Below are 124,895 nucleotides of genomic sequence, written 5' to 3'. Positions count from 1 at the left end.
TTTGCAGTACATGGGCCTCTCACTGTTGTGGCCTCTCCCGTTGCGGAGCACAGGCTCCGGATGCGCAGGCTCAGCGGCCATGGCTCACGGGCGCAGCCGCTCCGCGGCATGTGGGATCTTCCCTGACCGGGGCACGAACCCGTGTCCCCTGCATCGGCAGGCGGACTCTCAACCATTGCGCCACCAGGGAAGCCCCATATATTTTTAAAGTACGTTGTCTTCGGGAAATTTTTACACATATTCATCGAGGTTTTACAGGTTCTCTTGTGAACTACATCAAAGAGCAGGTGGTAGACAATACTGAGCTGTCAGTAAACATGCAGGTGACTGTGTACCTGAAGGGGCCCTGAAGACCCTCAAGATTTTGTTTCACGTGGAAGAAATGAGAGAATCTGAGATCTAGCCAAGGATAGTACTGCAATTCCATCAAGGACTGGAGATAATTCGCATTTTCCCAGAGTTCTCTTCCCTTAATTTTTTTCTACCACAGTTGCAGGTGGAGGATGTGAAAAGAATGTGTCTAGTCTATGACTCAACATGTCTCTATTTTTTAAAATAATATTTTAGTGACTTTTCTTTTTATAAAGAAAAACTATAGAGAAAAACCAGCATCTGTATTACATGCCAAACAGAATTAAACTATTAATATTTTGTGATTTTTCTTTTTTTTAATACCAAAGGCATAGAATAAAATGCAAAATCTTATATCGTCTGCTTAGTCCTATATCCCATACCTTCTTTTTCCTGGATTGTATAGTTCATTTTTTCCATTATATATCATCGTGTATATATAGTTTTGAAGCTGTCTTTTTTCATTCTGGCCTTTTTTTTTTTTTCACTTAAAAAAATTATCTATCTGGGCTTCCCTGGTGGCGCAGTGGTTGAGAGTCCGCCTGCTGATGCAGGGGACATGGGTTCGTGCCCTGGTCCGGGAAGATCCCACATGCCGCGGAGCGGCTGGGCCCGTGAGCCATGGCCGCTGAGCCTGTGCGTGCGGAGCCTGTGCTCCGCAACGGGAGAGGCCGCAACAATGAGAGGCCCGCGTACTGCAAAAAAAAAAAAAAAAAAAAAAAAATTATCTATCCATGTTGACACATATAGATCTAGTTCACTATTACTGTAATAATACTAAAATATTTTATCCATTTCCCTACTGATGCACATATAGGTTTCTTCAGATTCTAACTATTAATAATAATAATGGAATTGAACACTCTTGTATTTTCTCCTTGTATATATAGGCAAGCATTTCTCTCAGATATATAGTAGTATATATCCAGAATTTTGAACTCTCCTGGATACGTCAAATTGCTCTCGCAAGTGATTTAAGTAACACGCATTCAGCGGTGTGAGTTCCTAATTGCCCCCCCTAAACAGCAGTGTATGAGAATTCCTAGTTCCCCAAAATATTTGGACTTAGCTCTCCCTCCCTTCCTCCCTCCCTCCCTCCTTTTCTCTCTCTCTCTCCTTCTTTCTTTCTGCCTTAATTTTTCCTAACACCTTAATTTTCCAGGGAAGCATATGACAGTGGTTTTACCTAAGGCGAACATTTATTTTCCAAGAACAGTCCTACTGATGTTTCTCGCGTTATGTTGTCTCCTTGACAGGGTTGATACTATGGAACACACGTTTCCTCTTCATCTCTCAGTGACACAATGAAAGTCATAGAACTCCTTAGGAGTCGCCTCTCAGTGCTCCGTCTTCAATGACAAATGTGATATTAATATTTGGCAAAGAGAAAAAAAGGCTAATGGAACATGACTAATTTCACCTCCAATGTAGGTGCAGCCAAAGCTGGCGGTACTGACTCTCTTTTCAGGAGACACTTGGAGCTCGTGCAGAAAGAGCCCCATGTTTGCAGGAAGTGATCTTTGAGCATCCAGCAGACACACTTGTTCTGTTACCATGACTGTTCATACTTCTCACCATGCCTCCCAAATGAGGAACCACTCTTCTCAGGAAAACATCCAAACTACCACACTGAGCTCTTAGGTATGTTTTTTTTTTTTTTTTTTTTTCCCTCAAAATAATGGAACCAATGACAAATTAATTTCAAAAGTAAAAAACAAAACAAAACATAAAAGCCTTTATGTTGACCTGCTTATCTGGATCCAAGAGCATTAAGGAGCAGATTGGACGGATTGACCAGAACATTCCTTAGAGATAAATCGTTTACATCTTTGATATTAAAAAAAAGTATTTTGCAAGTCACATCAATTAAAAACACAACAAATACCAACATTAAAAAAAACCAAACCACACAAATATATTGATAGTAAGATATTTCTGGATGGCTGTCTTATGTGGTTACAGATTCTGAAAATAACATTTTAAAGAATTATCAGGGCTTCCCTGGTGGCGCAGTGGTTGGGAGTCCGCCTGCCGATGCAGGGGACACGGGTTCGTGCCCCGGTCCGGGAAGATCCCACATGCTGCAGAGCGGCTGGACCCGTGAGCCATGGCCGCTGAGCCTGTGCATCCGGAGCCTGTGCTCTGCAACGGGAGAGGCCACAACAGTGAGAAGCCCGCGTACCGCAAAAAAAAAAAAAAAAAAAAAAGAATTATCAAACACCCGAAATGTGTGCCCTTTGTTTATCAAGGTCCTCTTTCCTCCAAGCTACTAGTTTCAATGAGTCCAGCTTTAGCACTTCTTCCTTACCTGGTAAATCCACATCCAGTTACATTTTGTAACATCCCACTTGGGGCTTTGCCTATACTTCTGCCCTTCCTGAAACTCTGTGCACTCTTCATTGTTCAGTTGAGGCAGTTTCTCTATTTACTTTGGTAATCAACATGCTTCATTCTTTCCCTGAGGGAAAAGAGTTCCGCTACAGCAAACTCCTAACATGACTTACTGTATTCACTGAGTATCACCTGACTTCTGTTAAAAGATTGTTATCCAAAGGTGAAATGTCACTCTCATACAAATATAAAATGAGCATGTGACAAAGTTTTTATTTAACTCATCTATTAATGAAGGGATGGTAAGACGTTAAAGCTCATTCAAAGACAAATCTTAAGAGCAGACATTGGTGCAGGCAAACCAGGAATGCTAAACCGAATTGGCTCATAGATGCAAAACTGACTCATAGCCTCTAGAGCATTAAGATGCCATGTTTGGGGTAGTCATTTCTACAGTGTAAAAATCAACGGTATCTCTACTGGAGAAAGGTAATTTGTGTTTCTATGGACAAGAATCATCTGCATTTCTATCAGTTTCTACATCTTTCAGAATTATAAAATAGCCAAAAGAATCAAAGGTATCGACCTCTATAGACTCAGTGCCTCACAGAGGGTCTGCAGACGATACTCGACGTCCTGTTGACAGGGCCCCCAGTCATCTTTTTGCACTTTAACGTCTTTCACTATGTTTCTCGACTATTCCATCTTCAGTGGAAGTAATGCCTATTAAGTAGGAACAAAATTGAGACTCTGTGAAGAACATTTAAACCGTTGGTTTAAGGAATATCTTTGCTTTACTATAGATCTCTGCATATACTAAATTACAATTAACTGCACAAAACTAGATATTCAGAATAACGGACTTTTACCTTATCTTTATAGATGTTAGATTATGCATCTCCACTACTACAGCTTGTGCTCCAATCCGACAGCCTCAGCTGAGGCCTCTCAGCTAAACACAGCTCTTATACCTACATGAAGTGACCCTTTGGTTCATAGGAACTATGACAAATGACCAGAATACACGAATACAGGCTCGGAAATTCTAGCAGGAACATTGTCACAAAGTATTTACAACCGTGAAAAGAAAACTAATTTGGTGACTTACAAAATGTTTCCAAATCCAAGCAAAACACAGAAGCTAATTTCTGTGTCCTCACAGCAGCTCTGTGGCACAACCCTCGACCCGCTTCTGCATTTTGGGTTTTAGAACACACCAGCTTGATTTATCAGGGAGCACAGGAAAGGCACTGGGGAGTCATGGAGGGAACAAGGAGTTTCTAGATGCTTCTAGATGAAACGGTGACCTGGAGAGTCACCCCCCTCCATCCCTCTACCCCACAGTTTCCCAGCCTTTGCTGGACCCTGTGTTTCTTCTCACCTCTCCATATTTACCTGTCTTCCCTTCCCTCCTCCTACATTCCCCCCTCCTCTTTCCTTTCCTCTCTCCCATTTGACATCCCCCCACCCCCTTCTCACCTCCAACCATTTCCCATTTTCCTTCACCCTTCCTTTTAACTTCAGTCCTCCATCCTCTTGGCATGTCCAGAGCTTCAGTTTCTGAATAGAGGTCATTTTCTACTCATAATACAGTCCCTGTAAGAACAGGGACGGACAGCACATGACAAACTGTGGTGCTTTAATAATAGCCCTGCCGTATTGCCTGTGAAATCGCTCCACTTTTTCTGCCAGAGTTTAAACTGTAAAACCATAACAACAATCTTATGTTTTCCTCTGAGTCATATGTTTTCCCTTTTTCAAAAAGTGGAGAGCTGTAATTAACAGTGCCTTTCCTGCTAATGCTCACCTTACACAAATAACGCCCTCGTGGGTCCTAGGTCTAGGGGTGTAATGCTGAACTAGACGCCGTCCATGACTTTATGGAATTTATAGCCCAGCAGGAGGCATGGACAAGTAACAGACCTTCACCACTTCCAGTTATGCGTGTTCCGGGAGAGATAAGCATGGTTGGCTACGGAAGAACACAGAAGGGGCCCAGGAATCAGAAAAGGACTTTCTAGAAGACGTGAGATTCAAAGGATTAGGGGTTCGTAGAGGGCATCCTTCAGAGAGCAATTTCCAGGAGAGGATAGAGGTGGAGATGGAGAGAAGGAAAAGGGGGGTGAAGAGAGAGAGGGGGAGGTGGGCTTTGAGGTCAGGTGCAAGAGGACAGCCAGTTCTGGTCCTGAAGGGGCTGTGAGCCATGCGCAAGCATTTGGCCTTTACCCTTAGGCTACTGGAAGAGTTTAAGCATGTGATAATTTCATGAAGACAGCAATTGAGAGGTTGCTCTGACTTCGGGGAAGAGAATGGATGGGTGTGAGGGTTGGACCCAAAAGCACTGAGGAGACCACTGGTGGGATTTTAACCCAGGGATGTGTTTGTGGCCTGTGCCCGCTTACAACCACAACCCAGCTTTCCCCCCGCTTTGTACCAGCTTCTGAGTACATTGCTCTTCAAAGGCTGACTGTCACCCCTCAGAACAAGGTGGCAATAGTCCAGGCCTCTTGATAACACAGCTTGTTAAAACCAACACGGCCACAGTTCCAGCCTTCTTCCTACTGGAACCCAGCAGAGCCCTATGGGGCCATCCCAGGGCGGACCCCTCCCCCATGTCCTCTGCTTTAGCTCCTCTCCGAAGTACCCAGATAATGGTATTTCATGCATATTTCCTGAGTTTTTCAGATGCTAAAAATAACCACCAGATGGAAGAAATTAACTACTTGATGGTCATGAGCATGTAGCCCCCAGGACCTTCTGGCACCTAAGGATTGATAATGTTCACTCCGTGCCACCAGCCCATCAGAGAATAGTGCACAAGCTAATCGTATACCCTGGGACCCCCCCACCACCCGGCCTCATCTGGCCTTTAAAAATGCTTTGCTGAAACCCTTCGGCAATGTGGGGTTTTGGGAACATAAGCCCCTCGTTCTTCTCGCATGGCCCTGCAAAAAAACCTTTCTCTTCTCCAAACTCCGATGTTTCGGTTTGTTTGGCCTCACTGTGCATCGGGCACACAACTTGCGTTCGGTGACACGTTGGCAGGATGGGCTTCACAGATGTACCACCTACATAAGCTGCAAACAGCCCTGTGCTCAGAAGGGCCCGCACTGGGTTTAAGGATCTGCTGTCATCTAGAAATCCTTAATTTCTGGAGGAGTGACCTCACATTTTCATTCTGCACTGAGCCCCATCAATTATGTAGCGGGGAGTCCTGCTTCTAGCAATCTACAGACGTTTGCCTGCAGAGAATTCTTTAAACCCTAGGGTAAAATGGCCTGAGGACTTGAGGAAGTGTTCCAGAATTAGACACAGACTGTCATCAGCGTTTCCAGAGACAGAGCTGAGAGAGTCTTTGCCTCCGCTGGCAAGCAGACCCTTCTCAGGCCGGTTCTGGCCTGCCTCTGACCAACAGCTCTGCAGCACTGCATCTGGAGTGTGGCCAGAAAATTCTTCAGCTCGGTGGAAGAGGATGAGGACATGCTTGACTTTTGCAGAGTTGAACACTTGGAGAAACTTCAGGAAGAAAGCACTTAGTACAAGGTAAAGCTAGCTGGCCCATCAGCCCCCTGCCTGCTGCCCTGCTAATTCTCATTTCCACGATTCTTAGCATGTTTATTCTCTTCTTGCCAGTGGCCAAAGGACACATTTAAATGTCTTACTTCCTCTGGGGAGCCTGGAGAGAGGCAACAGGCACCTACCACAGGAAATCATGTGGAGAGGATCTCTTATTTAATACGGTTCCCAGATTACTTCCCTTCCCCCAGCCTCCAACCCCCACCTCCAGCCACACCGAGTCACCCAGTTTCTTCCTGCAGCAGAGACTAGAAGGCAGTTCACCTCTGCTCCCTGAGGTCCCCGTGAGCCAACGAGCTGAAGTCTGGTCTTCGGCAACCCCACCCTCTCCGCAGCTGTGATTGAAGGGGAGGCCCTTCAGTTTCACCTCCCCAAAGAGGTTCTTGGGAAGCTCTCCAGCACAGGGTTAAACTTCAGGAGGCTGCAAAGCACAGACGAGAAAGGTAGGTTCCTGCACTCTTTTCTTTTGCCTTGTACTGTGAACCAAGCTGTTCTGAAGTGTGTGTCCATATGGCTCTTCCAGTTGGCTGCGTGTTTTCAACCTCTGTGTCTGGTTGAGGTTTACTCATTTACAGGATGTGGGGAAAAAGTGAGAGGGGAGATGACTCTTGGGGGTTTTGCTTTTGGACATCTTTGGGTACAGAATGCCACCCAGAATAGTACCTAGAACGCGAAGCTGATTCTTCTTTTCTTTGGAGGGAAATCCCATTAGAAGCTGCATTTGGGGGCTTCAGTATATGAGAAAAATGTTTACCCCCTGCCTTTCCTTTTCAACAATGTAGACCCTTCCCTTGATTTTTTTTTTTTTTTTTTTACTCCTTTCTGAGTTTTTCCTTTCAGTTAAAGATGGCTTAGAGCGGATAGGGTATTTTCTGACAGCAATATAAATAGGTGTTTCTAATTTCGGGTACCTGTGAGTTATAAGAAATGAACAAGCACTGTGTTCAAGATCAGGTGGACTGCCATGTTATTTTCAAGAATTTGCTATGAAACAATTGTTCTTCCTGCAGCTTCCTGAAACTAGATGCAAGTGTCTCTCAAGTGATGGCTGAGAAGGCTGATTTTATTTGCTCTGTTGTGATAACTGTCTGCAGGGATGCTGCGCCCCTTAGCTGCTTGCTTTTTCAGTCATTACTGGGGCTGGAGATGACGTGTCCACTGAGACCCAGAGGGGGGTCTAGACTTATTCAAATAACACTATGTGCCTCTTTGACTTTTTTTTTTGCCTCTTATGCTTTCATTGTTTCATCTTCATCCTCACAAGCAACCTTTCCTCTGGGAGAAATATTTTACAGCGACTTCATAGAATACCAGTCTGCACCTGTTTATTTGAACATTGACTGTTCTTTCCTAACTTTATTTAGTTCAGATGCTCAAAATTTCTTGCCACTTCTGTATTTTACCCCAGCAGAGTCTCCCTCCATTCCGTCCTCCATACCCTGCCACAGGGTTCTTGGGAAAATGCAATTCTCTTAATGTCACTCTCTTCAGTGAAATATTTCCATTGCATCCCATTGCTTACAGCCTTGCTTCCTAAAGGGTAGTCCAGGGACCAGCTGCATCAGGCATCATTGGGCAGCTTGTTAGAGATGCAGGTTCTCTATCTGCTCCCCAGATTTACTGAATCTGCATTTTAACCAGGTCCCTGGGTGATTCACATGCATTAAAGTTTGTGAAGCCCCAACTTAAGGAAGGTAGACAAGACCTTCAACGTATGGTCCTTATCATACAGCCAGCCTTACCTCTCACCCTCTGACTTTCCAGCTGTACCCAATACCTTCCATTTCCCCAATATGAAAGAGCTCTAATGCCTACCTATGTCTGTGTGTGCTGTTCTCTCTGTCCCCATAACTTCATTCATCTTCTCCACCCAACTACCCACTGCAGCCTGATTGTTCCTGCCCCCTCCCCCCATCCAGTCCACCTTAAACTAAATGCCCATCAAGTCTGGTATTTTATGGCAGCTTAGTGAAGTGCTTCTGCCATAGCCCTTAGTACATTAAATGCTCGTTGCTAGCTTTACTATTTTCATCCTTGAGGAGTTACTGGAGATTAACTTCTGAATCCGTAGCAGTTGAACCAATGCCAGGTACATAGCCTGTGCTCAGTGTTTTTGAATTCATGAATGAATGAATGGATGGACAAATGAATGGATACATTGTTTGAAGAGGCCCAAATCATCCCCCGATTGAGGTCTGTAGTTTGAAGTCTTCCAAGGAGATTGCCACTCTCTATAATATTTTTCCACACTCTCCTTTATGAGACTTGGCTGGATTCATTGTTTTCACCAAATATTTTGAGTACCTACCCTATGCCATACCTTTTCGAACCTATTTCTTTACGTCGCTGTGAATAGTCTCTCCCAGAAGGTGTTTCTCTATCAGTGCCCCTCATTCGCCACCACTCCAAGTCAGAGACTTACTCCTCTTTCAGCAAATAGGTACTGAGTACCTTCCCCATACCAGTTGCTGTGCTCCCTGCTACAAATACGATGACCGACGACACAAATGCGAGCCCTGCCTCCATGCAGCTCCCCATAGACAAGATGCGCCTTTTGTCATCCTCTGTCTTGCTTTTCCTTAGAAAGTCTGAAGGAAAACTGAAAGCCTCATCTTTAACCAAAGCTGGCGCATCCTAGTGAAGACAGCAGGAGCTTGAAGGCAGAGTGATTTAGTGGAAAGGAAGCTGGGCTGCGTTTCTGCACCTTGGTTTAGCCCAGCACCTGCAATTCCCTAGCCAGGTGACCCTGGGTGGGTCCATTGCATTTGCTGGACCTGGATTTTCTCAAGTGGTGAACAAGATGGAGAATTAGAAGGAAAAGAGGCTCCTGCCTTCACGAGTGTACAGAGAAGATAATATCCAGGGAACCTCTGCACTCACTTCTGTCATGTTACGTGATGATGTGAAGGGCAGGGCTCTGTCGTTCTCTGGGTCAAACTGGCAAAGAGGAGATCTTAAGGGAGACATTTCATGACTATGCTCGGCTGTGACATGGCCGCTGAGCCTGCGCATCCGGAACCTGTGCTCCGAGCACAGGTGTGACATTAATGCTGTCCTTTGGCACCTTCCATCAAACACGATGTGGCAGTGGCTTCCAGGGAGCAGCGCCCTGCAGCTTAGAGGAATCCACTTGGTATTCATTGTTGGGTGGAGAGCTGGTTTGAAGTAGGGCAGCTGAGGAGAAAGGCAGTGTCATCCTCAGGCAGTCTCTGCTTTTGGAAAGCAGTCAGGAGAAGGGAAGGAAGTGGCTCCACCAAGTCATGCAGGAAAAATCTGGAAACTTGTAGACACAGAGCGAAGAAGGGATCCCTGACCCCCACTGCGGCATGGCTGTAAGGACTCCCTTTCTGATTCCACTTGGGTTCTTTCTAATTTGTGTTCATTTCACCTAGAATCAGAGGTTGGGGGCCGGGCGTAGTATCCTTTGTCCCCGAGCTTTGCACCCCCGTGGGGTGCATGCACAGCTGGGAGGAAACAAATACTTTCTATTTGTTCTCCAGATACAACCACCAGGCCGAGGCTGCAGCAAACTCTTCAGGCACTCGCCAGGGTTCACCCTTTGCCTGTCTGAGCCTTCTCTTCCTGCTTCATCATGTGTGCAGCTTCCAAACGAAACGCCTTCCAAACCTTCTGAGTTCCTTCTTGCTTCCTGTTCCTCGTGTATCTCTTTGCCTCCAAATTTCCTGCACACCCACCTTGTGTATAGTTGCCTCCCAGCAGGCAGTGTTTTCTGATGGTCATTTCCTAACTCCTCAAGTTAACATCAATCTCTATCAGTAAGCACACCTTGTAGCAACAAAAAAAAGAGGCTCACCTGCATGGGAGGTTTCTAAGGACCTACTGCAGATCTCAGGATGTATCTGAGATCAACCTTGCCTGTACCTGACCAACATTTGTTTTTTCATCAGAGGCATGGAGTGGGCTAGAAAGAGGTAGACCCACTTCTGAATCCTCTATCTGCCATCTCCTTCAATAAGTGGTTGTACCTCATCAAGTCTTAGATTTGTTTCTGAAAATGCAGATAATATTTACCAAGCAAGGTTGTAGAGAAGATTAATTAGCTTAAGTACCTAGTATGTTGCCTCAAAAAATACATCAGATCTGAAAAAAGGAGGTTGACCAAGATGGTGAAAATGAGAAAATTGTCATGTGCAGAATAGTTAAAAGAACCAGAGGACATTTGAAGTAAGAAGTAAGTCTTGCAGCCCATGAAGGTTGCCTTCAAATATTTAAAGATTGCTCAAGGTGGGAAAAGGGGTCAACAGAGGGTGGATCAGTGGCAATTATAGGGTAACAGGTCCTAGCTCAACGTACAGAAGGATTTACCCACCATTTGAATTGTCTAAAACTGGGTGAGCTGCCTTGTGGCAGGGTGAACACCCTGTCCTGGGCAGTGTTCCAGCACCTTGGAAGACCATGGCCAGGGTGTTCCCAAAGGGAAGCCCGCACTGGGTGGAGCCTGGGTGATGACCTCGAGGTCCTTCCCACTCAAAGCTACCAAGAGTCTCGTGATGTCAGGGTTCCAGCCCAAGCCACAAAATAAAAGTCTGCAAAAAAACCCCATCAGACTACAGAGTGATTGGGGCTGCCTTTTGACTAGCTAGCCCTACACATCAGCTGAGATGCTTTTTAAATAGGGTCTTTGCAGCAACAGTCAAAAGGTTGGATTTCCAGGAAAAAGCAAAGAAGAAACGAGAACAATGAGATGGGAAAAGTTCACTCCAAACCGCTCTTCTTGGGTTACGCTTTAACTAGATCGTGGGTTACTTCTTGTGCTGCAATCACATTCCTATTTGATGGAAAACTGCCACATTTTGGTACATTTTCACCCAAACTGGATCAAGCAAGTTAACAGCAAGACTCCAAGTTTTGTCCCTGATTTTTGCTCTATGTATAAAATGAAAACACGACGATATGTCTATGTATTCTTTGCCATCTCGAAATCTAATTTTAAAAAGTGCAAAATAGGGCTTCCCTGGTGGCGCAGTGGTTGAGAGTCCGCCTGCCGATGCAGGGGACACGGGTTCGTGCCCTGGTCCGGGAAGATCCCACATGCCGCGGAGCGGCTGGGCCCGTGAGCCATGGCCGCTGAGCCTGCGCTCCGGAGCCTGTGCTCCACAACGGGAGAGGCCACAACAGTGAGAGGCCCGCGTACCGCAAAAAAAAAAAAAAAGTGCAAAATAAATGGTTCTACCATCCTCTAAATTACGGGGACTGTGAATGTGGAATTTGACTTTTGCGGGGAGAGGAGAGCTGGCTGCCGCTGGCTGCCTGCTCTGAGTCTAGTTCATCAGCCATTGTTTTCCACCCACCTTTCCTTTTCTGCTAAATGAGCCACATGATAACAGCCTCTCTGCCAGCTAAGGACCTGGAGGCTTTTACAAAAGGGATAATTTAGCTTATGGGGAGAGGGGCCTGCACACATCACTCACTGCTCCAGGTCCCCTCGGAGGCTTTGCTAATACTTCATCCTTCCAGGACTCATAAGAACTTTCTGGTCTTGCAGTTTTGGACCCTCACATCTTTTCTGCAGTTGCTTGGGCAGCATCTCCACGTGCTTTCCATTTCTTCCATCTTTGTTCTGAAATCTCAGGGAAAAGAAGCTGTGGTTCTTTCAGTAGAAGTGGATGTCAGCAAACGCTGCATTTTGTCAAATTGAAACAAAACTACAATATATTTTATTCTCCAGGTTTACCCAGGCTCACTTTATTGAAAACGAAATTTTTAAAAATCCCTTGAAATATAATCAGCTATGCAGGACAAAATCACAGAAACCCGTGCAGACCCGCGTGTTTATTTTTAGATGCCGGCCCAGCATGGCAAAGCAGCGGTCTAATGTCCAAACTAAGGCCCTGGGAATTTCCTCTAACAAGCCTGTGCTTCCGCTCATTGTCACAGTACAAAGGGCAGCGGGAGGCTTGAGTGCGAGGCTCCGGGTAACCCTGCCCCCATGATATCTGGAACTTATCGTTCCTTCGGTCTACATGGTCCTCAGTGCTGGGGTCACCATGCAGGTCGTCCGGCAGCTCTGGGCACATGCAAATGAGTAGACGTGTATGATTATCTCATCTAAAAATATCCCAGAGATCAGCAATGGCATTTCGGAAATAAAGTTTCAGCTTTCTGTTTGTAGTTGAGGATCTACTCAACCCTCACCCTTGTCGTGAGGTGGATTCAGGTCTAGCCCAGAAACGGGGTTGTCATGCTAAGATCCTGGGTTAGATTGCAATTAATAAAGGGGTTTTAAAGCATATTATAGTTTTTAAAAAGCATAGATGCATGTACACACAGCGCCAACACACACACACAGAGGAGAAAAGACTCCTGAGTCACCTAGATCTTTCCTATTATCCTAGACCAGTTTCTGATCCTTGGTTTATTTGTCTACAAAATGGATGCAATAAACCTCACATCCTATTAGTTTTGGGAGAAATAAGGTGCAAAATTACAAATAAACTGACCCAAACTAGACTTTTGCTCAAAGTTTTGCATTTTGGTCTTAATATGCTTTGAGCTCCTTCCAAGAAATTTTTGTAGGAATATTTACCATCAAGTCTCCAGGGGGTTTTGTTGTTGTTTGGGGGGTTTGCTATTTTGTTTTGGTTTCGGTTAGGTTTGTTTTTTCTTCCTCCTTGCAGAGGAGGAAGCCTAATTTGTTACTTAATGGACACACTTTATTAGGAGAGGTTTCATGCCTTTGTCAAGCTCCCCACTCCTGGGAAGGTCACTGCACAGAGTCAAGGTTGCAATGCTCAGGCTTGCCGTCTGGGGGTTACGACGGAGGAGGAAAGGTGGGTCTCAGGTCTGCACACAGTGGTCCATACCCACCCTGTGCGGGGTCTACCATCTGCATCCCAGCAGCCTGCTGTGAAGATGGGGCCCCTGCACAATCAGAGGCCCCAGGGGCCAGGGGACCTGCACATAGAAACGCCAGCCCTGAGCCTGGACAAGATGGTTGGGCTTTGCCAGCAGGTGGATGACCAGGCCCCCTCTGGGGTCTGCAGATGCAGGAAAAGCTGTTCTAGCCCTTTGGTGAAAAATGTGCAAATGTTAGTAAAAAAACACCTTTATGGATTGTTTTGTTTGCAAGTGTTTATTATCAGACACCCCTCAGGGGTTCACAGGGCAGGTCACGTGGGGCCTGGGAATTTCCTTCCACAAAGGCTGTGCTTCCTCTCTTTGTTACTCCTCAAAGGACAAGTGGAAGCATTGCTCCAGATCCTTATTAACCCTTTCTCCCTGCCTGCCACATTGCAGACAAATCCTGCTGCCAGCCTTTGAAGGTGCAGAAAGATTTCAGACTTGGGTTGTGTGTGGGCACCCACAAGTGCATATGCAGAACAGGCTGTGTGTGTGTGTGTGTGTGTGTGTTGGTGGAGGAGATAGGCAATAAAGCATAAAACTTACTTTTTTTTTTTTTTTTAAAGCTCTCATTCAGTATCACAGCATACACCCAGTCATTGTTCAGACCAGGTAAAATTTCTGCTTTATTTACCATAATAAGACTTTTGTACTAAAAATGCTGACGCAATTTCAGTTCCCTGTCCCCAGGGCGGGATCCCTCTAGAATGATAGCTCTTGCCCTTTGGAGTCAAGCTAAAGTAGGGGCACGATGAGTGGAAAGATCTTTCATGAACCAAGTTCTTTATGGAGCACATGCTACGTACCTGAGCTCCACCAGGAACCCAGGGAAAGTAGAAGTTCTGCCGGCAAGAAAGTGTAAGCACATCTGAATTTTTATACCTAAATCCAGACACACTCATGCGTTGTACGGGAGAGCACAAAGCAGCCAGGGAACAGTGTGATCTAAGTCCAGAAATATCAGAAGAGGCATCTGAGCCCTCGTGCTGCTGGAGACGCTAATGATTCCCAGATACATTTCCCCACCCACGCATGGGGGACACACACACACGTACGCACGTGCGCACACACCTCACTCTCGGGAGACAGCTTTGCCATCTCAGAGGAAATCGCTTCTCACCACCAACTCCACGAAAGTATCTCCTCCCACACCCATCTCTTCCTCCTCCTTTCCTGCCTCAAGGGAAGAGACGGCCCTTCCCTGCATTCAAAGCTGGCTCTCACCCCCTCCCACCCTCCCCATCACTACACTTCCCTCTGATTGGCTCTTTCCAGTGTCATTTAAATCTGCTTCAGACCTCCTCATGGCAAAACAACCTTTGCCGACCATGCAGCAACTCTTCCATCTTCCTTTCCTCCCCATCAGGAAGTGCATGAAAGAACTGTTGATGACATCCTCGTGTCATCGTCAGCCATTCACCCAGGAAACCATTCTGTTCTATCTCCATCTGCCCGACCCACGGGGGCACCTTAGCTGCACCTCGGCACTTTAGTCTTGTCAGGACTCTCACTTCATTGTCTACAGCATGTGACCTCATGGACCACCACCTTCTCTGCTCTTGTCCTGCTTCCTGGCTTCCCAACTACTACTCAGTTTTCTTTGCAGGTTCCTTTCCCTCTGCTGTTCCCTCCACTTCCTGATGGCCGTGATCTGGACCACCTTCCCTTCTCCATGTACATCACCACCCAGCTGCAATTCACGTCTCTGTCCAGAGTCCTCTCTTCTCCCTTGTCTGTTAAGTAATCTATTGATCATCCAAAGCCTATTTTATTTTATTTTTTTATACAGCAGGTTCTTATTCAAGCTTATTTTAAATGCCACCAGATTACTTTCTTTTTATTTTAAATGCCACCAGATTACTTCCTTTTTACAAGTCTCTCCATCCACGTGCAGATCTGACCTCTCTTCTCGGAGCCCTCACATTCCTTCGTTGTAGTGCTTTTTGTATTTGTATTCTCAGTAATTGTTCCCATGCACTTCTTTCCTAGGACATAGAGACGCCATCTTATTGATCTTTTTATTCCTAGCCCCCAGCACAACACCTGGCACATTGGGTTTTCGATAAATGTTTGATAAAGAGTTGGGAACATCAAAGTGTAATTTAACAAACAGACATTTTGGTGAACTTATCCCTGAGCTTAAATAACATCTTTACTGTTTGAGGGTAAAAGTACTAGTAAGTTTTTATTCAAATACATAATTAAATTAAAAATATAAAAATTATATTTAAATATAATCTTTAAAGTTAAATTACTCACATTTAGACTACTAACAATATTTCACTTTTCCTTAAAATCAAAATCACAGTTCCGAGCACTTCCTATCTGAGTGTTCAATCTCTGTTTAGAAGCCGAAAGGAACGACAACCTGATTTCATGTTAAATTTAAATTTCCCCTCAGGGAAAATGTCTGAATGCGTCATGAATGACACCGTATTTTCGTGCACCTGAAGTGGGGTTGCCAGGTGGAACAGAGCTAATATTTTGTCAAGGTTTTGCCACTTCACCGTGCAGCTGGCATTATGTAAACTTTCCACAGCTGCACCTGCAGGTCCGTTGAAGCCACAGAGATTGATTTGCCGAGTTGTTTGAAGGAGAACCAGGGGGACCCCAGGAGAATCAGCCTGATCACTGAGTCAGGGCTGAATCCACCCAAGGTCCTGTCTCCCGGGAGCACGTAGGGCAGGGATGGGTCTCAGAAGGCAGGGCAGAGAGGCTCACCCAACCCTGGGCGGTGACAGTATTCTGCATCCTCCCTGGGGCTATGAGGAGAAAATAGGAGAATCGCTATTTATGTTGAAAAAGGTCATCCCTTTAAAATCTCTATGTTAGGTTTTCGTAATAATGCTTATAAAATATTAGCACAAAACAACAGAAAATGGCTATATGAGAGATACAAAGCATCGTTTGTTCAAGTGTGGTCTAGAGATCACCAAGAGGTGAATGGACTGGGGCACTGGTCATGATGCAAATTGCCACGCTCTACCTGGATCTATTAAATCAAGCCTGTAAGGGGAAGTGAGGCTGGGGGTGGGAAGGACGTTGTATTACCATCAGTAACGATATTTAGGAAATGCCTGCCAGCTTCTGTTTAGAAAAGTGTCTACAGTCGGCCTCCTGACCCTCGGTGCATCCCACTGGGTAGGTTAATGAGTTTGCCCTCTGGGCTCATCTTTGCCGCGACACCCTTCCTGCTGAATTTGTAGCCCTTCTCTGGGCCACAAGTTTGGAAGAGAATCCTATACCGCTTTGTACCATCCTTCGCACCATCACGTGTTTAACTCTGTGTATTTAAATCTTGGCAGCTCGTCTCAGAGCACGAGATAGTAGAGAGGCAAGAGCTGGGTTTGGAGTTTGGATTCTGCCTCAAATTCTTCCATGTGACCTCCAATCTACGCTGTTTTTTAAATGGGACTTGGCAAGTTGAGTAACCTCTCCAAGCCTCCCTCCCTTGAGTGGGAAGAGCTAACCAGTTCCCAGATTGTTGTGAAAATTAAATGACATCATGCACACACAATTTTTTTGAAAGGCACTCAGCACAGACCCTGGGCCAGAGTAGTTTCTCAGCAAGAGAGAGCAATTAAAAATAACAACAGATAAACAACAAGCTCCCACTGTATAGCACAGAGGACTATATTCAATAACCTATAATAAACCATAATGGAAAAGAATAGAAAAAAAGAATGTATATATAAATGTATAACTGAATCACTTTGCTGTACAGCAGAAATGAACACATTATAAATCAACTATACTTCAATAAAAAAATAACAACAAAAGTTTCATCAACAACAACCACGGAGGAACAGAGATGAAGTAATTTGTCCAAACTTACATAGTTAGTAAATGGTAGAGCTAGGACGTGAACCCAAGTAGTCTGGTGCTAAAGCCCATGCTCTTAACATTTTATAGCACCTCTAATAATGTGCCACCTGGGGAGTCATTCCTAACAAACAGTGATGGAGCACCGGCCTACACTGTTAGATGCTAAGCACACAGCAGTAGACAAACAAGGCCTCGCCTTGGCCGTGAAGGCGGGCTCTAGGAGAATCATAGGATAGAGGAGGAGCTCACAGATAAGCCTTTCTAATGTAGTTCAGGAAACGCCTTGATGGAGGGAAGTGATGGGCAGAGATGTACACACAACTAGACGGAGTCAAAGCAGATTCTTGCCTGGAATGACCTTGACTGGGGCCTTGAAAGACAATGGGTATTAGACCAATGAATGTGGGGCAAGGTGGCAGTTCTAGGCAGAGGCTGGAGGACACAGTGCTTGCAGGGCACTGAGGGGCTACAGAGAGGGGAGAGTAGGAAGAGAAGAAAGTGATGGAGAGAAGTGAAGATGGGTGTGTAGGCAGAAGCTATAATTATTCAGGGTTTTAGCTGAAGATAGTTGTATGTCATTTTAGAGAGAGGAGAGAATTTCCACAAACGAATCCAGCAGCTGTCTATCTGCCAGTGTTTCTCTAAATGTAGGCAGAGCTTCTGATTCTACTGGCCTGGACCTGGAGACGAGGCATCAGTACTTTTGCAAAGTGAGAACCACCATGGTAAAAATAATCGTGCTATATCTCACTGATTAGTAAGGTTTTGTGTGCATCAGAATCACCCCTGAGAATTTGTTTAAACACGGCTGACTGGATCCTACCCTCAGAGTTTTAGATTCTGGAGGTCTGGAGTGGGCTCAAGAATTTGCATTTCTAGGGAATTCCCTGGTGGTCCAGTGGTTAGGACTCCATGATTTCACTGCCAAGGGCCCGGGTTCAATTCCTGGTCAAGCAATTAAAATCTCACAAGCCGAGCGGTGCAGCCTAAGAAAAATAAAGAGTTTGTATTTCTAGCAAGTTCCCAGGTGGTGCTAAGGCTGCTGGTCTTTGGCACTTTACAGAGCAGAATCTCAGAGTGTGAAGCCAGGAAGCCAGGAACTTAGGCCATAGTATTTGGGTGATTCTTAAGCTGCACTAAAATCTGAAAATTCCTGGGAGGAAGAGTGATTGAAATCTCTTACCTTCTTTGCTGTAATGCTCCTTTAACTTTTTTTGCGGGCCTCTCACCGTTGTGGCCTCTTCCATTGAGGAGCACAGGCTCCGGACGCGCAGGCTCAGCGGCCACGGCTCACGGGCCCAGCTGCTCCGCGGCATGTGGGATCTTCTCGGACCGGGGCACGAACCCGTGTCCCCTGCATCGGCAGGCAGACTCTCAACCCCTGCGCCACCAGGGAAGCCCCTCCTTTAACTTTTAAATATTTCTGTAGCTTAAGAAAATCGAACCCCAATATTCCTGATATTCTGGTTCATTTTGCTCTGTAAATGGTCAAAAAATGGTGACATGTAGGGTTCTTTGGAATTTTAAACATCAGCCCTTTGAAACGTTTGTTTGCAAAGCAGGAAGTCACTTGCTACCCAGGGCAGACACTCAGGTGGAGGGTTTGTCCCTTTGCAGGCTTTAGCTCTGCAGCTTTTGATCAAGTTTCTTTATGTTGTTTTTTGTTTTTTCCGTGTGCGTGTGTGTGTGTGTGTGTGTGTGTGTGTGTGTGTATACATATATATATATATACATGCATCTATTACCTATCATCTATCTGTCTATAGCGAGAGACCAAAAGTGTACTGTATAAATGAATACTAGTAATGCCTGCTGCTCTTAAAATATGAAATATTTAGTGATCTGAACTTGATATCTTGGAACAGCAAGCCACCGTGCGTGTGCTGCACCTGGCCACCAGTGACCCAGCCATTAGGTACGTTCTTGAGGCAGAGACAGCACTTGCATTACAGTAAACAAAACAAATAAACAAACAATAAAATCACTACACTCCAAAATTTTTATTGATTCCCTGGATAGTTACTTCCTTAAGTTAGCAATAATCTTAATTAATTTATTAGATTTTATTTATAAATAAGTGAGGAAAAGTAATCCTTAAAGTTCTTGTGATGTTTAACTTTTTTTAATTTTTGAATTTTATTTATTTTTTTATACAGCAGGTTCTTATTAGTCATCAATTTTATGCACATCAGTGTGTACATGTCAATCCCAATCTCCCAATTCATCACACCACCATCACCACTGGCCCATTGCCTTCCCCCTTGGTGTCTACGTTTGTTCTCTATATCTGTGTCTCAACTTCTGCCCTGCAAACCGGTTCATCTGTACCATTTTTCTAGGTTCCATATATATGCGTTAATATACGATATTTGTTTTTCTCTTTCTGACTTACTTCACTCTGTATGACAGTCTCTAGATCCTTTTATGTCTCAACAAATGACCCAATTTCGTTCTTTTTTATGACTGAGTAATATTCCATTGTATATATGTACCACCTCCATTTGTCTGTCGATGGGCATTTAGGTTGCTTCCATGACCTGGCTATTGTAAATAGTGCTGCACTTAACATTGGGGTGAATCTGTCTTTTTTTTTTTTCAGTACATGGGCCTCTCACTGTTGTGGCCTCTCCCGTTGCGGAGCACAGGCTCCAGACGCGCAGGCTCAGCGGCCATGGCTCACGGGCCCAGCCGCTCTGTGGCATGTGAGATCTTCCTGGACTGGGGCACGAACCCGTGTCCCCTGCATCGGCAGGCAGACTCTTAACCCCTGTGCCACCAGGGAAGCCCGCATGTGTCTTTTTGAATTATGTTTTTCTCTGGGTGTATGCCCAGTAGTGGGATTGCTGAATCATATGGTAATTCTATTTTTAGTTTTCTAAGGAACCTCCATACTGTTCTCTATAGTGACTATACCAATTTACATTCCCACCAACATACAAGAGGGTTCCCTTTTCTCCACACCCTGTCCAGCATTTGTTGTTTGTAGATTTTCTGATGGTGCCCATTCTAACTGGTGTGAGATGATACCTCATTGTACTTTTGATTTGCATTTCTCTAATAATTAGTGATGTTGAGCAGCTTTTCATGTGCCTCTTGGCCATCTGTATGTCTTCTTTGGAGAAATGTCTATTTAGGTCTTCTACCCATTTTTGGATTGGGTTGTTTGTTTTTTAATATTGAGCTGCACGAGCTGTTTATATATTTTGGAGATTAATCCTTTGTCCGTTGATTCGTTTGCAAATATTTTCTCCCATTCTGAGGGTGGTTTTTTGTCTTGTTTATGGTTTCCTTTGCTGTGCAGAAGCGTTTAAGTTTATTTAGCTCCCATTTGTTTATTTTTGTTTTTATTTCCATTACTCTAGGAGGTGGATCAAAAAGGATCTTGCTGTGATTTATGTCAAAGAGTGTTCTTCCTATGTTTTCCTCTAAGAGTTTTATAGTGTCCGGTCTTACATTTAGGTCTCTAATCCATTTTGAGTTTATTTTTGTGTATGGTGTTAGGGATTGTTCTAATTTCATTCTTTTACATGTACCTGTGCGGTTTTCCCAGCACCACTTATTGAAGAGTCTGTCTTTCCTCCATTGTATATCCTTGCCTCCTTTGTCATAGATTAGTTGACCATAGGTGTGTGGGTTTATCTCTGGGCTTTCCATCTTGTTCCATTGATCTATGTTTCTGTTTTTGTGCCATTGTCTTGATTACTGTAGCTTTGTAGTATAGTCTGAAGTCAGGGAGTCTGATTCCTCCAGCTCCTTTTTTTCCCCTCAAGACTGCTTTAGCTATTCGGGGTCTTTTGTGTCTCCATACAAATTTTAAGATTTTTTGTTTTAGTTCCATAAAAAATGCCAGTGGTAATTTGATAGGGATTGCATTGAATCTGTAGATTGCTTTGAGTAGTATAGTCATTTTCACAATATTGATTCTTCCAATTGAAGAACATGGTATATCTCTCCATCTATTTGTATCATCTTTAATTTCTTTCATCAGTGTCGTATAGTTGTCTGCATACAGGTCTTTTGTCTCCCTAGGTAGATTTATTCCTAGATATTTTATTCTTTTTGTTGCAATGGTAAATGGGAGTGTTTCCTTAATTCCTCTTTCAGATTTTTCATCATCAGTGTATAGGAATGCAAGAGATTTCTGTGCATTGATTTTGTATCCTGCAACTTTATCAAATTCATTGGTTAGCACTAGTAGTTTTCTGGTGGCATCTTTAGGATTCTCTACGTGTACTATCATGTCATCTGCAAACAGTGACAGATTTACTTCTTCTTTTCCAATTTGTATTCCTTTTATTTCTTTTTCTCCTCTGATTGCTGTGGCTAGGACTTACAAAACTATGTGGAATAATAGTGGTGAGAGTGGACATCCTTGTCCTGTATCTGATGTTAGAGGAAATGCTTTCAGTTTTTCACCATTGAGAATGATGTTTGCTGTGGGTTTGTCCTATGTGACCTTTATTATGTTGAGGTAGGTTCCCTCTATGCCCACTTTCTGGAGAGTTTTTATCATAAATGGGTGTTGAATTTTGTCAAAAGCTTTTTCTGCATCTATTGAGATGATAATATGGTTTCTTCTTTAATTTGTTACTATGCTGTGTCACATTGATTGTTTTGCATATATTGAAGAATCCTTGCATCCCTGGGATAAATCCCTCTTGATCATGGTGTATGATCCTTTTAATGTGTTGTTGGATTCTGTTTGCTAGTATTCTGTTGAGGATTTTTGCATCTATATTCATCAGTGATATTGGTCTGTAATTTTCTTTTTTTGTAGTATCTTTGTCTGGTTTTGGTATCAGGGTGATGGTGGCCTCATAGAATTAGTTTTGGAGTGTTCTTTCCTCCACAAGTTTTTGGAAGGGTTTGAGAAGGATGGGTGTTAGCTCTTCTCTAAATGTTTGATAAAATTCACTTGTGAAGCCCTCTAGTCCTGGACTTTTGTTTGTTTGAAGATTTTTAATCACAGTTTCAATTTCATTACTCGTGATTGGTCTGTTTATATTTTCTATTTCTTCCTGGTCCCGTCTTGGAAGGTTATACCTTTCTAAGAATTTGTCCATTTCTTCCAGGTTGTCCATTTTATTGGCATAGAGTTGCTTGTAGTAGTCTCTTAGGATGCTTTGTATTTCTGCAGTGTCCCTTGTAACTTCCCCTTTTTCATTTCTAATTTTATTGATTTGAGTTCTCTCTCTCTTTTTCTTGATGAATCTGACTAATGGTTTATCAATTTTGTTTATCTTCTCAAAGAACCAGCTTTTAGTTTTATTGATCTTTGCTATTGTTTTCTTTGTTTCTATTTCATTTGTTTCTGCTCTGATCTTTATGATTTCTTTCCTTCTGCTAACTTTGGGTTTTGTTTGTTCCTTTTTCTCTAGTTCCTTTAGGTGTATGGTTAGATTGTTTATTTGAGGTTTTTCTTGTTTCTTGAGGTAGGCTTGTATTGCTATAAACTTCCCTCTTAGAACTGCTTTTGCTGCATCCCATAGGTTTTGGATTGTCGTGTTTTTATTGTCATTTGTCTTTAGGTATTTTTTGATTTCCTCTTTGATGTCTTCCATGATCTCTTGGTTATTCAGCAACGTATTTTTTACCCTCCATGTGTTTGTCTTTTTTACGTTTTTTCCCCTGTAATTCATTTCTAATCTCATAGCAGTGTGGTCAGAAAAGATGCTTGATATGATTTCAATTTTCTTAAATTTACTGAGGCTTGATTTGTGAACCAGGATGTGATCTATCCTGGAGAATGATCCATGCGCACTTGAGAAGAAAGTGTAATCTGCTGTTTTTGGATGGAATGTCCTATAAATATCAATTAAATCTATCTGGTCTATTGTGTCATTTAAAGCTTCTGTTTCCTTATTTGTTTTCATTTTAGATGATCTGTCCATTGGTGTAAGTTAGGTGTTAAAGTCCCCCACTATTATTGTGTTACTGTAGATTTCCTCTTTTATAGGTGTTAGCAGTTGCCTTATGTATTGAGATGCTCCTATGTTGGGTGCATATATATTTATAATTGTTATATCTTCTTCTTGGATTGAGCCCTTGATCATTATGTAGTGTCCTTCCTTGTCTCTTGTAACATTCTGTATTTTAAAGTCTATTTTATCTGATATGAGTATTGCTACTCCAGCTTTCTTTTGATTTCCATTTGCATGGAATATCTTTTTCCATCCCCTCACTCTGTCTGTATGTGTCCCTAGGTCTGAAGTGGGTCTCTTGTAGACAGCATATATATGGGTCTTGTTTTTGTATCCATTCAGCAAGCCTGCGTCTTTTGGTTGGAGAATTTAATCCATTCACGTTTAAGGTATTTATCGATATGTATGTTCCTATTACCGTTTTCTTAATATGTTTTGGGTTTGTTTTTGTAGGTCCTTTTCTTCTCTTTTGTTTCCCACTTTGAGAAGTTCCTTTAGCATTTTTTGTAGAACTGGTTTGGTGGTGCTGAATTCTCTTAGCTTTTGTTTGTCTGTAAAACTTTTGATTTCTCCATCGAATCTGAATGAGATCCTTGACGGCCAGACTAATTTTGGTTGTAGGTTCTTCCCTTTCATCATTTTAAGTATAACATGCCACTCCCTTCTGGCTTGTAGAGAAATCAGCTGTTAACGTTATGGGAGTTTCCTTGTATGTTATTTGTCATTTTTCCCTTGCTGCTTTCAATAATTTTTCTTTGTCTTTAATTTTTGCCAATTTGAGTACTATGTGTCTCAGCATGTTTCTCCTTGGGTTTATCCTGTATGGGACTCCCTGTGCTTCCTGGGCTTGGGTGGCTATTTCCTTTCCCATGTTAGGGAAGTTTTCGACTATAATCTCTTCAAATATTTTCTCGGGTCCTTTCTCTCTCTCTTCTACTTCTGGGACCCCTATAGCGAACGTTGTTGAGTTTAATGTTGTCCCAGAGGTCTCTTAGGCTGTCTTCATTTGTTTTCATTCTTTTTCTTTATTCTGCTCCACAGCAGTGAATTCCACCATTCTGTCTTCCAGGTCACTTATCTGTTCTTCTGCCTCAGTTATTCTGCTAGTGATTCCTTCCAGGGTTTTTTTCATTTCAGTTATTGTATTGTTCATCTCTGTTTGTTTGTTCTTTAATTCTTCTAGGTCTTTGTTAAACATTTCTTGCATCTTCTCGATCTTCGCCTCCATTCTTTTTCCAAGGTCCTGGATCATCTTCACTATCATTATTCTGAATTCTTTTTCTGGAAGGTTGCCTATCTCCACTTCATTTAGTTGTTTTTCTGGGGTTTTATTCTTGTTCCTTCATCTGGTACATAGCCCTCTGCCTTTACATCTTGTCTATCTTTCTGTGAATGTGGTTTTTGTGCCACAGGCTGCAGGATTGTAGTTCTTCTTGCTTCTGCTGTCTGTCCTCTGGTGGATGAGTCTATCTAAGAGGCTTGTGCAAGTTTCCTGATGGGAGGGACTGGTCTCTCTATGTTTTTAGAACAACTTGAATCTGGGTTTTGATGAAATGGGCTGTAAATGTAGAAACGTGAGATGTGGAATGTAGAAATGTGAGTGTCTTTGAGGGTAGCCATGGCTAAGGCCAACATGTGTCCCAAGGGTTGTTATTTCTTCCTTCATAGATAAGGCAGGAAGAGGCTGGGAAACCCAAAGTCACCTTGAACAAGAAAGGAGGGGGCTTCCCTGGTGGCGCAGTGGTTGAGAGTCCGCCTGTCGATGCAGGGGACACGGGTTCGTGCCCCGGTCCGGAAGATCCCACATGCCGCGGAGCGGCTGGGCCCATGAGCCATGGCTGCTGAGCCTGTGCGTCCGGAGCCTGTGCTCCGCAACGGGAGAGGCTGCAACAGTGAGAAGTCCGCATACCACAAAAAAAAAAAAAGAAAGAAAGGAGGGAAAGGATAGATGGGGGAAAAGAATCCTGGATGTTTAATGTTTCCCTTTTGCCTATAAAAAACAGAACCCCACAAAACTACCATTTTTTTAAATGTCATGGTCACAAACTAAATTTCTCACACCAAAGATTTAGAAGAAAATATTCATGTGACCAAATTAACAGTCTTTAGTACAAGTGAGTGGTGAATCAAAGCAAGGCTCCCTGGAACAGAAATAACTACAAATCATAAAAATCCAAGTTCCTCTGAGGGTTTTATTACCAGTCTGGTATCTTAAACTCCTCTATGTGGAGTACTGAAATGCAAATGCCATGCTGAATATCTGGAAACATCTCTTTCATCCAAAGTAGGATCAATTCTATTAACTATCTCTGTTTCAAAAAGAAGAAAAGGGCTAAATATATGCTTTAAGACTTCTCAGTACTGCACAGTGTTTCGCCTTCATTTACCAGGAAAATTAATTAGTGGAGTTCCACATTCTATATCCTTACAATAAAATTCAACCTTTACTGAAAGTCACTTAGGAGTTTTGAAACAATGAGGTCAAAGGGAAGTTACTAAAAATAATCGGAATGAACTGTGATTGTATGAAAAGGAAATAAGCAGAAAACTACTGTCATTGAGTCCAAGAAACAAACTTTTATTAACTTGCTCTTTCCCCTCATTTGTTTAATTTTCACCTAGGGATTTTAGTGGAAGTCCCCCAAATACACCAGTCTGGTTGTCTAGTTACCCTGTGCCTCCCCAAGCCCACGGGTGCCCAGTGCTCTCACGTTTCCTGACGTCTCCCCCACACCTTTGAACTCACCTGGGTTCCAGCCCCAGCTTAGCCCTGTCCGCTTGTGTTCAATCTAAATGCCTGGAGCTTGGCCACTCGGCCGACCATGTTATGGCACGATTCCTACACATAGAAAAAATCCCTAGTTAAAGGAGGGAAGAGTGAGTCTCTTTTGCTTTGCAGTCATCTGAAAAATGGGGGAAGAAAAGGAAAAATAAGGTGAATTGGGGGGAGAGGTAAAGGCCCCTGCAAAGCCCTTTGTGGTGGAACAGGGTGGGTGGTCTCTAGGACAGTACTTCTCAGAGTTTAGTTTGCACAGGAGTCACCCAGAGAGCTTGTTCATAATGATTCTGGACCCCACCCTGAGATTCTGTTGAGAAGGTTGCAGGCAGGACCAGGAAGTCCCGGTCAGTGGACCACGTAGGCTTATTAAGTGCTGAACGGTACCCACCAAGAGGTTCCCTCGTATGGTGGGAAGAGCAGTGGGCCCCAAGCTCTCACCCATGGATCTGAGGTGCAGGGGAGGAGAACAACAAAAAAATAGAGAAATAGTTGAGCGTGACTTGGCAGTCAACAGGTGGTGGAGTCTGAGTCCAGCAGAAAGGCAGGGCAGGAGAGGAAGATACTTTGAAAGCACCCTGAGCATTGTCCTTTTCTAGCAAATAGTTTCCAGAACAAGTACTGGAATTTGTTCTGCGGGCTTTCCATGGTTGAAGAGTGTACAGGCTCCCCAAACACAGAAAATTAAACTATAAGTCGACTCACAAACTACATGTCATAAAAAACATTTCTGGTTGTCGATAATTCGTACTATCACCTCGGAACTAGGATGGTGACCGGTGGAGGGCACTTTGCTTGGGAAATTGGGATACACATTTGAAGGCTGGCGCTGTCATAGGCTGACCTGCTCTGGTTAATACAGATAAGAAAAATTGAGGACCCAGTGGAAAACCCAATAACGTGGGATTTGAGCTAGTGAGGCTGGGGACGGATGTGGCGAGGGTTGGAAAGGGGATTTCCAGTAACTTGTTAGAAAGAGGGGCGTGATGCCACCTCCACCAACACACGTGAATACACACACATACTCCTTACTGCCTTTATGTTTCTATATAGCATTTTCGCTCATCTGGTACATAACTTATTTGTTTGTTTATTGTCAATATTACTGTATCAGTCAAGGCCACACCAGGAAGGAAATCACTCTCAAAGGTTAACTGAAAAGGTGAAGGCATTTTGTCAACAAGCCACTAGCAGTACCAGGAAGCCCTTGATCACCTCCCGTAGGGCAGGAAGGGGCCAGATGTTTTGGGTGGGGTGTCAGAGGAGCCTGGCAAGACCTGTGGATGTGGGAGAGGGGGTCCCCCAGAATCCATGGCTGAGGGTGGAGCAACACAATAAGGCCATTGCCAAACTGTAGCCCCAAAAGGAGCGGGGGGAGTACATCCCGGGCTCCCCTTTCCTCCCATCCTACGATCTCCTGCTGGCATCTCCTGCTCTCCCAGAAACAAGGCACTGCAGGGTGTGGGGTGGGTCCCCCGGGGCACAGAGCACGGCAGAGAAGGGTGGAAATGAACCGAGAGGCCAGCCAGCATGTTCCTCCAGCTGGAATGAAACTCCTCGGGGACAGTTGTGTTAGTTACTGCTTATCTCCAAGGTCTCCATTAATGTCTGGTGCACAGGTTTTCAACAACATTTGGTGAAGGAATGAATGATGCATGACTTGGAAGAAGAGGCATATTGAAAGAATTCCACAGAATGTGTGATGCAAACCCCCCACACCGTCCCTATTATGAAACTTAACTCAATTCATCCTTGCTCACAATGTTTTCATGCGAAGGGATATTTTGAGGGGCAGGTACAGCAGGAAGACCTGGATGTAAGAGTGAGAAGATGCCCAGCATCTGATTATACACATATTATACTAATAAGTTATCAAGAAATTCACTTTGCCCATTTCTTTTTTTTTATGTTTAAAAAAAATTTTATATTAGAGTATAGTTGGTTTACAATGTTGTGTTAGTTTCATGCCCACTTCTCAGTCTTGTTCTGTGGGCAGCCAGACTTGAGTCACGGTAATAGATGGGCCCCAATGCTGTACATCCCACAGCACAACGGCAGGTTGTGAAGGTTCATGCTCTGGTTTCTACAGATGCTAGAGGCATGGGAGGGTTCACCCCCAGCCAACCCTACCCCAGGCAGGACAGATAGGCCTAGGACATGAGCTGCTCTGGTTGTGTCTTTGCCAACTCAGAGGCTCTGAGGCTGAGCTTTACAGACTTTCTGTGAAATGGGGATGGCAATCGTGCCCCCCTTTCAGAGATGTGAGGCCCAGCTGGATACTGACCACTGCCTGGCAGTATGTAAACACTTAGTAGTAGCCTTAAGGATTGTTTCTTGTCTCTGCTCCTGGGAGAGGCGTGGGACATGCTGCAGAGGCTCTGTTTTCTGCACTGGATCCTTGATCAGGGAGAGGGTCAGGAGGGAACAAGATAGCCCGTCCTGGAGGAAGCTTTGCCCAATCCCCGAAGCAGGGCTTCCTGCTTCCTTCCTTCAGGATTAAGTGGAGCAGAAGCTGGTTTCCCTTCTGACCCCCAGTCAGTACCACACACACACTTTTTTTTTTTTTCCAGGTGGCCTAGGGTGGCTTAGAAGTGCACTGAGAAAGAGACTGTGCAGTTCTTCCTTCCTCAGGGTCAGGGAGATGTTCCCAGAGGGAACTGAAATGAGGAGCAGGTGGGGGACTCTGGGAAGATGAGCTTCCCTTGGAGAAGATGGGCAATGCCTTTAGGGTCTGGGGGTTCACGTGGTCTTCCTTTGCCAAGGGCTCTCCACCACTTACATTTGCTGGTGGCAAGTCCTTCCTCCACGCTCTTCGGGTCTGTATCGCTAAAATGACTGCTCCACGCTGTTACAGTGGAGGATTACTGGACTGAATGTCAATATTATGACATAGAAAAAAATATATATATATGTGTGTCATCTTGGGCATGTTACTTAACTTCTTGTTTTATATGTAAAATGGGATAGTAGGAGTAGTGTTGGGAAATTATGTGAGATAGTATATGTAATGTAGAGCACTTAGAATGGTATGTGGTTCAACCAAAGACTATATATGTGTTTGCTCTCTTCATGGTATTTTATTGTGTATATGCAATATAATTAATTTAGCTAGTTTCCCATTGAAAAAAAAATGACTGCTCCAAGTTAAAACAGAGGAGGCTGATAAAGAGAAAACAAGCTACCCTTTGACACCAAGGTCTCCTGTGGTTGCATGACAAGCTTACAAGGAACACTCTGGAATCCGGGGCACGAGGGTTGGTGGTGGGGAAATGTCACCCCGGCTGCAGGCAATAAGGTGGTACATGTCTGGAGAGAACTTAAAATCAATAATAAAACCAACTAAAAGTCTTTTTTTTTTTTTTTAATGATCACCATGCAGTGGCAATTCCAAACAATGTCAGTGGCAAAATACTCTTCCAGAAAAAAATTTTTGTTGGTCTAAGTTCTAAACAATTGCTGTCATCACGGGTGAGTTTCAGTAATAGAATCTAAGCTGCTAGTTACCATATTTGTATTACTTATTTTTTATTCATTTTTATCAGAGTATAGTTGCTTTACAATGTTGTGTTAATTTCTGCTGTACAGCAAAGTGAATCAGCTATACGTATACCTATATCCCCTCTTCTTTGGATTTCCTTCCCATTCAGGTCACCACAGAGCAATGAGTAAAGTTCCCTGTGCTATACAGTAAGTTCTCACTAGTTATCTATACGTAGTAGCGTTATATATGTCAATCCCAGTCTCCCAACTCATCCCACCCCCGTTCCCCGCGCCCCCCGTATCCATATGTCTGTTCTCTACATTTGTGTCTCTATTTCTGCTTTGCAAATAAGTTCATCTGTATCATTTTCCTAGATTCCACATATATTTAATAAAGATTGTGTTCTACCTAGAGGTTGATTCAGAAAACTCAGTCATATACTGGCTCCTGGCACAGAGGGACTCCACTACATGTTCGTGTTCCAAGAATAAGTTCCTAATGGTTTGGAACTGTCTGAGGTTGCTTGAAGTGACTCTATCTCCTGGGGCATGACATATCCCTGCATTTGAACAGCAGGCTAAAAATAAGTAACATTAGCACAGTAATTGTAGAGACAAATAAACGGAACAAGAGTTGCTTCAATTCTGTCATTCTATGGGACTTCATAGAGTTTTGATTTGTGTTTAAAATTGAAAACAGTGAAGGAGAGTACTACCCGCATGGTGTACTCTTTATTTGACAACTACACGTTTTAGCTCACACCTCAATGTTTTACCGAAAATTAATATTTAAGTGAAAATTTTTTCTCTTTTTTAACTGTTTTAAATCTAAAGAATTAATCAAGAAAATAAGGACTATTACTGAAAATAATGTTCTCATATAAAAGAGGGTAGAGTTAATTAAAAAATCTGGTCCAGATGTCAAATATACTAGATGCTTCCATGGTCCAGAATTATGAGTGCAGGCTGTTGCCTTCTTCAATTGGATTTTACAATGCAGAGAAGTGAGTGTGAGAGAGAGAGAGAGAGAGAAAGACAGACAGAGAGAGACAGAGAGAGGGAGGTGAACACGTGCATGCGTATGCCCGTGTGCATGTGTGTATTCATGGGTGTAGGGAACCAGTTTCCACTCTTTGTCGTTATGTGATTCCTGGGAAATTTTATGATGTCAACCATAGAAGTTTACTTAAATATCGCTCCTGTTAGTATATATAAATATCCCTGATCAGGCATTTGTTGTATAAGGTGATTCTGGCACTTAAGAAGGGAAGATATGGGACCATTTCTGATGTAGACCAGTAGGTGATCCAAGGGCTGGAACTCATTCATAAGAGTGCCCTTGTTTAGTGAGGGTCCAGCCGGTTCAAATAAAGAGTCCTAGGAAGAGGGATGTGTGTGAATATCCCACTGGGTAAAGCACAAAGTCCAGATCTCACTGACTCTAAGTAAAATGGAAAATGGAACATTTGAGGAATTCAGGAAAAGACTAAAAATATCAATATATGTTGTTTTCCCTATCTTAATGTTCCAGGTCAGACAAGGTAAACCGAAGGGGTGTGGTCCTGGAATCACCATGTAATTGTTAATAGGTAGCTATGTTTTGTGTACTATGCACCAGGTCTAAAAATAGTTCAGTGGTCCCAAGAGGCCAGCTTTGAATTATAGGTGGTGATGTAGTTAGGAACAGTCTTGAACTTGGAAACCTGGACTCATTGTTCTGGGACAGGTCGTGGAGCTGTGGGGAGCTGGGCAACTTCCATGCAGCGCAGTGACAGTTTGCACAGCGCTGGGCCATTGCCAAGGGCTGTAGCAGCCACTGTGAACACCTTTCCCTTCATCTCTTAACTCCGTCTGTCCCTGAAACACTCAAAAAGTACAGGCTAGAACGCAGGGCAACTAAACTTTGGGTTTACCAACTTGATCACCAAGCACACTGGAAGGTCAGACAGGGTCTCAAGAGTTTGCCATCATGGTATGAAATGGAACAGACCAGTGAATAAAGGAGTTTCCAAAGAGATGGCTTATGCACAACTTAGATTTGGGGAGATAGAATTTCATAAACCTATGGGTAGGGCACTCGAAGTGAACAACTAATGCTTTTCCTAATATTAAAACAAGCAAGTTGTTTTGAACAGGAGCTAGTTTACTGAGTAATATGTGTAATATCTGGAAAGTGTGTGCCTTTCCATTTTCTTTAAAAGATTCACTTCAGGTAAAATAAAAAGTGGTCTAACAAGGTCTTGCTAATGATGGAATAGCTTGTTTCTCCAGGGCTCAATCACAAGCCATCTGGTTTTCCAGCATCCCACATCTCTAGGCTTTTAAAAGCACATTTTTCCTGCTCCCCAAGTAGCTGAACTTCAGAAATGTTGATTAATTTCCATTTGTGCTTCATTTTCCATTCTCACCACTGTTCTCCCAACTTTATGCTTCTCCTCAGCGAGCTTATTTTAGGCCCTTCTTGGGGCTGGAGTTCAGAACCATTGTTGCTCACGGACACAGGCATCAGCCCAACCTTTTCCGAGTTCTTTCTCAAACAAATGTTGTCATTGTGCCTGACATAGTATGTATTCTTGAAAGAGCATTTTAAAAAGAATACATCATGGCTCTGAAGAACTGAGGGAAGTGGTGGTGGAGGGACCCCACTCTTAAGACGTGAAGCAGGAGCCACGGAGCAGGGACTCAGGAGGGAGGTGGGATGTGCCCCTGGGGGACGGGGAGTGGCCATCTTTAGCACAGGGATGGCCTTCGCTGGTTGACCAGAAGGTGATACTGACCTAGTAGTGTTACCTTTGTATTGTAGGTCTTGGGAAATTTATTGAGCACCTCTTATGTGTTGGGGATTTCTAGCTCTACCTTAGAAGTTATTTTCACTCTTTGGCTAAGATGGTGGAATACCTCCCCATCTATGTAGGGGGACTCCTGCAACCCTACTGGGGGGCCTTGGTGGGCATGGTGTGTTAGCAGCCATAACCACGCCGTGACTGTGCCCTTGAAAGCGCTGGATTCTCCTGACGGTATAGACATCCTAGCGCCTGAAAACGGGATGAGCCGTAAAACAAAACCTCCCCTTGATTCAGTCATTAAAAATGTATTCGTTGAATACCTACGATGTTCCTTGTCACAGCTACTTAGTATTTTCATATTTTCTATTATAATCTCACCTCCAAATTAGTCATTTTTAACTAATAATTTAAAAAACTAATAGTTAAAAAACAGATTTTAAGTGATCAGTTCTTGAGTGTCCATTTTTCTTTCTTAACTACATTATCTTAAGTTCATGGACGTCACATGAATAAAATTTGGCGGTGGGTCCACAAACTTGAATGGGAAAAATATATCTTTATTTTTACTAACCTCTAACTGCAGTTTAGGATTTCCTTTGATTAGGAGCCTAGGTAACAAGCCACAGCAGTATTAGCAGTACCTATGACTTTGTCACCAATAGAAATCGCAGATATTTTGGTATCACATTACTATATTGCAGACTCTCAAAAATCTAGCTTATTCCCATCACCACATGAAATGTGTGATAGTCATTAAAGCTGCCTCATTAAATTTTTTAATTGAATAAGTTAAGAAAGAAGTAAATATATTACTAAATCACATTGTTTTACTATTTTGATAACTATATTTCAATATAATTATTTTCTCTTGTAATACTATGTATTTTGTTCTATACATTTAAAAGCATTATTCAGAGAAGGAATCATAGTCTTTACCAGATGGCCAAAAGGGTCCATGCCCCCAAATCATTTTTTTTTTTTTATCCTACAGTCCTTTCATCCAGGGCCAGGGAGATACAAACTCTTTCAGTCTTTGTATGTCTAGAAATATCTTTACTTTGCCCTCATCCATGAATGTTTTTTCAAGTGTGGAACCAGGTGAGGGCACCCTGGAAGAAAGTACAAGTGGAAAAGGATGGTGGGACCATGGACAAGGCTTGGGGCAGGCTAAATTTAGAGTGCAGGTAGAGAAAGAAAGGGCGCCAAGGGGATTGAGAGGTGGGAGGAACCCGTGGGGTAGGAGGAACATCAGAAGACTGGATGCCAATGGGATTTCAAGGAGGCAGGAGCAGCCAGCGCTGTCACATGGTGCTGCAGAGTCAAGGAGGATGAGAGCAGCAAATGGACCATTGACCATGGTGATGTGGAAACCATGGTGACGGTCATGAGAGTCGCTAGTGCAGAGCTAGGGAAGGAAGATGGATTTGACTGACTTGGGAGCCAAAGAAGAGGGGTGAAGAAGTGGAGACAAAGTCAATGTGTTCAGCTCTTTGGTCAAGAGTTGCTGTAAAGGGGAGCAGAAAAATATTGCAGCCAATGAGGAAAGAGACAGATGTCAAAGGCTTTTCAAGAGAGATTCTAGAACATGTTGGTGTGCTACTGGGACTGATCCAGTGCTGAAGATGAAAGAGGAAATGGCACCCAGAGCCCAGTGGAGGAAGAGGCAGGTCGTCGGCAGGAGCAGGGCTGAGTCATCCTCTCAAACCAGAGGGCAGTTCAGGTGCAAGAGCGTGGGAAGTTTGCACATAGGAAGATGAGCGTTCGATTGATTCTGTTTTCTCAATGAAGTAGGAGGCAAGACTACAGCCAAGAGTGAGGAGAAAAGAGAAAATGTGAAATGGTGATTTGGAGGAGTGAGAAAACGAACATAAATAAGAGGATTGTTGGGCCACGTGATTGTAGCAATTCCACCAACAATTAGCAGGATAATTTGAATAAATAAGCTGTCTGTCTGCTCTCAGACACAGATAAGAACTGCTCTCTGAAATACTCCCCCCTTTCCACTATCCCCCACTTCTCTCTAACCCCATTGCCCTCTTTTTAAAAAAAATTTTATTGGAGTGTAGTTGATTTACAATGTTGTGTTAGTTGCAGGTGTACAGCGAAGTGAATCTGTTATACATATACACGTATCCACTCTTTTTTAGATTCTTTTGCCATATAGGTCACTACAGAGTTTTGAGCAGAGTTCCCTGTGCTCTGCAGTTGATCCTTATTTGTTATTTATTTTATATATTGTAGTGTGTATATTGTCAATCCCAGCCTCTCAGTTTATCCCTCCCCCCTTACCCAATTGCCTTCTTGTTATTAAAGCCTCTTTGATGACTTAAACTAATTCATGCTTACATGCAACTCATTGGAAATGGATAATATATCCACCTTTCAAAGGCATCTGAGTCAGAGCAGAGGTTGTTCCTTCGCTTAAAGCAATTTGTCTCTAAAGGTGTAAGTTTAGGAATTAGAGGCAGGTGGACATAGGTTTATCTATTGCTTCTCAAATCCTCCCACAGAGGTGACAGTCTACACTGCTTATGTTACCTGGCGCCAAAATTTTCAGACCACTATGGTGCCCTTCACTACACTTTCAGTTCAGCTGTATCCTAATACAATAGAAAGAATCATTTAACCTTCTTTCTTGAAAGGATATAGGCTTTGGCATAATTTACTTAGAGCATCATTTCTGGCACTAATTAAATTGTGGGCCAAGCGTCATAAAGAAAAGACTTCAGGTCTAACACAAGCTTAATACTGTCTCTCTCTACTCAGGAATCATCACTGTATCTTAGGCATTAGGGATAGGGATCAACCCCTTACCTGTACCTGGGGAATTGTCTTAATTTGAGGTAAGAAGAAAGGGTATCTGAGTATCCAGAGGGGGCTGGGGCAGGCGCCAAGGCACCATGCTAAGAGTCCTGCCTGGGAAGACAGGAGATATCAAGTCTAATTCTGGTTCTGACACTAATGGGTGTTGTGGCCTTGGTGAAGCCTCTCAGCTCCCTCTAGCATGGTCGCTGGAATGAATGATCACCCGGTCCCCTTGACTCTCAGATCCTGTGATTCTGACTTTTCTCTTGGCATGTGTGACTCTTCAGCTCTCATTTGTCTGGTGCTTTTAGCATCATGGCTATTCACTCATTGGCTTGATAAATTCTGAGGAAATCACCTCTCCGATCAAAGGCAAAAATGGGGGAACCTTTGTTTTGGTGGCAGAGGAAGTGTTGAGGCCCTGAATCGGGATGGAAAGTGCCCTTATGGGGACTAGGGATGTTAGCAGATGCCCTCACTGCTGCCTGAGGCATATGATACCTGCATCAGAGCACCTGCACCCAGGACACACAGTGAAGGAGCAGAAGTTCGAAGAGGAGCCACCACCCATGTTCACGTACAAAGGAACTTGCACACTTGAGACCAGATTCAGCTTCCTTCAAAAGAGCTTCCTTCCCAGACCAAGACAAGAAGGAATGCCCATGTCCTCAAATACCTAGCTCTTCTCCATGTTGCTGAAAGAGAGGGTAGTGGGGATGGGGGCGGGGATAAAGGAGGAGGAGTCAGTGATACATTTGGTCCATCAATAACTCTGACATCCGTGCACACCAAGGCTGCAGCGTGTGGCTGACATATGGGCAACAGTTTGCACTTCCTGCTGCATGGATGGGCTAGTGGGTCACCTGTAAGAGCCAAAGGTGGAATCCAAAGGCTAGGGATGATTGCCAGGCCACTGACGGTCAACCCTGCATAAGAAAAGGTCAACAAAGGCCAAGAGAAGGCTGTTGATGTCACCTCTACAGATCTGTCTCCATTTTCTGCATTTTCTGCATTTCATCTGCATCTGTCTCCATTTTCCCATATGCTGTCTCTCCCTCTTCCAAGAAAAGGCAGGGAAGGTAGTCTTGGCTGTGGTCCAAAATAGGACTTCACTTGGAGGGTGCTTTGGATTTCTGACCGAAGCTAGGACCATCACGGGAGACATAAGAAGGTGGGTGGAATATGGCAGTCAACTGTATCCAGTTGGTCCAAAAGATGGAAAGCTTTGGGATCTACCACAGCAAAATAATGTAAGTATCTGAAAGATACTTATGCCAAGAAGGCATAATAAATCTGTCTATCGCTGGAATGGATCCAGTAACAGCAAATGCAAATAAAACCTGAGAGGCCGCAGCTGAGTACAAATATGATCAACTCCAATTAGCAGAGACTCTGCCAAGATACACACACAAGATAAGAAGAAGACCATTTGTATACTATAAAACCGCCCAATTTTCTGTCGGTTTCTTCCTTGCATAAGGACAGGTCAGTGCCAGAGGGGAATTTTCCTGGGCTCGTTATAGAAATAACAAAGGAGAGCTGACCCTGAGTCACACTGGGTCAAAAGTGTTACCAACATCTGGTTGTGGATTAAAAAAAGACAAATAGGGCGTACCCTGCCACGACGTGGAAGTGTGAGCGTTTTACAAGTAGAATAATTATGAACTTTGGTGTATACCTCTGCTGTGTATATACTAACATCGTGGCATTCTTACCTCTGCTTTCATGTTACACTTTCAAATATGCTTCTTTAGTGAACCAAATAGGCATCTCTCCCCTCAGGGAGCTTACACCCTAGTGGAGGGCTAGAAGGTGGAGACAGCCAATAAAATAAATAAGTACATTATAGTGTATTAGAGGTGATATGTGATATGGAAAAAATTCCTCAGGGAAGGGTGTTGGGAGGACTGAAGTGTGACGTATGGTGGTCAGGGAAGGCATCACTAAGGAAGCAATGTTTGGGCAAAGGTGGGAATGAGGTGAGGGAGTGAGACCCGAGGGTATCTGGGCTAAAAGCATCGAGGCAGAGAGAATGGCCAGTGCCAAGATTCTGGGATGGCACAACCTGGCTCACAGGAAAGCCGGCATGGCTGGAGCAACGTGGAAAGAAGGAGAGGAATTAAGGGGGGATATGGTGGGAGGAGCAAAGCTGCCAATGGTGTAGGCCTTACAGGCCACTGAAAAGACTTTCAGCTTGACTGTGTGAGATGAGCGCATGGCTGAGCGCAGGTGGACATTACATAGCTTAGATCTTATGAAGACCATTTTAACTGCAGTCTTACACAGAGACCAATTAGAGGTAAAGATGATCATCCAGGCAAGAGGTGATGATGGTTTGATAAGAGTGATAGCAGTGGAAGGGGTAAGAAATACCCAGCCACGTGTGTATTTTGGAGGTAGACAGGATTTGTTGACAAATTAAAGTGTGCAAGGGAGGACTCGAGGATGAATCTTGGAGTTTTGGTCTGGCTAACCTGGAAGGATGGAGACGCCCTTCACTGAGATGGGAGAGACGGTTGGAAAAGCTAGCTTGGGAGGGAAGACCAGTTTTGTTTTCGGACATGTTACGTTTGAGAGCCTATTGAAGATACAAGTGGATTTATCAAGTGAGAAGTTGGATGTACTGGTCAGAAGTGCAGGAGTGAGGTCTGTGATTGAGGTAGATGTTTGGAAGTCACCAGCACAAAGATTTAAACCACAAAACTGGTGGAGATCACCTGGGGAATAAGTGTCAACAGAGAAGAGTTCCAAAGACTGAGCCATGGGACATGCCAGTGTTAAGAGGAGAACCCAGCCATGGAATGAGATGAAGCAGTTTCCTTATGTTTGCCTTTTTAAAAAAATTTTATTGGGGTATAGTTGAGTTAGCTTCAGGTGTACAGCAAAGTGATTCAGTTGTACATATATTCAGTCTTTTTCAGATTCTTTTCCCATATAGGTTATTACAGAATATTGAGTAGAGTTCCCTGTGCTATGCAGTAGGTCCTTGTTGTTTATCTGTCTTATATATAGTAGTGCGCATATGTTAATCCCAAGCTCCTAATTTATCCCTCCCTCCCCACATTTCCCCTTTGGTAACCATAAGTTTGTTTTTGAAATCTGTGAGTCTGTTTCTGTTTTTGTAAATAAGTTCATTTTGTATCATTTTTAAATTAGATTCCACATATGAGTGATATCGTATAATATTTGTCTTTCTTTGACTTACTTCACTTAGTATGATAACCTCTAGGTCCATCCATATTGCTGCAAATGGCATCATTTCATTTTTTTTTTTATGGCTGAGTAATATTCCATTGTATCTATGTACCACATCTTCTTTATTCGTTCCTCTGTCACTGGACATTTAGGTTGCTTCCATGGCTTGGCTATTGTAAATAGTGCTGCAGTGAACATTGGGGTGCATGTATCTTTTCAAATTATGGTTGTCTCCAGATATACGCCCAGGAGTGGGATTGCTGGACCATATGGTAGTCCTTTTGTTTGCTTTTATGGATCAGCTAGGACATGCCAGCACCAAGTGAGGAGCTGGGCATATGATAAATAAGATGGGGCCCGGCCCTCAAGGCACTTACAGTCAATGCATTAAGCATTAAAATGATCATTTGAGCGCAGTCTGGTACCTGCAGAAAGACACATACCTGATAGTTTGGGGTCAGGGAGAGGAAACACATGGCCCAGCCGGGGAGAGCTAGGAGGGTCCTTGGAAGAAATAACATCTGCAATTTAACTGGACATTAAAAGTTAGCCAGATGAAGAAGGGGGAAGGGCAGAGGCGTGACACAGCCTGGTGCATGCTGGGAAAGACACATTTATTTGGTGCTGACATTTCTGCCTGAGCAAATAGCTCTGTCTCCAATGAGGTTATCCCCTCAAGCCCTAAGAGGTGCCTCGTACAAACGCAAACATAGATTAACACGACTAGTGAATTAGTTACTCAGGCTGCACCATCGCAGTCTGGTTGAAGTCTGGGTTCAATTTGCCACCAACTACAACATCTTAGAACTCAGGAGAGGGGCTCTGTCCCAGCCAACGGCAGGGCAGCTGTAGCTGCGACAGGGCAAGGTCTTCCCATCAGCAGTGAATTCTGGGTTGCAGCTGAGACCATATGGTGGTCCCGTTTTCTGTTTGTCTTTGTTTTCATTGTAAAGTGAGTGCCACGAGCACAGAGTGTTCCTAGCAACAAACAGGACTATGGATGAGAGAGGAATTGCTCTTCAGTGAGGCAAAGGGACAGCCACCTTGACAGCGCCCTGTCCCATGTCAGAGTTGATGGCATCCCACAAACCAACGCAAATAGGGAAAAGACAGCACTTTCAAAGAAGCGTTAACCCAGGAGCTGACTGACAGCAGGGTGTTTTTTAAGACAAGATGCATCTGAGTCAAGGTCCCCCACGTTGTCACTCTTTTTTGAAGTATCAAGGTCTGCAAGCTTTCCTCTCCCGGAGTGGGCGAACTCTGCCACCAGACATTCAGTTCTCTCTTACAGTTACTTTCCAAAGCCGCCAGCCTGCAAAGTTCTGTTAGTGTCCTTTACCCCCATGATAATGTACAGGCTTCTCCTACGTTTTCTTCATTCCTTCCAACACAGCTGGTGTCATTCATCTACATCTATACTAATCCACTCAAGATACCCCCAAAGGAACCACATCTCATGACAAACACAAGAAGGTATATTTTAGAGGTATCTTCAAAGTGCCCGCCTGTACGGAACCAGAGGCAAAGCCAGCAGAAAACAAAGGCAAAGACAGTACCAAATCCCTACATGATATTACAACAAAAACCTCTTTTCTGCAGAAATAGCAATAGCTAACACACATGCTCACTAAATGCCAGGCACTGTTATAAGCCTTTATACATGTACGGAACTCATTTAATCTTCCCAACAACCCTGAGGTAGGTCTTATTATTAACCTGAATTTACAGAAGAGGAAACTGAGGCACAGAAAGATGAAATAACCTGTTAAGTTTCTGAGGAGCTACTAGTGGGCAGATCTGGTGTCCACACGCTTAACCCCAGGCTACTTTGCATTCTCAAGACTCAAGACTCAAGACTCTACTACTTAAATTTAATATTATAGGTTTTTAGTATAAAAAAGAATCTGGAATGTCTTTGTCCATTTCGTATAGAAAAAGTCAATACCACAAATATTTAGTGTAAGAAATTTGGAATACATTTGACCCTTGAACAACGGTAGGGGTTAAGGGCACTCCCCCCACCCCCGCACTCGAAAATCTGTGTATAACTTTACAATCAGCGCTCCGTATCCTGGTTCCACATACAAGGAGTCAACCAGCTAACTGTGGATCGTGTCATACAGTCGTGTGTAGTTAGTGAAAAAAATCGGCGTGTAAGTAGACCCAAGCACTTCAAACACACATTGTTCAAGGATCAACTGTATTCTAAGACATGATTTAAGCTGTTCGCCTCTGTGTGTATGTGTCTTAATATTCTTCTTATTTATTTATGTACTTATTGGTCAAGGGTAGCATTTTATTTATTTTTTATAGAATTATTTTTTAAATTGAAGTATAGTTGATTACTATGTTTTTTAAAAATGTATTTAAATTTATTTTGAAATAGGAATTCACAGTTCTCGTTTGTGGGTAAGATTAGGCCATGTTTTCTTATCTGTAGGGATGTTATTTTGCTCCTTCTTTTTTAAAAAATTTTTTATTGGAGTATAGTTGCTTTGCAATGTTGTGTTAGTTTCTGCTGTACAGCAAAGTGAATCAGCTATATGTATACATATATCCCCTCTTTTTTGGATTTCCTTCCCGTTTAGGTCACCACAGAGCATTGAGTAGAGTTCCCTGTGCTATGCAGTAGGTTCTCACTGACTATCTATTTTATACATAGTGATTCTAATTCATTTTAAACCCAACCACCTGACTGCAGCCTGCCAACCTGCCCTTTTCCAGGTATCTCCTTATCTTTAAACATTAGTATTATTGAGATGATATTTTAAGTGTTACAGAATTTGTAGTTAGATGCACAAATATTCATAGAGTTTCCCTGGAAATCTGGGAGAACTGGATGCCCCTGAATGTGACATATTTGAAGTGCAACCCTCCCTTAAGCCCAGGGCTAGGACTAAACAACCTCACTAGGTCTTCTCGTATTCAAGACTTTTTTAATCTCTGATTTCTTGGTGCCACTAGAAAGGAAACTCATTGATAATTGTAATTTCCTTTCTGAAAACGCAATCTCATTTAGTGGACATCTTTCAAAGGTTTAAACCAGGCATCCTACACCGTCCATGAGCTCTAACACATTTGGGGTTCTCTCTGGTTTCATTTTCTGAACTTTTTCTTGGAGAAAGGAAAACAAAAACTAGGGCATTGGCCAAACAAGTCTGGCCACTCAGTGAATAGGTTTCCAGATAAGAATGACCTGAAGGACTTCCCATGGGCGTGAGGGAAATCGCATGCGCCATCCAGGGAAGAGGACCAGAAATCACTTCTTGCTTTCAAACAGCGGCTAGCCATCGGGGATGGCCCTGTGAGGCTCGGAGGACCACAGCAGGAAGGCACTGGTCAGCAGCGAGACTAAGCTCGGCTTGGAGCTGCCGGACCTGCCTGAGCCCTCCCGACGAGTCCTGCTTGACTCTCCCTTCACCGAGCATGAGGCTGTGGGGTGAATGGCCTCGTAGTGGAGACCTGGAAGTTTGTTAGACGTCTGATCAGAGCAGGAGCCGGCCTGGGACAACGGTGCTGGGAAGGTAACAGGCATTTCTCCTAATGGGGCTCTGTCTCCCTTTGTAGCAAGATCTCAGGGGCAGCTAGGTCACTCTGACACTGCTTTAAGTCATCTTTCAGTTACGACCCTCTGCCTGATTTTCTTTTCTGTAGCTGTGACGTGTGTGTTGGGAGCACAGAGCATGTCTGGTCAAGGGCATTTTGCATGCAGGCTGTTGGTTAAGTTGGTGACACTGCGTTTAGGGAGACTGAGTGTCAGGCAGTGAGCTGGGATGCTTTTAGGATTTCCTCTAAAATAAAAAAAAGCTTTTCTTTTCTTTTTCTTTCTTTTTAATGAGTTTTCCCATCCCTGAGCCAGAAAATACCGTAAAGACCAGAGCATTTTTGAATTGCTATGTGAGTGTTTGCATGCCAGGCAGCAGAGGAGGCTACCCCGAGTGTAGCAGGAGGGGCATGGGTATCCTCAGGTCCCAGGCAGTCCTGGGAATGTGAAATGAAAGATGCTGCCCCACCCAGACTGAGGGGAAAGGGGTTTGCAGGTCAGCGCTGGGAAGGATGTCAAGGAAAAGTGCTGGGATCAAGAGCAGGCAGGCTTGTCTCGAGTGTTCTAGAAGGAAGGAAATGCCCTATGATGTGTGGTTTGCTTAAACCATTTTTTTTTAACATCTTTATTAGAGTATAATTGCTTTACAATGTTGTGTTAGTTTCTGCCGTACAACAGAGTGAATCAGCTATACATGCACATATATCCCCATATCTCCTTCCTCTGTGTCTCCCTCCCACCCTCCCTATCCCACCCCTCTAGGTGGACACAAAGCACCGAGCTGATCTCCCTGTGCTATGTGGCTGCTTCCCACTAGCTACCTATTTTACACTCATGCCACTCTCTCACTTCGGCTTACCCTTCCCCCTCCCTGTGTCCTCAAATTCATTCTCTATGTCTGCGTCTTTATTCCTGCCCTGCCCCTAGGTTCTTCAGAACCTTTTTTTTTTTTTAGATTCCATATATATGTGTTAGCATACGGTATTTGTTTTTCTGTTTCTGACATTTCACTCTGTATGACAGACTCTAGGTCCATCCACCTCACTCAAATAACTCAATTTCGTTTCTTTATATGGCTGAGTAATATTCCATTGTATATATGTGCCACATCTTCTTTATCCATTCATCTGTCGATGGACACTTAGGTTGCTTCCATGTCCTGCCTATTGTAAATAGAGCTGCAATGAACATTTTTGTATATGACTCTTTTTGAATTATGCTTTTCTCAGGGTATATGCCCAGTAGTGGGATTGCTGGGCTATATGGTAGTTTTATTTTTAGTTTTTTAAGGAACCTCCATACTGTTCTCCACAGTGGCTGTATCAATTTACATTCCCACCAACAGTGCAAGAGGGTTCCCTTTTCTCCACACCCTCTCCAGCATTTGTTGTTTGTAGATTTTCTAATGATGCCCATTCTAACTGGTGTGAGGTGAAACCTCATTGTAGTTTTGATTTGCATTTCTCTAATGATTAGTGATGTTGAGCAGCTTTTCATGTGCTTCTTGGCCATCTGTATGTCTTCTTTGGAGAAATGTCTATTTAGGTCTTCTGTCCATTTTTGGATTGGGTTTAAACCATGTTTTCTTGTACTTTGTAGAAAGCCAGGCCACACCACTTCACTGCAGCTCAGTTTTTCCCTTCATAAAGGGCTAATGTTTGGGGCCTTTCATTTTTGAATTACACAAGTAATGCATGGCTATATTCGTACTATAATAGACTATGCCTAACAATTTTTCAAGTCCCGCACACCCGACATGCATTAGTTTTTTTACCTCCCCAAAGTTATCCCATCAGTTGTTTGCTGTGTATGTTACCAGTTAAATGACTTGTTTTTCTGTCTTCCCAGCTCTTAGGACAAGTCAGGGCACATAGGAGTACAAGAAATTCGCATTGTCAGATCCACGTATTGTTCTTTAACAATACCTTCCTTCGCTGGAAAGAAAAACTAATACATGGGGAATGTGAACAGCTCTTTTAATATTTAGAAAAGTTTGGAAGAGTTTTATTCATTTTCAGCATTATTATTTTTGTGTTGGTTTTGGCAACTAATAGTATTCATAACAGTTTCCCAGGGATTAAATTCTAGATTTTTCAACTAGTAGTTCGGGCCTCTCTCCTGAAGGCCATCAAAGGCATTCTGTTCTGGAAAAGAAAAGAAAAGAAAATTAACTGGATAGATAGATGGATGGATGGATGGATGGATAGATAGATGATAGCTAGCCAGCTAGATTAAGTGGTTGGCTCTGGGAAAATGGGGAGAATGTGGGAGAGATTCCCTTTTCATTTAGTGGATAATAGTTGGGTTTAACAGATGGGTTCATTTTCTATTTCTTTTAGCTTTCTGTAAAAAGGTGGCCTTTTTTTTTTTCCTTCCATACATTATTATGAGACAAGTGAATAAGAAGAAAGCAAGCACTGTGAACTAGTCGGTATGGGTCATGGAGAGAGGATCTGGAATGAAGTTGCATGAGCAACGTCAAGTCCAAGAATAATCACAAAATACTTTCAGTTGCTACTTGGCATCTTCTTGCCCTTCCCAAGGGCCTGTTGGCCCTGCTGATTTTGGACATTCTCTGGTGCTTTCTTGACCATCCTGTTAAATTTGCCTGCCTTGACTCTTTCTCAGGGTAATTCAGTTAATCATTTCACCCTACTGCGCAGTGCTAGCCCCTGATAGAGACCGCCTCATCCTTCACCATGTCATAGGTAAAGCAGGTAACTTGTTCCCATTTTATGGAATACAAAAATGAGAGGCTCAGAGGTTTCGTCGTTTGCTCAGCATCTCACAATTAATCTTTTGGGGGTACTGAAATAAGAAGCCCAGATGTCTGCCTTTCCAACATAAGGATAAAAGTCATGTGGAATAGAGAATGAATGTGATTGGCTAGATTCTATCAACTTGGTAGCAACATGGATTCCCAGTTGTGCTGGAAGTCTGTAGACAGATTAAGCTATTGCCTGGTCCAGATTTTAGCAGATTCTAATGCCTGCTGTCCATTGGTATCACCCCCAGAAACTTAACAAAAAGAAAACGATGCCCAGACACTTCCCTGGAACAACTGAGTCAGAATCTCTGGGGAAACGGCTCGGGCATGGTTTTTTTGTGTGGTTCGTTTGTTTTTAAACCTCCAAAGTGATTCTGTTATGCAGTGAGGGTTGAGAACCACTGAGTCCAAACTGTAAGAGATAAAGTCTAAATTGAGAAGCAGAAGTGATAACCGCTTCATGGAGCCGAGAAGTTGGGGGCAGGAGTCCCAGCAGCTGTGAACATCATGGATTAGGATTCTGGCGGCCCTATTTATGAGAGGAACAGTCCCGTCTCACGTCTGCAGGTGAGAATGAAGAGGCATCTCTACTCCCCAGACAATGGCACTGCCTTTCAAGTTTAAATCAGAACAACCCCACTGGCTTCCCTGCAGATTCACGGGCTCCCTGTTACTTGCAGAGTTTACAAAATCAGATGAAATGTTCTAGGTAAACAGGACGTGCTCTTCTGCCGCCAAATGACTACGGGGGTGGGGGTCATCTATTCTACTCAGTGTCATTTTAACATGTGTCTCAGTTCCCAGAAAAAGAAATACTAATTATCCTTTGCATGATCTGCCACTTTCTGGATTGATCTATATAGATGGATAGACAATAATTCAGAGCTGTTTGGGTTTTTTTAATAGATTTTATTTATTTACTTATTTATTTTTGGCTGTGTTGGGTCTTCGTTACTGCACGCGGGCTTTTCTGTAGTTGTGGCGAGCAGGTGTTACTCTTCGTGGCGGTGCCTGGGCTTCTCATTGCAGTGGCTTCTCTTGTTGCAGAGCATGGGCTCTAGGTGCGTGGGCTTCAGTAGTTGTGGCACGTGGGCTCAGCAGTTGTGGCTCACGGGGTTAGTTGCTCCGCGGCATGTGGGATCTTCCTGGACCAGGGCTCGAACCTGTGTCCCCTGCATTGGCAGGTGGATTCTTAACCACTGCGCCATCAGGGAATCCCCAGAGCTGTTTTTTAATCAGAAGATGTGTCCCTAGAAACTTCCTCGCTGACATTTCTCAGTAAAATCCAAATTAGTATCACTCATCGCTGTAATCTTTGTCTCCTTTATAAGGAGCACTGGGTGGGTGGGGGGGCTCTCAGCCTCAGTTTCCCCAGGTCCTGGGAGTTTCAACACAGAGTAGGTGCTGCAGGAAGGCTTGTTGGGTTAAATATCTGTGTTGAGGCGCTATGAATTCACACGTTATTTACCAGCTCAGCATTTCAACTCACGTTGTCTGATTCTAGTGATGATGGTTAAAATAACTGGCGTCTTGCCTGTTTCCTAAAAGATAATCACAAAGGTGAAACCTTTAAAGTCACAGCTTAGTGGAAGCATTTACGGTGATAGGTGTGCAAAAAGCTGTGGAATTACAAAGACAGAGAATCCTTTCCTTTAATCAGTTTATACTCAGAATGGGAGGCAAGGCACAGGCCTTGGGAATTTTAATAATAACAGGTAATATTTACTGAGTACTTATTATGTGCCAGGCACTGTGTTCAGTGCTTTACAAAGACTGTTTAGTCATATAGTTATTCCAATAATCCAGTACCTCAGGTACTATTATAATACGTACTTTATAGACAAAAGGACACAGAATTTTAAGTAAGTTGCCCGAGGCACACAAAGCTGGCAAGTAGGGAGATTGGGATTCCAGCTCAGGCAGCCTGACTTACCGGTCCAGAGGCCTAATTACTACGCTGTGCTCCAAAAACCACAACAGTGCTGCAAAAAATCCAAATGCCAGGGCCAGCAGAGCAGCGGAGGAGAGAAATGCAGAGTAGTCCAAAGAATGATGTATCGCTCGAAATGACAAGAAAAGAGGCATGTGCTATAAAGGGTAAGAGCTCAGATTCGGCAACAGAGTTGGCTACATACTGTGTGACTTGGGGGGTGTGATTTAATCTACCGAAGTCTCAGTTTCTCCATCAGTAAAATGGGGATATTGCTATTTCAAACAATATAGGATTTAAGGATTAAATGAGCCTAGTACATGCAGAGCGCTTAGTCTAATGCCAGCATATAGCGAGGGCTTGATAAATGATAACAATTGTTGTTACTCAGGGAATAAGCAAGACCTGAAATAATGAGTAAATCTCAGAAGGGAGGAATGGGTCATTTCAGCTACCAAGAATAGTGTGAGAAGAAGCTAAGAGCTAGCAATCCATTCAACCAATATTTGTTGTTAATATTTAGGACACATTTTGCAAAAAAAGGTACAATAAGAGCTTGTGAGTAGGTCAGCCTGTTCTGTATCCAAGTGTCATGGAAGAAAAATGTAGCAGGGCTGGGTTTTCCTTAGGTTGCGGTGACCATGCTTGCCAGGTGAATTAGTCCAAATATTCTCTGGGCATTTGAGAATGTTCAGAGTACTTGAACGTGGTACAGTAGCAATCTATGAAAAATAGTGTTCTAGGCAAAAGAATCAGCTGATGGTATTGGATATTGGACAGGGAGGAAAGGAGGGAGGGTTCAGGAGATTGCTGCAGTCATCCTGGTGATAGTGATAATGATGAGATGGTAATGTCCACACCAATATGGAGGCCGAGGAAAAGAAAACATGGCAGTGGAGGTATTTACAGGACTTAGCGAATGGTTGAATTGCTCCCCCGACTCCTGCCCTCGATTCTTGTAACCAGGAATACCTGTGGGGTTTGTGAGTCTGTGAAACTGAAGAATGAAGCCAGCAGCTGGCAAACCTGGGAAGAGGTGGGTTAGGAGAGAAGAGACACATTAGTTCTGGCTGAGCTGAATTTACACCCAGGTGGAAATAGTCCAGTTGGAAAGATGCTCCTAATATTTAGGAAAGAGATCAAGGTGGAAATAAAGTTAAACTGATAATTAAAACTACAGATGTGGGCTTCCCTGGTGGCGCAGTGGTTGAGAGTCCGCCTGCCGATGCAGGGGACACAGGTTCGTGCCCCGGTCCGGGAAGATCCCACATGCCGCGGACCGGCTGGGCCCGTGAGCCATGGCCGCTGAGCCTGCGCGTCTGGAGCCTGCGCGTCTGGAGCCCGTGCTCCGCAACGGGAGAGGCCACAACAGTGAGAGGCCCGCGTACCACAAAAAAAAAAAAAAAAAAAAAAAAGGAAATACTTTTTTTTTTTAGAACATCTTTATTAGAGTATAATTGCTTTACAATGGTGTGTTAGTTTCTGCTTTATAACAAAGTGAATCAGTTATACATATACATATGTTCCCATATCTCTTCCGCTTGCGTCTCCCTCCCTCCCACCCTCCCTATCCCACCCCTCTAGGTGGTCACAAAGCACCGAGCTGATCTCCCTGTGCTATGCGGCTGCTTCCCACTAGCTATCTATGTTTGGTAGTGTATCTATGTCCATGCCTCTCTCTCACTTCGTCCCAGCTTACCCTTTAGAAAATACCTTTCATAATAAGATGAGGACTAAAGTCAGACCAACCAGATTAAGGAAGTTTTGGAATGGCCATGACTTCTCAGGGTACTGTATTTGGGGGGAAAAATAATACTTTTTTCATTTTAAGTAGCACACATACAGACATTATTCTTAAAGTCTAACAAAATGGAAATTTAAGAGAAGTGAAGTCACTGGCTAAGGACACCAATGCCTGATGTCAGAGATATGGAGTGAATGGGGGCTGGGAAAGGAGGGAACACAGAAGGCTAAGATGGCGCTGACAAATATTAAAATGTTGGAATAATTGAAACCACAAAGTAGATAAATAACTGCTGTCCCGGGGCCCCTGGATTGTCCGAAGTGCCCCCTCCCCGCTCTGCCTCGGTCACCGGGTTGCTTGCCTTGGACCCTTGCACAGACCTCCCCACTAACTGGCAATGAGGGCCCTGAGGCCTCTGCTCTTGCAGTGACCAGGGACTGCTCTGATTGGGCCACTATTGTTGTTATTAGAATACTCTGTTATTTTGAATCTCACCTCGTAAAGAGTAGAACCACAGAACTGTAAAGGTTTGGACCAACACCCAAGTCCCCTGAGGCTCTATACAGCCTGGCAGCCAACCCCATATGGCAGTCGAAATGCATTGTCTTGCCAGGGCTTAGGGAAACCCCTCCATGTGGTAAATGAAAGTAGCAAGATGGTTGAGATAAGAGCAGAGTTAGGAACTTAATGTTTTCGTGGAGATGGCAATCTCTTGCTCAAAGGTTAAAATCCTCCAGTGATTTACAACAAGGAAAGAAGGATAAAAGGTTATCAATGCCACACACATGTGCAGTGTGTTTTAGAAAGCTTGACCCCATTGTGTACAAACAAATGTTCCTCTGTAATCTGATAGGACTGAGCGACCCTGACACAATGCTACTGCAGGACTTTATTTTAAGGCAAAGGAAAATTAAATAGAAAAAAAAAATTTCAAGGCAGTTCTTTCATTGGTATTGTGTTTCGTGTTTGTGTTAAATAAATATTTAGCTTATAGTTCTGCATGTGTGACGGATGAATCATCTCATTAGATAAGGTCAGCAAAGGTAAGTTTTATCACTTCTGTGTTTGAAAATACAGATTTGTGAAGGCAGGCTCTTAAAGGAGTCCTTGAGGACTTTTAATCTGCACTTCTGCAATTCAGGAGGGAGGTTATTGATGACATCCTGTCTTAATTGCAACCCTGAGCAAGGAATAATAATCTCAGTCAAATTTGCAATGGAAGTCCTGAAATTTCATACTACCATTCATCACCTGCCATCAGGAGGAACTCTGCTTTGAATTCTTCTCTAGTAGTAGCATAATATAGATATATGTGCCCAGAACATAGGGAACGGGGCATAGGAAGATATACCATTGGCTTTTTCAAAGGATACAATACCTGTCTAGTTAGTCACACACAGGCCAAGGATTAGTAAGATGCATGGCTTTCCCCCGTTAGTGTCCTAGCATGCAATGCAATTCTTCCTTTCTTAAAAAGAAAGCCATGCATATAACATCACCTTCTGTGCATGACACAGAAACCAAGCAGTTTACCTATGGGAAGAATCGCTACTCTCTCCTCCACTTTTTAACCAAATACCTTGAGTTTTATGTGCCCACCACATTTACAAGTCCTGACCTCCCATTTATAGCTGAACAGAGCAGGGAATCTCCAACCAGGAGGCAGTCGTCTGCCTGAGCATTAAAGGGTGGATAGAATTTAAATATGTGGTGATTATGTTGAGGCAAAGGGACAGGAAAAAAAGGGAGATCAAGAAACCAAGTAAATGATGACAGGATTACTTTGGTTTTGCCAAACACTGAAAAATAGTTTGACCATAATAACTACCCTTCTCCACTCCCAGGATTACGTCTCAAAGATTAATGTTCATATTATTACTTTTGCATGAACACTGGGAAATCTCTTGCACTATTTTAAATTATGAAAAAGCAACCAGCTACAGTAGTGAAAATATGATAGGTGCTTATTAAATAAGCCAGCTCCAGGTCACGAGGCCTTCAGCATCAGCAAAAGCCATTGCCTTTGTTCCGAAGGCAGCTGGGAGCTGAACAGAGGTAACACATGAGAAGAGCACTTCCAGAAGGTCAATCTTGCATCTACATAGGTGATGCACAGAGAGGAAAAGAATCCAGCCATCGCAGTGGTGCATGTGAGGGGCAGTGAAGGCCTGGACTTGTGTAGTCAACCAGAGATGCGAGAGATAAGTGCAAGAGATAGTTACGATTAGGCTCAGAAGCCTAAGTGAGGTTACAATGGATTTGAAATAATTGTGAGAAATTTTGGCACCTTCAGAGGACAATTCCTCTACCCCAAATTTGAAATCACCAGGAGCCATCAGCTCCCTGGCTTTGCTGAAAAGAAAACTGAGACTCAGAGAGGTGAAGTGACTTGCCCCAGTTCACGAACCAATCAGTGTCAAAGTGAGGCTAGAATTCAGTTGCCTGGTCTAAGGTCCATATAGAGAAAGTATTTCATTTATTCTTATTGATATCCCACTGAGAAGATCTCATAGGCCAAATGGTACCTTTTCCCAATGGAATAGATTGCAAAATTTATAATTTTGTCACTACCACATATCAACTGTGCAATCTTGGTGAGCTACTCATCCTTCTAACCTTCCATTTCCATTTTTGAATATGGAATAATTAGGGATAATTTAGTGGTATCATAGGATCATTGAGAGGGTTAAATGACATAATCCTTGGAGAGAGCTTAGCACCATTCCTGAAACAGATCCAGTAAGTGACAGGGATCTGTCACCATCAGCATCACCATCAGCATCACCATCATCACCATCATCATCACCATCAGCATAATCATCACCATCAGCATCATCACCATCAGCATCACCATCGTCACCATCAGCATCACCATCAGCATCATCACCATCTTCATTGCTGATAATTATTCTCCACCATCCTATCACAAACAACTTGTCTGACTGTAGGACAACATTATTGTCTATTGATAGAATTTTAAGAATCCTTGGTTGAGTTCTTCAATCCTGACTGACTCAACCCCTAGCTGCCTTTGAGACACATAGCCCTTGCCAGGCCCTAGTTTTCTCATCTAAAAAACTAAGAGGTGTGTGTGTGTGCATGTGTGTGTTAGTGTGTGTGTGTGTGTGTTTGTAGAGGGCTGGCAAGAGTGCTTGAACTAGACATGAATTCTCATTTGTCTTTCAGTTTTAAACTGTGTATGTTTTATGCTCTATTCAGACACACCAATAATCCATTTTTCAATTTTCATAAAAACATTCCCAGAGTAAATAGTAAATACTGGGCAGCAGACCAGAGGGCCACACTCACACTTTTTGAGTGATAAAAAATAAAAAGAGATATCATTTTTATTGAATTCTATATTAGTTTGCTAGGAACACTGTAATAAAGTCCTGCAGATTGGGTAGCTTAAACAACAGAAATTTATTTTCTCACAGTTCTGGAGCTTGGAGGTCTGAAATCAAGGTGTCGGCAGAATTGGTTTCTTCAGAAGCCTCTCTCCTTGGCTTGTAGATGCTGTCTTCCTCTGGTGTCTTCATGGGGTCATTCCTCTGCGTGGGTCTGTGTCCTAATCTCCTCTTATATGGTCACTGGATATATTGGATTAGGGCCCCACCCATATGACCTCATTTTGATGCAATGACCTCTTTAAAGACCCTGTCTCCAAATAAGGTCACATTCTGAGCTGCTGGGCTGTTGGAATTCAACACATTAATTTTGGAGAACACAACTCAGCCCTTAAGAAATTCAGCTGTGACCAGGCTTTCTTGTGCTTCGTGGGCACAATCTCTAATCTTTACAACAATGCTGCAAAGCGGGTACTGTGATCCCCATTATTCACATCAGGAAACTGAGGCTCCATGGGGTTAAGTGTCTCACCAACAGTTACTAAGTGATGGAGCTGGAATCAGAACATAGGCCTGTTTTGCATCAAAGCTAGTGCTCTTTCCACTACAGTCTGTTATAGGAAGGAGAGAATCACTGGACCCCTAATGTCCTTACATTCATTTTCTTTCCAAGTCAGAGCAAACAATAGCTCTGCCTTCTCTGTTGATGGTGATCGCTCAGGAGAGCAATGCACACCCAGGGACCGTGGCTGAGCCTTCGTCACAGTGGTTGGACAAGCTGACCAAGGCAACGTCCACAAGGAATTCAAGGGACAGCTAAACATCGCCCCTTGGGCTGCTTTGTTCCCTTTAAACAGAGACAAGGGCCTCTGCTTAGGCTCTCCTCCTTTGCCTGGGATTCTCTTTTCTTTTCCCGTTTTACATTAAAACGTTACCCATCCTTCAGGGTCTGGCTGGCAACCTCGGTCACTCCCAAACTCACCCAACTTCCCCCTGTCCAACTTCCTCCAGTCATCTCATCCCTTCACACTGCAGCTCACTTTGGAGACAGGCCAAGTTGGGGGCGATTCTCACTCTGTTACTTACTAGCTGGGCGGCCTGGGTCAGTACGGTAACCTCTCTGAGACCCTTCACGTTCTCATCTATGAATTAGGATTAAAACACCTACCTCACAGGCTTATTGTGAGAGGCAAATTAAGTGAATGAACATATTAATGGCACTGAGGGCTGTGCCTGGTACCTAGCAGGCGATTAGTAAATAGCATCTTTTAAACTTACATTTTTTCTTCCAGTCTCTGTTGCATGCCTTCCCGATGAGATTGAGAACTTCTTAGGAACAAGGACCATGACTCATGTTGATCCATGAATGCATGGCACGAATTTAGGCCTACAGAAAGTTCTCAGTGTTTGTTGGTTCGTAATTGTGCACCATGATTGATTCTATGTGAGATGTATAATACAACCTCAAGTAACAGACTTGGCTGCTTAATTGCATCAAAAACTATTGGTAGATCACATTTGAGTCCATAATCCCATGAAACCATTCATTCATCCACCATTGATTGACTGCCTCCTAAATGCATCCCCCTTAAGATTCTGTTTCTATGTAGTTTCTTTAGTAGACAGAGGACCATAGGCTGGTGATGGAAAGTGACAGGAGTGTGGATAGAGCAATGGGATGCTGAAAATGTGGACCTGCAGACCTCAAACCTCCCTCTGCATCAGAAACAGCTGGGACAGATACAGATGCTCAGTTCCCTACCCTGCCAGAAATGCTAATTTAATTGGTCTGGCATGATATTAAAACAACAAATAAACAAATGAAAAGAGAAAAAAAAAAAAAGAGAAATTCCCCAGGTGCTTGTTCTGACGTGGAGGCAGGGATAAGAACCATTTAAGCAGATGATGTTCAAATACTCCAGGGAACTTCCTTCCAGGGTGGTGGTACCCAGGCAATGTTAAGGGGAGGGGCTGTGCTCAGGGACCAAGCCAGGAGCGGAGCCCTGGGCTGGAGGAAGGACGAGGCACCTGGGCAGAGGCTGATCAAATGTGGGCTTGCTTTCACCTCTTGCCTTCCTTCTCCCCAGGGGGAGCCAAGGAGAGTATCCAGGCTGGGGTCCCCAGGGGAGAGGGGCCGAGAACACCAGAGAGCACAGGAGGGCAGAGTTGTGTAGAGCTCAGGAAATCATTCCCAGAACGAGTCTCACGATTGCCCTATTTATACGGAGCTTGGAATCATAAATTGATGATGACATTGGGTCATCAGACCACACAGAAGTGGTCATTTCAAGAACAGGCTTCTAAACTTGCAAGGTGTACAAGCCTCTTCACTCCTGCTCCCACCCCCTCCATCAAATCGCCGGCAGCTCAGGGCTGATGAAGGGTTTCCTGGAGACCAGCTGATCTGAAGCACTGTTTGTTTAGAAGATTTGGGAGAACCGTTCCCTGATGTGTTTCAGGTCAGTTTCACAATGAATGTTTCTGGTGCACATCCCTCCAAAAGAGAATGCTGTTAAAGACTGCTCCAAGGAACCCAGGCCCTCGTCCTCCAAGTGCAGCGATGCTGAGAGTCCTGGCGACTTCTTCCTGCCATAGGAGGCTTATGATGTCAGGGTGCTTGATTTCCCTCCCCCTCTCTTCTAACTTCACAGACAGGAAGACAGAGTCTGAGGAACCAGGAAGTTGCTCATCTCCCCAGGGTTACTCCTGAGCATGAGGTCATATCTCCCAGCTTTTTCTAAGACACAGCAGGCTCATATAGGTTGGTGAGTTTTAGTAGACAGTGTCCAGAATTTATAATGTAAAAGGAGAAGGAAATTGGAAATGACATCAGATATGTTTCTTTCCCTTTCTGCCTCTGCTTGTCTCTGAGTTTCTTAGTTGTGCTCTGCCATTTACTCCGGGAATTTGGAATAAATATAAACTTCTCAGGGCTTTACCATTAAAGGGGCCCTACTGAAGATACATTGCCTTGACGTGGGCTGCTACTCTGGGCTTTTCGTTGGATTCTCTTCCCTGTTAGCCAAGTTAAACAGCCTCCACTGGATTCCTCACTGATGAGAACAGCTGGACGGTTACTGAGACCTTATTGATATAGGTGAGAATAGTGTGTCTTCAGAAGGCTCTCCCCAAACATAGCAGGAACCCTAAAAACTGAATTGATCTTCAGTTGGTATCGCTGTTCAGACTGGCCAGGCTCGCGCCATATTGGTTGTCAAATATTTTTAATATTACCTCTCCCTCGAAACGATGGCCTTCTTCCTTCAAGTGGAGGACCCGCCCTTCACCCTTACCGTGTAACTGATGACTGTATGTAGCTGTTTCCTTTCTTCTGTATCCAGAGAACATCCCCTCCCCACAGTGCAGTCCTTCCTGTATCCGTATTTCTACTGAATTGTGATTTTGTGGCTACAAAATAGGCCAACAGAGAAAAGGATGTCAGTTTCATCCAGAGCTATGTCCAGGGAGGCTGGGGGAAGATGGGGACAGTGGGCAGTATTGGCCAGTGGCTATTATACAAAAGGGCCAGACGTGACCGTTTAGGTTGTGACCATTTATTTGGTCATTATCATGACCAAGATAATCCTCGCTAACTCTGACAAAGGCCAACATTGGGACCAGAGAAAGACGTGGAGGCAGCTTGAATTCCTTTAATGCCCGAGTCCCTCCATGGCTGTCACGTACTAAGGGAGGCTCATTAACTATTCAGTTACTATTCGTCTCCTTGATTAACTGCCTCAGAATGGAACCAGCCAGTCCAGTGCACTAAGTCAATGCCTAAAAAGATTAAATTCCCTCCAAAATACCCGATTCATCCCCAAAACAGTTGTTATCCCCAGGCTAAATCAGCCTGCTCCACACTCACAAAAGCCGCCTCCCTTCAACAAGGAATGAGTGGTTATGCTTTCCCTGCAGTAGATGCATCTGGCCTTAAATATCTATTCCTGTAACCTAAATTGCAAAGCGTTTTCCAAAAGCCGTTGAGTTGTAGAATTTTAAAAATGTATTTGATTGCCAGATCTGCAAATTGGCTCAGTTTTCCAGGGCCTTATTCTTCCTTCTTTTCCACTGGGGAAGAGGAAAAGGAGACAGCGACAGCTGGTGATTGAAACACAGTCTTTCCTGGCATGTAAGTCTTGGCTGTCTCTCCGTGTGTTATCCTGGCCAGGTCCCCTGGTGCCCCTGGCAACGCCTGGACCAAGGGCTGTCCTTGATGGCGGCTCTTTGGATTCCACTAAGGTCAGGGTGAAACCATTGCAGCCGGCATCCCTGGAGCTCTGCATGGCTTTTAGTCACATCTGAGCCTCAGAGAAGTCTGTGAGAGAATTAGAGGAGGTCTGAGTATCCCCATTTCATAGATGAGCAAACTGGATGCAGAGAAGTGTCAAGGATGCAATTAGTTTGTAGTCATCCTGGATCCTAACCCATATCTCCTTAGTCAAGTATTCTTTTCACAAAAACACATGGACATAAAAATGTCAGTAAGGAAAGGAATCTACACAAAGTAGTTTGTCGTGGTCCTCAGACCCATGAGAGGTGGGATTATTCCACGTGATACTCGAACTTTCAAATGCAACAATGATTCATCTGGTCGCCGAAAAAGTTTGTTTTCATTACTAGCATTGTAAAGAGATAGCTATAAAAAATCAATATATTGAGATATATGTCAATGTTCCATATTATACACTCTAAAAATCTCTAAAATACAACTTGTATTTTTATGACTGAGTCCAGAATTTTTCATACTAATGGGTCATAGCCCATTAATGTGGGTCATAAAGTCAATGGAATGGTTTACTGCCAGAATTCAAAGAAAAAAATAGTGTAAGATAATAGAATAGAATTGAAAATATCAGACTGTGTCGCACATAGCAAAGGAAAGTACTGTTCTCTGAATCCTTTTTTTCATATGCTATGTACTGAACCACAAGGTTAAAAGTACTTTGTACTGAGTAGTCTCTCCCTTTTTCTTGCTTTCCCTCTCTTTCCTCTTTCTCCTTTCTCTTTCCTTCCCTCTCTCCTTCTCTATGTCTCTAGGAAAGGTACCCAGACATCTGCCATCTTTGTGCTGTTTGCAGGTACCATCCCCAGCCCTCCCAACCCCCATCCTTCCTAACGCCATCCTTCACTCACCCGCGGTCTGGAGCAGACACTGTTGTCTACATTTGATGTATTTATGCTTTTTCCTTTCTCCCCTTCACTGAAAAGGTCCTTTTGTAGTGCAAACTTTGAGACAGGGTTTGCTAGTTCTTTCTGTGTTTGATAAATGAATTACTGTATCTCTAAACCATCCTATTTCCATTTCAGGCAAGGCAACTCAAACTTGAAGACATGAAATCCCCAAGGAGAACCACTTTGTGCTTCATGATTATTGTGATTTTTTCTTCCCAAGCTACACTGAACTTGAATTTAGAGTCTATTGTTTATCCTTCGGTGAGTAAATCCGTGTCTGCTGTATTTTCCCTGTCACATTTTTCTGATTTCCTGGGAATGTCACAGACGGAAATTGCTTTAAACAAATGTTTAAGGTCTTTGAGAAAATGTCACAAATGGTGGGAGGGGGTGGTGAACATAAATGGATGTTAAGGTATCTACTGGGCTGCACCTTGCCACACTCTGAAATCAGTGGTAGTGTCAAGGGAACATCCTCCTGGCTTCCCTCCTTAAAAATTTGCCACGTCTAGGCCTGAAGCCCCACCCTGTGAAACTGACAACTGCATCTATAAAGCAGATTCTGAGGACTGAGCAGGACCTATGCTCTCAAAGTATTCACTTGAACTCCAGCATCAGACTAGAACACATTTCAAAAGGTGTTCATTTGTGTCTGTGTTATAATCACAGACTGATATAGTTGAAAGGGCCATAGATATCATCCAGGCTTTTTGCTAACAAATAAGCCAGGTCGTTTACCTTTGGGAAGTTAATGGGAGTTTAGCTCAACTCAAGAGGGTGATAAGTACCCCCTTGTTCCTTGTGGGAATCCTTGGGATCTTCTTTCCTTAGGCTACTCCATGCACCAGAGACAGGGCGTGTTACTGGTTATGAAATCTCACCAGACTGATGTGATTCTGTGTCTCAGTTTTCTCATCTGTAAAATGATGAAAATAAGAGTATTTATTTACTGATCTCTATGAGAATTAAATTAGTTAATATTTATAAGATGCCTTAGAACTGTGTCTGATACATTTTTTTCACATCCTTATTGGAGTATAATTGCTTTACAATATTGTGTTAGTTTCTGCCGTACAACAAAGTGAATCAGCTATACGTGCATATATGCCCCCATATCCCCTCCCTCTTGCGTCTCCCTCCCACCCTCCCTATACCACCCCTCTAGGTGGTCACAAAGCAACGAGCTGATCTCCCTGTGCTATGAGGCTGCTTCCCACTCGCTATCTATTTTACATTCATGCCACTCTCTCACTTCATCCCAGCTTACGCTTCCCCCTCCCCGTGTCCTCAAGTCCATTCTCTATGTCTGCATCTTTATTCCTGTCCTGCCCCAGTTTCTTCAGAACCATTTATTTTTAAATTCCATATATATGTGTTAGCATATGGTATTTGTTTTACTCTTTCTGACTTACTTCACTCTGTATGACAGACTCTAGGTCCATCCACCTTACTACAAATAACTCAATTTTGTTTCTTTTTATGGCTGAGTAATAGTCCATTGTATACATGTGCCACATCTTCTTTATCCATTTATCTGTCGATGGACACTTAGGTTGTTTCCATCTCCGGGCTATTGTAAATAGAGCTGCAACGAACATTGTGGTACATGACTCTTTTTGAATTATGGTTTTCTCAGGGTATATGCCCAGTAGTGGGGTTGCTGGGTCATATGGTAGTTCTATTTTTAGTTTTTTAAGGAACCTCCATACTGTTCTCCATAGTGGCTATATCAATTTACATTCCCGTCAGCAGTGCAAGAGGGTTCTCTTTTCTCCACACTCTCTACAGCATTTATTGTTTGTAGATTTTTTTTTTGGTAGATTTTTTGATGATGGCCATTCTGACGAGTGTGAGGTGATACCTCATTGTAGTTTTGATTTGCATTTCTCTAATGATTAGTGATGTTGAGCATCCTTTCATGTGTTTGTTGGCAGTCTGTATATCTTCTTTGGAGAAATGTCTATTTAGGTCTTCTGCCCATTTTTGGATTGGGTTGTTTGTTTTTTTGATATTGAGCTGCATGAGCTGCTTGTATATTTTGGAGACTAACCCTTTGTCAGTTGCTTCATTTGCAAATGTTTTCTCCCATTCTGAGGGTTGTCTTTTCGTCTGGTTTATGGTTTCCTTTGCTGTGCAAAAGCTTTTAAGTTTCATTAAGTCCCATTTGTTTATTTTTGTTTTTATTTCTATTTCTCTAGGAGGTGGATCAAAAAGGATCTTGCTGTGATTTATGTCATAGAGTGTTCTGCCTATGTTTTCCTCTAAGAGTTTGATAGTGTCTGGCCTTATATTTAGGTCTTTAATCCATTTTGAGTTTATTTTTGTGCATGGTGTTAGGAAGTGTTCTAATTTCATTCTTTTACATGTAGCTGTCCAGTTTTCCCAACACCACTTATTGAACAGGCTGTCTTTTCTCCATTGTATATTCTTGTCTCCTTTATCAAAGATAAGGTGACCGTATGTACGTGGGTTTATCGCTGGGCTTTCTATCCTGTTCCATTGATCTATATTTCTGTTTTTGTGCCAGTACCATACTGTCGTGATTACTGTAGCTTTGTAGTATAGTCTGAACTCAGGGAGCCTGATTCCACCAGCTCCGTTTTTCTTTCTCAAGATTGCTTTGGCTATTCAGGGTCTTTTGGGTTTCCATACAAATTGTGAAATGTTTTGCTCTAGTTCTGTGAAAAATGCCATTAGTAGTTTGATAGGGATTGCATTGAACCTGTAGATTTCTTGGGTAATATAGTCATTTTCACAATGTTGATTCTTCCAATCCAAGAACATGGTATATCTCTCCATCTGTCTCTATCATCTTTATTTATTTATTTTTATAAATTTATTTATTTTTGGGTGTGTTGGGTCTTCGTTGCAGTGCGTGGGCTTCTCATTGCTGTGGCTTCTCTTGTTGCAGAGCATGGGCTCTAGGCATGTGGGCTTCAGTAGTTGTGGCTCGCAGGCTCTAGAGCACAGGCTCAGTAGCTGTGGCGCATGGGCTTAGTTGCTATGCGGCATGTGGGATCTTCCCGGACCAGGGATTGAACCCATCTCCCCTGCATTGGCAGGCGGATTCTTAACCACTGCCCCACCAGGGAAGCCCTCTATCATCTTTAATTTCTTTCATTAGTGTCTTATAGTTTTCTGCATACAGGTCTTTTGTCTCCTTAGGTACATTTATTCCTAGGTATTTTATTGTTGTTGTTGCAATATTAAATGGACGTGTTTACTTAATTACTCTTTCAGATTTTTCATTACTAGTGTATAGGAATGCAAGAGATTTCTGTGCATTAATTTTGTATCCTGCTACTTTACCAGATTCATCAATTAGCTCTAGTAGTTTTCTGGTAACATCTTTAGAATTCTCTATGTATAGTATCATGTCATCTGCAAACAGTGACAGTTTTACTTCTTCTTTTCCAATTTGTATTCCTTTTACTTCTTTTTGTTCTCTGATTGCTGGGGCTAAAACTTCCAAAAGTATGTTGAATAATAGTGGTGAGAGTGGGCAACCTTGTCTTGTTCCTGATCTTAGTGGAAATGATTTCAGTTTTTCACCATTGAAAATAATGTTGGCTGTGTATTTGTCATATATGGCCTTTATTATGTTAAGGTACGTTCCCTCTATGCCTACTTTCCGGAGAGTTTTTATCATAAATGGGTGTTGAATTTTGTCGAAAGCTTTTTCTGCATCTATTGAGATGATCATATGGTTTTTCTCCTTCAGTTTGTTAATATGGTGTATCACATTGATTGATTTGCATATATTGAAGAATCCCTGCATTCCTGGGATAAACCCGACTTGATCATGGTGTATGATCCTTTTTATGTGCTGTTGGATTCTGTTTGCCAGTATTTTGTTGAGGATTTTTGCATCTATTTTCATCAGTGATATTGGCCTGTAGTTTTCTTCTTTTGTGACATCTTTGTCTGGTTTTGGTATCAGGGTGATGGTGGCCTCGTAGAATGAGTTTGGGAGTGTTCCTCCCTCTGCTATATTTTGGAAGAGTTTGAAAAGGATAGGTGTTAGCTCTTTTCTAAATGTTAGATAGAATTCCCCTGTGAAGCCATCTGGTTCTGGACTTTTGTTTGCTGGAAGATTTTTAATCACAGCCTCAATTTCATTCTTTGTGATTGGTCTGTTTATATTTTCTGTTTCTTCCTGGTTCAGTCTTGGAAGGTTGTGCTTTTCTAAGAATTTGTCCATTTCTTCCAGGTTGTCCATTTTTTTGGCATATAGTTACTTGCAGTAATCTCTCATGATCCTTTGTATTTCTGCAGTGTCAGTTGTTAGTTCTCCTTTTTTATTTCTAATTCTGTTGATGTGAGTCCTCCCTTTTTTTCTTGATGAGTCTGGCTAATGTTTTATCAATTTTGTTTATCTTCTCAAAGAACCAGCTTTTAGTTTTATTGATCTCTGCTATAGTTTCCTTCATTTCTTTTTCATTTATTTCTGATCTGATCTTTATGATTTCTTTCCTTCTGCTAACTTTGGGTTTTTTTTTTTTGTTGTTGTTTTTTTTTCTCTGATTGCTTTAGTTGTAATGTTAGGTTGTTTATTTGAGATGTTTCTTGTTTCTTAAGGTAGAATTGTAATACTATAAACTTCCTTCTTAGAACTGCTTTTGCTGCATCCCATAGGTTTTGGGTCATTGTGTTTTCATTGTCATTTGTTTCTAGGTACTTTTTGGTTTCCTCTTTGATCTCTTCATTGATCTCTTGGTTATTTCACAATGTATTGTTTAGTCTCCATGGGTTTGTATTTTGTTACAGTTTTTTTTCCTGTAATTAATATCTAGTCTCATAGCGTTGTGGTCAGAAAAGATACTTGATATGATTTCAATTTTCTTATATTTACCAATGCTTGATTTGTGACCCAAGGTATGATCTATCCTGGAGAGTGTTCCATGAACACTTGAGAAGAAAGTGTATTCTGTTGTTTTTGGATGGAATGTCCTATAAATATCAATTAAGTCCATCTTGTTTAATGTGTCATTTAAAGCTTGTGTTTCCTTATTTATTTTTATTTTGGATGATCTGTCCATTGGTGAAAGTGGAGTGTTAAAGTCCCCTACTATTATTGTGTTTCTGTCCATTTCCCCTTTTATGGCTGTTAGTGTTTGCCTTCTGTATTGAGGTGCTCCAATGTTGGGTGCATAAATATTTACAATTGTTATATCTTCTTCTTGGATTGATCCCTTGATTATTATGTAGTGTCCTTCTTGTCTTTCATAATAGTCTTTATTTTAAAGTCTATTTTGTCTGATATGAGAAATGCTACTCCAGCTTTCTTTTGATTTCCATTTGCATGGAATCTCTTTTTCCGTCCCCTCGCTTTCAGTCTGTATGCGTCCCTAGGTCTGAAGTGGGTGTCTTATAGACAGCATATATGCGGGTTTTGTTTTTGTGTCCATTCAGCCAGTCTATGTCTTTTGGTTGGAGCATTTAATCCATTTACATTTAAGGTAATTATCGTATGTAAGTTCCTATTATCATTTTCTTAATTGTTTTGTTTTTGTTATTGTAGGTCTTTTCCTCCTCTTGTATTTCCTGCCTACAGAAGTTCCTGTAGCAGTTGTTGTAAAGCTGGTTTGGTGGTGCTGAACTCTCTTAGCTTTTGCTTGTCTGTAAAGGTTTTAATTTATCCATCAAATCTGAATGAGATCCTTGCTGGGTAGAGTAATCTTGGTTGTAGGTTCTTCCCTTTTATTACTTTAAATATGTCCTGCCAGTCCCTCCTGGCTTGCAGAGTTTCTGCTGAAAGATCAGCTGTTAACCTTATGGGGCTTCTCTTGTATGTTATTTGTTGCTTTTCCCTTGCTGCTTTTAATATTTTTCCTTGTATTTAATTTTTGATAGTTTGATTAATATGTGTCTTGGAGTGTTTCCCCTTGGATTTATCCTGTATGGGACTCTCTGCGCTTCCTGGACTTATTTCCTTTCCCATATTAGAGAAGTTTTCAACTATAATCTCTTCAAATATTTTCTCAGTCCCTTTCTTTTTCTCTTCTTCTTCTGAGACTCCTATAATTTGAATGTTCGTGCGTTTAATGTTGTCCCAGGGGTCTCTGAGACTGTCCTCAATTCTTTTCATTCTTTTTTCTTTATTCTGCTCTGTGGTAGTTATTTCCACTATTTTATCTTCCAGGTCACTTGTCCGTTCATCTGCCTCAGTTATTCTGCTATTGATCCCTTCTAGTGAATTTTTCATTTCATTTACTGTGTTTTTCATCATTGTTTGTTTGCTCTTTAGTTCTTCTAGATCCTTGTTAAACGTTTCTTGTATTTTCTCTATTCTATTTCCAAGATTTTGGATCATCTTTACTGTCATTACTCTGAATTCTTTTTCAGGTAGACTGCCTATTTCCTCTTCATTTGTTTGGTCTGGTGGGTTTTTACCTTGCTCCTTCATCTGCTCTATGTTTCTCTGTCTTCTCATTTTGCTTAACTTACTGTGTTTGGGGTCTCCTTTTCACAGGCTGCAAGTTCGTAGTTCCCGTTGTTTTTGGTGTCTGTCCCCAGTGGCTAAGGTTGGTTTAGTGGGTTGTGTAGGCCTCTTGGTGGAGGGGACTGGTGCCTGTGTTCTGGTGGATGAGGCTGGATCTTGTCTTTCGGGTGGGCAGGACCACATCTGGTGGTGTGTTTTGGGTGTCTGTGAACTTACTATGATTTTAGGCAGCCTCTCTGCTAATGGGTGGGGTTGTGTTCCTGTTTGCTAGTTGTTTGGCATGGGGAGTCCAGCACTAGAGCTTGCTGGTCGTTGATTGGAGCTGGGTCTTAACATTGAGATGGAGATCTCTCGGAGAGCTCTCAACAATTGATATTATGTGGGGCCGGGAGGTCCCTGGTGGACCAATGTCCTGAACTTGGCTCTCCCACATCAGAGGCTCAGGCCTGACACCTGGCCAGAGCACCAAGACCCTGTCAGCCTCACAGTTTTTAATTCTTCTGATTTCCACAGCTCTACTTCCCATCTGTGTTTCAGCTAGTCGCACAGCTGCTAGTGTTGAAGGGTCTCCTGCTGAGGCGGGGGGTGGCTGTGGCTCACTGCGGGGACAAGACACTGGCAGCAGAAGTTCTGGGAAGTACTCTTTGGTTCGAACCTTCCCGTAGTCCCGATAATATAGTTTTTATTTTTGCAATAAATCTTTTCAGTAGCAGTGAGCAGAGCCAGGAATATGCTTGGTCAACAAAATAATGCTGAGCACAGTCCTCTTAAAATCTGACTGCAGCATCAATAAAAGTAAAATCATAATGATGGAGCAGAAAAGGAAATATAAAACAGAATTTTGGAGACAAGAAGACAAATAGTCAACTGGCAATCAAACTGGAAAACTCAAGAAAGCTGAATCTCAAGCCAACAGTGGAGAAAGCTAACTTAATATTCATCAAAATGTTCAAGAATTGATGAAACCCTCTGAAAGTGGGGCATGAAGAGAATGCTGATACAAGGAGACTGGTTGAAGGATGTGTGAAAAGTGGTTGGGTCCCTATATCCCCTCTCCCATGCCATGAACTTGGGCAAGCTGTCCTTCCTCCACCCTGGCAGAAGTCTGGAAGTTTATTCTCCGGAGAGGGTGAAATGCAGCGTCTCTTTATCTGATACACTCGAATATAGTCACAGATGTGTTCTTCCAGAAGCAGAAACACTCACGACTGACTCACACAGGTTACATGAGATTTTTCTCCAACAGGCGTTTGGAAAAAAAAAAAAGAAGTATGAGTCCTGACTGCCCTCCATCTCCTGACCCAGTAAACTCCCTGTGCCTGATAATTTTTAAAAAGGCTCTATCAGTGTTTGCTATTATGATTTCTCTTCTTGTAATAGCATTTTTTCTACTGACTTTTTAAAAAGATACTTAGTGCTACTTTATCCAGTCTGTCACTATTGTTAGAGCTTCACTGGTAGATTTTACCATGATAAAATGTCTCTTTTTGCCCTGCTTGGTACTTTTCAATTTTAATTCTTTGTCTTATATTCCAATGGTCAGTTCTGTTTTTTATTTGTGTTTGCCTGATCTTTGTTCTTTACTTTTTTTTAGCTTTCAGTATATTCCTTTGTTCCACTGGTTCTCTTATAAACAAGGAATGTTTGAGGTTCTTTTTTTTTCATCTGACTGTGATTTGGGGAGTATAATTTATTCACATTTGATGTCATATTTAAAATGCTTGCTCTTACTTTCAGGATGTTTTTTTATGAGTTTATGCATTTCCTTCCTCGCTTCTGTTTTTGTGTCTTTCTTTGTTTGGACCTAGGTTTTATCTTTTTTATTTCTCTCATGACTTGGGAGGTATACTTTGTATGTCTTCTTCCAAACTCCGCTATGCGAGATGCAGCCCATGCAATCATGCAGCAGGTTGCTCTCATAAATAGAGGAGGGAAACATTACTCTTCCTGTGAGTTTGCACGGTCAGTACAGAGCTCTATTTTCCCCAAGCATGTGGAGAGAAAGCCGGAGCCTGAAGTGATCTCAGCAATGGGGTCAGCCTTACCTCTGTTCCAGAGTTTCCCAGTGTTCCTAGCTGCAGCAGTGCCCTCCCACTGTGCCAGCTCGGCCCTCATCACAGCATCCTTAACAAAGTCACTCCCTCTGCCTCATGGCCCAGGCTGATCAGGGGATAGGCCTCCCAGGACTGCTGGTGGAACTTTAAATTTGTCTTCCTGAAAGCTCCCACCACCATGCCAAAAGGCCCCAATTGTCCCCCCTAGATCTGCCTTCAAGATATAATATCTTCATCCAGCCTAGAGGCTGGAGACCTGCATTGGAGAGGTGCCCTTGAACCTGCCTTATCAGCTCAGCCTAAGCTGCCACTCAGCTCCCACTTCTACCATTTTAAAAGCAACATGGGGTGATGAGCTTTTAAAAAAACTGTGGTAAATACAAAATGTACCATCTTCACCATTTTTAAGTGTATAGTTTAGTAGTGTTAAATATATTCACATTTTCGTGCAGCCAATCTCCAGAACCATCTCGCAAAACTGAAACTCTGTATACAGTAAACAATACCTCCCTAGCTCTGCACCTCCTAGTTCCTGGAACTCACTGTTCTACTTTCTGTCGCCATGATTTTGGCTACTCCAAGTACCTCATACAAGTGGAATCATATAGTATTTGTCTTTTCATGACTGCCTTATTTCACTTAGAATAATGTCCTAAAAATGTATCTATGTTGTAGTCTGCATCAGAATTTCCTTCCTTTCTTAAGTCTGAACATGGACCCATTGTATGTATATCCTACTTTGTTGATCCATTTATCCATCAAATGGATCGTATGGTAGTTTTTTTTTAATTAATTCATTTATGTATTTATTTTTGGCCGTGTTGGGTCTTCGTTGCTGCTCGCGGGCTTTCTCTAGCCGTGGCAAGTGGGGGCTACTCTTCGTTGCGTTGCGCGGGCTTCTTATTGTGGAGCACAGACTCTAGGCGAGCGGGCTTCAGTCGTTGTAGCACGTGGGCTCAGTAGTTGTGGCGCATGGGCTTCGTTGTTCCGTGGCATGTGGGATCTTCCTGGAGCAGGGCTCGAACCTGTGTCCCCTGCACCAACAGGTGGATTCTTAACCACTGCGCCACCAGGGAAGCCCCTAAAAAAGCAGTTTTCTTCACCCGATTCTAGACCTGCTGAATCGGATTAGGGGAGGGAGGGAGGTGATCCTTATGCCCACAGAGATTTGAAATGCTCTGCATGAGAGGATTGAAATGTTCCTTGATTTTAACCGACAACTGCCGGCAGCAAGTCCTTAATTTTTTAGCTCCCCTGGAAAATGGGAGAAATGAAATCTCAGCTTGGGAGAGCTTCCGAAAAGTGACCACCAGTAGTCACCTTCTCCTGGGCTGAGTTCCCCAGCAGCGAGCCATGGAGAGTGGACAGAGAAAGCTTCCTGGTGGCTCCCCTTCCCCAACCCCAAGCCCCAGGGAGGATGGAGACAGCAAGGCAGAGGAAGAACTCTTCCTTCTGCCCAGGCACGGAGCCAGGGAAGCCTCCAGGGCAAGCCGCACAGGAGCCAGCCCTGCACATTGACTTTGTTATTTCTTGCTCTCTGCACATGGCGGTAGACCTGAGATAATCTCACTGCAAACGAAGCAGCACCCTGGGCTCTGGAAATTCTAATCATCAGCCATCATTCCTCTGTTCATTTCTTCAAGAACATTTGTGAACTCTCAGGTCCCGCCACAGTTCCTGTGGACGTGAATACTAGCCATTGAAAAGGAGGAGGGGGTGGTGGAGACAACAGAGAAAGAAAGAGAAAAGACACTAGTTAAGAGATACTGGGTCACCGAGGGGAGCCCAGTTCCCCCACAGTTTCCGGGGTACCTCCTGATAAGACGGTGCCGTACCTATGTGGATAAGCGCAAACTTAGGATGCAGGCTAGCTGGGTTTGAGTCCTGATTCTGCCATTTCAAGGCTGTGTGACCTTAGGCAAGTTATTTGACCTCTCTGCACCTGTGTATTCTCATCCGTGAAATGGAGATAATAACGGTATCTACGCCTCAGATTGTCATGAGGATTAAATAAATAAGCACACACCAAGTACTTAACAGTGCCTGGCACAGGGTGTTGAAGAAGTCTTAGGAATTATTGTTTTTGTTGTCATTATGAGGTGAGATAACTAGGAAAAAATGGTGGAGACCACGGGTGGCAGAGCTCTCTCTCTCTCGAGGGGTGTTCGTTGGTGCATGGGGTTCGTGGTAAAGCACACACCCTGGAGGGCAGGGGTTATCTGGCTCTTCTACTGAGACTTAAGGAAGTTTGGATTGGGAAACACATCATAGGAAAATTCACTTGGAGGCAGGGATGAGCTAGGAGCCCCATATCAGGTCGAGGTAAGGTTATAAGCTACGGAGCTGGCAGTGAACTCAGCAGCAAAGCCAATCAATGTCAGGTCTTAAACAAAGAAGCCACCTGATGACAGTAGATGAGCTTTATGGAGATGAAGCAAGTGGCAGTATGCAAATGGGGGGGGGTCCATGTGAATGGTGCCCCCAGGACAGCGTGATGCCCTGTCCCAGAATAGCACTTACTCTGTCATCAAAACTATTCTAGTGTTTTTCATTGATTACTCATTTGATCCTCACAGCAACCTCATAAGGTAAGCTATTTTTATCGCTCTACTTTAGGTGAGTACTGAGGCACTGAGAGGTTAAGTAACTTGCCCAAGGTCACACAGCCATTTTATGGCAGAGTTAGGATTTGAATTCAATTTCTGCAGAGTCCTTATGCTTAATTATTGTACTATATGATCTAACTAACATTTATTAAGAGCCTACTATGTTCCACGTTGCGGTTGGCTTATTTTTCGTAACAATTCTATGAGGTCAGCACTATTATTATTCCATTTTACAGAAAAGAAAACTGAGGCTCAGAGAGGACGAGTAACTTCCTCAAGGTCGCGTAGCTAGTAAGGGCCTGTACCCAGGCATTCTGGCTCTAGAGCTGGCTCTCAAAGCCCCCGCCTCAGAAGGCAACCATCGAACCATCTAGGAGAAAAAGGGCCAGAGGAGGAGAAAATAATTTCTAAGCATGCACAATCTAAACAGCCCTAATGCTGCAGAAATATTAGGGTGGGGACAGGCCGAGTGTGGAGGGGAGGTCGTGAGACTCGTCTAAAAGGTCATGCGAATGACTCAGGGTTCAAGTGTCAGTACAGTGGAGGACAGCGTCATTTATATTTCTCGACAGGCCTCAAGCTGCAGGAACTCTGAGAAACTCAGATAGGCTGATTTCTTCCGCTCCTGCATCTAGAGACTGGTCTATAAAAAGTCGATGCCCAGATCATACCACAGAGATGAATCCATTTCATTTCCCCGACCCTTCAATCACTGGTTGCCCGCCATCCCCGGGGCACAAGGTGCTGACCCAGCATCTGCAGCCCTACCCTCAGCTTGAACATCCCGGGGCATGTGAACAGAGAACCATTGTGAAAAGACGTCTCTAACACTCACTGACTATTTTCTAAAATGTTCTTTCAGCTTCTCCATGAACATGAACTAGCAGGGGAGGACCCAATAAGGCAAAAACGAGCCGGTATGTAACCCTTTGCTTGGCCATTTTTCTAGTAAATCCCAACAAATGACATTTGTTGTAACTTTCTGAAACACTGGGATCCACATAATACAGGCTCTGAGCACCTCAGTGTTCAGTTTCTAGAAGTAACTGCAAAGGAACTCCATTCTCTATCCAATGACATTAAAGGGGTCTCATCAGCACATTCAGGGCTCGTGTCCTCTCCCATCACCTCTCCTCAGAGCCTGAAGATTTCCCCGAGGCCCCTTCCTTCAGCTGCCCTCTGCCACCACCAAAAAGCCTGCTTCTCTCTTCTCAGCCCAGCAGCCTTGCCTTTTTTCTTTTTCCTTTTTTCTTTTAACCTCGTCTCCTCTCACTCAGCACTTTATTTTGTGAATCAGTTGAATCGCTAGACCCAAGTCCTTTTCTGCCTGCCACTCCAGTTGCCCACTGAATTCCCAAGAAGCTGTCTGGAAAACACAGGGCTCTGCCCTTTGGAGGGTTGGGGGCAGGTGAGAGCTGTGAACACCTGCATGGTGACGGTCAGTGTCTCCTCCCTTATGTGGGACCCTGAGCAGGTGGGTACATCTGGAGGCTGCATTTTCCAAGGACCAGCTCCTCCCACCACAGCAACCTTGCAAAAGCATCAACCTGATTTTCTCATTTCCCTGCAGAAAATCCTTCAAGGGCTGCCAATTGCTTTGGAGATAAAATCTGATTATCCGCTCACTGGACCCTAAGTGCTTTGCCCACTCACTCTCCTTCTGCTGCTTTTCGCAGAGTCAGTATCCCACTCACCACACCCCTTTGCTTGTCTGGGGGACTCAATTCACATAGGCTCCTGCCCTGGAAGGTCTTCCATCAATTCCCCAGACAGGGAGGGGCTGTGTTCCTGGGTTCCCCTTACCCACAATACATCCTCGTAGCCCAACATTTATCCCAATGCATTGTAATTCTTTTGCTTCCTGTTTGCCACTCCCAGGAGACATGAGCTCCCTTGAACCCTCTTCCTCTCTGCAGCCTGGCATGTAGCCCAGTGTCCCAACAGATGAGTGAACAAATAAAGAGAAGGCATGTCTCTGTCATAGCTGTCCCTGTGTGAGTTCAGAGGATATGTTCCTTTTTGCTAAGAGTCTGCTGGCTTCGTGGCTGGACCAACCGTCTAGAAACTTCTTCACTTGTAACATGGGGACTGAATCCTTTTCCAAGCATGTTGGGACTTGGTCTGTTCAGTCTGGTGGTCTAAAAGAGACTTTAGGCTGCCAGAGGGAGCAGGCTTGCCCCAAGGGCAGGATAAAGGCGTCCGGTAGAGCCCCTTACAGGGCCATAACAAGATCCGCCTGCTGCCCCGTGCGTGAAATGAGAATTCAACCAGTGCTTGCCGGAAGTTCATACCATGGGTCCTCTCTCCTTCCCTTCCTTCCCTTTTTTTTCTATTTTAACCTTGTTTTATATCCCTATGGGATCCTCACTCGCCCTCCTCTCCTTCCCTAAAGTGATCTACAGCACAGACTGTACTTTGTACTTCCTGTGCTTTAAAACAAGCAATATCACCTCTACCCACACCTCCCCCACGACAACCCCTTGAACCCTCCCACCCCCATGACAGGAACAGGACCAGAGATGTCCCCACTCAATATTTTGAAAGACTTTTCTTCTTAAAATCAAACCACTTGCGTTAAGTTCCAGCTCCAGGTTCTGCCAGCTTCTTCTAGGGCTCAGGCTGCCACCTGCCTTGGAACCAGTTGGTGACCCGACACCTGGAAAAGTAACATCTTTCTGCACTTCCAGTCCTAGCTATTTGTGATCCTGGTGCCAGCATGAGAGGTTAGCCCTCAGAGAGGAAACCACTTCCACTTCTAAGATTTGACATTCCAAAACTTTTCCAGACGTGCTTTCATTACAAACAGTCACGAAGATGATACATCAACATGAAAACATGTTTTCCATTTTTTATACATGGTTTGGGCCTCTCTAGGGTCATTCTGGAGGTGTTGATGACTCAACCCGTCATCTGCAGAAGAAGGATTGGCCTTGGTACTTGTACAAAATCACTGAAGTAAGAAGTGGTCATGGAAAGGCCCAGGCGCTGGGCCGCAGATGCTCAGAATATAAGTTGCCATTAAGAGCATCGCTCTCCAGGAAAACTAGGAAAGCAAGCCATAGGAAGGTTACGTCCAGCAGATGCCACACAGAAGCGTCTGTGTTCTGGAGCCTTCGTGCCAGAAAGTTGCAAACAAAGTTTCCAAGAGAAAGAGAATTCTCAGAAGGAATTTCCTTCTGAGGCACTGGACCAACTCTTCAGAGCTTTAAAGTTTGATCCTTTAAAGGTAGGATCAACACTCACATTTATTCTCAGAGCTGTGGACTTCTTCCTTTACCACATGTTAGGTATCACAAATATATCACACACATCCAGACACACACACATGTATATACATACATACAATACAAATACATTTTTACTGTACAGGGTTGTTGAGAGGATTAAATAATAGTATGTACTTATTTTTTAAATGTTAATATAGTTATCTGGGGGGGTATTTGATGTTTTTGTTTGCTTTAATGGTTTTTAAAATTAAAAACAAATTTAATGGACTTATTTATAAAAATATCGCATTTGACAGAGCCTGAAATATACCTGGTACGGAGAAGGTTTTGTAGAACTACTGAAGGCAGGAGGTTGGATGCCACGATATTAGCATTTTAGGAAAACTATCTCAAAACTCTGTGGGGGCGGAGAAACCTTCACCAGAAACTCGTAGGCCAGAGGCAAGAAGAGTATGAACCTGCTTGTTAGTGGCTCTTGGGGAGCAGAGGGAAATAAGCATCCGTCAAAGCCTCCAGAATTCTGTCCTGATTCCACCAGGAAGTGGATTCTAGACCAGCCGAGAGGCTGGCACAGAGAAGGCATTGGTGGAAGCCATCTGAAGTGAAAATTTGCCAGATGGTTACGGTTGAAGGAATTAGATGAAGAGGTTAGTGCCGGGAGACCAGCAAGGATGCTAGGCAGTGTGGACCGTCAGCGGCCCTGGTACATGGAATGACGTTAGGAAAGGAACATGGCGAACGCTTGTGAGAGACATTTGGAGAATTGGGTCAAAAGGACTTGGGGACAGACTTGACATAGGGGTGACAGGAGGGATGATTTATATGATACTTGGGAGTGCACAGACCCGGGTGACTGGGGAGGTGGAGGCCACGGGTAGAAGCCGGAGCTGGAATGAAAATCTTATTTTGGAAGTACAACAGTCAGCGGGAAATTTAGTCTTAAGGACAATCTTCACAGGGGACTGAAAGCAGAAGTTTCTTGGGAATTCCCTGGGGGTCCAGTGGTTAAGGCTCCGTGCTTCCACTGCAGGGGGCACGGGTTCGATCCCTGGTTGGAGAATTAAGATCCTGCATGCATGCGGCCAAAAATAAATAAAGTGCCGGGATGGACTGATTTTAAAGGTTTTGTTTTCTAAAAAGAGGCTTCTTAGGTTGGAAGTAACGCAAATGTGTCCTCAGCATCAGTCATGAAGTTCCCCATGTCAGATTTCTGAGCTTAACTGGGAACGTGTCTTGGGTCCTGGGCTGAAGAGTCCCCACTGGTGCTTCTTTGGTTTCAAAAGGAATGGCTGGTAGGAGAAAGGGAGACCCAGGGTGTCCTAAGCCCGAGCTGGAGGCACTATACATCTTCACAGATCCAGTGAGAGCAAGGTTCCTACCAGATTGGTTGCCAGCTGCCAGCTCGGAAATCCTGATCTTTCTGCAGACCTGCAGCCCCGCCGGCTGTGCTGTCTCCTTTTGATCTGTGTTCAGGAAATGCTGTGCATTCTCCAGGTTGAGAAACACATTTGGGGATTTTCCTGGCTTTAATCTTTCTTATGATAACTTGTGGCATTTCGTGCTCTGAGCAGGCGGTAGTGGTGGCAAAGTAAGAAGAGAAGGCTGGTTCTCTCTGCCTGGTGGGTTTTTTTTTTTTTTTTTTTTTTTTGCTTACCTGTCTCAAAAGTGAGACCTGATTGGAAGACAATTAGGTTTAGTTGACCTACCAGCAGATGGCTGCATAGATGTTAATCCGTACACTTATTATGATCAGTATTATTATTTCTACACGCTGTTTCAGAATGGCTATTATATGCCAGGCAATTTGCTAGGGGTCTTCATACCACAACTCCTTAACAACGAATTCTGCAGAGAAAATAGTGCTCCTGATTTACAGATGAGCAAAGCGTGGCTCACAGGGGTTCAGTAGCCTCCCAGGTGAGAGGGCATTTACCCCAGCTCTCTAGGCTCCAAGTCCTAGCTCAGAGTTAAGAGTCAGAGTTTTCAACATGACTTTCTGGATCTTGCCTATGAGATTCCGTGCCATGATTTTTTTTTTTTTTTTTTTAGCAAAGAAGTGTTTTTAATATTTAATTAGTATACGTTTATTAAGCACCTATCGGGCACAAAGAACATAAAACATGCTGACTGCTGCTATCAACTTTTAATCTGGTTGTAAGGATAGGATATGCACACACCCTAAGTTAAATTAGAATTCTGTAATATCAAAAGCAGAGTCATCCCATATTGGGAGCCTGAAAAAGGCAAAGCTACTGGCTAGAAAATGGTAGGAGCTACAGAGAGATAGGTCTGGGCTAAATGTAAGTTTCTAACAGAACTAACTAAAGGTGGGTTGGACCGTCTTATAGGGAGGTGAGTTTCATGTCATGCAAGGTATTTAAGCCAATCTGAATAAGCACCTGGCAGGAGCGTTTTTAGGGGGAATCACGGCATCTGATGAGTGGTTACCCAAGATGATCTTCAAAATACTCAGACAACTTCACGATGCCTTGATTCTGTGAGTCCTCAGGTCACTGAGCACATAGGCTCAGAGAGTGACCAGGAAAGAATTGATTGAGGTTGAGGCATGAAAGAAGGAGCAGAAATGGGACAGAAGAAGGGAGGGTGGAGGGAGCTCCAGGCAGAGGGAATACGAGGAGATTCTTGATGGCCTGGGGCTTTTTCTTACGCATATTGCGGAAGGAAACTGTGTTCTCGCTAACCACATTTAGAGGAAGTTTACGCAGCTGTGATTCTCGGGGCAGATTTGTTGAGTGAGGGGCTGTAGCATCACTTTACGCGGGGCTGACTTTGATGATTTGGGTGTATGATGAGCTAGTAGAATTGATTCTTTTCTCCAGGCCTCACAGCCCATTGCTTTATGCCACAGTGCTGCCCTCCCTCTCCCCCATCCATGCCTGCCCCCCAGACCATAGCCATAGTGTGAACAAACCTTTCAAAACCTAAAGGGAGAACAGGATCTTTGACTCTCTCCTGACAAAGGTACAGCAGACCCAGGTGATGCTGCCAATTGGTACCTACGAGAACATGTCAAGAAAAAAAGCAGAGCAGGTAGCTTTTAATATTTACCTGCTACAGGACGAAGGGGGAGAAACAAATCTAAATCTTCAGTGATGAGGAAGCATGGGCCCCTTTGGTCAAGAGAAAACCACACGAACCTCATTTCTCCTGAGTGACGTCAGCAGGCCCCACTCTCTTGCAGGTGAGAGGTTCATTTATACATTGATTTAGGCCCCGACTTCTGAGAAGCTGTAATTACCAGTAGAGTGGCCAGGCAAAAATAGTCTTGTTTGCTTAAACAGCTGTGATGGAGACCCAGAACTGCTTGTCACAGTTTGTGGCCAACTTTCCAGAAATGTCTCTATAAGATAAGTGCGGGCACTGATTAATGGGAAAGGAGAGGGGAAATCCTGGTTGGTTTGTGCCTCCCAGGCCGGGGATAAGCCTGCGTCTGTGACACTGATGACCCCTGGAATGTGCTACCTTCCACTGGGGCATCGGTGAGTCAGAAGAACTCAGACAAACAACACCAGGGCGAAGGAGCCCGAGGCGAAGCGAACACATTGAACTGTCTGGAATCAGGTGGTCCAGGGGCAGCAGAGAAGCATGGAAGGGCCTCTAAAATACACAGAGTGGGAGGAACCTTCCTGTTCCTCCTGGGTCCCTTGTAGCCTGGGGCAAGCCCACCAGCATCACTTTCCGAAGCTCTGAAGTCCTCAGGTTTGGAGGAGGTGAGGTGGACAGGGCGTGGCCTTTCGACCCCAAATCTTGGGCCCCTGACCCCACCCTACACAAGTCATACTAATCCTGAGCATCTGGGCTTCTTCCGTTAATCAGATGCTCTTCCTGGGCATTACAGGGACTGGAGGCCCAGTGGTGTTTCTGTGTTCTGCTTGCCCGTAACACCAGGATGCTTTGGGTTCAGGGCCAAGCCAATGGTCGCTGGTAGGTCCAGCCAAGCTATCTCTATCTTTGAAGTTATTAATTACTGCACGCCCACCCCACCTCCAAAACATCCTTTATTCTCTTTTCCTGAGGAACACGTGGCACCATTAAGGGAGAAATGATTCTACCAGTCACACTGTCAGAGTGAGGTAATGGAAAGAACCCCGTTCTAGAAGTCCAGAGATCCAAGTTCTGGTCCTGTGGACACCACCACCAAGCAGCAGAAGCTGGGGAAAGTCATTTACTCTTTGGGGGAATCATTTTTCTCATGCCTAAAAGCAGAGATTTCTGGGACTAACTTATAAATATTCTACTTTGACTCACCTGGGTCGAGGCCCCACAGTATCTGTGTGTGTAGAATCCCTACGTGTGGATATCATCAGTCAGGAGCAGGGACCACGGGAATAGATGATCGCCAAGGGCAGACCTGTAGCCTTCTGAGTTACTATGGTGTTTTCGAGCCTGTTTTGAAGAATTGACCATTTTCAAGAAGACATTTCTCTCTCTATTAAATGTTTCCCATCCTTATCAGTCTCTATAGAGGACTGATGCTCAGGCTGAGGGTTACTCTGAACCCCCCTTAGAAGTTGTCAAGAACATAAAAGGTGGCTGAGGGGAAGGGGGCCTTATAGGCTGGTGCTTCAATTCATATTTGCACAAACGCCATAGACTAGAACTCGCTCAAGTCACAGGAACTGTCCTCTTAGTCGTATTTTAAGCTTTTGGCTCAGCTCCTTGTAGGACCTCAGCGGAAGAACTACCTTGGCTTCAGTGGGGAATGATGACATCCAGGAAGCACCATGTGCTTTTCAGGCACATGCTCGTTCTCCAATTACATCTGTAAAGAGCAGAAAGAGGTGGGCTCAGGGATGGGTGATACTCACGACCCTCAGGCAGGCATGGAAATCATGCTGGGATCAGACCCTGGGAGGCAATAATGCAGGTGATGGAGTGGGTGATCCGGGATTGTTACTGACCTCACTCATCTCAAAAGCAGCTGCCGTCCAGGAAATCCTGTTTACATTCATTCCTGGCAGGAGAGTAGACTGACCACAGCAAAGAGGATCCTGGAGCTTCTGAATCCTCCGGAGGGTATAAACATTGCTGCATTACTTTTCAGGAAAAAGAATGTGCTCTAAAACAGAGCTTATAAATACCATGCAGCCGCCCTTCTTGCAGATGTTCCCAGCAGGCCACATACTATGTCTAGGGTTAGGATCACTCAGATTAAGATTAGCAGTCCTTCCAGGAAGCTTGTCTGCATCACAGAACCGTTTGCAAATCAGAAAGAAAACAGGAAATTTCAAGCAATGCCATAATATCGTGACAAACTGAGATTCCGCACTGGGTTTTAAAAGTCACCGTGTTCTACTTGTAAATACATTTTTATAAGGAGGAAACATACCGCAAGATGCATTCCAAATTTTAAGAAAATGTGCACAGATATTTTTTACAGTTTGAGTTAATTACAGCAATGAAATAATTCTCAACAAGGTTGATAAGTAAAACCAAACTCCTAGACAAACATAGTTTACAGCTGTAAGTGGACAAATATTACCATTTTCTACAATAAACATTTATCAGTTGGAGTTTCCCATAGCAAACGTACTCCATTTTAGTGTTTCTCATAAATAATCCTTGGAATATTTAAAACAAATCTTGTGATATTATGGGGGAAATTCTTTGTCATTTTAGAAAACAGACATAGAACTTTAATGTTATGGTTTTATATATATACATATATGTATATATATGTATCGTACTTCCAGATTTTACTTATATTTTAAAGTAAAAGGCTTGCAGGTATTCACTAATCTTTTCCTTATTTAACTGACAGGATAAAATAAGCCACAACTTGTCTTCTCAAGGCATCAGTATTAAAAATTCTCCTATTTTTTGAAGGTTCGTCATTAGCTACTAACCAAGCCCATGGCTTCTGCTCCTGTTATATATTTCAACCAGGAATGAGCCAAAGATTCTGGCCATGACAGAAAGGTGAATCTGTGATTCAACTCAGAAATCACAGGTTTATCAAGAATTGATTGGACATGAATTTATTATGTGCTGGGCTGCATGCCAGATGGAGTGGGTACGGCCATGAGAAGTAAAAGAAGCTGTTTCTGCCCTTGAGAACTTACAACCAACAGCCCAGACATGATGTAATAGTGGTAATTATGCAGGAACATTCCAATAGATCTATTGTCTGGCTTGCCTGGATTGGGAAACAGACTCATCTAGAATGCCAGCCAGGCAACCCGTCTTGAGACAATTTGGAAGAACAATGAATTGCTGAAGATCTCTTTTATTTTAATTTCCAATTTGCCAATTTTGCTTTTGTTGAGTACCTAGCATGTGCTGAACACCAGAGATACAGAGTAAGAACAAAGAGCCCAAGCTTTGCACACAGGCTAAGAACAAAGGGAATTAACTACATGACTCTTCCCAGAGGTCTTCAGGCCGTGAGTGCGTCCTTCAGCTCTCAAAATACATGCATGACCACTGACTGGTGTCAGAAACATACTGACTCATGCTGGTGAGTCAGGACCGTGGCTTTTATTGTCTAGATGGTTGCCAGGCCTCCCTGCCGGGTCTCCCTTTTTCTATTCGTGTCCCATTCGAGTCCGTTTTCCACACAGTCACCCTTGGCCTTGGACACCAAGGGGGGTGTGGGAATGGAGAGGATGGACAAGTCCTCAGCTTGGCCTGTGAAGCTCTCCAATGGCCAGAGACCACAGCGCTGATACGAGCTAGATCTGTTTCCTTTCTCCTCTAATATAGCAGAGTCGTAGAGAGGAAGAATCATGGAGGGAGGGCTTGGTGGTGATCAGTAAACAAACTTCTTTTTCTCTAAAAAAGTTCATTAGAAATTCTTAAAGGGTGATGTGTCCAGCATCCACATGTCCCCGTCATTAGTTTTTTTTTTTTTTAATTTTAATTTTTATATTTATTTAACTGTACCACACGGCATGCGGGATCTTAGTTCCCCGACCAGGCATCGAACCCATGCCCCCCGCAGTGGAAGCGTGGAGCCCTAACCACTGGACCCCAGGGGATTCCCAAGAAACTTCTGCTTTTTATTTTATATTGGCGTCTAGTTGATTTACAGTGCTGCGTTAGTTTCAGGTGTACAGCAAAGTGATTCAGTTATACACGTACATATATCTCTATTCTTTTTCAGATTCATTTCCCCTATAGGTTATCACAGAACACTGAGCAGAGTTCCCTGTGCTATGCAGTAGGTCCTTGTTGGTTATCTATCTTATATATAGTAGCGTGCGTCTGTTCATCCCAACCACCTAATTAAAATGTCATTGGCTTTAAGCGCTGAAAGGTCCATCACGTTCTCTCTCTGCCCACCACAGTGAGTTCTCACAGCCTTCATGTGCTTTCGTTCCAGTTGCCGTGAGCAGTCCTGCAGCCCAAGAGTTCACTGTCAATGTTGAGGTCAGTTTTGAAGATGCCTCCTTCCTGGAGCCTAGCAAAGCTTACTTGAAAAGCCTCAGTTTTCCAGTTCAAGGGGATGACACTGACCCAGCTACCAGCATTTTGAGCATCGAGGTGACAACAGGTGAGTAAAAGACCCATTGCTTGAAATAGGAGGATTGGGCCAATCAGGAGAAATGTTGCTTTGAGCCCCTTCCTGTTAGAGGGGGATGTGGGGTGCGGAGAGGGGTAGCCTGGGGAGAGTTGACCTCAGAGAGGAGGTAATGGGATGGCTGGGTAAGGAAGATTAGACTTACTGACCATGATACTCATATCTAAGCACCCCAAATTTTCTCCGTGCCCCTCTTCCTGTGCCTCCCCCACCCACTCTTCCAACAGCTTATCTTACGATCCTTTCAAGAAAGGCATGTTTTTTAATTAAATTTTTTAAATTGGAGTATAGTTGATTTACAATGTTAGTTTCCGCTGTACAGCAAAGTGAGTCAGTTCTACATACACATATATCCACTCTTTTTTTAGATTCTGTTTCCATATCGGTCATTACAAAGCATTGAATAGAGTTTCCTGTGCTATTCAGTAGGCTCTTATTAGTTATCGGAAAGGCATTTTTAATCATAGTACACAAAACCGAGGATTTTTATGGCCAGTGTGTGTCAAGCCCTAAATGCGGTAGGTGGTCCAGGGGTGGTCGCTTCCGCCATCCTCTTAAGGCACATATGTATCTTACATGGAGTCAAAAGTTCTGCTAATATCACCTCCACATCCATCTCAAAAATAAGTAAATGAGGGCTTCCCTGGTGGCGCAGTGGTTGAGAGTCCGCCTGCCGATGCAGGGGACACGGGTTCATGCCCCGGTCCGGGAAGATCCCACATGCCGCGGAGCGGCTGGGCCCGTGAGCCATGGCCGCTGAGCGTGCGCGTCTGGAGCCTGTGCTCCGCAATGGGAGAGGCCACAGCAGTGAGAGGCCCACGTACAGCAAAAAAAAATGTAAATGAAAAACAACAACAACAAAAATAAAATAACCAAAAAAATGCTTTTCACGTCAGCGGGAGAGAGATTTTGACAAAGGGGATCTTGTTGGCTCCCTTCGAATTATCCCCAGCCAATGTTCACCACACTCACTAGCAGCCTTGACTTCCTCCATTCCTTCTGCTTCTCCTTCACCCCCTCCTGCTGCTGGAGCACAGGACGGGAGCGGTGTCCAAAGATCCCAGGGGACTTGGTTGTCCCTCCTATTTCAGGAACAATTATTTGATGGCTTTCCTTTGGGTGGTCACTCTGTGGGCCTTTGCCTAGATGCCCACCCGCAGAACAAACAGCTCACAGTGACGTGGCTTTATTTCAGTTTTAGACATAAATTCGAAGCCCTCTGTTTTCAGAGCATTTTTCAGTGTCAGTTTTTAATGGGATTGGAGTCTGTTTGGGCTGTTCACATTTGACTTGAAATGTAAAAGGCACAAGTTTAGAATTTTTCCTCATACTCTACATTTGTTATCTATTGCTGTGTAATGAATTACCCCCAAACTTAGCATCTTAAAACAACAAACTCGGAATTCCCTGGCGATCCAGTGGTTAGGACTCTGTGCTTTCACTGCCGAGGCCCCGGATTTGATCCCAGGTTGGGAAACAAAGACCCCACAAGCCGCACAGCATGGCCGAAAAAAAACCCCAAAACAAAACAAACAAAAAGCTACAAATGTTTATTACGTCACACAGTTTCTGAGGGCCAAAAATCCAGGAAGAGCTTAGCTGGATAGCACTGGCCCTGGGGTCTCTCATGAGGTGGTAGTCAAGCCGTCAGCCAGAGCTGCAATCATCTGAAGGCTCAGCTGAGCCTGGAAAACCCACTTTCAGGCTCACGCATGCGGTTGTTGGCAGCCCTCAGCTCCTCACTAGCTATTGGCTAGAGACCTCACTTCCTAATCATGTGGGCCTCTCTATGACGTGTCCTCATGCAATGCAGCTGGCTTCCCCCAGAGCAAGTGATCAGAGAGAGAGAGCGCGAGAGAGTATAACCAAGAGGGAAGCCACAGCGTCTTTTATAACCTAACCTCAGAAGCGATGCACCACCACTTCTTTCTATATTCTCTCGGTCACACAGACCAACCCTGGTACAACATGAGAGGGAGTTATAAAAGGGTGTGAGTACCCAGAGGCGGGGATGGGTCGTGCCATCTTGGAGGCTGGCTGCCATACCCTCTAGTCCGGGAATCTGTTGAGCACTTTATCATTGTAGGCAGCCCCTGGGATGGTCAGAGCTGTCATCTTTTAGATGGCCGTGCCTAACAGCAAGGTGACATGTACGGGAATCATGAGAATCTCATGCAGAACTACTGAACTTCCCAGAAGGGCAATATGAAGTGGAGTTAGCGCTTCCTACAAGTATAAATACTTGACGTCTATAAACACAAAAGCGGTAACTACCTTTTCTCTCCTCATTGTTCTGGTTGATGGCAGTCTGCAGACCTACTGGAAATGAAATCTGGTGCTCCTGTGAGAAAGGCTATAAGTGGCCTCAGGAAAAGTGCCTCCACAATCTCACTTGTCAAGGGCCTGATGGCTCCCCTTCAGGGCATCATTGCAGTCTCCTTAAGGGACTGCCTCCCAAGGGACCTTTTTGCCAGCTCCAGGGGGGTAAGTAACTGCTCACTGAATGTTTGTTTGTTGAGTGGCTATTTGATATCAACTCAACCAGATGCTTCTCTGTCCTGTGTGTACTCAAATGCTGACATGGGATTTTTAAAATATTGCCCTGTGTTCTTCAGCAGATATTACCCTGCGAATGTCGGTCAGACTCAATGTGGGCTTTCAAGAAGAACTCAAGAACTCTTCCTCTGCCCTCTATAGGTCCTACAAGACTGACTTGGAAACAGCGGTGAGTTTTGGTCCCAGGAGGCTCTGAACCAACAAACTCTGAGCTGAACTGAATCTGTTGCATTTATAGTGGGTCGTTTGCTTGAATCTGTCAGAATTTATGAATGTGAATGTTGAAATTATTTCTATACCTCTGGGACGATGAATTAAGAAGCGCTCAAATCAGACAGTGTTCAGGGGATGACGGGACATCATCTTGACCTATAGGTGGAACTTCCTCCCAAGATAGAATTGATTCACATAAAATTTGGCAGCATCAACTCACAGAAACCTACTAAAAGGTCCAAGAACCTGGTCTAGAAGCACCAGATGGTGCATTTCTATTCATCTTCGCACATCACATGGGTGAAACCCCTAACATCTTTTGTGCAGACCAGCCCAAGTCTGGCACAGAGGATTCCACACCACTCTACACTGCAGGTCCCAAGGCATTCACACGTAAGGCAGATTTAAATTTACTCACGTAGATAGGTTCATTTGTGTCATATTGTAGATTCCACATAACAGAAACAGACTCATAGACATAGAGAACAAACTTGTGGTTGCCCAGGGGGAGTGGGGGAAGGGGCAGGATGGATTGGGAGTTTGGGATGAGCAGATGCAAACTATTATATATAGAATGGATAAACAACAAGGTCCTACTGTATAGCACAGGGAACTATATTCAATATCCTGTGATAAACCATAATGGAAAAGAATATGAAAAAGACTGTATACATATGTAAATTTACTCATGCAAAAAAAGAGGATATTCTCTCATTGTAAACTGTGGGCCAGACACTATTCTAAGTGCTTTACATTGGATTAATTCATCTAAACCTAAATGCTTTGCTGAGTCAGTTCATTTGGAATAGAGCTTCTCAACTGGTGTGGTACAAATTGCCACAAGTGGGCTGAGGTAATGACTCCCCTTAACCCTCTGGGCAGCCAACCCTCTGCCTCAAGCCAGGAGCGGCCTCCTGTTTACTCAGTCAAATATTACCATTGTTCATGGGCGCCATGATGAAACTCGGATACAGATGAGCTGTAGGATATCTGATTTGCATATCCGACATGTAATAGTTCTGCACAGCATGAGAATCCTCCTCACGCACACACGTGACACACTAAATTATACACTTTTGAGGAAAAAAGGAGAGTTACATATTAACCTTTGGATCCCACCCATCCAGCTACTTAACACAGCACTTTGCACACGGCATCCGCTCTGTAAATATGACTTGATTCAAATTGAATTTCCTGTGGGGTTGGAATTCAGAGAAAACAAAATGAAGTAAAAACATCAGTAAAAACCACATTGGCTCAACCAGAGCTGTGATATGTTAAGTGAGGGATCCGGTCCGGCAGTGTGGCAGCTGCAAGAAGGCACCTCGAAGATTTCCAACTACAGGAAATGCAATTGATTGAGGGCCCGGCTGCTGCCGCATGGCAGGGCTGGCTGCCTGCTGCTAGTGAATGAGCAGGGCGGGTCTGTCTAGCACACGTGGGACTCCTTTGAAGGCTGTACTGAACCTTCCCAGGCTCAGTCTAGGATGATTTCATCCAGCCTGTCCTGCACAATTTCACTCGGGTCTGATGGCTCTCCCTGTCTTCCCCACTGCCTTCCCATTATTTTCCCCTAGGCATTTCCCTAAGTAAATTTTTTGCACATTTACTCTGGTGTTTGCTTCCTGGAGAACCCAGAATGACCTAGGTAGATAGGAATCACTTCTTCAAAGATCTGCCGCTAACAAAATTTACAGGAGAGCATTTTACCCAGGGTGATAAGAAATAGACACTCTTCACTCTGTTTCAAATTGTTGACCCGTCTCTCAGTGGACCTTGATCCGTGACACTTGTCTTGCTTTATTTTCCAGTTCTGGAAGGGTTACAGTATTTTACCAGGCTTCAAATTGGTGACAGTGACAGAGTTCAGGTAAGAATGCTATAACTGGGTCATTTTTATCCAATGGCAGATACCAAAACGTTAGTGAAAAAGCAAAAGCCCGTTAGAAGGGCACCATCTGGGATGCCCAGTGGGGGCAGTTTGGTAAAGGTGAAGACAGTGTCAGATTTCCAGGGCTTAAAGTGAAAGGAAATACTGAGAATAGTAGCTCACTCCTTAGAGACGTACCTACTTAGAAGGAAGGTGAGAAAAAGACTTGTGTTCATTCTATGCACGCAAAAATTTTGCAGACAAAGATGTGGGATACATTTGCCATCTAGGGAAGTCAGAAATACAAAAATGAAATAAAGTCATGCATGCAATGATGCCTTTATTAAAAAAAGTTAGCCAGCTAGCCATGGCCACAGAGTTGCACACTGTCATGTGAATGCATCCCTGTGGAGTTAGGCACCGGGCAGCCCTAAGTGTGTTTGCACAGTGTTTCAAAAAGTTAGTTGCCAATTAAAAAATGAAGAATGTTTACAGAAACGTTGAGGATTTTGGCTTCACTGGATATTCAGCATAGCTGGTAACCTGGGCCAGCAGACTGTGTGACAACAGTCTCTACCTTATGGCTTATATCCTTTGACCCATTTGTAGGATTCAATTCACTCTGCCCCATCTGGCTCTTCCAGTCATTGATGTTACCCATCTGCAGACACTTGAGTGTTCGAGCCCTGCCTCAGGCTTTCAGCTAGAGCTTAGAAACAGGTTGGATTTCAGTGGACCCTTGAAGATAAAGTCCCCAGGCTCTGTTTTCTTATGCAAATAAACCATAAGGATCTAGACTCTTCCAGATCACTTACTGCTTTACTGAACTGAGTGGTCTCCATCCAGGCCTGGAAGTGTGGTTGTGGTGTATGAAGTCACTACAACAGCAGCGTCACCTGAATTAATGCACAAAGCAAACGAGCAAGTAACACAGAACCTCAGTCAGACCTACAAGATGGACAGCAGTTCCTTCCAGGTTACTTACAGCAGTAAGTAGAACATCGCTACATTTCTCCAATATATAGATTCTACTTAGATATGGTAACGGCATTTATCATGATGCTTAAATCTGGGAGATCACATTACAGTGTCCTCCGTGGAGAGAGACTCTCCAGTTCCTGGCATAGAGTTTTGGTACCTTCTCCCCATCTTAGGCCTGTTCAGAGCCTCGTTACACTGCTAATATCACTGCGACTGGGGAAGTGGTGGTGGTGGTGGGGTTCCCAGGAGGGAGAGATATTACAAGGGGGCCACAGAGCCATCTGGGTTTATGGATTTTTTTTAAATTAACAGACCCAAAACATCCAAAAAAGTAGAACTAATGTTGTGGTGGTGGAAGTGGGGGATATTCATGAAATGCATTGATATTGACTAGGGGGACCGTTGTTACTTTAGAGCAGTGGTTCTGAAAGTGTGACCCCCAGACCAGCAGCATCAGCAGCATCTTGGTACTTGTTAGAAAAGCAAATTCTTGGGGCCACCCCAGACCAACCTGGGCCAGTCTGTTCCGGCAAGCCCTCCAGGTGATTCTGATGCATGGAAAGTTTGAGAAACACTGCTTTGGATCAGATGTAGCAGTGGTAAGAGTCCTGGTATTGTAGATGTTCTCCCTCATTTTACAAACGGGGTATAGAGTTGAGCTCTGTTGTGTAATTAGGTGGGTGGATCGATTGTTACCTGGGGGATAGAAAGGGGAGCCAACTGAGCAGAGATTTGGTGGACCGGTACTGGCCGGTAGGTGTTCTGTCTAACTCAGGTCCGTGGTTCCAGAGTGAAGGTGACTCCTCTTTGGAACAACACAGTTCACCATGGGGAGGGCACTGAAGGGATTGTCTGAGGCACAGCTGGAAGGAAAAGTGCCCCTTCTCAGGAGTCAGACCATCCTTACAACAGGTCCATACTCTTTCTCTCTACATTCGCTGCTAATATTTTTAAACATTGGATCATTTTTAAAAATAAAATATTGAAAGGGATATACACAACGGTAAGAAAGTGCTACAACATAAGAAAGAGAAAAACAGCAAGATAAAAATTCAGAATGAATAAGGCAGCAACCACATAGATGAAAACTGAAAAATTCAACGCAGGGAAGTAAGTGACCTCCAGGTGCGGACTCACATGGAAGTAATCCCAGCATCGCCAACCCCTTCCTCACCCCTAATGCCATCCCACCAACCGGCAGATGCTTTGGCCTGAAAAAACTTTTTTCTTTATGGTTCTGAGGGCACAGGAGAATAGCAAGCTCTAGCATACATGAGCTTCAATTATGATGACTCTTTCCCCCAAATTTCCATTGTGCTGAATATAGTCAGACATTTACAGGAATAAGTATCCAGCAGTTTTCCTGACCGGTGGCTGACAGTCAGTCCAAAACCACAAAAGTGTTCTAGTGTCTGTAGCTTATTCTTCCAAAGAGCCATGAATTTGTTGCGAATGACACTCGATGCCCCTTTTTGCAAGAGAATCTACATTCATCTCTGTCCTTGATATGCACAGCCTTAGACCAATGACCATGAACTATGTCACATGCAATTCCACCCCCGGGAGCTTAAATACCAGCCTGCTCTCCATAGGGTTAGTGGGGTTTATCCAAAATACAAGGATCCAAAAAAGTCAAGTAGCTGAGTAGGTTTTTTTTTTTTTGGCCGCGCAGCATGTAGGATCTTAGTTCCCCGACCAGGTATCGAACCCACGCCCCCTGCATTGGAAACGCAGAGTATTAACCACTGCACCGCCAGGGGAGTCCCTGGGTGGGTTTTTCTTAAATTATAATTTTATCTGGCGGCAAGACTGAGGGGTGCAGGGGAGAGGAAGAGAAAAAGAAAGAAAAATGCTGAATGAATGAGGTGGTATCAGGAAATTATTTTTAAGTCCATCTTCATGAAACTATTTCAGGAAAGGCACATGGCAGTCTTCAGAATGGTCCCTTTTAGTTTGCCGTATATTAATCCTCTAGTGATGTTTGACCAATCAGCAGGGTCCCTTAACCGGAACGCCCCTTTCTTTAATCTCTCCCAATATATTTATGATCAATTCCATATAACCACGGAAATCCGGCAGTTTTCCGGAACCTTGTAATTAGCAGTGGTGCTAATGAAAAGCGGGCACAGTTATTGTACCTTTTCTATGTTAAACCCAGTGTTTTACACATTTTTCATCTTCATACATCCTGTGAGGTAGATACTATTATCGCCATTTTACAGGTGGGGAAGTGGAGGCTTCGATTTCAATCATTTGCTCAAGGCCACGTAGTAAGTAACATAAGTTTCTGTGCCTTCCTGGTCAGTTCACTACATGAAATATTCACGGATGGCCTTGCTTCCTAATAGTTGAATGCAATTTTCTGAAATCTTATTTTATCCAGGAGCCTAAAAAACGGGATAACAAATATTTTAGATACCTTGATATTTTGACCAGAACATCACAGCACCCTAAATTAATTGTGTGGTATTTTAGTCCACGTTTACAGTACGGACAGGGTGTGGCGTGGGCATAAAGAACCATCCAAAAGAGGAGTTGCCAAACCTGCTTCCCCAGCTCCTCTGATTTTCTCAGCACACGGAGCTCATGAAGGACATAGCACAGCTTAGAGGGAAAAATGTGTATGTTGTGTAAACAAGGGACGGCCATAAAAACACACACAAAAACAGCAAACACCGTGTTTTGATTTCTGTCTGTGAAATAGCTTAATACCAGGGTTCCCCAGAATTTTACTGTGAAAACTATAAGAATAGTTACTATTCCTCCAAATCACCTCCCGTGGTAGTGCTCACTGCTCCTGTTTTCCAAACGAGGGAGTTGAGGCTCAGAGATGCTAAGCAAGTTCCCCAGGGCCACACAGCTATGCCTGGTACAGAACCAGGATTCAAATACAGACCTGTGTATCTCATAAGCTCCCACTCTTATGGGCCCATGGGTGTTAGGTCTTTAAAAACATTCTTATTTCCCAAGCATACTTTATTGTAAAAAATTAATTTATTTTCCCACTCTTAATTCATCAACGACACAGGACAGAGCTTTCAGTCAGCATGAGGTATCAGTTATCAGTAAGAAGCAGTTGATATCTTTCAAATCAGTAGCAAAGAAACTTGATGTTTAGGTTAGCTGTGGTGACTTTTTCATAAGCAAATGTGCAATTTTCTACCAGACTATTTAAAAATTTTTTTGCATTTTTATTTTATTTTATAAATTTTATTGAAGTATAGTTGATTTACAATGTTGTGTTAATTTCTGCTGTACAGCAAAGTGGTTCAGTTATACATATATATTACACATTCTTTTTCATATTCTTTTCCATTATGGTTTGTCACAATTATATTGAATATAGTTCCCCGTGCTATACAGTAAGACCTTGATGTTTATCCATCCTGTATATAATAGTTTGCATTTGCTAATCCCAAACTCCCAGTCCATCCCTCCCCTCACCCCCTCCCCCTTGGCAACCACAAGTCTGTTCTCTATGTCTGTGACAGATTATTTGAAATATTGAAAATAGCTTTGGGATCCCCATTAGTACCATTGAGGACTGTTAAGTGTGCAAAGATCCCAAACTGGGAACCATATCCCTAGTAGCTGGCAGACTGTCACTCTGGGGCCTCAGATCCCAGCTGCCCAGGGGTGGAGTGAGGAAGACGCGTTGCCTCATTCATCACCACGGAGACCTCTCTAGAACCCCAGTGGTGGTGGCATTCAGGGAGTAGCATTAATTCCATGTATTTGCTTTGGGACCCTAATATCTTTTGTTTGGGTTCCCAGATGAAACGAAGTTCTCCATCACCCCAGAAATCATCTTTGAAGGGGATACAGTAACTCTGATGTGTGAGAACGAAGTTTTGTCCTCCAACGTATCCTGGCAGCACGTGGAAACAGGCTTCGACATCCAGAACAGCAGCAGATTCTCCATCTACACCTACGTGCTCAACAACATGACCTCCGTGTCTCGCCTCACCATTTACAACATCACGCAGGATGATGCGGGTGGGTTGCCATCCAGTAACCAGGGCGAGGAAAGGAATGAAGGGCTAAGAAAGAATCAAACCGTGGTGGTGTGTGTAGATAGCCTTTTCCTCTTCAAAACGAAGTCACCAGGCTCAGCTTTTCAAAACTGAAGATTAATCCCATGATGAATGAGCCAAGCAACTTTAGCCTTGGGAGACAAATATAATTTTCCACATTTACTGAAGCTTATGAGTTGGAAACTAAGACAAAAAGTAAACTCCTTTTTTTAACATTTAAAAAAAATTTAGAAGAGCCTTGTTGAGGTAGAATTGACATATAATAAGCTGTACATATGTGAAGTGTATAATTTAATAAGTTTTGACATGTGTGTACACCCGTACAACTATGACCACAATCAAGGTAGTGAACATATGGGTGCCTGCTTTCCTCCCCCGCCCATTTTCTTGTCCTCTGTTTTAATCCCTCCCACTTGTCCCTCCCCAGCAACCACAGAAGCATACGTTTTGTACCTGACATTTTAGAATTTAATAGCCCCATCGTAACCCAGATGTCAACAGGAGCATCTCTTTTTCTCTGAATGAGAAACTGGGCTGCAGACACATGGGTTCTATCGTATGTTTGTTGACTCTGACCTGCCACAGAGTCATGGATGCCAAAATTATCCATGATCTCCTAATTCTCCAAGGTTTTCCCATTTTCCCTTTCTATCTCTGAAGCATCCCCACACTTCTTTTCTTACTAGCGAGGACTCAGATTTCTGCTCTTTCCTGAGAACAGCTCTCTACTCTTTTACCTTATGGCATCAGAAATACCTGCCTTGACCTTCTGCACTTCCTGAATGTTCCTTTAGTGTTGTTTAGACCGAGTCTCAGATGCTTTTGAAAGTGATGTTTCACGAAGTACCATCATGACACATGAGATGAGGCTATCATTCTTCTAAGGAAATAGACATGTGTAATAGTAATAATAAATGCCTTTGTGTGTTCAATACAGGTGAATATATTTGCAAACTGACATTAGATATTTTTGAATATGGGTCCAGAAAAAAAATAGATGTTACATCCATCCAGATTTGGGCAAATGAAGACATGAAGGTGATGTGTGACAACAGTCCTGTGTCTTTGAACTGCTGCAGTGAGATGACGGTGAATTGGAGTCAAGTTGAATGGAAGCAACAGGGGTCTGTAAGCATTCCAGGTGAGACTGTTAGAAGCCCTTCTGCAAACAGGTTTTTGCCTCTTGGCCAAGTAAAAATGGGAGATGCGGTCGGTGCAAGAGCAAATGTCAGGTGGCTGGGTTTTATTCCAGACTGAAAAAGTATGAGGTTTGATGCCAGCTCCAGCTTAGCCATTCTAAAACAAAATTCCCAAAATATACACACACAAGTTTCATGCTTGGGTTGTAGACAAGATTCTGGCAGAGAAGACCCAAGAGGGAGTGACAGGATGATGCAGGTGCATGGTGTCTTGCCTACAGACAAGACAAGCTTGTCCCCACCGCCCTCTCCTTTCCCTCTTCAGCAGAGAGCCAAGGATGAGGTCATTGGCTTTGCTTTGGGGTCTGAATCTGAGAGTCTCATTCCTGTGTCTCTCCTCTTGGTGTCTGTCCTTCCCACTTCTCTGCCTTTGTCACCATGTCTCTTTCTGTATTATCTGACTCCATGCCTCTGGTTTTATATCTTTCTCTGTCAACCTGTGTGTCTCTCAACCAATGTCAATTTCCGATCCTGTTTGCAGATCTGAGATATCACTGGAAATTCCCCACCTTCCAGTTTATACTGGTGAATGACAAGAAGAAGAAATTAAAATAGCATTGGTGATTCTGTTTTGTATACTAGTTTATGATCAACCGATTTTTAAAAGATATGTTATCACTTTTAATCCCACTTAAACTTGACCACAAGTTTGAAGCTGGCATTTTTTTTTTGCCTCCCATTTTCAAATAAGGAAATCGAGGTTCAAATGAAATGACTTATCCAAGATTGTCATAATTAGGAAAAGAAAAGAATTGGGACTCACCTTGTTTCACAGCCTTCGCCTTGGTCAAACTATATCACACATGCCTGGTGAGCCAGCACTAGAGTGAGTTGATCCGGCAGAATTTGTATTGAAACAGAAGACTGTTTTCTGCCTAGAAACCTCACATAACAAGATCCAATCTTTCCCTTGAGAAATGACAGTATTATTTGCTCACCTTTTGTTTGTTTGTTTGTTTTTTGCGGTACGCGGGCCTCTCACGGTTGTGGCCTCTCCCATTGCGGAGCACAGACTCTGGATGCACAGGCTCAGCGGCCATGGCTCATGGGCCCAGCCGCTCCGCAGCATGTGGGATCTTCCCGAACCGGGGCACGAACCCGCGTCCCCTGCATCGGCAGGCAGACTCTCAACCACTGCGCCACCAGGGAAGCCCTTGCTCACCTTTTTTAGTAAAAAATCCTTAAAGGAAAATGTGGCTTTACCCATGAAATACATCAGTGTGGTGGAGCTTTTATTTTATAAAGCCGTTGCTATCAGACATTATTAAATCATAAATAAAATAAGGATCAATCTGGATGTAACGTTTTCTGAGCACATCTAATTTGAAAAGCACATTTGTTTTCTACCTTAAAGTGCTCCAGAGAATGGGAAAAGCATCTGGTAACTGTTGAACATGTTGACATATGGTCCATTTAGTCACTTCCCTAATTTTTAAGGAAGAGGAGGTGTAGACATCCTGGAGGAACTGCCAGATGGGAGAAGGACCTTGCACAGTTCCCGGAGTACTGACTTAGACGCTTTCAACTGTGAGAGGTGAAAAGCCTCGCCATCTGGCAAGAGAACCAGGAAGTCTGCTGTGCAGATGCTCAGGAACCTCGCTGTGGCCACCGCTGCTGCAGACATTCGTAACGCCCAGGGTGGGCTGAACCGACCGGCGGAATAGTGGATTTCCTGCCACAGGGCTGGCCGCCGGGGGCCGGCAGGGTGGTTTCTCTGATGAATTTAGCCCCTGCTTTCAACACCCTGCCCTCCTTCCGTCTCCCTTGCCGTCCCCTCTCTGCGGCAGTCTTTCTCCAGATTCCACCAGTTCTTCTATCACTCGTTTTTCCAGCTCAGCAGAAAGCAGTCTAGCTAGATAATTCACCCCAAAGCATCTAGCAGTGCATGTATTACAGCTTCTCAGAAACGGTTGCACTGGATTTTCAAAGCACTTCCGGCAGAGGATAAGACAGAAAGGAAGTAATCTGCGTGACAATTTCTAGCTTTAAGAAGGCGGTCTTTTTCGAATAGGGAGGGCTTTCTGAGGCTATTTCAAATCATGGGGCATGGGTTGATGATATAAACGGTAATGGTAACAGAAGTAATAGTGTTAATAGTACTAGTAGTAATAACAGAGGTACGAATAGTCATTAGTGCAGCTTCTGGTTCGCCTGTACTTAGCGCTAGCTTTGCCTATACGGGAAGGTACTGACCACTTGGGGAAATTTAAAAGCAACAGCGTTTGTATTCTCACCATAGCTCTTGTTATGCGATGATGAAAAAATAACAGTCTAATTCCCTCTTTGACAGAACAGTTTCCAGACGAGTTCGTCAACTTCTTCTTTGCCCTGCCTACCACTGACATTTTTTTTTTTTTTTTTGCGGTACGTGGGCCTCTCACTGTTGTGGCCTCTCCCGCTGCGGAGCACAGGCTCCGGATGCGCAGGCTCAGCGGCCATGGCCCATGGGCCCAGCCACTCCGTGGCACGCGGGATCCTCCCGGACCGGGGCACGAACCCGCGTCCCCTGCATCGGCAGGCGGACTCCCAACCACTGCGCCACCAGGGAAGCCCTAATTGTGTGTTATTATTTATGCTTCTGTGCCATCTGAAATGCTATGTTTGTAGCCCAGTAGGACATAAGTAAGAGATAAGGGAGACTTTTTTTTTCTTTATTGAGCAGAAATCGGCCTTGTGGGCTTCAAGTCACATTATAAAGGGCCGCTAGAGACAGGCCTGCCTCGGGGGCTGAGGCGAGACCTAGAGAAGCAGCTAGAAGTGGCAAACAGCCCCGTCAGAGGCGGCCTCTCCCAGCCTGGCTGCCCCTCAGGGTGTCCACAGTTGTCTTTTGAAAAAGACCAGCTGTCAAGGTTCCTCCTGAGAGCCACTTGTTCACAGTCTCCACGTTTGGGCTCCAGGCAATTTAATTTTCTTCAGTTTCACAGGAGATGTTATTGTGAGAACCACGGATTTCATCCCATCCCTCGTCTTCCACATGAGGAGACTGAGGGTTTCCGTGAGCTGCCCACCATCTCCCCGAGAGCACCAAGGGTCCCCTCCTCACCCACTGCTCTCTCTCCTACCCCCTGTGCCTCCCTCTGTGTTCCTAATGTTGCTGTAGACAAATCTGATTTTAAATAGTGATTTCTCTACTTGTAGGAATGCACACAAAATTGGGCTTAAAAAAGGAAAAAGAAAAAAAAAGAACTTGAACCCAGTCTTCTACTGTAGAAAAATTAGCCTTACAACCCGTGCTTTCCAGTAAGACAGAATCTGGTCCTGAAGAGCTGTCATTCCAGCTCTGCCCTGTCCCTGCTGCAGAGCAAGTTGGGTCATCTTGACTCTGAGAACTTAATCTTTTTTTTTTTGGCTGTGCCGCACAGCTTGCGGGATCTTAGTTCCCTGACCAGGGATTGAACCTGGGCAGTGGCAGTGAGAGCACTGAGTCCTAACCACTAGATCGCCAGGGAAGTCCCAGACCTTCATCTTTTAAATAGTGACAATGGTACCCACTTTGCAAGACTTTTGAGAGGAGGAAAAAAAAGAAGATAAATGTCAACATTTAAAACAGTTGCATACTTTGCATCTGCCGCAATAACTGCTTTCTGGTAAGGATGAAAGCTTTGCAAACCATGCCTTTATGTATCCTCAGTGTCGTGGGCAATTTTCACTGGATATTATTTAACCTTGAGCCGCTGCTAGGTTAACTGCCTACCAGCTCTACTTCAGAAAACAGCGCGAACTTATAGGCTGCATTCAGTAACTTCCATTGTTCTGCAGTCAAGGGAGAGGAACGATAAAGGATGGAGTGAGGTCCTGGAGGAATTAGAGAAAGTAGGTTTTCCAAAAATGAGTAGAGGGGTGAGCCTTGGAGAGGAAAGGGACATTTGTACCTATGAACTAGCAGGTAACTTACTCAAGGTGGGAAATCAGTTTGGTATTCTGAACAACCATTTTGGGGACTGGGGAGAAAAGCTGGTGACTTATCAAAATATTTTAAATATCATTGATCATCCAGCCAAGGCTGGATGGAGTTCATCAGAAGGGTTTTTTTTTCCTTTAATTTTTGGAAGATTGCCAGTGTTTGAAGAATGCCTGGCAGAAGTACATTGCAGAGGGCAGGGCTGGAGGAGAGAGAGTGAAAGAACCGAACCAAAAAAAATGGCCAAGAGGCTGTTATAGAGCCACAGGCAGGATGGCTTGGAGGGCACAGCGTCTTGGGAATGGAAAGGAAGATAGCGAAGAACAGCTATTCTGAAGGGTAAATTGCTGTTACCCTGAGAAAGCATGACGTTGAAGCTTCCACTAAAACATATATACTAATAAGAAGGAACACGTTATGAAAACAGGTCTCAAATGAGATGAATATCAGAGTCCGTGTCCTGTTTCTTCCTCCTTTCAACAATAATAATAGTCAAAATAATCTGACATTTTCTTCCTTCCAGTAGAAGTCATATCCAAACACATGGCTTCCTTTTTTATTTTTCACAGTCCAGCTACCATCACGAAGGGTCTTTGTTAGGGGTCGGCCCCAGCCAGGCACTGTTCTAAATGTTTACACAGTTACACTACAATCCCAGGTCACAGCTGTTATTTATTCTCATTTTACATCTGGAGAAACTGAGGCACAGAGTGGTTTAGTGACTTTCCCAGTAACACCCTACTGGTAAGTAGTAACGTTGGAATCTGCAGCCGGGCCACCTGGATGCGGAGGTGGCAGGGCTAACATTACACCATCCCGCCTCTCCATTCAAAGAGAAGAAATTGAAATAAGAATTCCTTTTCACTGATTTGGCTTCTTTGCTACCGAATCAGACAGTCAGCCAACTGTGACAGTAAAAGAACCTCTTATGTGGTTGCAGGAAGCCCTGAAACAGACGCAGACCCTCGCTGCAGCAGATACACCCTCACGGCCAATGGCACTCAGTGTCCGAGCAGATTGTCTGGAACGACAGTGATCTACACGTGTGAGTTCATCAGCGCCCACGGAGCCAGAGGCAGTAAAGACATAAAAGTGACATTCAACTCTGTGGGTAAGGACTCTTTCACTAGAACTTTTTGCCTTGCACTTCAAACTAAGGGCTGCCAATCACCTGGGAATATCCGTGAGCAGGGCCTTCCATGGTAGTGAGAGTGTGACTGGGGTCAACCACAGAATGGGATTTCCATCTCTGCCATTTACATTCTTACGAAGTCTTTAAAAGCAGGAAGGGTAGGGGTAAGAAACAGCGGTTGCAGGGAAGGAACAGCCTGCATTGTACTAGAAAGACAGAAAGTGGATGGGAAGTAGGGTTTCACACTCAGATTAGTCACTGAATGAGGATAACACCGCTAATTTCCCACTTTTTCCTCCCATAATCCCATTCGGCCCCCCTTGAATTCCAATAGCCTGGCTCACTCCCCACCATCCTCCACCCCCTCTTTCTCTCCCATTTCGTCTTTTCCAGAGAGAATGCTGCAGGAAGATTTAAGAGTCTGGTATTTTGTGATTATTTTACGGTTGTTACAAATGGGTTTTAAAAAATATTTTAAGTAATTCTAGGCCTCTTAAAAGTATCATTTCTTCTGCTCATATCATAAAGCATTATAGCTTCATCCCTATCTGCTAAAGTGGGGCAGACAAACGTGTTTTTCTACCCACCCATCATACAAATACTAACTATTATATTTAGATAAATCCTCAGTTCCCCTTTCTGAACAATTTGGAGAAAGGACTGAGATAAACATACTTGTTACTCTTGTTTCCATTTTCTACTATCCTGACTTAGCACTTTTACAAAGATCAAGATTAGATTTATCTGAAACATTATTACTATAGAAAAGTTCAGGGTCTTTTGAGGTATTTGCGGTTTTCTAGAATGAGAGCAGTTATACTCTGCAAGTTTTAACTCAGAGAGTTGTGTTGATTCTGTGGGCTTTTGGCTATCTCAGGGACATGCTTAGTCTTCGCTGAAAACCACCGGTCTGGTAGTTTGATTCTCATCTGGAATCAAGAGAACCAGATTGAGGCTTCCATGCGCCTTTTCCTTTCCACCCTCAGAAACAACTCAGCCTTAGAAAACCATCTCAAGATCCTTATAGCCAGGGAGGGCAACATGAAGGGCATATGAATCCCTTCTCTGTGACTTTGGGGCTGCATCTGAACATTTGAATCCCAACTTCTGGTGGGTACTATGGAAAGCCCTGATTTCTTTTGTTTATGGCTAAGAATAAGATTTCACACTGATTGGAAAAGCTGGCCAGCATCTGTGGGCTCAAGGTGTGACATTGTCCACGTAGAGAAGGCAGAGTGAATGGCATTTTGAAATGACAGCTATGCTCAAAGAGGAGTAGAAAGAGAACCAGAGGTAAAACCAGTAGAATGTTCATAGAAGCTTTTATTTATAAGGGTCTGGTTAACAGTTTCAGTGACTAGTTCCTCATGAACTTACAAGAAAATTCTCAGAAATAGGAGTAAATAGGGACATAAATTAGGGTGCCTGTACTTCCCAGCCCAGGTATAATTATTTGGGCAGTAAGCACTGTGATCCCTGTACTTAACATGTAATTCCAAAAACCACTCGTCTGCTTGGAAAGCACTGGCTGGGTACTGGACCCAATGCTAATGCTGGGGATGTGAAGATGCAGATGAGAGGGTCCTACTCTTAAGGGGCTCACATGTTTATGGAGAAGAGATACAGAAGAAAGAAATGAAAATACAGCATGGTATTTTTTGAAGTTATTTTAAAAGAGTAGAGAATGGTGTGGTTATAAGAACTGAGCCATTGAGTCCCCCTTGAGGTGCCTGGAAAAGGTTGGAGGGGAGTTTGGGTTAAGTCGACACCGTAGTTTACAACCTTTTGCCCTGCTGATCATTAGGAGATAATTCCAGCCACAAAGGGGAAGTGCACGAGTTCCCAAGGCATGTGATGGAAATGGGTACAGTTCAGAGCACCACCGAGAACAGCCTAGAAACAAGTAAAGCTCCGGAGCAGCAAGGTACCAATCCCACGTTGACCCTAGTAGAGTCAGGACAGCCCATGCTTTCTGTCTCTGTGTGAAATTTCACTCAGGTGTTGATGTCACCAGAAAGACTAAACATTTTACTTGTTATTGGTTTTCTTTTGTCTGTTTTGTTTGCATTCTTTTAGCCAACCTAAAAATAACCCCGGACCCAATTTCTGTTTCTGAGGGACAAAGCTTTTCTATAAAGTGCATCAGTGATATGAGTAACTATGATGAGGTGTATTGGAACACTTCTGCTGGAATTAAAATATACAAAAGGTTTTATACCACGAGGAGGTATCCTAATGGAGCAGAGTCGGTGCTGACAGTCAAGACCTCGACCAGGGAGTGGAACGGTGAGTGAAAGCCCAGATACACTGGACCCTGATACCTGGACCCCTGGAAACACACTGTAATCATTACCATCCCTGGAGGGCCTGCCCTGGGCCATGCCCGTGCCAGCCACTCTATATGACATATGTGCTCACACTAAGTGCAGCAGCCTTCCGGGGGAAGATGTCACTATTCCCATTTTACAGATGTGCAAAGTGAGCCTAGGTTTCCACAATTTAAGCTGTAGAGCCAGGATTAGAACTAGTCTCTTTGATTCTAGAGTCTTTGCTTTGCCATTAAGTTAAGAGGATTTTTTTTTTATTGAAGCATAGTTAATTTACAATGTGTTAGTTTCAGGTGTACAACAAAGTGATTCAGTTTTATACACACACACACACACACACACACACACATATATACACTTTTTTAGATTCTTTTCCATTATACATTATTACAAGATATTGAGTATAGTACCCGTGCTATACAGTAGGTCCTTGCTGTTCATCTATTTTATATACAATAAGTCCCCTACACATGACCGAGTTCCGTTCCGAGAGTGCGTTCGTAAGTCCAATTTGTTCATAAGTCCAACAAAGTTAAGCGTAGGTACCCAACTAACACAATCAGTTATATAGTACGGTACTGTAATAGGTTTATAATACTTTTCACACAAAAAATACATAAAAAACACAAAAAATAAAACATTTTTAATCTTACAGTACATTACCTTGAAAAGTACAGTAGTACAGTACAACAGCTGGCATACAGGGGCAAGTTCGCATCTTTGAAAGTTCACAGCTTAAATGTTCATATGTAGGGGACTTACCGTATTAGTGATTTGTATATGTTAATTCCAGACTCTTAGGAGGATTGTTTTTTTAAAGTATTTTTACCAGACTCTTGTGTTTCACCCAACTGAGGTATAAAAATTCTGCCTAAAGATTTTATATGCCTAGTTCCAAAGGGGGGAAAAACACGTTTTTGTTTTCTACTTATCCCTAGACATTGTTTAGGTTGGGAGGAAATGCAAATTTTTGAAAGAAAAGGGCATTTGATAGAATTGCTTCAATAATAGCTGACATTTCTTGAGCTGTTGCTATGTGATAGGTATTGTTTTACGTATTTAAGTGTATGAATTAATTTCAAACAATAAACCTAGAGGAGAGTGCTATTATTTATTTATTTTTTTGTAAACAGTCATTTATTTGGATTCATAGTTTTACAAAGGGAATTCTTTCCCACCTTGTAGTAGCAGAATGATATAGTCCCATTTAGATTGTTATATAGGTCAGCCTTTTTTAGGGAGATGTTTAAACATATAGTATATAACTTTAAAATGTCGTAAAGTTACCACAAAAATAAAAGAACAAAACTACCTAATCATTCTACCTCTCTCTCCATCCTCCCTGCCCCTGTACACCTGGGTCTGGGAGATTTGCCTTATCACTCAAAAAAGTGTCAAGAGTAATGGTCACAGCTTAGGTCGCATGGGTAAGATTACAGCCAGAGATGAAAAGACCACACATCCATAAGAAGCAGTATCCCAGTCAGGCATCTGAAAGGGCAGAGAGGTGGCTCTGTGCAGGCTGAGTAGCAGGCTCTTCAGTGGGGAGATGAGCACCTGCCCTGCCTCCTCCGTGTTCACCATAGACTCATGCAGGGAATATAGCAGCCGCCTGCTCCTCAGGGAGGGGCACGATGCCAATCACACTGTCTCAACAAGCGGCACCACCTGCTTTATTTACACAGAGGAGATGCTCGATCGTAACAGCATCATCCCATGCCTCCCTCCCACCCAAGATCATTCTCCTGAATGACCTTCTACAACAGAGGTCTTACATTCCCCCACTCCAGTATACTCACCTCCTGAAGATACTTTGTTATATGTCATTTCAAGATACTTCTAGAACCAAACCCTCACAAAGACATTTAGACTTGGTGCCTGATAACTTGATTACCTTCAGAGTCCTGGGTAAAGAGCAAATCAGGCTGCAGATTTAACTGAGTGGTCCTATCCTGGCGCTGAGCCCAAGGGCTGTTAAGAAGCTGTCCTAAGCCCTGATTCCGGTCATTGATTACATCTCGGAAAGGAACTCTAGAGTTGTGGGCAGTGACCCACTGGCCCTGAGAATCCTCGGTGCAAAGCTGACTCCAGGAGTCCTTGTCATTCTTTTCGCTGTCCCAGGAAAACACAGGAATAGGACAAGGGCTTTGCTTCACTGCTTCTTTGTTTGCTGCACTCCAGGAATCGAGAGTGCTATTATTATCTCCATTTCACAGATGAGGAAACTGAGGCCCGGTGAGGTTAAGGAAACTACCTGAGGTTATACATCTAGTAGACAGTAAAGTCAAAGGGAAACAGAGACTGTGTTGCTACAGAGGCCAACTCTTAACTCCTCTATTCTAAAGCGTTTCATTCATTATAAGCTTAATCAGTCCAGATCCTGTGAGTTCTTCACTTTTTCATATAAGGCCTAGGCAATATTGTAGAAATAACTACTTATTATCTGGCTGGACTTGGTAGATACAATCGGGAAATGGGAGTCTTTTTCTCCTGTGCTGAACTCACACAGGAGAGTTGCTCTGCCCAACTGCCCTTTCCTACTATCAGGCAATAACTTAGGAAGAGCTGTGGCTGTTCTGGTCACACTGAACTATTAAACAGTCTCAGGTGCTAAAAATCATCTATTCTCATCTAAATCGACTACACTTTTATTTTATATTCAATGTAAATGTCCCCTCCCTCCCAATGGGAATCAAAAAGCGTTTCCTCTCTGTTCTCGTTCTACGTGTTTCCCCTCTGGCTAGCGGCTACTCTGGCTCCTCCAGAGTCGGGGCAAAGAGAAGGAATGTCAGGAACATTGAAAGGTCCTGCTTAACTGTAGATGCTGTTATCATCTTCCACTGTCCCGACAACAGCTGATCCAATGGCGGTTCATCCTCTGATGGGCTCTGGTGTGAAGTCCCGTAGGAAAAGTTCCTTTCATGAAGCTCAACCCAAGCCCTGTCCACAGTCCTCTCTGCTTCACCGAGCACTGGGCGTGCAGGCAACTCCTGCTGCAGCCTTCTCTTTTCACTCCTGCAAAGTCGGCCCGCTCTCCTCTTTAGACTTTTCTAGATAAGAGTCAGACATCTAATCTCAGAGTCCACAGACCAAGCTCTCCCAAGAACTCACAGTCAACCTCTCTCCCTCCCTCCCCACTCCCTCCCCACATTCCTTAGTGGTGCCCTGAGGTCCCAGACCAGAGGCACCTACTCCCTTAAAGATGGGGAAAGGGGGCCTCGCAGGACCGCAGTGCTCTAGTTCCCTCTCACTGGCAACTTTCTTCAAAGAACTCCCCAGCCCAGCACACCCCAAAATTCGCATTCCGCCCCCGCTGCAACCCCGACTAAAGAAAGAGCCTTGGAGTAGGTTTTGTGAACTAGATTTGAAACTCAGTTCCACCCCCAACAGGCTATATGACTCTGGATACGCCACTTGATTTTATTCGGAAGTAAGTGAATATTTAGGTGGCGATGAGCTAGTCCTTCAAATGCATAGCGAACCCAGGAGGGGAACCTGTGGAGCATTTCCTAGTCCAGGGCCCAGGAGCGGGTACTGTGCCTGTGCCCCAGCTTGACAAGGAAAACCAAGCCTCTTCTCAACTTTCTCAGCAAATGTCTATTTGGAGCGATGACTTCGTTCCACCTCATCTTGGCTTCTTTCCACTCAGGAACCTATCACTGCATATTTCGATACAAGAATTCATACAGCGTCATGGCCAAAGATGTCACCGTCCACCCGCTGCCCCTACAGCCCAATATCATGGTTGATCCTTTGGAAGCTGCCATTCCATGCACAAGCTCCCGTCACATCAAGTGCTGCATTGAGGAGGACAGAGACTACAAGGTCATTTTCCAAGCTGGTTCCTCGTCCTTTCCGGCTGGTAAGATGCCCACTGCTGAATTGTAAGGACACATGATTCCATATATGTCGAGTCTCAAACTTTACTCTTAAAATAGGGGTAAGGAGACAGAGAGGGATTGCTTCAGGGACATAATGTAACAGAGGGAAGCCCATGAGGCTTTATTGCCTTCTATTTTGCTATGTGACCAGTGGCTCATTGGTTTGTGACAAAATCTTGAGAGTCTGTGAGGGTGGAGCCCACTGTTTATAGTGACAGCTGTTGAAGATAGTATTGAGTTACCGTCACAAGCCTTCTACGTGCTCAGTAGACTCGATATTCTGATCACCCCTCCCTCTATGCTATGAATCAGCATGCAATAAAAGTATGGCAGGGGCCTCCCTGGTGGCGCAGTGGTTGAGAGTCCGCCTGCCGATGCAGGGGACACGGGTTCGTGCCCCGGTCCGGGAAGATCCCACATGCTGCAGAGCGGCTGGGCCCGTGAGCCATGGCCGCTGAGCCTGCGTGTCCGGAGCCTGTGCTCCGCAACGGGAGAGGCCACAACAGTGAGGCCCGCGTACAGCAAAAAAAAAAGTATGCCCAAAACCCTTTTAAATGCACAGTTGAGCAGGCAAGAGAGTAAGAGAAATAACCAAGGGTCAAAAACATAGAAGAAAACAAAAATAGAGGTAATGCTTTAGCTAATGCTGGAGTTTCCCTGAGGGCATCTGCCAATATCAGAAACCTCAGAATCTTTTTTTTTTTTTTAGTTTATTTATTTATTATTTTTGACTGTGTTGGGTCTTTGTTTCTGTGCGAGGGCTTTCTCTAGTTGCGGCGAGCGGGGGCCACTCTTCATCGCGTTGCGCGGGCCTCTCACTATCGCGGCCTCTCTTGTGGAGCACAGGCTCCAGACGCGCAGGCTCAGTAGTTGTGGCTCACGGGCCTAGCTGCTCTGCGGCATGTGGGATCTTCCCAGACTAGGGTTCGAACCCATGTCCCCTGCATTGGCAGGCAGATTCTCAACCACTGGGCCACCAGGGAAGCCCAGAAACCCCAGAATCTTGAATTTGAATTTGAAGGCTCTGAAGTGTATGAAAGAAAAGGCCTTGTTCCCAATGCAGTAACTAAGGCAACCTACCCCATCAACACAATGTCAGGACCCTCAGACAATGACACGCTCAGTAAAAGAAGAAGCTAGAAAAACAAAATTCATCTGACAGAGTTCAGAGCCTCAGCGCTGGGTGGGCAAGAATTTCCCCTGAGAAGTATAACTGTCCTGCCTACATTCAGATTTGGGGCTTGAATTTATACAACCTATTTGGTCCAATAACTCCAAGCTGAGGAGTAATTAACTTAAAGTAGTCCGTTGGTAGCACTCAGTGGTACCTGGCCAAAAAATTTAAATCCTCTCTGGTAGAATGTACCCTCCATTCAGATCCCTCAGGATTCCTGTAGATTAAGGTCAGCCAAATATGAACTCACAACCACAAATCGTAATGCATGGACACCTTCACGAGGGATTTTTAAGCTCATTCATACTTTCAAGAACTGTTCTTTGGGACCTATGCTTAATACAAAATATAACAGTAGGCAATGAAAAGGAGACAAAAGAAGTGGGGCATATATATCGATACCTAGAAGGGCATATGTCGTAAAAGAAAATACATAGAGCATTAACTATACAAAATGAGCACTACAGATAGAAAGAACAATGGAAGTTCAGAAAAATGGGGATCCCATAGAGACCGGACAATTTAGAGACTGCATGGTAGGGGGATATGAAATCAATCTGGGTACCAACCTATTTAAGCGTTTTAACATTCTGTGTTCAACACGCGTGCATTCACTGCTACTTCTAGGCTAGAGGCATTTTGAAAACCACATTAAAGTGAATGTGGCACATTCTTGGGAAAAGTTTGGACAAGTTTATCCACATTGGATGATTTTAACAAAATTTGTGCTTTGAATACTAATGCTGTGACTTCATTCTTTCATTGTACCTTAGCAAAAGAAGTTAACGGAAAGCAAGTGTGCTACAAACACCATTTCGTGGCAAACTCAATTTCCTGTCCAGAAAATATGGATGTGTTTTGTCACATTACCAATACCGCTAATAATTCAGTGCGGAGCCCATCCATGAAGCTTAATCTGGTTCCTGGTGAGAACACCTTAAATTATTTTAAAATTTTATAGTCATGAGCAGGGATTCCTGTATTCATTCACTCCCTCATTCATCCATCAATAAATCCATGTTAATCACGTTCATGTAGCAAGCCTTGAGCTAAGCATGGGGCTTTGAAAAGAAATAAGCTGTGTTTCTTGGCCTCAAGCCTAGAGGAGAGATAAATGCGATTTAAAAATGTTATCACATATAATGTGGTAGATTCTAAACTAGAGGCAGTTGTGGGTGGTTAGAAGGGGCTGCCTGGTTTAACTCTGCTAGTGATTAGGTGGGGAGAAATTGATCAAGAAAGCCTTGCAGATGAAGCCGTATTTCCGTACGTAAAAAGAATCAGAAACTACGTAAAAAGGGCTACGTAAAAAGAATCAGAAACTGTCTTTCCCATCCTTTGTCATCACTGAGCCAATATCCCCCTAAATACTATTGTCAAGGTAAAAGGTCGTGATTTGTGGAGCCATCTCTGTAATAACCAATACCGAAGAGCTCTCCTCAGTAGCAACTGAGGGGCAAGTGGATAAAGGATACTCCTGGGCTTGCATCATAAGCAATCCCCTCCCCGCAGAAATCTTCTCTCTAATAGAACCCGCGACGTCTGTAGGATCCATGGCTCCATTACCAAGCTTGTTTGAGTTTACTGAGGGATTTGAGGTCCTTCTCAACATCTGTTGGTATCTGAGCCCTAGACAACAAAGTAGGAAGCCACTTAGAGCTCCCTGTCTCTCTGAGTCACCGTGCTCTGGACCCCACCAAGCACACCTCTTCCAGGGGGCAGCCAAGGTCATTTCTCCACTGTCCCTCCATCTTAGCCTAGACATCATCATGTTTTATTCACTTACCTTTGTTCTGCTCTTCTTTCTTCATACCAAGTCTGATTCCTCTTCTTTTTCCTAATAGACATTACTTAGGTATTCTAAGATTTTACACAATGGCTAAGAACTCAATTCATGCTAAGTTTAAAAGATGATGAGAGCGGGGGTCTGCTCATCAGAGAGTCAGGGTCCCTTGGAGACTAGAGATTCTGCAATAAATGACATTTTCCCATTCAAGTCTGTCTTGAGTCGAGGTAAAGAAAAGTCATCCTTACGGGAAACCAGAAGGAATAAATGCTTAGGAATGTTGCCCAGAATATTCAGGTCATGGGTGCCTGGGATTTCTGCTACTAATTATATCCTTGGATTAAGGTGGTGCTTCTCAAACTTGCCTGCACCCTAGAATCACCGGGGAAGCTTAAAAAACTGCTGATGCCTGAATTCCAGCCCAAGGGGTTTTGATCTTCTTGGGCTGGAGTGAGCCTGGACATTGGTATTTTCCAAGCTCCTCTGAAGATTCTAATACACCAGAGCTGAGAACCCCTTGGATTAAGTCATTATGTCCCTAAGACCCTTGTTAACCTGCCTGTCTTTCATCTGGATGAGTACACGTCAAGCTCTCATTATTTTCCATGGCTTAGGTTTTACAGGCATTAGAGGGAAGATTCCTGGTGGTCAGAGGTGGGAATGAGGCACTGAGGAAATAAATTCTGTTAGAAAAAGCCAGCGCAGATTAGAATCGGATTTGCATGGAAAGCCCTAAGGGGCTTTAGAAAATCAGGGGCAAAATAAAGAAAGTGGGCAACTCCGAAAAGGTCACTGAAAGGAAAAAAGAAGATGAGTTCAAAGATCAAAGCTCTACCTAAGCCTGACCCTATTTCCACTATCTTTTCTCCTCTCTTCAATTGTCCTTTTTATGTCCATTTTTCCAATGCAGGGGAGAACGTCACATGCCAAGATCCTATCATAGGTGTTGGGGAACCCGGAAAAGTCATCCAGAAGCTTTGCCAGTTCTCTAATGTTCCCAGAATCCCTGGGAGTCCCATTGGCGGGATCATAACTTACAGATGTGTGGGCTCCCAGTGGAAGGTTAAGAAAAACAACTGCATCTCTGCCCCCATAAATACTCTGCTCCAGCTGGCTGAGGTGATTCTTTTTTTTTTTTTTTTTAGAAGATGTTGGGGTAGGAGTTTATTAATTTATTTTATTTATTTTTGCTGTGTTGGGTCTTCGTTTCTGTGCGAGGGCTTTCTCTAGTTGCGGCAAGTGGGGGCCACTCTTCATCGCAGTGCGCGGGCCTCTCACTGTTACGGCCTCTCTCGTTGCGGAGCACAGGCTCCAGATGCGCAGGCTCAGCAGCCGTGGCTCACGGGCCCAGCCGCTCCGCGGCATGTGGGATCCTCCCAGACCAGGGCTCGAACCCGTGTCCCCTGCATTAGCAGGCAGACTCTCAACCACTGCGCCACCAGGGAAGCCCCCTGAGGTGATTCTTAAACACTTGACTCTGAACTCTTGGTGGGGAGGTGTGTCTAGCTGATCCTATTTCTCAGCACTTAGGAAAACGGGCTTTGAGCTGCTTGGTGTTGCTCTCAAAGCTATACCTATTTAATTCCAAAGAAGATGCAACCCTAGAAATGCTGAATATTTTGCTTGAATCCAAATATGGAGGCAGCGAAATACGTGTTCTGCCCTAGGACCAGCTGTACAGCGTCACCTTGACTTCTTAATACCTTGTTTCCATTACCTCCAAGATGGAAGTCGTGTTATCCCCTCTAACTGCTCTCCTTTGAAGAATTTTTATATCAAGCTAATAGCGCTAATCTTTTCAGAAAGGGGAGCAACACCAAAAGTAAGGTTCATCAGTCAAAAAAATAGTTGGGCTTTACGCTTTTACAAGTCTGAGATTTCCTTAATCCTTAGAGGTAGCCTATAGTTATAGAAGGGCCTAGCTGACCTCTCTTACCTAGAATAGAGGTTACTGCCATGTGGTAGGAAAAACATGTTTCACTTCATCAAAATAAATATAAATTACCTCTCATACTTAGGTTGCTGAAAGTTCGAGACGCCTAAAATTCCATGAGTTACAATAAATGAGGCAATTAGTGGGGTTATAGCTCATGGTAACATCTTCAGACCGTGAGCTATATTTGGAGCTAACATCTGGTTAGCTCCAAATCCTTGCATCCCGGGAAGAAGGACTGAGAAAAAAGGGTGATATTGGTTTGCATTTTATCTAATTATCTCTTGTCTCACATCAAATTCCTTAAAATACCGACTATGTATAAAGCGTTATTATAGGTGCTATCAGGGTAAAGAGGCCAAATTAAAACTTGACCTCTGATTGGATATGGAATATAGATGTTATATATGTATTAATTGGGGCTAGGATAATCAGGAAGTTCTGCTTGAAAAACGTGGCATCTGAGTTAGACCTTGATGGGTAAAGCATCGGGAATATAAACTATCCCAATTGAGGAAGATAGAAATTATAATTTGAACTCAACATTGGGCCCTGGTCCCAATTCTAGATACTACATACCCCTTCAATGGAAAGGGGGCATGCTGACCTATCATGCTCCGTCTAATTTATCCATTCAACGTATGGTATTGAATACCTACTACATACGAAGTTAAGTGACTATGTTAGGGATTATGGGATATGAGAAGATGCAAAGAAATGCAACACATGGTTCCCATTGTTGAGGAGCTTATCATTTAATGGGAGAGAGATTGAAATTAAAACACAGGATGACATTGGTAGAGATGTCACAAATGTAAATTCCGTTAAGTAAAACAAATACTTCTGCATTCAGAGGAAGAAACTCCCCTGGGTTAGAACACTCATCAAAGTTCTTTATGGAGAAGACCAACTTTTAATTCATTCTTTAATTATAGTGAGGAGTCAGATAGTTAGAAAACACAAATGTGATCATTATAGATAAGGTGACCATATAATTTATCATCCAAACCAGGATACTTTTTACTTTTTGGTTTTTTTGTTTGTGTGTGTGTGTTTGTTTTATTGAAGTAGAGTTAATTTACAATGTTGCGTTAGGGAAAAGAATCTAAAAAAGAATATTTCAGATTCTTTTCCCTTACAGGTTATTACAAAATATTGAGTATAGTTCCCTGTGCTATACAGTAGGTCCTTGTTGGTCCTAATTTTCCCTCCCCGCCTTTCCCCTTTGGTAACCTTAAGTTTGATTTCTATGTATATGGGTCTATTTCTGTTTTGTATATACGTTCATTTGTATCATTTTTGAAAATAAAAGAGGACACTATTTATAATTACACTGGGACATCAGATGTAAACCAGAACTGTCCCAGGAAATTTGGGATAGAAACCTCAGAGTGGCAAATGTGCTTTCATAGAGACAATCAAGTGACAATTTCATGCAACTTTAATCTAGTTCTCTAGCAGTCATATCTACTTCCCTTCCTTTTTCTTTTCAACTAGTCATCAGGTTGACATATGCTCTACTGTTCCCCTTCTATGTGTGAGGTCTCGTGTAATATTCTATTCTGAAGAGCAAGCACAGTTTAAGAGATAAGTACATTACCTTATGGGATATACTTATGAGAACGGAGGAATCAAAAAGGAAACTCAGATGTGAGAGATTTTTGTCACGGATGTATCAGCAGTATTTGATGACTGATGGGCAAGTTTTTTGTTTTTTTTCTGTGTCGGCTTTTGTTTTACTAGGCTTTGATGAAGAGCCCCTCTCAGGATGAGAAGCTCCCTTCATACCTAAAGAATCTTTCCATTAGCACAAACCAGGTGAAACTTGAAGTCAAGTCATTTCCTGGGAGCCTGGGAGCCATTATTAACATCATTGATTTGCTCTCGACAGTTCCAACCCAAGTGAATTCAGAAATGATGATGGTGAGTTTGCTTAAGCCTTGCAGGAGTTTGGGGTCTTGTCTTTTCATCCCTCAGGACTTGGGGTCAAGAAACATAACTTCTTTCTATTGCAACTTCTCTGTCTTTTCCCGAACAACGCTTTGCCAGCTCTGGCTTTTAGCATATCAGTGAATATTTTCAGTGTACATTTTGGGATCTTAAGATTTCTCTAGAGAAGGTCTGTTTTAGTTTCTTCATTAAAAGAGAATGAATTCTTACCTGCTCTCTAAGAAAACTAGGAGTGAAAGGTTTTCAGAATATGTACAAGGTGGGATTCTCAATGGTCTCTCACAAAACATGATCTTTGAAGCAATCCGCATTCTGAGAGGAAAGAGAATTCACCCACCAGAATTCACATGAAGAGACTTTAATGAAGGGATACTTACAGAGGTAAAACCAGGAATTAAAAAAAAAAAAAAAAAAAGGTGTAACGCACCCAGAGACCAGCTACATTTAGAAGCCCTTACTACCCTGAAGATTAAGGTGGAAAGGAGAGGAAATAGTGCACCCATAGCGTTGGAGGAGGGATCACTGAGCAGGAACTACAGTATTGGAAGTATGTAACCATCACCAAAGGTGTGCTGAGAGTGAAATGAAGGTGCAGCGGGTAGCAGGAAAAATATATCTCAGCTTCTTTCTTCTCTCATCCTCTCATCTCCCGCCGCTGCTTCTCATTGGCCAAACCCAACCGGAGGTAACTGGCAAGCAGCTTGGGTACCAGGAGTCTAAGGAGCTTATACAGATTTCCTAGGGCTGCTGTAACAAATTGCTTCATTCCAACCTCTGGCTTTGTCTTCACATGACCTTCTCTTCTTCTCCACGTACCTTCTCCTCTTCTGTCTCTTATAAGGATACTTGGATTTAGGGCCCATTTAGGTAATCCAGGTTGATTTTCCTCTCAAGATCCTTAATTACATCTACAAAGATGCTTTCTCCAAATGAGGTTTTCTCCAAATAAGGGCCACCATTCAACTAACTGCAGGGCTCATCATTTCAGAGAACAGAACAAGGCAAAGAAGGGCAGAGAGAAAAAGCCACTTCTCTCCATGGAGAGAAGCCACAAATGACAATTCCAGGTTTATGGGAGAGAGAATCAAAATGTTGAGCTAAAAAGAAAGATGCCTTTAACAACACTCCCATGGCGTGTTTGATGCTTAGCATTTGAGAGGGTCTTCTGAGACTACCTCACCCTTGCTGGTGAGATACCACCCACCCAAAAGCCTTTACAGGCTTGAGATTTAAAATAAAATAAAACAATAAATAAATATCTCTGTCAGCCCGCTGAGTCGACCTTAGTGAGAGGTGGGGGCAGTTCTCACCGTCACGACTTCTAAATGTTTAGTGAGTCTCGCAGTTGTGAGGGCCCATCCCCTGCTAATTCCCTCCATAAGAAGGTGGATCAGAGTCCTCCACAGCCTGGGATGCTGCATTTTTCTCTTCTATTTTCTTCTTCCCTGTACGCACTTAATGAGTTTCCAGGGAGATGTTCTCTTCTTCTCTCTTACGATTGAAAACATTCGGTTGGTTTGATCCCATGTCTTGTCAATTACAGCACGTCCTCTCCACGGTCAACGTCATCCTCGGCAAACCCATTTTGAATACCTGGATGATGTCACAACAGCAAAAGACCAATCAGAGCTCACAGTTACTGGATTCATTGGAAAGATTTTCCCGAGCCTTGCGGTCAGAAGATAGCACCATCTCCCAACCTAATGTTCAGATGAAGAGCATGGTCATAAAATCTGGCCACCCCAAATCCTACACACAGAGCTTTGTTTTCTCAGACTCTGAGCTCTGGGGCAATGTGACCATTAATGAATGCCAGCTGGAACACCTGCAACCAGATTCATTTATCGTCACCGTGGCTTTCCCAACTCTCAAGACCATCCTCGCCCAGGATGTCCCAGGAAAGACTTTCGCAAACAGCCTAGTGATGACAACCACTGTCAGCCACAATCTAACCGCGCCGTCGCCATTCAGGATTTCGATGACCTTCAAAAACAACAACCCTTCGGGCGGGGTACCGAGGTGTGTCTTCTGGAACTTCAACCTCGCCAACCACACAGGGGGGTGGGACAGCAGCGGGTGTTATGTTAAAGAAGTCACCGAGGACAGTGTGTCCTGCAGCTGTGACCACCTCACATCCTTCTCCATCCTCATGTCCCCTGATTCCCCGGACCCTGATTCTCTCCTGAAGATCCTGCTGGATATCATTTCCTACATCGGGCTGTGCTTTTCCATCTTGAGCTTGGCGGCCTGCCTCGCTGTGGAAGCCATGGTGTGGAAATCGGTCACCAAGAACCGGACTTCCTCCATGCGCCACATCTGCATCGTGAACATCGCGGCCTCCCTTCTGGTCGCCGACGTCTGGTTCATCGTGGCCGCCGCCGTCCACAACTACCGCTACCCGCTCAACCAGACGGCCTGTGTGGCTGCCACCTTCTTCGTCCACTTCTCCTACCTCAGCGTCTTCTTCTGGATGCTGACTCTGGGCCTCATGCTCTTCTACCGGTTGGTTTTCATCCTGCATGACACGAGCAAGTCCATTCAGAAGGCCATTGCGTTTTCTCTTGGCTACGGTTGCCCTCTGGTCATCTCCGTCATCACGGTGGGGGCCACCCAGCCCCGGGAGGTCTACACGAGGAAAAATGCCTGTTGGCTCAACTGGGAGGACACCAAGGCCCTGCTGGCCTTCGTTATCCCAGCACTGATCATTGTGGTGGTCAACGTGACCATCACGGTCGTGGTCATCACCAAGATCCTGAGACCTTCCATCGGGGACAAGCCGAGCAGGCAGGAGAAAAGCAGCCTGTTCCAGATCACCAAGAGCCTTGGGGTCCTCACACCGCTCTTGGGGCTCACCTGGGGTTTCGGTCTCGCCACCGTGTTCCAGGGGAGCAATGCTGTCTTCCATATTGTATTTACCCTCCTCAATGCCTTCCAGGTACGTTCTGCAGGGCAGCGCTCTCAGGAAGGATCTATAATGATAGAAACACAAACAGGGGTAGGAACGGGGAAGGACTTTTGTTCATAGGAGGCCCTAGCCCTAAAGAACGGTAATGACAAGAAGTCAGTGAAATAGAAAGGGCGCGTTCCTCTGCTCCCATGGAACCGCATGCCTCTTATCACCTGCATTATAATTTAGTTGCCTACGCACCTCTCTTCTAAGTGCCCTGATAATACAAATAGGAGGAAAGTCCCTTCCCTACACTGGATTTTGCTGTTTATCTAACATTATCTTGATGCCGTTTATTATCTCCTAAATGAAAATACCACCGTTAAACCAAACAATCTCTCCAGTTAATTTCCACTAGCATTAAACGAGCCCTGCCTTGGTGAGGTCAGGGGCAGCGTCTGTCTTATTTATCAGTACATTCCTAGTGCCTGCAAAGACCTTGGCACAGACTAGATGCTCAGTCATGAGCACCTTGGCAAATGCAATGAAGGCTCTGTACCACATAGTGGGTTCTCAGGCAACATTTTTCTGAAGGATGAAAGAATGAATGCTCTATGTAAGGTAGACATTTTGCTCCATTATGTGAAAATGAAAAAGACATTCTCTTTGCTCTCCAGCAGCACGTAACTATAATACAAGCCACGTTGTTAGGTGGGCTTTAGCAGAGGTACAGACAACAAGCCTTTGGAGCACAGGGAAGGGGATGCTTAATTCTGATTCAACCAGTGGTAGGCCTAGGTCCCCATGAGCTGGTGAGGATCCAGGGCATCTGGAGGTGATGCCGAGACGTTGCCCTAGATGCTAACGCCAACGCATGCTAACCATGCAAATTCCAACTTCTGCTACTGGGCCCATGGCTCCAAACTCTAAGGCTCATGTCTAATGATGTTTATAATATGCCTTGACTAGAAGGGACTGATTATTCCACCTTATGCCCTATGTTCTCATCACAACTACATGAGGGCTACTGTAGACATAAGAGGTATGTTTAATAACATAACCAGCAGGATCTCCAGCGCACAATTGGGTGGAAATAGGGAAATTGAAAATATCCTTATGACATTATAACATCAAAGGTCCCTTGGTGTGGACCTACTACATCACTGTCATCTACTGGACCATAAATGCAGATGTGGAAAGAGGTAGTACAAATTCTATGGCAGGTGAACCATACTTCCTAGTTTGCTAGACTAGAATATGATTAATATAATTAATATGATTAAAATGCACTTCTTCCCAATTCTTTTTTCAGGGATTATTCATTTTACTCTTTGGATGCCTTTGGGATCAGAAGGTAAGAACAGTGACAGTCATGATTCTAGAAAAGTCTAAATTGCAGTGACATGTTGAGTTGACAATGGCTTCTTTTAAATGATGCAGGTACAGGAAGCCTTGCTGAATAAGTTTTCACTGTCGAGATGGTCTTCACAGCACTCAAAGGTAAATACTTCCTTTGTAGAGACTTACACAAACTCCTCTCTCTCCACTACCAGTTATAACATAGATTATTCCACTGTGTTTTCTTCTTACCTGATTCTGCCTATTAAACATAGTCATGGAACAGAACTAGCATTAAGATGCTGTCCCCACATCTTTAAATAGAGGTTACAAATAGCACAGATAATATCAACTGGAGGTTAAAACCAAATTTCAATGAGAAGTACTCTTCTGGGGAAACTCAAGGCCATAAAGAACAAAATTTGAAGAAGAATGATGAATAGAATTTTCTGTAGTTCATCTTGGAAGATAACTATTGCACTTAAATATATTTGTTTTCCTATGTCAGAAGATAGTAAACCCTATCGAACAGTAAAAAATGTATTTGGAAGCTATTTCCCTCCTACCGGTGGTGATGTTACAGTGTTTCAAAAGGTGGCTCCCCTGCTTAGTTTGTCTGAAATAGAAATTCATGCTCATCCAGGCTCTCTCCTTAAAGTGAAATGAAAGATGCAGTCAGTGACCACCGGCAGGCAGCAAACGAATCATCCTACAGATCAAAACTGGGCCTTGGTCTAACACGTTTGCTGTGTAATTCTTTTTTTCTTTTCTAGTCCACATCCCTAGGTTCATCCACTCCAGTATTTTCTATGAGTTCTCCAATATCAAGAAGATTTAACAATTTGTTTGGTAAGACAGGTACGTGCTGACCTCTAGATGTTTCCTGGCTTGACCTAAACGTATTTGCCCTGGGGGGAATCTCACGCCCCTACTGTCCCACTGCCCACTTCATGGCATTGACCCATAATGGCCTTATTTGGGGCAGAGGTTAAGTACTTGCTTATATTTTCCCAAACACCCAAGGGGTTGGTACAGAGGGCAGTTGCCTTCAACCTGTGGAGAGCTCTCCATAAAAACTGTATCCACCGTAAAACTGGGAACTGTAAATTGCTGGCCTGGTCAAACACGGAGTTCTCTTCTATTCCTGTTATATAAGAATAGGTCGGTCATGTTTATGGGTTACAAGGCAGCGAAGAATATATTTAGAGAATCCTACCATAGGATCCCATGCTGTGAGTTTCATTTCCCTTTTTTTCCCTTTTCTTTTTTTGGAGTGTGCTTCTGTTACACATCGACATTTATAAAACTGTGCAAACATATGAGGGATCACCCAAGTTAGCTGTTCTGTTAGGGGCATGGCGCAGTGAACGTTTCCTCCTTGTAGACATAAGAAAAAGCATGTTAATGACTTTGGGCAGTGGGTTTCAGCTGTTCTGGCAAGCTGAAACTCCTGTCCCATGTCACCACCACCTCCTCCCCTTAGGAAAATAGGCACCAGACCAGCTCCTCAAAACTGAACAAATCTCACAAATGAAGACATGTATCAAATGTATCAAAAGCCTTCCTGACTAAAGCTTTTCATATAAAGCAAATTTTGAGGATGCCTATTAATTATTGAAACTCCAGAGAACCTGGTGTTTTGAGCTTCATTTTGATGCATGGCTCGTGAAACTGGAGGACCTTCACTTTTGATTGGACCTGTTGTGGAATGATCAAATCTCCAGGGTCTGTTAGAACTATTCCCTTTGGCCAGCACTGTCCCCGGATCATGTTTATCGTTTGCATTAAAGTAAGAACAGTGAAAACTCTGTGAAACGATTCCACAGAATCAGAATTATGCAATATGTAAGGTCAGTAAAATGCATTCATTGTTTCTGAGCCAGTCAGGTCAAGAGTTGGGGTCCTGTTCCCGAGGTCTCGGGGCCTGAGGGCCCCGGCCATTGCCACTTAGCCTTTCAGGGTCATTAATGCAGATCCAGGTTGGCCTATCTGAGGGGTCCATAATCACTGTAACTTTGGTTTGTGTTGTCAGCAGCGACAAAGGGCCCCCCAGGCAATGATGGAAACCTTGTTAGCCGTGGCAGTCCGCCCATCTGATGGTAGGGTGGGGCACTGTGTCGCTTCCCCTGCCCAACACACAGCCCGTACCGTCCCCGTGTTCAGTCCCCACCCCCCTGCTGACACGAGCCTGTGCAGTAGCTCGCGGGCCACCCGCCCTGCTACACTCATCCTCAGCGCTCTTGTTGGCATTCTCTGACTCCTGCTGCTTTTTCGGTCCTGCCTTTTCTTCTCCTGTAATTTTCTCTTTTCTTTCCTTTTCTCCCTTTGCCCAGCTCAGTCCCCAGGTCCCTCCCAAGAGCTTCCCATAGTCACACCAACCCAAAGGGACCAGGGATATTCCCTCCCACGGATGCCCCCAAGCCAGTGCATGTGGTGGCATGCAGAGGGCTGCCCCTGTCACGATCTCCCTGTCTTTTGTAGAAATCTGGCTGCTGGTATGATGTGAAATAGTTAGTGCTTGTCTTGTCGGCCGCCACGCATGCTTGAGAACAGCTTTGTTTGTTCTCCAGGACTTCTGGGTCTGGGGAGGAGGGCAGGCATGTGTTCCTATCCAGGCATGGCCTGAGCTTACCTGGCTCCTGGAGTAGAGCGCCCCCTGGTCCATGAGCAGAGGTTCACACCCTGGTAATCATGAAGACTTGGCCTTCAGCTGAGCTGCTGTTCTGTTTTTCAGGAACATACAATGTTTCCACCCCGGAAATAACCAGCTCATCCCTGGAAAACACATCCAGTGCTTATTCATTGCTCAACTAAGAACAGGAGAATCCAGCCCATGGAACCTCTTGGGGAACAGTGGACGTTCTCTGAAAAAGAGATCCTTACCAAGCCATGGATAAAATGTTTTCTCCGCAGGCTTCAGGGAACAGATGCTGAAGAGACTTTTTCATTAGGGAAGGGGCTTTCTTTTGTAAATACAGACTAAAAGGAATTGTTACATTTATGTTGCAGCCCTACCCCCACCCCTTGTGTGATACCGAATGTGTATAGTATTTAAGTGAAACTCAAGCCAACTTCTCTGTCTATATTGTAAAATAGAATTTCAGAGACATTTTTACTTTTCACACCCTGGGCCCAAAGATAACCTTTGATTAAAATAATAAGTGAAAGGCTAGGACCTAGGAAATACTTCAGTGAATTCTAGGAAGGAAGGAAGGAAGGCAAGAAGAAAGGAAGAAAGAAGGGAGAGATGGAGGAAACTAGAAGGAAAAGAAAAAAATAGAGAACAACATAAGGACCATATTTTAAGATTTCCATGTTAATGACCTAATACAATTGCTTCTCAGGTGCTGCAACACTGAAAATTCAAAAATGACTCCAAAATGGAAATGGAAAATTAGCCGTGGAGAAACTTCAATATCTTCCTGGTATTTCCTTAGTTAAGAGGGACCAAAAAAAACCACAAAAGCAATGAAAAAATTAGGGAGGAAATTATATCAAAGATGCTTTCAAGTGGATGATAATATTTACAAGAAATTCATGGAAGAAGACATGATTCTCCTGATGCTAAACATATACACATATGCTACTGTATGTTAAGGTTGGAGCTAAGTGGAATGAATAGACAGAGAAAGTGTGATGGCCATGCCTTATTAGATCACAGCAGACCAACTGCTGATTACACTTTTATAGTTTAGCAGAAAAGGCTTATGTTTTGCTTCCACTTTTTGAAAGCAAAAAAAATATATTTTTATATCCATTCATTTCCAAATGTGATATATTGCACTGAAATACAGAACCCCCTCTACTGTCATATATTAACAGCTTTAACCAGGTACTTTTCTGTGCATGATAGAATAGATTTTCATGACCTTACAGCATTGTATATTATTATTGTTGTAGTTACTGTGGATTTAGGGGCCCTGGGTGTGTTGTATAGCTCTCTATGTATTAATTCTTTCAGTTCCTAAGTTCCTAGACCAATATACATTAAGAGTTTTCTACTGTCTAATTCGTGTTTATTTCAACCACGTGGAAATCTTCTAGAAAGAAATTTTACAACCAGCTAGTCTGTGCTTCTGATGACACTTTACCTTGATGAACAGATGGTGAAGATTGTTTGTGAATTATGTGCATGTGTGTATTTTGCTTGTGTGTGTGCAGTTCATAAAAATACAAAGATTAAAATAGCATCCTTATCAAAGTTAACCACGTAATGCCGTGGAGCAACTAAGCTCTCACGTCACAACTACTGAAGTCCGTGTGCCTACAGCCCGTGCTCCGCAACAAGAGAAGCCACGACAATGAGAAGCCCGTGCACCGCAATGAAGAGTAGCCCCCGCTCGCCACAACTAGAGAAAGCCCGTACACAGCAACAAAGACCCAACGCAGCCAAAATAAATAAATTAATCTTAAAAAAAATGTTAACCATGTACCGTAGCCACAGCAACCGTACATTCCAAATCAAAGTCGGATCCCAGGGAGACAGTGAAACAGAATAAAAATGTGGGGCTTCTCTGAAAATGTGGGTTGTGTGGTCTTCATAAGGACAAATTTAAACGGGTCCAACCACCAGGAAGAAAGGCCAAAAGAGTCCGAAATTCAGCAACCATTTATTTATTGAGGTTGGAAAGAGTATTCTGTAAATGTTTTAACTCTTTAAAATCTCTTCCGTTTATTTTAAATTTTAAATTCCATTTTCATCTCTCTTTTCTTTATGGAGAGGGGGAGGTGAGACAGAAGTCCTAATGTTTCAAGGAAATGAACTCTTTTTTCATACCTATTCACAAACGACGCAGACATCTATGCCCACATTTGCCTGCAAATTGTCACATCATTATCCCAGCTGAATAGTTCATTATTTAAAGTCCCTAAAGGAAATGATTGTCAGGCTTAACATTTTTCAGGGAATGATCAACTTTGGGCAGAGTTTGGTACTTAGAAGACAGACCCAGAGGTTAGGAGGATGAACTGAATTAGATTTAGCTACTAGGGAAAGCACGGCGTTGCTGCTGTGGCCTCTGGGGTTCTATCAGTGCGGACTGAGGCAGGGTTAGACAGTATGTTAGCACGGCCACCTTGATGTGATCGGCCAGGGAAAGCACAGCACCCTGGAGGCTGTGGGTCTCGTGTTCAAAACCACAAAGTGACAAGAAACACTGACCTTCCACCCGCTTCTGTAGGGATCCTTTGGGAATCATTGTGTTTGACTTTGTGAAGGGGACCTCTGTAATGACAGGAGCCTTCAGCAGGGCTCCCCAGGACGTGGATCTGGCTCTCTCTCCACGTTGATTACTATGGGGGGGGGGCACGTTCACTACCCCCAGCACACACACACACACACAGAGGTGTGCACGTACCTCCCACCTTTCAAGTCACAGCGCCGGATCCAAGTCCCAGGAAAGCTATACAAACAAAACATTGGAGAAATACAATAACCGCTGGTTTTCTGCTCAACTGCAAGACACATAGTTCAGCCACTGCTCTTTGCCAAGATCCTAAAATAAGCAACAGAATTCAAAATTGTAAAAAACAGTGGTCCGTGAATCTGTAAATTACATGAAAGCCGGAGCTGTGCTTGGCCCCAAGGTCACCAGTTCTCAATCCGCAAGGATTCCGAGGCTTTTCACAGCAGATTTCCGAGGGAAGGGAGAACATGGGCTCTGGTTTTGATACAAAGTGAGATATGGGGTCAACTTCACTTGGAAAGTGGGCAATACTTTCCCCACGTCCCTGAAATCTCTCAGTGTATAAAGTCTGTTCCATGGGCCAAAACCTTCTTGCATTAAGGGATGTTCTACGAAGTCAGTTTCTTGCAAAGGGATCTGTGCTAATGCTTCAGAGGTTGTGAGGTTGGAGCATTCACCAATGAGCAATGAATATAAACTACAGAAATATTCTAAGCCCAGTATAATATTCTAAGGCCAGTGCAACACATCATCTCTTGAATGAGTCATGTATCTGCCATCCTCCTTCCCATGCCTTACTGTTTACTTGGAGAAAGAGGTAAATACAGGTCCATGGGGATTTCAGGATGTAGGTTGCTAAGGCCAGAAATTAAGAAGCACTGTGGGAAGTCATAGCCCTCTGTGGTTTATCTAGGGACCTTCAGAGAGGTTGGAAGACTGAAAAAAAAAGTTTCATGGAGACGAGAAAGACTATAGCAACCAGCAAGAACAGGTGGGGGAAGGAGTTATTCTGAGGCAAGTGGAACAGAAAGTCACGACCATTTGAGAAGACAAAAGGAAACAAGTGTGGTCATAGAAATGCCATGTAGGTGGAATGCATTTTATTTGTGGCAGGTGAAGGTGATGTTAAATGGGGCTCTGCACCCCTAAGAGAAAGTCAATAACTCAGGCCAACAGAACTCTGATTCCCTGAGTGTCCAAAATAAAGGAGGGGCTTTCAGTGGGTCTGTCTCTCTCACGTATTTTCTGAACGCCAGTGAAAATAGTGTCTCATCATTTCAAAGATGTTAGCTTTGGAATGAGATGCTACAGGTTTCTAATTTATGACTTGGGATTTTCAGCCGTGTCTTAATAGCATGCCAGCATACAGCTCTGTGTCTTTTCTGTGCTTATAACAATAAAAATCTAACAAGATCGAGTGAAGTTTTCTTTATATAAATTGTCTGTGCTCTTGGAATAGGCTACTGCTGTTGTTTCAGGCTTCCCCACGTCCACCAGAATTTAATTCCGTCTTCTTCAGTGAATGGTCACATCTATTCTCCAGGTATGGGGGTGAGGGTGAGGGGTGTCAGAAATTCACAGCTGAGCTCAGCTGGCTGACAGAGCTGATGTCTTTCCTCACACCATCCACACTCGCACTCAGCATGTGGAGTCCAGAAGCTTAAGAGGCTTTAAACAGGGGACCTGGAAGTAATGCTTTCAGGACCTGACTGTCTGGGAAACAAATAAACAAATGCCTGTTCTGACATTTGGATGTGGCTTGGTTGGAATTTTCATGGACTGCCAAAAACAGAGCCCCATGGGTTCTGTTAGCAACAGATATTTCTGCAACACGGTCCTGTATTTCCTGTATTCGTTTTCTACTGCTTTGTAACATACTACTGCAAACTTAGAAGCTGAAAACCACACCTGTTTGTTATCACGCAGTTTCTGGGCATGACTTAACCTGGTCCTCTGCTCAGGGTCTCATCAGGCTGAACTCAAGTTGTTGGCCAGGGCTGCGGTCTCATCTGAAAGCTGGGGTCCTCCTCTGAGCTCAGTGATTGCTTGGCAGAATTTCATTCTTTGTAGTTAATAGGACTGAGGTCCTTAGCTCCTGGAGGCATCCAACCATCCCCTGCCATGTGGTCTTCTCCCAATAAGGCAGTTTGCTTCTTCAAAGTCAACAGAAGAGCTTCTATGCTGCTTTGAATCTCTGTGACTTCTTCAGTCTCTGATCTCCAGACCCTCTTTTAAAGGACTCACCTGATTAGGTCTGGCCCACCCACGATAATCTCCCTTGAGATTAACTCAAAGCCAGGTGATTAGGGACCTTAATTACATCCGCAGAATTCCTTCACCTTTGCCCTGTGATGTAATCTACTCATGGGAGTGACATCTCATCAGAGTCACAGGTCCGGCTCCCAGTGCAGGGGAGAAGATGATACAAGCTATTTCTTCAGATTCTTTAAAAAAACAAAGTTAGGGATTTCCCTGGTGGCACAGCGGTTAAGAATCCGCCTGCCAATGCAGGCGACATGGGTTCGAGCCCCGGTCCGGGAAGATCCCACATGCCACGGAGCAACTAAAGCTGTGCGCCACAGCTACTGAGCCTGTGCTCTACAGCCCGTGAGCCACAACTACTGAGCCCATGTGCCACAACTACTGAAGCCCGCGTGCCTAGAGCCCATGCTCCACAACAAGAGAAGCCACCACAGTGAGAAGCCTGTGCACCGCAACAAAGAGTAACCCCCACTCGCCACAACTAGGGAAAGCCCAAGCACAGCAACGAAGACCCAACACAGCCAAAAATAAATTAATAATTAAAAAAAAGTTAAGGACCCAGCACTGCTCTGTAGAATCTGTATGAGGCCTAAGCTGCAGATATGTGACCTGCAAACTTTCCTTTGTCCATAAGAGTACTCACGCTGCGAAGGGTCTCTCTGGCAGTATCAGTAATAAGGCTTGTGTGCTGCCAGTATATCAACGTTATTCTGTCTGCTGAATATGCAAATGTGACGGAAGGCACCCTTCCCAAGGGGATGGCTTCCAGCTGTGTGGAAATTCAGGAAAAGTGCCGTGTGGGAAAGCTTGACTTGTCCAGATGAAAAGAGGCACACAGCTCCGTAGCAGACCGCCTTCCCCACGCGGCGTGCGTCTGGTATGGCAGGTAGAGTGAGCCCAGGAGCTCTAATGTACTCAGTCTAAAGTACGTTTGACATTTAGGCCAACAGGGCAGAGATCTGAGTACACAGGTGCTGGCCTGTTCTCTAAGCTTTTGTTCATCTGACCTCCCACTCCTTAAAAACCCAGTCAAAGTGCTCCTCCTATGCTGGGCACTTCTCATCCTTAAAGTTTCCCACCCCACCCCCACCAGTGACGTGCTGCCACCTGCAGCCCGTGCCTGGAACTGGAAAAGTTTTCATACCTCAGGAGACGCATCCCTCTCTCATGGCGTTAACCTGCCATCACATGCTTGCATGGGTCACAGGACTTTGTCTGGAATTGTCTGCTCTTTTGCCCTGATGTTTGTCTTTTCTTTTCTTTTTGTGTGTGTGTGCACATTTTTACATTTATCTTTTGGCTGTACTGCACGGCAAGCAGGATCTTAGTTCCCCGACAAGGAATGGAACCCGTGCCCCGTGCACTGGAAACATGTTATGGTCCAGCCATAACCACTGGACCGCCAGGGAATTCCCTACCCTGATGTTTTTCTTTGAAAGATAATGTATACATCATTTGGAAAGGAAATTGTTTAGTTTTGTATTTTGAAGACCTTTCCCCCTGGCTTTATGAAGTTTATTCATATAAACAGGAAGAAAAGCATGCTTCCTACGAATACGTTATGTGAAAAGGAATGCAGCCGTCTTTGAACTACTCAGGAACGCTGGGAACGCTGCACGGTCTGGTAGAACGCTAAGTCACGTGTACTTTTCATTTTTTAAGGAGTCACTTTACAAAAAGTAAGTTGATGAAATGAATTGCAGTAATACATTTGGCTTAACCCAACAGATCTAAAATCTTAGCATTTCAAGATGTAATTTATGTGAACTTCTCTTTTTTTTTTTTGCGGTACGCGGGCCTCTCACTGTTGTGGCCTCTCCCGTGGCGGAGCACAGGCTCCGGACGCGCAGGCTCAGCGGCCATGGCTCACGGGCCCAGCCGCTCCGCGGCATGTGGGATCTTCCCGGACCGGGGCACGAACCTGTGTCCCCTGCATCGGCAGGCGGACTCTCAACCACTGCGCCACCAGGGAAGCCCTGTAAACTTCTTAATGAGATATTTTACATTCCTTTTTTTTTTTAATACTAAGTGTTCACAATCTAGTGTGTGTTTTACTCCACAAGTGCCCAGCACATTTCCAGGGCTAAGGAGCCACGTGTATCTAGAAGCTACTACACCGGGAAACACATATTTGAAGCACAAATCAGAGATAAATGCATTCTGCTATTCTGCTTCCTTTCTCTGTACGAACAGCAGGGTAGGAAAATGAATTTAAAACAGGCCTGTACCACAGCATCCGGGCTGGTCTTTGCAGAGATGCTTACACATATGGGAGGTGGAGGGGACATAAATCCGTAAGGCCCCAAATACTTCTCTTCCGTATAACTCCTGCCCCTCCAAGCTGGCCTGAAAGCCACACTGTTATAAACTGTCCTTGGAGATTATTGACAAGCACGGAATCAGCCCCAGAAAATTGCAGCCTCGCATCTTTCCCAGAAAGGAGGAAGGGCCGGGAGATCCGCATCAGTCTTCTTTCCTGGAGGACGAGCTTACTGTCTCATTGGTGTGGCGTAGCAGAAAGAACACGGCTCCCAGAACAGAAAGACACCTTTCCTCACTCCCCTGGGCCCTTCACTGAAGTTCTCTGGTCCTTGGTTTGCTCATCTAGAAAACAGGGATCATTCTAATTACCTCTCAAGGCTGTTGTCAGGCCCCAAAACCATAGTTTATAGGAACATGTTTTGGAAACGAAGTATTATGCAAATAATAGATTACCTCCATTATCTCTTTGAAAGGCAGAGAGAGGCTGACCACAGGGGAGCCTTGGGGAGGGGACAGTAAGCTCTGATGACCCTAGTGAGTGCCCAGGGGCATTCTAGGCCTGGGTGTCGAGGGTCATCAGGAGAGCCCTGAATTAGGATGGGTAGGGCACGCTTCATCCCGTACCCATGAGGGAGTGAGATGGCACTCAACAAATGGTTGGCTTTGAAGATTTCCTTCAAGATGATCCTATATGTGACAAGATGATTTTTCTTAAGAGGCCCAAAGCACACATGCAGGTTGGCAGTCTTTGGACAATGTTGCTCCAGGACATGCCTTTACATGGACCTTCTGTGCTTCCCAAAAGGGTCCAGGGCCTCTTCTGGAGTCCCGGGCGTGACTCAGCCCCCGGCACACACAGCCCAGTGGGCATATATTGGGCCTCTGTTGCCCAGCAGTGTAGGGAGGACCCTGAAAGGCCCAGGCCTGCTCTACGACCCCAGGTGTCTTCAGAACCCTCCTGCAGGTGGGGACACCCTGCAGCTCAACTTCCAGCTGTGACTGCTTCAGGGTCCTTTGAGCTCAGGTCCCAGAAGATGGAAGTCTGGGGAAGTGGGAGAACCTGTGATGAGTGGGTCCCTAGGAGAGGCCTGCTCTGAGCACTGTCTCCCAAGCATCAAATGGGCCCACGTAGCAGACTTCAGGTGCCCCTCCTTCCAGGAGCAGCAGCCTCCCTCACAGGCCACCTGCCCCTCCGGAGCTTCATCGCAAACCATCCCTTATCTCTGCTGGTGTCAAGCAGTGGCCAAGAGGAGAGAATGGAATTGCCCCCTGGGCCAGGCCTGTAACATAGCCACCGCCACCTCCAGTACCCGTGGTACTGAAGGAAGCGACGATGAAGCCCCTGATTACTTCCCATTTACCAACCTCACCACCCCATCTTTCCTTCTGTCCTGGTGGACAGATGTCTAAGTCTATCCTCTGGCACATTCTAGAGAGGAAACAATTTTCATGACTCTATTCTTACTGAATACGGAGCAGACAGAAAAAGAAAGACGAAAAGATGGGCACGATTACTAAAGCCCGCCCTGGGCCAGACCCCTGTTATTTGTCTCCGAATACTATTTTCCCATGTGGGCTGTGTGTGGTCTACTTACAGGCACCTTGTCTATGTTTAGAATAATGATCTAGACATCTATTCTTTCCGTTTCACCTGCAAACTTTGCGATGAAGAGTTGAAAGGTCATGAGTGTTCCCCCTGCAAGAATGGGCCAAGGATGGGGGTTACTCAACTCCGTTTCCACCCCAGGGTTTTTATTTTTTAATGCAGAGCCAAGTCCTAAAGGAAGTATGCTGGTGACTATTAGAAACTAAATAGAACAAACCCAGGAGTCCAGAAAAAAAAAAAAAAAAGGCTTTTTCTCAGCATGAAAAGAAACAGGAACGGATTGGGCAAGTCCTAGGCAGACTGCTGTCACAGCCCACTTCCCAGGATCCAGGGATGACTCTGGGCCCCGCCTTTTTGGAAACTAATTTTAATGGGTACCATCCTCGGTCCTCCATCCTGCCAAATCGCCCCAACCTCCGGCAGCGGTGGCAAGAGGCGTTTGATTTTGATTAACCGAGGAAATTCGTACATCCCTTTACTGCTTTTCTGGAACTGTGAGCGCTTCCCATGCCCAGAGGCGCTCTGTTCACAGCTGTCCTGGTCAGGGCAGCCCTGACGGGATGGCCAACTGGGCTGATGAGTGACAGCTGGCCTCCAAGCTCCGGCTCCTCCCCAGCAGTCCGCCAGCTTCTCCTGAGGCTTGATCACCACCTGGTGGTCATTAGAGGAAGCGCCTCCCTGAGCCCCTTGACAGAACCTCAAAGGTGTGCAGCTACTGTGGGCCCGTGGATGAAGAGCCTGGAGGGCAGCGTGCAGAGGACAAGTAACTTGGGACTATGAACAGAATGACAGAAACCAGGCACGAAAGAATCACTCTCTGTCCCCACCTCCTAACACGTCTATATCAATATTATGGGGCTTCCCTGGTCGCGCATTGAGAGGACCGCGTACCAAAAAAAAAAAAGGACCATGAATCCAGGATTAAATTCAACTTCACAGCAAGGTAAATTAAGTGCCACAAGCCAGATCCAACCCCTGTCTGTGAATGTACTGCCCACGAGCTAAGAATCGTTTCCACATTTTTAAATGGTTGAAATGCAATCAAAAGAAGAGTAGGGCTTCCCTGGTGGCACAGTGGTTGAGAGTCTGCCTGCCGATGCAGGGGACACGGGTTCGTGCCCCCGGTCCGGGGGGATCCCACATGCCGCGGAGCGGCTGGGCCCGTGAGCCGCTGAGCCTGCGTGCCCGGAGCCTGTGCTCCGAAACGGGAGAGGCCACAACAGTGAGAGGCCCGCATATCAAAAAAAAAAAAAAAAAAAAAAAGCTTATGATCCTTGCAGGAGGAAAAGAAATGATGTAGAAAGAGATGTCAAGGTATGGGGAGAGCCATCATTCCAGGCACATAGTTCCAGTAGGTGTGATGGGTTTTACTGGCAGGTGTACATTTCTGCGAGATACTAGCCAGGATAGCTCCCTCCTTCTGTTTTTTCTCCTTCCTCACGGACAGAATCTTATTTATAGACCTAAAGGCAAAGCTAAAAGCAGCCCCAGAAATCACCCAGTCCCCCCATTCCAGACAGGAATGTGGAAGGTAGTTTGAGAAATAAACATGGGTGCCTTCCATGTTTCACAGGACCCTCACACTTGCCCATCAATGCACCTGCAAGAGGATGAGCCAGGACGGTCTTATTCCCTTTTCTCATTCACCCACAGAAACCTACTGCCGGGCTGAGCTTTCATTTTCAATCTGTGGTGAATCCGCAGCTGTCCTAGGGCTAAGTGACACTCCAGCCAGCAGCTGGTAAGTTTCTAGTCTAGTCTCCAGACACACGATGAAGAGGAGGCTGCTCGCTCTGCCAGCTGAAGTGTGATCCAAGAAGATTCAGGAGAAGTAAACAGTACCACTGCCAAAGGGCTGGCCCTTAGGGCAGAGGGACAAGCTGACCTGGGCTTGCATAAGAGGCATATGACTTCTGACTGCGGGAGAGTGTCATATGCCTGGGATATTACTCATACCCTCAGGATAGCTCTCAGCCCTTCTGCCTAACATGGGACACCCCTCTAACAGAAAACAAAATCACAAGGAGAGATGAGGCTTAACATGTACCAGGCTCCAGGAGAGGGACACAGCAAATGACATGAAATTTACCCTCCACTGAAAATGGCTGTTAACTATCTATATTAACTAACATTTATT

The 124,895-nt window shown here is 44.0% G+C and overlaps 1 protein-coding gene across 6 annotated transcripts; it reads left to right on the top strand.

Annotated features, from left to right (window-relative positions):
• The first annotated feature begins 6,306 nt into the window (after positions 1–6,306).
• ADGRF5 (adhesion G protein-coupled receptor F5) lies at positions 6,307–115,446 on the top strand. 6 transcript variants are annotated; one of them, XM_027127449.1, is made up of 23 exons: positions 41,172–41,431; positions 56,547–56,672; positions 68,376–68,430; positions 78,083–78,253; positions 80,588–80,764; positions 80,896–81,005; positions 82,861–82,919; positions 83,766–83,908; positions 87,675–87,896; positions 88,872–89,075; positions 93,975–94,145; positions 95,971–96,090; positions 96,243–96,452; positions 100,143–100,355; positions 102,322–102,474; positions 104,245–104,453; positions 107,011–107,190; positions 108,761–110,152; positions 111,417–111,458; positions 111,545–111,604; positions 112,216–112,300; positions 113,475–113,541; positions 114,177–115,446. In XM_027127449.1, the coding sequence occupies exons 2-22, from the start codon at positions 56,571–56,573 to the stop codon at positions 113,537–113,539; spliced, it is 4,143 nt and encodes a 1,380-aa protein (XP_026983250.1). In that variant the 5' UTR covers positions 41,172–41,431; positions 56,547–56,570; the 3' UTR covers positions 113,540–113,541; positions 114,177–115,446. The 6 variants fall into 6 exon arrangements, with proteins under 6 accessions (XP_026983248.1, XP_026983250.1, XP_026983247.1 ...); XM_027127447.1 differs by lacking the exons at positions 41,172–41,431; positions 113,475–113,541 and adding an exon at positions 6,307–6,701; XM_027127446.1 differs by lacking the exon at positions 113,475–113,541.
• The last annotated feature ends 9,449 nt before the right edge of the window (positions 115,447–124,895 follow it).

The sequence above is a fragment of the Aethalodelphis obliquidens genome, unplaced genomic scaffold (assembly GCF_003676395.1).
Source record: "Aethalodelphis obliquidens isolate GAN/ISIS:26980383/991018 unplaced genomic scaffold, ASM367639v1 scaffold31, whole genome shotgun sequence".
Lineage (NCBI taxonomy): Eukaryota > Metazoa > Chordata > Mammalia > Artiodactyla > Delphinidae > Aethalodelphis > Aethalodelphis obliquidens.
This window is presented reverse-complemented; position numbering and strand designations above follow the sequence as displayed.

Coding starts and splice junctions, on each gene's coding strand:
- ADGRF5 (XM_027127447.1), top strand. CDS start 56,571: ATGAAATCCCCAAGGAGAACCACTTTGTGCTTCATGATTATTGTGATT. Junction 78,254..80,587: donor GAGCATCGAGGTGACAACAG/GTGAGTAAAAGA, acceptor GGTTGATGGCAG/TCTGCAGACCTACTGGAAAT. Junction 100,356..102,321: donor TTCCTCGTCCTTTCCGGCTG/GTAAGATGCCCA, acceptor ATTGTACCTTAG/CAAAAGAAGTTAACGGAAAG.